Source organism: Gorilla gorilla, chromosome 4 (assembly GCF_029281585.2).
Source record: "Gorilla gorilla gorilla isolate KB3781 chromosome 4, NHGRI_mGorGor1-v2.1_pri, whole genome shotgun sequence".
In the NCBI taxonomy this organism is placed as follows: domain Eukaryota; kingdom Metazoa; phylum Chordata; class Mammalia; order Primates; family Hominidae; genus Gorilla; species Gorilla gorilla.
In genome coordinates this window covers 72,931,400-73,075,578 of record NC_073228.2, presented here as the reverse complement: position 1 = coordinate 73,075,578, position 144,179 = coordinate 72,931,400, and positions in this window count along the sequence as shown.

Genomic DNA, 144,179 nt, shown 5'->3' with positions numbered 1-144,179 from the left:
AGGAAGATATTACCATTTCTACCGTTGGCCCCAAAGCGCTTGAAATCTCCACTTGCAAATTCCACAAAAAGAGGGATTCAAATCTGCTCTTTCTAAAGAAAGGTACAACTCTGTGAGTTGAACACACGCAGCCCAAAGAAGTTACTGAGAATTCTTCTGTCTAGCGTTATATGCAGAAATCCCGTTTCCAACGAAATCCTCAAAGAGGTCCAAATATCCACTTGCAGACTTTACAAACAGAGTGTTTCCAAACTGCTCCATGAAAAGAAAAGTTAAACTCTGTGAGTGGAACGCACACATCCCAAAGTGGTTGCTGAGAATGATTCTCTCTAGTTTTTCTACAAAGATATTTCCTTTTCTACCGTTTTCCCCAAAGCGCTTGAAATCTCCACTTGTAAATTCCACAAAAAGAGGGTTCAAATCTGCACTGTCTAAAGGAAAGTTCAACTCTGTGAGTTGAACTCACACAGTCCAAGGAAGTTACTGAGAATTCTTCTGTCTAGCGTTATATGCAGAAATCCCGTTTCCAACGAACTCCTCAAAGAGGTAAATATATCCACTAGCAGACTTTACAAACAGAGTGTTTGCAAACTGCTCTATGAAAAGAAAGGTTAAACTCTGTGAGTGGAACGCACACATCCCAAAGTGGTTGCTGAGAATGATTCTCTCTAGTTTTTATTCGATGATATTTCCTTTTCTACCGTTGGCCCCAAATTGCTTGAAATCTCCACTTGCAAATTCCACAAGAAGAGGGTTTCAAATCTGCTCTCTCTAAAGGAATGTACAACTCTGTGAGTTGAACACACGCAGCCCAAAGAAGTTACTGAGAATTCTTCTGTCTAGTTATATGCAGAAATCCCGTTTCCAACGAAATCCTCAAAGATGTCCAAATATCCACTTGCAGACTTTCAAACACAGTGTTTCCAAACTGCTCTATGAAAAGAAAGGTTAAACTCCGTGAGTGGAATGCACATATCACAAAGTGGTTGCTGAGAATGATTCTCTCTAGTTTTTATACGAAGATGTTTCCTTTTCTACCGTTGGCCCCAAAGCGCTTGAAATGTCCACTTGTAATTTCCACAATAAGAGGCTTCAAATCTGCACTGCCTAAAGGAAAGTTCAACTCTGTGATTTGAACACACACAGCCCAAAGAAGTTACTGAGAATTCTTCTCTCTACCGTTATATGCAGAAATCCCGTTTCCAACGAAATCCTCAAAGAGGTCCAAATATCCACTTGCAGACTTTGCAAACAGAGTGATTGCAAACTACTCTATGAAAAGAAAGGTTAAACTCTGTGAGTGGAACGCACACATCCCAAAGTGGTTGCTGAGAATGATTCTATCTAGTTTTTATTCGAAGATATTTCCGTTTCTACCGTTGGCCACAAATCGCTTGAAATCTCCACTAGCAAATTCCACAAGAAGAGGGTTTCAAATCTGCTTTTTCTAAAGGAAGTTAAAACTCTGTGGGTTGAACACCCGCAGCCCAAAGAAGTTACTGACAATTCTTCTCTCTAGCGTTATATGCAGAAATCCCGTTTCCAACGAAATCCTCAAAGAGGTCCAAATATCCACTTGCAGACTTTACAAACAGAGTGTTTGCAAACTGCTCTATGAAAAGAAAGGTTAAACTCTGTGAGTGGAACGCACACATCCCAAAGTGGTTGCTGAGAATGATTCTCTCTAGTTTTTACAGGAAGATATTACCATTTCTACCGTTGGCCCCAAAGCGCTTGAAATCTCCACTTGCAAATTCCACAAAAAGAGGGATTCAAATCTGCTCTTTCTAAAGAAAGGTACAACTCTGTGAGTTGAACACACGCAGCCCAAAGAAGTTACTGAGAATTCTTCTGTCTAGCGTTATATGCAGAAATCCCGTTTCCAACGAAATCCTCAAAGAGGTCCAAATATCCACTTGCAGACTTTACAAACAGAGTGTTTGCAAACTGCTCTATGAAAAGAAAGGTTAAACTCTGTGAGTGGAACGCACACATCCCAAAGTGGTTGCTGAGAATGATTCTCTCTAGTTTTTATACAAAGATATTTCCTTTTCTACCGTTGGCCCCAAATCGCTTGAAATCTTCACTTGCAAATTCCTCAAAAAGAGGGTTTCAAATCTGCTCTTTCTAAAGAAAGGTACAACTCTGTGAGTTGAACACACGCACCCCAAAGAAGTTACTGAGAATTCTTCTATCTAGCTTTATATGCAGAAATCCCGTTTCCAACGAAATCCTCAAAGAGGTCCAAATATCCACTTGCAGACTTTACAAACAGAGTGTTTGCAAACTGCTCTATGAAAAGAAAAGTTAAACTCTGTGAGTGGAACGCACATATCCCATAGTGGTTGCTGAGAATGATTCTCTCTAGTTTTTAGAGGAAGATATTTCCTTTTCTACCGTTGGCCCCAAAGCGCTTGAAATCTCCACTTGCAAATTCCTCAAAAAGAGGGTTTCAAATCTGCTCTGTCTAAAGGAAGGTACAACTCTGTGTGTTGAACACACACAGCCCAAAGAAGTTACTGAGAATTCTTCTGTCTAGCGTTAGATGCAGAAATCACGTTTCCAACGAAATCCTCAAAGAGGTCCAAATATCCACCTGCAGACTTTACATGCAGATTGTTTCCAAACTGCTCTATGAAAAGAAAGGTTAAACTCTGTGAGTGGATCGCACACATCCCAAAGTGGTATCTGAGAATCATTCTCTCTAGTTTTTATACAAAGATATTTCCTTTTCTACCGTTGGCCCCAAAGCGCTTGAAATCGCCACTTGTATATTCCACAAAAAGAGGGTTTCAAATCTGCTCTGTCTAAAGGAAGGTTCAACCCGGTGAGTTGAACACACGCAGCCCAATGAATTACTGAGAATTCTTCTGTCTAGCGTTTTATGCAGAAATCCCGCTTCCAACGAAATCCTCAAAGAGGTACAAATATCCACTTGCAGACTTTACAAACAGAGTGTTTCCAAACTGCTCTACAAAAAGAAAGGTTAAGCTCTGTGAGGGGAACGCACACATCCCAAAGTGGTTGCTGAGAATGATTCTCTCTAGTTTTTATTGGAAGATATTTCCTTTTCTACCGTTGGCCCCAAAGCACTTAAAATCTCCACTTGCAAATTCCTGAAAAAGAGGGTTTCAAATCTGCTCTTTCTAAAGAAAGGTACAACTCTGTGAGTTGAACACACGCACCCCAAAGAAGTTACTGAGAATTCTTCTATCTAGCTTTATATGCAGAAATCCCGTTTCCAACGAAATCCTCAAAGGGGTCCAAATATCCACTTGCAGACTTTACAAACAGAGTGTTTGCAAACTGCTCTATGAAAAGAAAAGTTAAACTCTGTGAGTGGAACGCACATATCCCATAGTGGTTGCTGAGAATGATTCTCTCTAGTATTTAGAGGAAGATATTTCCTTTTCTACCGTTGGCCCCAAAGCGCTTGAAATCTCCACTTGCAAATTCCTCAAAAAGAGGGTTTCAAATCTGCTCTGTCTAAAGGAAGGTACAACTCTGTGTGTTGAACACACACAGCCCAAAGAAGTTACTGAGAATTCTTCTGTCTATCGTTAGATGCAGAAATCACGTTTCCAACGAAATCCTCAAAGAGGTCCAAATATCCACCTGCAGACTTTACATGCAGATTGTTTCCAAACTGCTCTATGAAAAGAAAGGTTAAACTGCGTGAGTGGAACGCACATATCACAAAGTGGTTGCTGAGAATGATTCTCTCTAGTTTTTATTCAAAGATGTTTCCTTTTCTACCGTTGGCACGAAAGCCCTTGAAATCTCCACTTGTAAATTCCACAAAAAGAGGGGTCAAATCTGCACTGTCTAAAGGAAAGATCAACTCTGTGTGTTGAACACACAGCCCAAAGAAGTTACTGAGAATTCTTCTGTCTAGCGTTATATGCAGAAATCCCGCTTCCAACGAAATCCTCAAGGAGGTCCAAATATCCACTTGCAGACTTTACAAACAGAGTGTTTCCAAACTGCTCTACGAAAAGAAAGGTTAAACTCTGTGAGTGGAACGCACACATCCCATAGTGGTTGCTGAGAATGATTCTCTCTAGTTTTTATTCGAAGATATATCCTTTTGTACCTTTGGCCCCAAATCGCTTGAAATCTCCACTTGCAAATTCCTCAAGAAGAGGCTTTCAAATCTGCTCTTTCTAAAGGAAGGTACAACTCTGTGAGTTGAACACACGCACCCCAAAGAAGTTACTGAGAATTCTTCAATCTAGCGTTATATGCAGAAATCCCGTTTCCAACGAAATCCTCAAAGAGGTCCAAATATCCACTTGCAGACTTTACAAACAGAGTGTTTCCAAACTGCTCCATGAAAAGAAAAGTTAAACTCTGTGAGTGGAACGCACACATCCCAAAGTGGTTGCTGAGAATGATTCTCTCTAATTTTTCTACAAAGATATTTCCTTTTCTACCGTTGGCCCCAAAGCGCTTGAAATCTCCACTTGTAAATTACACAAAAAGAGGGTTCAAATCTGCACTGTCTAAAGGAAAGTTCAACTCTGTGAGTTGAACTCACACAGACCAAGGAAGTTACTGAGAATTCTTCTGTCTAGCGTTATATGCAGAAATCCCGTTTCCAACGAACTCCTCAAAGAGGTAAAAATATCCACTTGCAGACTTTACAAACAGAGTGTTTGCAAACTGCTCTATGAAAAGAAAGGTTAAACTCTGTGAGTGGAACGCACAACATCCCAAAGTGGTTGCTGAGAATGATTCTCTCTAGTTTTTATTCGATGATATTTCCTTTTCTACCGTTGGCCCCAAATTGCTTGAAATCTCCACTTGCAAATTCCACAAGAAGAGGGTTTCAAATCTGCTCTCTCTAAAGGAATGTACAACTCTGTGAGTTGAACACACGCAGCCCAAAGAAGTTACTGAGAATTCTTCTGTCTAGAGTTATATGCAGAAATCCCGTTTCCAACGAAATCCTCAAAGATGTCCAAATATCCACTTGCAGACTTTCAAACACAGTGTTTCCAAACTGCTCTATGAAAAGAAAGGTTAAACTCCGTGAGTGGAACGCACATATCACAAAGTGGTTGCTGAGAATGATTCTCTCTAGTTTTTATACAAAGATATTTTCTTTTCTACCGTTGGCCCCAAAGCGCTTGAAATGTCCACTTGTAATTTCCACAATAAGAGGCTTCAAATCTGCACTGCCTAAAGGAAAGTTCAACTCTGTGAGTTGAACACACACAGCCCAAAGAAGTTACTGAGAATTCTTCTCTCTACCGTTATATGCAGAAACCCCGTTTCCAACGAAATCCTCAAAGAGGTCCAAATATCCACTTGCAGACTTTACAAACAGAGTGTTTGCAAACTGCTCTATGAAAAGAAAGGTTAAACTCTGTGAGTGGAACGCACACATCACCAAGAGGTTGCTGAAAATGATTCTCTCTAGTTTTTATACAAAGATATTTCCTTTTCTACCGTTGGCCCCAAAGCGCTTGAAATCTCCACTTGTATATTCCACAAAAAGAGGGTTTCAAATCTGCTCTGTCTAAAGGAAGGTTCAACTCGGTGAGTTGAACACACGCAGCCCAAAGAATTACTGAGAATTCTTCTGTCTAGCGTTTTATGCAGAAATCCCGCTTCCAACGAAATCCTCAAGGAGGTCCAAATATCCACTTCCAGACTTTACAAACAGAGTGTTTCCAAACTGCTCTACGAAAAGAAAGGTTAAGCTCTGTGAGGGGAACGCACACATCCCAAAGTGGTTGCTGAGAATGATTCTCTCTAGTTTTTATTCGAAGATATTTCCTTTTCTACCGTTGGCCCCAAAGCCCTTGAAATCTCCACTTGCAAATTCCTGAAAAAGAGGGTTTCAAATCTGCTCTTTCTAAAGAAAGGTACAACTCTGTGAGTTGAACACACGCACCCCAAAGAAGTTACTGAGAATTCTTCTTCCTAGCTTTATATGCAGAAATCCCGTTTCCAACGAAATCCTCAAAGAGGTCCAAATATCCACTTGCAGACTTTACAAACAGAGTGTTTGCAAACTGCTCTATGAAAAGAAAAGTTAAACTCTGTGAGTGGAACGCACATATCCCATAGTGGTTGCTGAGAATAATTCTCTCTAGTTTTTAGAGGAAGATATTTCCTTTTCTACTGTTGGCCCCAAAGCGCTTGAAATCTCCACTTGCAAATTCCTCAAAAAGAGGGTTTCAAATCTTCTCTGTCTAAAGGAAGGTACAACTCTGTGTGTTGAACACACACAGCCCAAAGAAGTTACTGAGAATTCTTCTGTCTAGCGTTAGATGCAGAAATCACGTTTCCAACGAAATCCTCAAAGAGGTCCAAATATCCACCTGCAGACTTTACATGCAGATTGTTTCCAAACTGCTCTATGAAAAGAAAGGTTAAACTGTGTGAGTGGAACGCACATATCACAAAGTGGTTGCTGAGAATGATTCTCTCTAGTTTTTATTCAAAGATGTTTCCTTTTCTACCGTTGGCCCGAAAGCGCTTGAAATCTCCACTTGTAAATTCCACAAAAAGAGGGGTCAAATCTGCACTGTCTAAAGGAAAGATCAACTCTGTGTGTTGAACACACACAGCCCAAAGAAGTTACTGAGAATTCTTCTGTCTAGCGAGATATGCAGAAATCCCGTTTCCAACGAAATCCTCAAAGAGGTCCAAATATCCACTTGCAGACTTTACAAACAGGGTGTTTCCAATCTGCTCTATGAAAAGAAAGGTTAAACTCTGTGAGTGGAACGCACCCATCACAAAGTGGTTGCTGAGAATGATTCTCTCTAGTCTTTATGTGAAGATATTTCCATTTCTACCATTGGCCCCAAAGCGCTTGAAATCTCCATTTGCAAATTCCACAAAAAGAGGGTTTCAAATCTGCTCTGTCTAAAGGAAGGTTCAACTCTGTGAGTTGAACACACGCAGCCCAAAGAATTACTGAGAATTCTTCTGTCTAGCGTTATATGCAGAAATCCCGCTTCCAACGAAATCCTAAAGGAGGTCCGAATATCCACTTGCAGACTTTACAAACAGAGTGTTTCCAAACTGCTCTACGAAAAGAAAGGTTAAACTCTGTGAGTGGAACGCACACATCCCATAGTGGTTGCTGAGAATGATTCTCTCTAGTTTTTATTCGAAGATATATCCTTTTCTACCTTTGGCCCCAAATCGCTTGAAATCTCCACTTGCAAATTCCTCAAGAAGAGGCTTTCAAATCTGCTCTTTCTAAAGGAAGGTACAACTCTGTGAGTTGAACACACGCACCCCAAAGAAGTTACTGAGAATTCTTCAATCTAGCGTTATATGCAGAAGTCCCGTTTCCAACGAAATCCTCAAAGAGGTCCAAATATCCACTTGCAGACTTTACAAACAGAGTGTTTCCAAACTGCTCCATGAAAAGAAAAGTTAAACTCTGTGAGTGGAACGCACACATCCCAAAGTGGTTGCTGAGAATGATTCTCTCTAGTTTTTATTCGATGATATTTCCTTTTCTACCGTTGGCCCCAAATTGCTTGAAATCTCCACTTGCAAATTCCACAAGAAGAGGGTTTCAAATCTGCTCTCTCTAAAGGAATGTACAACTCTGTGAGTTGAACACACGCAGCCCAAAGAAGTTACTGAGAATTCTTCTGTCTAGCGTTATATGCAGAAATCCCGTTTCCAACGAAATCCTCAAAGATGTCCAAATATCCACTTGCAGACTTTCAAACACAGTGTTTCCAAACTGCTCTATGAAAAGAAAGGTTAAACTCCGTGAGTGGAACGCACATATCACAAAGTGGTTGCTGAGAATGATTCTCTCTAATTTTATACCAAGATGTTTCCTTTTCTACCGTTGGCCCCAAAGCGCTTGAAATGTCCACTTGCAATTTCCACAATAAGAGGCTTCAAATCTGCACTGCCTAAAGGAAAGTTCAACTCTGTGATTTGAAAACACACATCCCAAAGAAGTTACTGAGAATTCTTCTCTCTACCGTTATATGCAGAAATCCCGTTTCCAACGAAATCCTCAAAGAGGTCCAAATATCCACTTGCAGACTTTGCAAACAGAGTGATTGCAAACTACTCTATGAAAAGAAAGGTTAAACTCTGTGAGTGGAACGCACACATCACCAAGAGGTTGCTGAAAATGATTCTCTCTAGTTTTTATACAAAGATATTTCCTTTTCTACCGTTGGCCCCAAAGCGCTTGAAATCTCCACTTGTATATTCCACAAAAAGAGGGTTTCAAATCTGCTCTGTCTAAAGGAAGGTTCAACTCGGTGAGTTGAACACACGCAGCCCAAAGAATTACTGAGAATTCTTCTGTCTAGCGTTTTATGCAGAAATCCCGCTTCCAACGAAATCCTCAAGGAGGTCCAAATATCCACTTCCAGACTTTACAAACAGAGTGTTTCCAAACTGCTCTACGAAAAGAAAGGTTAAGCTCTGTGAGGGGAACGCACACATCCCAAAGTGGTTGCTGAGAATGATTCTCTCTAGTTTTTATTCGAAGATATTTCCTTTTCTACCGTTGGCCCCAAAGCCCTTGAAATCTCCACTTGCAAATTCCTGAAAAAGAGGGTTTCAAATCTGCTCTTTCTAAAGAAAGGTACAACTCTGTGAGTTGAACACACGCACCCCAAAGAAGTTACTGAGAATTCTTCTACCTAGCTTTATATGCAGAAATCCCGTTTCCAACGAAATCCTCAAAGAGGTCCAAATATCCACTTGCAGACTTTACAAACAGAGTGTTTGCAAACTGCTCTATGAAAAGAAAAGTTAAACTCTGTGAGTGGAACGCACATATCCCATAGTGGTTGCTGAGAATGATTCTCTCTAGTTTTTAGAGGAAGATATTTCCTTTTCTACCGTTGGCCCCAAAGCGCTTGAAATCTCCACTTGCAAATTCCTCAAAAAGAGGGTTTCAAATCTGCTCTGTCTAAAGGAAGGTACAACTCTGTGTGTTGAACACACACAGCCCAAAGAAGTTACTGAGAATTCTTCTGTCTAGCGTTAGATGCAGAAATCACGTTTCCAACGAAATCCTCAAAGAGGTCCAAATATCCACCTGCAGACTTTACATGCAGATTGTTTCCAAACTGCTCTATGAAAAGAAAGGTTAAACTGCGTGAGTGGAACGCACATATCACAAAGTGGTTGCTGAGAATGATTCTCTCTAGTTTTTATTCAAAGATGTTTCCTTTTCTACCGTTGGCCCGAAAGCCCTTGAAATCTCCACTTGTAAATTCCACAAAAAGAGGGGTCAAATCTGCACTGTCTAAAGGAAAGATCAACTCTGTGTGTTGAACACACACAGCCCAAAGAAGTTACTGAGAATTCTTCTGTCTAGCGATATATGCAGAAATCCCGTTTCCAACGAAATCCTCAAAGAGGTCCAAATATCCACTTGCAGACTTTACAAACAGGGTGTTTCCAATCTGCTCTATGAAAAGAAAGGTTAAACTCTGTGAGTGGAACGCACCCATCACAAAGTGGTTGCTGAGAATGATTCTCTCTAGTCTTTATGTGAAGATATTTCCATTTCTACCATTGGCCCCAAAGCGCTTGAAATCTCCATTTGCAAATTCCACAAAAAGAGGGTTTCAAATCTGCTCTGTCTAAAGGAAGGTTCAACTCTGTGAGTTGAACACACGCAGCCCAAAGAATTACTGAGAATTCTTCTGTCTAGCGTTATATGCAGAAATCCCGCTTCCAACGAAATCCTCAAGGAGGTCCAAATATCCACTTGCAGACTTTACAAACAGAGTGTTTCCAAACTGCTCTACGAAAAGAAAGGTTAAACTCTGTGAGTGGAACGCACGCATCCCATAGTGGTTGCTGAGAATGATTCTCTCTAGTTTTTATTCGAAGATATATCCTTTTCTACCTTTGGCCCCAAATCGCTTGAAATCTCCACTTGCAAATTCCTCAAGAAGAGGCTTTCAAATCTGCTCTTTCTAAAGGAAGGTACAACTCTGTGAGTTGAACACACGCACCCCAAAGAAGTTACTGAGAATTCTTCAATCTAGCGTTATATGCAGAAATCCCGTTTCCAACGAAATCCTCAAAGAGGTCCAAATATCCACTTGCAGACTTTACAAACAGAGTGTTTCCAAACTGCTCCATGAAAAGAAAAGTTAAACTCTGTGAGTGGAACGCACACATCCCAAAGTGGTTGCTGAGAATGATTCTCTCTAGTTTTTCTACAAAGATATTTCCTTTTCTACCGTTGGCCCCAAAGCGCTTGAAATCTCCACTTGTAAATTCCACAAAAAGTGGGTTCAAATCTGCACTGTCTAAAGGAAAGTTCAACTCTGTGAGTTGAACTCACACAGACCAAGGAAGTTACTGAGAATTCTTCTGTCTAGCGTTATATGCAGAAATCCCGTTTCCAACGAACTCCTCAAAGAGGTAAAAATATCCACTTGCAGACTTTACAAACAGAGTGTTTGCAAACTGCTCTATGAAAAGAAAGGTTAAACTCTGTGAGTGGAACGCACACATCCCAAAGTGGTTGCTGAGAATGATTCTCTCTAGTTTTTATTCGATGATATTTCCTTTTCTACCGTTGGCCCCAAATTGCTTGAAATCTCCACTTGCAAATTCCACAAGAAGAGGGTTTCAAATCTGCTCTCTCTAAAGGAATGTACAACTCTGTGAGTTGAACACACGCAGCCCAAAGAAGTTACTGAGAATTCTTCTGTCTAGCGTTATATGCAGAAATCCCGTTTCCAACGAAATCCTCAAAGATGTCCAAATATCCACTTGCAGACTTTCAAACACAGTGTTTCCAAACTGCTCTATGAAAAGAAAGGTTAAACTCCGTGAGTGGAACGCACATATCACAAAGTGGTTGCTGAGAATGATTCTCTCTAGTTTTTATACGAAGATGTTTCCTTTTCTACCGTTGGCCCCAAAGCGCTTGAAATGTCCACTTGCAATTTCCACAATAAGAGGCTTCAAATCTGCACTGCCTAAAGGAAAGTTCAACTCTGTGATTTGAACACACACAGCCCAAAGAAGTTACTGAGAATTCTTCTCTCTACCGTTATATGCAGAAATCCCGTTTCCAACGAAATCCTCAAAGAGGTCCAAATATCCACTTGCAGACTTTGCAAACAGAGTGATTGCAAACTACTCTATGAAAAGAAAGGTTAAACTCTGTGAGTGGAACGCACACATCACCAAGAGGTTGCTGAAAATGATTCTCTCTAGTTTTTATACAAAGATATTTCCTTTTCTACCGTTGGCCCCAAAGCGCTTGAAATCTCCACTTGTATATTCCACAAAAAGAGGGTTTCAAATCTGCTCTGTCTAAAGGAAGGTTCAACTCGGTGAGTTGAACACACGCAGCCCAAAGAATTACTGAGAATTCTTCTGTCTAGCGTTTTATGCAGAAATCCCGCTTCCAACGAAATCCTCAAGGAGGTCCAAATATCCACTTCCAGACTTTACAAACAGAGTGTTTCCAAACTGCTCTACGAAAAGAAAGGTTAAGCTCTGTGAGGGGAACGCACACATCCCAAAGTGGTTGCTGAGAATGATTCTCTCTAGTTTTTATTCGAAGATATTTCCTTTTCTACCGTTGGCCCCAAAGCCCTTGAAATCTCCACTTGCAAATTCCTGAAAAAGAGGGTTTCAAATCTGCTCTTTCTAAAGAAAGGTACAACTCTGTGAGTTGAACACACGCACCCCAAAGAAGTTACTGAGAATTCTTCTACCTAGCTTTATATGCAGAAATCCCGTTTCCAACGAAATCCTCAAAGAGGTCCAAATATCCACTTGCAGACTTTACAAACAGAGTGTTTGCAAACTGCTCTATGAAAAGAAAAGTTAAACTCTGTGAGTGGAACGCACATATCCCATAGTGGTTGCTGAGAATGATTCTCTCTAGTTTTTAGAGGAAGATATTTCCTTTTCTACCGTTGGCCCCAAAGCGCTTGAAATCTCCACTTGCAAATTCCTCAAAAAGAGGGTTTCAAATCTGCTCTGTCTAAAGGAAGGTACAACTCTGTGTGTTGAACACACACAGCCCAAAGAAGTTACTGAGAATTCTTCTGTCTAGCGTTAGATGCAGAAATCACGTTTCCAACGAAATCCTCAAAGAGGTCCAAATATCCACCTGCAGACTTTACATGCAGATTGTTTCCAAACTGCTCTATGAAAAGAAAGGTTAAACTGCGTGAGTGGAACGCACATATCACAAAGTGGTTGCTGAGAATGATTCTCTCTAGTTTTTATTCAAAGATGTTTCCTTTTCTACCGTTGGCCCGAAAGCGCTTGAAATCTCCACTTGTAAATTCCACAAAAAGAGGGGTCAAATCTGCACTGTCTAAAGGAAAGATCAACTCTGTGTGTTGAACACACACAGCCCAAAGAAGTTACTGAGAATTCTTCTGTCTAGCGAGATATGCAGAAATCCCGTTTCCAACGAAATCCTCAAAGAGGTCCAAATATCCACTTGCAGACTTTACAAACAGGGTGTTTCCAATCTGCTCTATGAAAAGAAAGGTTAAACTCTGTGAGTGGAACGCACCCATCACAAAGTGGTTGCTGAGAATGATTCTCTCTAGTCTTTATGTGAAGATATTTCCATTTCTACCATTGGCCCCAAAGCGCTTGAAATCTCCATTTGCAAATTCCACAAAAAGAGGGTTTCAAATCTGCTCTGTCTAAAGGAAGGTTCAACTCTGTGAGTTGAACACACGCAGCCCAAAGAATTACTGAGAATTCTTCTGTCTAGCGTTATATGCAGAAATCCCGCTTCCAACGAAATCCTCAAGGAGGTCCAAATATCCACTTGCAGACTTTACAAACAGAGTGTTTCCAAACTGCTCTACGAAAAGAAAGGTTAAACTCTGTGAGTGGAACGCACGCATCCCATAGTGGTTGCTGAGAATGATTCTCTCTAGTTTTTATTCGAAGATATATCCTTTTCTACCTTTGGCCCCAAATCGCTTGAAATCTCCACTTGCAAATTCCTCAAGAAGAGGCTTTCAAATCTGCTCTTTCTAAAGGAAGGTACAACTCTGTGAGTTGAACACACGCACCCCAAAGAAGTTACTGAGAATTCTTCAATCTAGCGTTATATGCAGAAATCCCGTTTCCAACGAAATCCTCAAAGAGGTCCAAATATCCACTTGCAGACTTTACAAACAGAGTGTTTCCAAACTGCTCCATGAAAAGAAAAGTTAAACTCTGTGAGTGGAACGCACACATCCCAAAGTGGTTGCTGAGAATGATTCTCTCTAGTTTTTCTACAAAGATATTTCCTTTTCTACCGTTGGCCCCAAAGCGCTTGAAATCTCCACTTGTAAATTCCACAAAAAGTGGGTTCAAATCTGCACTGTCTAAAGGAAAGTTCAACTCTGTGAGTTGAACTCACACAGACCAAGGAAGTTACTGAGAATTCTTCTGTCTAGCGTTATATGCAGAAATCCCGTTTCCAACGAACTCCTCAAAGAGGTAAAAATATCCACTTGCAGACTTTACAAACAGAGTGTTTGCAAACTGCTCTATGAAAAGAAAGGTTAAACTCTGTGAGTAGAACGCACACATCCCAAAGTGGTTGCTGAGAATGATTCTCTCTAGTTTTTATTCGATGATATTTCCTTTTCTACCGTTGGCCCCAAATTGCTTGAAATCTCCACTTGCAAATTCCACAAGAAGAGGGTTTCAAATCTGCTCTCTCTAAAGGAATGTACAACTCTGTGAGTTGAACACACGCAGCCCAAAGAAGTTACTGAGAATTCTTCTGTCTAGCGTTATATGCAGAAATCCCGTTTCCAACGAAATCCTCAAAGATATCCAAATATCCACTTGCAGACTTTCAAACACAGTGTTTCCAAACTGCTCTATGAAAAGAAAGGTTAAACTCCGTGAGTGGAACGCACATATCACAAAGTGGTTGCTGAGAATGATTCTCTCTAGTTTTTATACGAAGATGTTTCCTTTTCTACCGTTGGCCCCAAAGCGCTTGAAATGTCCACTTGCAATTTCCACAATAAGAGGCTTCAAATCTGCACTGCCTAAAGGAAAGTTCAACTCTGTGATTTGAACACACACAGCCCAAAGAAGTTACTGAGAATTCTTCTCTCTACCGTTATATGCAGAAATCCCGTTTCCAACGAAATCCTCAAAGAGGTCCAAATATCCACTTGCAGACTTTGCAAACAGAGTGATTGCAAACTACTCTATGAAAAGAAAGGTTAAACTCTGTGAGTGGAACGCACACATCACCAAGAGGTTGCTGAAAATGATTCTCTCTAGTTTTTATACAAAGATATTTCCTTTTCTACCGTTGGCCCCAAAGCGCTTGAAATCTCCACTTGTATATTCCACAAAAAGAGGGTTTCAAATCTGCTCTGTCTAAAGGAAGGTTCAACTCGGTGAGTTGAACACACGCAGCCCAAAGAATTACTGAGAATTCTTCTGTCTAGCGTTTTATGCAGAAATCCCGCTTCCAACGAAATCCTCAAGGAGGTCCAAATATCCACTTCCAGACTTTACAAACAGAGTGTTTCCAAACTGCTCTACGAAAAGAAAGGTTAAGCTCTGTGAGGGGAACGCACACATCCCAAAGTGGTTGCTGAGAATGATTCTCTCTAGTTTTTATTCGAAGATATTTCCTTTTCTACCGTTGGCCCCAAAGCCCTTGAAATCTCCACTTGCAAATTCCTGAAAAAGAGGGTTTCAAATCTGCTCTTTCTAAAGAAAGGTACAACTCTGTGAGTTGAACACACGCACCCCAAAGAAGTTACTGAGAATTCTTCTACCTAGCTTTATATGCAGAAATCCCGTTTCCAACGAAATCCTCAAAGAGGTCCAAATATCCACTTGCAGACTTTACAAACAGAGTGTTTGCAAACTGCTCTATGAAAAGAAAAGTTAAACTCTGTGAGTGGAACGCACATATCCCATAGTGGTTGCTGAGAATGATTCTCTCTAGTTTTTAGAGGAAGATATTTCCTTTTCTACCGTTGGCCCCAAAGCGCTTGAAATCTCCACTTGCAAATTCCTCAAAAAGAGGGTTTCAAATCTGCTCTGTCTAAAGGAAGGTACAACTCTGTGTGTTGAACACACACAGCCCAAAGAAGTTACTGAGAATTCTTCTGTCTAGCGTTAGATGCAGAAATCACGTTTCCAACGAAATCCTCAAAGAGGTCCAAATATCCACCTGCAGACTTTACATGCAGATTGTTTCCAAACTGCTCTATGAAAAGAAATGTTAAACTGCGTGAGTGGAACGCACATATCATAAAGTGGTTGCTGAGAATGATTCTCTCTAGTTTTTATTCAAAGATGTTTCCTTTTCTACCGTTGGCCCGAAAGCGCTTGAAATCTCCACTTGTAAATTCCACAAAAAGAGGGGTCAAATCTGCACTGTCTAAAGGAAAGATCAACTCTGTGTGTTGAACACACACAGCCCAAAGAAGTTACTGAGAATTCTTCTGTCTAGCGAGATATGCAGAAATCCCGTTTCCAACGAAATCCTCAAAGAGGTCCAAATATCCACTTGCAGACTTTACAAACAGGGTGTTTCCAATCTGCTCTATGAAAAGAAAGGTTAAACTCTGTGAGTGGAACGCACCCATCACAAAGTGGTTGCTGAGAATGATTCTCTCTAGTCTTTATGTGAAGATATTTCCATTTCTACCATTGGCCCCAAAGCGCTTGAAATCTCCATTTGCAAATTCCACAAAAAGAGGGTTTCAAATCTGCTCTGTCTAAAGGAAGGTTCAACTCTGTGAGTTGAACACACGCAGCCCAAAGAATTACTGAGAATTCTTCTGTCTAGCGTTATATGCAGAAATCCCGCTTCCAACGAAATCCTCAAGGAGGTCCAAATATCCACTTGCAGACTTTACAAACAGAGTGTTTCCAAACTGCTCTACGAAAAGAAAGGTTAAACTCTGTGAGTGGAACGCACACATCCCATAGTGGTTGCTGAGAATGATTCTCTCTAGTTTTTATTCGAAGATATATCCTTTTCTACCTTTGGCCCCAAATCGCTTGAAATCTCCACTTGCAAATTCCTCAAGAAGAGGCTTTCAAATCTGCTCTTTCTAAAGGAAGGTACAACTCTGTGAGTTGAACACACGCACCCCAAAGAAGTTACTGAGAATTCTTCAATCTAGCGTTATATGCAGAAATCCCGTTTCCAACGAAATCCTCAAAGAGGTCCAAATATCCACTTGCAGACTTTACAAACAGAGTGTTTCCAAACTGCTCCATGAAAAGAAAAGTTAAACTCTGTGAGTGGAACGCACACATCCCAAAGTGGTTGCTGAGAATGATTCTCTCTAGTTTTTCTACAAAGATATTTCCTTTTCTACCGTTGGCCCCAAAGCGCTTGAAATCTCCACTTGTAAATTCCACAAAAAGTGGGTTCAAATCTGCACTGTCTAAAGGAAAGTTCAACTCTGTGAGTTGAACTCACACAGACCAAGGAAGTTACTGAGAATTCTTCTGTCTAGCGTTATATGCAGAAATCCCGTTTCCAACGAACTCCTCAAAGAGGTAAAAATATCCACTTGCAGACTTTACAAACAGAGTGTTTGCAAACTGCTCTATGAAAAGAAAGGTTAAACTCTGTGAGTGGAACGCACACATCCCAAAGTGGTTGCTGAGAATGATTCTCTCTAGTTTTTATTCGATGATATTTCCTTTTCTACCGTTGGCCCCAAATTGCTTGAAATCTCCACTTGCAAATTCCACAAGAAGAGGGTTTCAAATCTGCTCTCTCTAAAGGAATGTACAACTCTGTGAGTTGAACACACGCAGCCCAAAGAAGTTACTGAGAATTCTTCTGTCTAGCGTTATATGCAGAAATCCCGTTTCCAACGAAATCCTCAAAGATGTCCAAATATCCACTTGCAGACTTTCAAACACAGTGTTTCCAAACTGCTCTATGAAAAGAAAGGTTAAACTCCGTGAGTGGAACGCACATATCACAAAGTGGTTGCTGAGAATGATTCTCTCTAGTTTTTATACGAAGATGTTTCCTTTTCTACCGTTGGCCCCAAAGCGCTTGAAATGTCCACTTGCAATTTCCACAATAAGAGGCTTCAAATCTGCACTGCCTAAAGGAAAGTTCAACTCTGTGATTTGAACACACACAGCCCAAAGAAGTTACTGAGAATTCTTCTCTCTACCGTTATATGCAGAAATCCCGTTTCCAACGAAATCCTCAAAGAGGTCCAAATATCCACTTGCAGACTTTGCAAACAGAGTGATTGCAAACTACTCTATGAAAAGAAAGGTTAAACTCTGTGAGTGGAACGCACACATCACCAAGAGGTTGCTGAAAATGATTCTCTCTAGTTTTTATACAAAGATATTTCCTTTTCTACCGTTGGCCCCAAAGCGCTTGAAATCTCCACTTGTATATTCCACAAAAAGAGGGTTTCAAATCTGCTCTGTCTAAAGGAAGGTTCAACTCGGTGAGTTGAACACACGCAGCCCAAAGAATTACTGAGAATTCTTCTGTCTAGCGTTTTATGCAGAAATCCCGCTTCCAACGAAATCCTCAAGGAGGTCCAAATATCCACTTCCAGACTTTACAAACAGAGTGTTTCCAAACTGCTCTACGAAAAGAAAGGTTAAGCTCTGTGAGGGGAACGCACACATCCCAAAGTGGTTGCTGAGAATGATTCTCTCTAGTTTTTATTCGAAGATATTTCCTTTTCTACCGTTGGCCCCAAAGCCCTTGAAATCTCCACTTGCAAATTCCTGAAAAAGAGGGTTTCAAATCTGCTCTTTCTAAAGAAAGGTACAACTCTGTGAGTTGAACACACGCACCCCAAAGAAGTTACTGAGAATTCTTCTACCTAGCTTTATATGCAGAAATCCCGTTTCCAACGAAATCCTCAAAGAGGTCCAAATATCCACTTGCAGACTTTACAAACAGAGTGTTTGCAAACTGCTCTATGAAAAGAAAAGTTAAACTCTGTGAGTGGAACGCACATATCCCATAGTGGTTGCTGAGAATGATTCTCTCTAGTTTTTAGAGGAAGATATTTCCTTTTCTACCGTTGGCCCCAAAGCGCTTGAAATCTCCACTTGCAAATTCCTCAAAAAGAGGGTTTCAAATCTGCTCTGTCTAAAGGAAGGTACAACTCTGTGTGTTGAACACACACAGCCCAAAGAAGTTACTGAGAATTCTTCTGTCTAGCGTTAGATGCAGAAATCACGTTTCCAACGAAATCCTCAAAGAGGTCCAAATATCCACCTGCAGACTTTACATGCAGATTGTTTCCAAACTGCTCTATGAAAAGAAAGGTTAAACTGCGTGAATGGAACGCACATATCACAAAGTGGTTGCTGAGAATGATTCTCTCTAGTTTTTATTCAAAGATGTTTCCTTTTCTACCGTTGGCCCGAAAGCGCTTGAAATCTCCACTTGTAAATTCCACAAAAAGAGGGGTCAAATCTGCACTGTCTAAAGGAAAGATCAACTCTGTGTGTTGAACACACACAGCCCAAAGAAGTTACTGAGAATTCTTCTGTCTAGCGAGATATGCAGAAATCCCGTTTCCAACGAAATCCTCAAAGAGGTCCAAATATCCACTTGCAGACTTTACAAACAGGGTGTTTCCAATCTGCTCTATGAAAAGAAAGGTTAAACTCTGTGAGTGGAACGCACCCATCACAAAGTGGTTGCTGAGAATGATTCTCTCTAGTCTTTATGTGAAGATATTTCCATTTCTACCATTGGCCCCAAAGCGCTTGAAATCTCCATTTGCAAATTCCACAAAAAGAGGGTTTCAAATCTGCTCTGTCTAAAGGAAGGTTCAACTCTGTGAGTTGAACACACGCAGCCCAAAGAATTACTGAGAATTCTTCTGTCTAGCGTTATATGCAGAAATCCCGCTTCCAACGAAATCCTCAAGGAGGTCCAAATATCCACTTGCAGACTTTACAAACAGAGTGTTTCCAAACTGCTCTACGAAAAGAAAGGTTAAACTCTGTGAGTGGAACGCACACATCCCATAGTGGTTGCTGAGAATGATTCTCTCTAGTTTTTATTCGAAGATATATCCTTTTCTACCTTTGGCCCCAAATCGCTTGAAATCTCCACTTGCAAATTCCTCAAGAAGAGGCTTTCAAATCTGCTCTTTCTAAAGGAAGGTACAACTCTGTGAGTTGAACACACGCACCCCAAAGAAGTTACTGAGAATTCTTCAATCTAGCGTTATATGCAGAAATCCCGTTTCCAACGAAATCCTCAAAGAGGTCCAAATATCCACTTGCAGACTTTACAAACAGAGTGTTTCCAAACTGCTCCATGAAAAGAAAAGTTAAACTCTGTGAGTGGAACGCACACATCCCAAAGTGGTTGCTGAGAATGATTCTCTCTAGTTTTTCTACAAAGATATTTCCTTTTCTACCGTTGGCCCCAAAGCGCTTGAAATCTCCACTTGTAAATTCCACAAAAAGTGGGTTCAAATCTGCACTGTCTAAAGGAAAGTTCAACTCTGTGAGTTGAACTCACACAGACCAAGGAAGTTACTGAGAATTCTTCTGTCTAGCGTTATATGCAGAAATCCCGTTTCCAACGAACTCCTCAAAGAGGTAAAAATATCCACTTGCAGACTTTACAAACAGAGTGTTTGCAAACTGCTCTATGAAAAGAAAGGTTAAACTCTGTGAGTGGAACGCACACATCCCAAAGTGGTTGCTGAGAATGATTCTCTCTAGTTTTTATTCGATGATATTTCCTTTTCTACCGTTGGCCCCAAATTGCTTGAAATCTCCACTTGCAAATTCCACAAGAAGAGGGTTTCAAATCTGCTCTCTCTAAAGGAATGTACAACTCTGTGAGTTGAACACACGCAGCCCAAAGAAGTTACTGAGAATTCTTCTGTCTAGCGTTATATGCAGAAATCCCGTTTCCAACGAAATCCTCAAAGATGTCCAAATATCCACTTGCAGACTTTCAAACACAGTGTTTCCAAACTGCTCTATGAAAAGAAAGGTTAAACTCCGTGAGTGGAACGCACATATCACAAAGTGGTTGCTGAGAATGATTCTCTCTAGTTTTTATACGAAGATGTTTCCTTTTCTACCGTTGGCCCCAAAGCGCTTGAAATGTCCACTTGCAATTTCCACAATAAGAGGCTTCAAATCTGCACTGCCTAAAGGAAAGTTCAACTCTGTGATTTGAACACACACAGCCCAAAGAAGTTACTGAGAATTCTTTTCTCTACCGTTATATGCAGAAATCCCGTTTCCAACGAAATCCTCAAAGAGGTCCAAATATCCACTTGCAGACTTTGCAAACAGAGTGATTGCAAACTACTCTATGAAAAGAAAGGTTAAACTCTGTGAGTGGAACGCACACATCACCAAGAGGTTGCTGAAAATGATTCTCTCTAGTTTTTATACAAAGATATTTCCTTTTCTACCGTTGGCCCCAAAGCGCTTGAAATCTCCACTTGTATATTCCACAAAAAGAGGGTTTCAAATCTGCTCTGTCTAAAGGAAGGTTCAACTCGGTGAGTTGAACACACGCAGCCCAAAGAATTACTGAGAATTCTTCTGTCTAGCGTTTTATGCAGAAATCCCGCTTCCAACGAAATCCTCAAGGAGGTCCAAATATCCACTTCCAGACTTTACAAACAGAGTGTTTCCAAACTGCTCTACGAAAAGAAAGGTTAAGCTCTGTGAGGGGAACGCACACATCCCAAAGTGGTTGCTGAGAATGATTCTCTCTAGTTTTTATTCGAAGATATTTCCTTTTCTACCGTTGGCCCCAAAGCCCTTGAAATCTCCACTTGCAAATTCCTGAAAAAGAGGGTTTCAAATCTGCTCTTTCTAAAGAAAGGTACAACTCTGTGAGTTGAACACACGCACCCCAAAGAAGTTACTGAGAATTCTTCTACCTAGCTTTATATGCAGAAATCCCGTTTCCAACGAAATCCTCAAAGAGGTCCAAATATCCACTTGCAGACTTTACAAACAGAGTGTTTGCAAACTGCTCTATGAAAAGAAAAGTTAAACTCTGTGAGTGGAACGCACATATCCCATAGTGGTTGCTGAGAATGATTCTCTCTAGTTTTTAGAGGAAGATATTTCCTTTTCTACCGTTGGCCCCAAAGCGCTTGAAATCTCCACTTGCAAATTCCTCAAAAAGAGGGTTTCAAATCTGCTCTGTCTAAAGGAAGGTACAACTCTGTGTGTTGAACACACACAGCCCAAAGAAGTTACTGAGAATTCTTCTGTCTAGCGTTAGATGCAGAAATCACGTTTCCAACGAAATCCTCAAAGAGGTCCAAATATCCACCTGCAGACTTTACATGCAGATTGTTTCCAAACTGCTCTATGAAAAGAAAGGTTAAACTGCGTGAGTGGAACGCACATATCACAAAGTGGTTGCTGAGAATGATTCTCTCTAGTCTTTATGTGAAGATATTTCCATTTCTACCATTGGCCCCAAAGCGCTTGAAATCTCCATTTCCAAATTCCACAAAAAGAGGGTTTCAAATCTGCTCTGTCTAAAGGAAGGTTCAACTCTGTGAGTTGAACACACGCAGCCCAAAGAATTACTGAGAATTCTTCTGTCTAGCGTTATATGCAGAAATCCCGCTTCCAACGAAATCCTCAAGGAGGTCCAAATATCCACTTGCAGACTTTACAAACAGAGTGTTTCCAAACTGCTCTACGAAAAGAAAGGTTAAACTCTGTGAGTGGAACGCACACATCCCATAGTGGTTGCTGAGAATGATTCTCTCTAGTTTTTATTCGAAGATATATCCTTTTCTACCTTTGGCCCCAAATCGCTTGAAATCTCCACTTGCAAATTCCTCAAGAAGAGGCTTTCAAATCTGCTCTTTCTAAAGGAAGGTACAACTCTGTGAGTTGAACACACGCACCCCAAAGAAGTTACTGAGAATTCTTCAATCTAGCGTTATATGCAGAAATCCCGTTTCCAACGAAATCCTCAAAGAGGTCCAAATATCCACTTGCAGACTTTACAAACAGAGTGTTTCCAAACTGCTCCATGAAAAGAAAAGTTAAACTCTGTGAGTGGAACGCACACATCCCAAAGTGGTTGCTGAGAATGATTCTCTCTAGTTTTTCTACAAAGATATTTCCTTTTCTACCGTTGGCCCCAAAGCGCTTGAAATCTCCACTTGTAAATTCCACAAAAAGTGGGTTCAAATCTGCACTGTCTAAAGGAAAGTTCAACTCTGTGAGTTGAACTCACACAGACCAAGGAAGTTACTGAGAATTCTTCTGTCTAGCGTTATATGCAGAAATCCCGTTTCCAACGAACTCCTCAAAGAGGTAAAAATATCCACTTGCAGACTTTACAAACAGAGTGTTTGCAAACTGCTCTATGAAAAGAAAGGTTAAACTCTGTGAGTGGAACGCACACATCCCAAAGTGGTTGCTGAGAATGATTCTCTCTAGTTTTTATTCGATGATATTTCCTTTTCTACCGTTGGCCCCAAATTGCTTGAAATCTCCACTTGCAAATTCCACAAGAAGAGGGTTTCAAATCTGCTCTCTCTAAAGGAATGTACAACTCTGTGAGTTGAACACACGCAGCCCAAAGAAGTTACTGAGAATTCTTCTGTCTAGCGTTATATGCAGAAATCCCGTTTCCAACGAAATCCTCAAAGATGTCCAAATATCCACTTGCAGACTTTCAAACACAGTGTTTCCAAACTGCTCTATGAAAAGAAAGGTTAAACTCCGTGAGTGGAACGCACATATCACAAAGTGGTTGCTGAGAATGATTCTCTCTAGTTTTTATACGAAGATGTTTCCTTTTCTACCGTTGGCCCCAAAGCGCTTGAAATGTCCACTTGCAATTTCCACAATAAGAGGCTTCAAATCTGCACTGCCTAAAGGAAAGTTCAACTCTGTGATTTGAACACACACAGCCCAAAGAAGTTACTGAGAATTCTTCTCTCTACCGTTATATGCAGAAATCCCGTTTCCAACGAAATCCTCAAAGAGGTCCAAATATCCACTTGCAGACTTTGCAAACAGAGTGATTGCAAACTACTCTATGAAAAGAAAGGTTAAACTCTGTGAGTGGAACGCACACATCACCAAGAGGTTGCTGAAAATGATTCTCTCTAGTTTTTATACAAAGATATTTCCTTTTCTACCGTTGGCCCCAAAGCGCTTGAAATCTCCACTTGTATATTCCACAAAAAGAGGGTTTCAAATCTGCTCTGTCTAAAGGAAGGTTCAACTCGGTGAGTTGAACACACGCAGCCCAAAGAATTACTGAGAATTCTTCTGTCTAGCGTTTTATGCAGAAATCCCGCTTCCAACGAAATCCTCAAGGAGGTCCAAATATCCACTTCCAGACTTTACAAACAGAGTGTTTCCAAACTGCTCTACGAAAAGAAAGGTTAAGCTCTGTGAGGGGAACGCACACATCCCAAAGTGGTTGCTGAGAATGATTCTCTCTAGTTTTTATTCGAAGATATTTCCTTTTCTACCGTTGGCCCCAAAGCCCTTGAAATCTCCACTTGCAAATTCCTGAAAAAGAGGGTTTCAAATCTGCTCTTTCTAAAGAAAGGTACAACTCTGTGAGTTGAACACACGCACCCCAAAGAAGTTACTGAGAATTCTTCTACCTAGCTTTATATGCAGAAATCCCGTTTCCAACGAAATCCTCAAAGAGGTCCAAATATCCACTTGCAGACTTTACAAACAGAGTGTTTGCAAACTGCTCTATGAAAAGAAAAGTTAAACTCTGTGAGTGGAACGCACATATCCCATAGTGGTTGCTGAGAATGATTCTCTCTAGTTTTTAGAGGAAGATATTTCCTTTTCTACCGTTGGCCCCAAAGCGCTTGAAATCTCCACTTGCAAATTCCTCAAAAAGAGGGTTTCAAATCTGCTCTGTCTAAAGGAAGGTACAACTCTGTGTGTTGAACACACACAGCCCAAAGAAGTTACTGAGAATTCTTCTGTCTAGCGTTAGATGCAGAAATCACGTTTCCAACGAAATCCTCAAAGAGGTCCAAATATCCACCTGCAGACTTTACATGCAGATTGTTTCCAAACTGCTCTATGAAAAGAAAGGTTAAACTGCGTGAGTGGAACGCACATATCACAAAGTGGTTGCTGAGAATGATTCTCTCTAGTTTTTATTCAAAGATGTTTCCTTTTCTACCGTTGGCCCGAAAGCGCTTGAAATCTCCACTTGTAAATTCCACAAAAAGAGGGGTCAAATCTGCACTGTCTAAAGGAAAGATCAACTCTGTGTGTTGAACACACACAGCCCAAAGAAGTTACTGAGAATTCTTCTGTCTAGCGAGATATGCAGAAATCCCGTTTCCAACGAAATCCTCAAAGAGGTCCAAATATCCACTTGCAGACTTTACAAACAGGGTGTTTCCAATCTGCTCTATGAAAAGAAAGGTTAAACTCTGTGAGTGGAACGCACCCATCACAAAGTGGTTGCTGAGAATGATTCTCTCTAGTCTTTATGTGAAGATATTTCCATTTCTACCATTGGCCCCAAAGCGCTTGAAATCTCCATTTGCAAATTCCACAAAAAGAGGGTTTCAAATCTGCTCTGTCTAAAGGAAGGTTCAACTCTGTGAGTTGAACACACGCAGCCCAAAGAATTACTGAGAATTCTTCTGTCTAGCGTTATATGCAGAAATCCCGCTTCCAACGAAATCCTCAAGGAGGTCCAAATATCCACTTGCAGACTTTACAAACAGAGTGTTTCCAAACTGCTCTACGAAAAGAAAGGTTAAACTCTGTGAGTGGAACGCACACATCCCATAGTGGTTGCTGAGAATGATTCTCTCTAGTTTTTATTCGAAGATATATCCTTTTCTACCTTTGGCCCCAAATCGCTTGAAATCTCCACTTGCAAATTCCTCAAGAAGAGGCTTTCAAATCTGCTCTTTCTAAAGGAAGGTACAACTCTGTGAGTTGAACACACGCACCCCAAAGAAGTTACTGAGAATTCTTCAATCTAGCGTTATATGCAGAAATCCCGTTTCCAACGAAATCCTCAAAGAGGTCCAAATATCCACTTGCAGACTTTACAAACAGAGTGTTTCCAAACTGCTCCATGAAAAGAAAAGTTAAACTCTGTGAGTGGAACGCACACATCCCAAAGTGGTTGCTGAGAATGATTCTCTCTAGTTTTTCTACAAAGATATTTCCTTTTCTACCGTTGGCCCCAAAGCGCTTGAAATCTCCACTTGTAAATTCCACAAAAAGTGGGTTCAAATCTGCACTGTCTAAAGGAAAGTTCAACTCTGTGAGTTGAACTCACACAGACCAAGGAAGTTACTGAGAATTCTTCTGTCTAGCGTTATATGCAGAAATCCCGTTTCCAACGAACTCCTCAAAGAGGTAAAAATATCCACTTGCAGACTTTACAAACAGAGTGTTTGCAAACTGCTCTATGAAAAGAAAGGTTAAACTCTGTGAGTGGAACGCACACATCCCAAAGTGGTTGCTGAGAATGATTCTCTCTAGTTTTTATTCGATGATATTTCCTTTTCTACCGTTGGCCCCAAATTGCTTGAAATCTCCACTTGCAAATTCCACAAGAAGAGGGTTTCAAATCTGCTCTCTCTAAAGGAATGTACAACTCTGTGAGTTGAACACACGCAGCCCAAAGAAGTTACTGAGAATTCTTCTGTCTAGCGTTATATGCAGAAATCCCGTTTCCAACGAAATCCTCAAAGATGTCCAAATATCCACTTGCAGACTTTCAAACACAGTGTTTCCAAACTGCTCTATGAAAAGAAAGGTTAAACTCCGTGAGTGGAACGCACATATCACAAAGTGGTTGCTGAGAATGATTCTCTCTAGTTTTTATACGAAGATGTTTCCTTTTCTACCGTTGGCCCCAAAGCGCTTGAAATGTCCACTTGTAATTTCCACAATAAGAGGCTTCAAATCTGCACTGCCTAAAGGAAAGTTCAACTCTGTGATTTGAACACACACAGCCCAAAGAAGTTACTGAGAATTCTTCTCTCTACCGTTATATGCAGAAATCCCGTTTCCAACGAAATCCTCAAAGAGGTCCAAATATCCACTTGCAGACTTTGCAAACAGAGTGATTGAAAACTACTCTATGAAAAGAAAGGTTAAACTCTGTGAGTGGAACGCACACATCCCAAAGTGGTTGCTGAGAATGATTCTCTCTAGTTTTTATTCGAAGATATTTCCGTTTCTACCGTTGGCCACAAATCGCTTGAAATCTCCACTAGCAAATTCCACAAGAAGAGGGTTTCAAATCTGCTTTTTCTAAAGGAAGTTACAACTCTGTGGGTTGAACACACGCAGCCCAAAGAAGTTACTGACAATTCTTCTGTCCAGCGTTATATGCAGAAATCCCGTTTCCAACGAAATCCTCAAAGAGGTCCAAATATCCACTTGCAGACTTTACAAACAGAGTGATTGCAAACTACTCTATGAAAAGAAAGGTTAAACTCTGTGAGTGGAATGCACACATCACCAAGAGGTTGCTGAAAATGATTCTCTCTAGTTTTTATACAAAGATATTTCCTTTTCTACCGTTGGCCCCAAAGCGCTTGAAATCTCCACTTGTATATTCCACAAAAAGTGGGTTTCAAATCTGCTCTGTCTAAAGGAAGGTTCAACTCGGTGAGTTGAACACACGCAGCCCAAAGAATTACTGAGAATTCTTCTGTCTAGCGTTTTATGCAGAAATCCCGCTTCCAACGAAATCCTCAAGGAGGTCCAAATATCCACTTGCAGACTTTACAAACAGAGTGTTTCCAAACTGCTCTACGAAAAGAAAGGTTAAGCTCTGTGAGGGGAACGCACACATCCCAAAGTGGTTGCTGAGAATGATTCTCTCTAGTTTTTATTCGAAGATATTTCCTTTTCTACCGTTGGCCCCAAAGCCCTTGAAATCTCCACTTGCAAATTCCTGAAAAAGAGGGTTTCAAATCTGCTCTTTCTAAAGAAAGGTACAACTCTGTGAGTTGAACACACGCACCCCAAAGAAGTTACTGAGAATTCTTCTACCTAGCTTTATATGCAGAAATCCCGTTTCCAACGAAATCCTCAAAGAGGTCCAAATATCCACTTGCAGACTTTACAAACAGAGTGTTTGCAAACTGCTCTATGAAAAGAAAAGTTAAACTCTGTGAGTGGAACGCACATATCCCATAGTGGTTGCTGAGAATGATTCTCTCTAGTTTTTAGAGGAAGATATTTCCTTTTCTACCGTTGGCCCCAAAGCGCTTGAAATCTCCACTTGCAAATTCCTCAAAAAGAGGGTTTCAAATCTGCTCTGTCTAAAGGAAGGTACAACTCTGTGTGTTGAACACACACAGCCCAAAGAAGTTACTGAGAATTCTTCTGTCTAGCGTTAGATGCAGAAATCACGTTTCCAACGAAATCCTCAAAGAGGTCCAAATATCCACCTGCAGACTTTACATGCAGATTGTTTCCAAACTGCTCTATGAAAAGAAAGGTTAAACTGCGTGAGTGGAACGCACATATCACAAAGTGGTTGCTGAGAATGATTCTCTCTAGTTTTTATTCAAAGATGTTTCCTTTTCTACCGTTGGCCCGAAAGCGCTTGAAATCTCCACTTGTAAATTCCACAAAAAGAGGGGTCAAATCTGCACTGTCTAAAGGAAAGATCAACTCTGTGTGTTGAACACACACAGCCCAAAGAAGTTACTGAGAATTCTTCTGTCTAGCGAGATATGCAGAAATCCCGTTTCCAACGAAATCCTCAAAGAGGTCCAAATATCCACTTGCAGACTTTACAAACAGGGTGTTTCCAATCTGCTCTATGAAAAGAAAGGTTAAACTCTGTGAGTGGAACGCACCCATCACAAAGTGGTTGCTGAGAATGATTCTCTCTAGTCTTTATGTGAAGATATTTCCATTTCTACCATTGGCCCCAAAGCGCTTGAAATCTCCATTTGCAAATTCCACAAAAAGAGGGTTTCAAATCTGCTCTGTCTAAAGGAAGGTTCAACTCTGTGAGTTGAACACACGCAGCCCAAAGAATTACTGAGAATTCTTCTGTCTAGCGTTATATGCAGAAATCCCGCTTCCAACGAAATCCTCAAGGAGGTCCAAATATCCACTTGCAGACTTTACAAACAGAGTGTTTCCAAACTGCTCTACGAAAAGAAAGGTTAAACTCCGTGAGTGGAACGCACACATCCCATAGTGGTTGCTGAGAATGATTCTCTCTAGTTTTTATTCGAAGATATATCCTTTTCTACCTTTGGCCCCAAATCGCTTGAAATCTCCACTTGCAAATTCCTCAAGAAGAGGCTTTCAAATCTGCTCTTTCTAAAGGAAGGTACAACTCTGTGAGTTGAACACACGCACCCCAAAGAAGTTACTGAGAATTCTTCAATCTAGCGTTATATGCAGAAATCCCGTTTCCAACGAAATCCTCAAAGAGGTCCAAATATCCACTTGCAGACTTTACAAACAGAGTGTTTCCAAACTGCTCCATGAAAAGAAAAGTTAAACTCTGTGAGTGGAACGCACACATCCCAAAGTGGTTGCTGAGAATGATTCTCTCTAGTTTTTCTACAAAGATATTTCCTTTTCTACCGTTGGCCCCAAAGCGCTTGAAATCTCCACTTGTAAATTCCACAAAAAGTGGGTTCAAATCTGCACTGTCTAAAGGAAAGTTCAACTCTGTGAGTTGAACTCACACAGACCAAGGAAGTTACTGAGAATTCTTCTGTCTAGCGTTATATGCAGAAATCCCGTTTCCAACGAACTCCTCAAAGAGGTAAAAATATCCACTTGCAGACTTTACAAACAGAGTGTTTGCAAACTGCTCTATGAAAAGAAAGGTTAAACTCTGTGAGTGGAACGCACACATCCCAAAGTGGTTGCTGAGAATGATTCTCTCTAGTTTTTATTCGATGATATTTCCTTTTCTACCGTTGGCCCCAAATTGCTTGAAATCTCCACTTGCAAATTCCACAAGAAGAGGGTTTCAAATCTGCTCTCTCTAAAGGAATGTACAACTCTGTGAGTTGAACACACGCAGCCCAAAGAAGTTACTGAGAATTCTTCTGTCTAGCGTTATATGCAGAAATCCCGTTTCCAACGAAATCCTCAATGATGTCCAAATATCCACTTGCAGACTCTCAAACACAGTGTTTCCAAACTGCTCTATGAAAAGAAAGGTTAAACTCCGTGAGTGGAACGCACATATCACAAAGTGGTTGCTGAGAATGATTCTCTCTAGTTTTTATACGAAGATGTTTCCTTTTCTACCGTTGGCCCCAAAGCGCTTGAAATGTCCACTTGCAATTTCCACAATAAGAGGCTTCAAATCTGCACTGCCTAAAGGAAAGTTCAACTCTGTGATTTGAACACTCACAGCCCAAAGAAGTTACTGAGAATTCTTCTCTCTACCGTTATATGCAGAAATCCCGTTTCCAACGAAATCCTCAAAGAGGTCCAAATATCCACTTGCAGACTTTGCAAACAGAGTGATTGCAAACTACTCTATGAAAAGAAAGGTTAAACTCTGTGAGTGGAACGCACACATCACCAAGAGGTTGCTGAAAATGATTCTCTCTAGTTTTTATACAAAGATATTTCCTTTTCTACCGTTGGCCCCAAAGCGCTTGAAATCTCCACTTGTATATTCCACAAAAAGAGGGTTTCAAATCTGCTCTGTCTAAAGGAAGGTTCAACTCGGTGAGTTGAACACACGCAGCCCAAAGAATTACTGAGAATTCTTCTGTCTAGCGTTTTATGCAGAAATCCCGCTTCCAACGAAATCCTCAAGGAGGTCCAAATATCCACTTGCAGACTTTACAAACAGAGTGTTTCCAAACTGCTCTACGAAAAGAAAGGTTAAGCTCTGTGAGGGGAACGCACACATCCCAAAGTGGTTGCTGAGAATGATTCTCTCTAGTTTTTATTCGAAGATATTTCCTTTTCTACCGTTGGCCCCAAAGCCCTTGAAATCTCCACTTGCAAATTCCTGAAAAAGAGGGTTTCAAATCTGCTCTTTCTAAAGAAAGGTACAACTCTGTGAGTTGAACACACGCACCCCAAAGAAGTTACTGAGAATTCTTCTATCTAGCTTTATATGCAGAAATCCCGTTTCCAACGAAATCCTCAAAGAGGTCCAAATATCCACTTGCAGACTTTACAAACAGAGTGTTTGCAAACTGCTCTATGAAAAGAAAAGTTAAACTCTGTGAGTGGAACGCACATATCCCATAGTGGTTGCTGAGAATGATTCTCTCTAGTTTTTAGAGGAAGATATTTCCTTTTCTACCGTTGGCCTCAAAGCGCTTGAAATCTCCACTTGCAAATTCCTCAAAAAGAGGGTTTCAAATCTGCTCTGTCTAAAGGAAGGTACAACTCTGTGTGTTGAACACACACAGCCCAAAGAAGTTACTGAGAATTCTTCTGTCTAGCGTTAGATGCAGAAATCACGTTTCCAACGAAATCCTCAAAGAGGTCCAAATATCCACCTGCAGACTTTACATGCAGATTGTTTCCAAACTGCTCTATGAAAAGAAAGGTTAAACTCTGTGAGTGGATCGCACACATCCCAAAGTGGTATCTGAGAATCATTCTCTCTAGTTTTTATACAAAGATATTTCCTTTTCTACCTTTGGCCCCAAAGCGCTTGAAATCGCCACTTGTATATTCCACAAAAAGAGGGTTTCAAATCTGCTCTGTCTAAAGGAAGGTTCAACTCGGTGAGTTGAACACACGCAGCCCAATGAATTACTGAGAATTCTTCTGTCTAGCGTTTTATGCAGAAATCCCGCTTCCAACGAAATCCTCAAAGAGGTACAAATATCCACTTGCAGACTTTACAAACAGAGTGTTTCCAAACTGCTCTATGAAAAGAAAGGTTAAGCTCTGTGAGGGGAACGCACACATCCCAAAGTGGTTGCTGAGAATGATTCTCTCTAGTTTTTAGAGGAAGATATTTCCTTTTCTACCGTTGGCCCCAAAGCGCTTGAAATCTCCACTTGCAAATTCCTCAAAAAGAGGGTTTCAAATCTGCTCTGTCTAAAGGAAGGTACAACTCTGTGTGTTGAACACACACAGCCCAAAGAAGTTACTGAGAATTCTTCTGTCTATCGTTAGATGCAGAAATCACGTTTCCAACGAAATCCTCAAAGAGGTCCAAATATCCACCTGCAGACTTTACATGCAGATTGTTTCCAAACTGCTCTATGAAAAGAAAGGTTAAACTGCGTGAGTGGAACGCACATATCACAAAGTGGTTGCTGAGAATGATTCTCTCTAGTTTTTATTCAAAGATGTTTCCTTTTCTACCGTTGGCCCGAAAGCCCTTGAAATCTCCACTTGTAAATTCCACAAAAAGAGGGGTCAAATCTGCACTGTCTAAAGGAAAGATCAACTCTGTGTGTTGAACACACACAGCCCAAAGAAGTTACTGAGAATTCTTCTGTCTAGCGTTATATGCAGAAATCCCGCTTCCAACGAAATCCTCAAGGAGGTCCAAATATCCACTTGCAGACTATACAAACAGAGTGTTTCCAAACTGCTCTACGAAAAGAAAGGTTAAACTCTGTGAGTGGAACGCACACATCCCATAGTGGTTGCTGAGAATGATTCTCTCTAGTTTTTATTCGAAGATATATCCTTTTCTACCTTTGGCCCCAAATCGCTTGAAATCTCCACTTGCAAATTCCTCAAGAAGAGGCTTTCAAATCTGCTCTTTCTAAAGGAAGGTACAACTCTGTGAGTTGAACACACGCACCCTAAAGAAGTTACTGAGAATTCTTCAATCTAGCGTTATATGCAGAAATCCCGTTTCCAACGATATCCTCAAAGAGGTCCAAATATCCACTTGCAGACTTTACAAACAGAGTGTTTCCAAACTGCTCCATGAAAAGAAAAGTTAAACTCTGTGAGTGGAACGCACACATCCCAAAGTGGTTGCTGAGAATGATTCTCTCTAGTTTTTCTAAAAAGATATTTCCTTTTCTACCGTTGGCCCCAAAGCGCTTGAAATCTCCACTTGTAAATTCCACAAAAAGAGGGTTCAAATCTGCACTGTCTAAAGGAAAGTTCAACTCTGTGAGTTGAACTCACACAGACCAAGGAAGTTACTGAGAATTCTTCTGTCTAGCGTTATATGCAGAAATCCCGTTTCCAACGAACTCTTCAAAGAGGTAAAAATATCCACTTGCAGACTTTACAAACAGAGTGTTTGCAAACTGCTCTATGAAAAGAAAGGTTAAACTCTGTGAGTGGAACGCACAACATCCCAAAGTGGTTGCTGAGAATGATTCTCTCTAGTTTTTATTCGATGATATTTCCTTTTCTACCGTTGGCCCCAAATTGCTTGAAATCTCCACTTGCAAATTCCACAAGAAGAGGGTTTCAAATCTGCTCTCTCTAAAGGAATGTACAACTCTGTGAGTTGAACACACGCAGCCCAAAGAAGTTACTGAGAATTCTTCTGTCTAGAGTTATATGCAGAAATCCCGTTTCCAACGAAATCCTCAAAGATGTCCAAATATCCACTTGCAGACTTTCAAACACAGTGTTTCCAAACTGCTCTATGAAAAGAAAGGTTAAACTCCGTGAGTGGAACGCACATATCACAAAGTGGTTGCTGAGAATGATTCTCTCTAGTTTTTATTCAAAGATGTTTCCTTTTCTACCGTTGGCCCGAAAGCGCTTGAAATCTCCACTTGTAAATTCCACAAAAAGAGGGGTCAAATCTGCACTGTCTAAAGGAAAGATCAACTCTGTGTGTTGAACACACACAGCCCAAAGAAGTTACTGAGAATTCTTCTGTCTAGCGAGATATGCAGAAATCCCGTTTCCAACGAAATCCTCAAAGAGGTCCAAATATCCACTTGCAGACTTTACAAACAGGGTGTTTCCAATCTGCTCTATGAAAAGAAAGGTTAAACTCTGTGAGTGGAACGCACCCATCACAAAGTGGTTGCTGAGAATGATTCTCTCTAGTCTTTATGTGAAGATATTTCCATTTCTACCATTGGCCCCAAAGCGCTTGAAATCTCCATTTGCAAATTCCACAAAAAGAGGGTTTCAAATCTGCTCTGTCTAAAGGAAGGTTCAACTGTGTGAGTTGAACACACGCAGCCCAAAGAATTACTGAGAATTCTTCTGTCTAGCGTTATATGCAGAAATCCCGCTTCCAACGAAATCCTCAAGGAGGTCCAAATATCCACTTGCAGACTTTACAAACAGAGTGTTTCCAAACTGCTCTACGAAAAGAAAGGTTAAACTCTGTGGGTGGAACGCACACATCCCATAGTGGTTGCTGAGAATGATTCTCTCTAGTTTTTATTCGAAGATATATCCTTTTCTACCTTTGGCCCCAAATCGCTTGAAATCTCCACTTGCAAATTCCTCAAGAAGAGGCTTTCAAATCTGCTCTTTCTAAAGGAAGGTACAACTCTGTGAGTTGAACACACGCACCCCAAAGAAGTTACTGAGAATTCTTCAATCTAGCGTTATATGCAGAAATCCCGTTTCCAACGAAATCCTCAAAGATTTCCAAATATCCACTTGCAGACTTTACAAACAGAGTGTTTCCAAACTGCTCCATGAAAAGAAAAGTTAAACTCTGTGAGTGGAACGCACACATCCCAAAGTGGTTGCTGAGAATGATTCTCTCTAGTTTTTCTACAAAGATATTTCCTTTTCTACCGTTGGCCCCAAAGCGCTTGAAATCTCCACTTGTAAATTCCACAAAAAGTGGGTTCAAATCTGCACTGTCTAAAGGAAAGTTCAACTCTGTGAGTTGAACTCACACAGACCAAGGAAGTTACTGAGAATTCTTCTGTCTAGCATTATATGCAGAAATCCCGTTTCCAACGAACTCCTCAAAGAGGTAAAAATATCCACTTGCAGACTTTACAAACAGAGTGTTTGCAAACTGCTCTATGAAAAGAAAGGTTAAACTCTGTGAGTGGAACGCACACATCCCAAAGTGGTTGCTGAGAATGATTCTCTCTAGTTTTTATTCGATGATATTTCCTTTTCTACCGTTGGCCCCAAATTGCTTGAAATCTCCACTTGCAAATTCCACAAGAAGAGGGTTTCAAATCTGCTCTCTCTAAAGGAATGTACAACTCTGTGAGTTGAACACACGCAGCCCAAAGAAGTTACTGAGAATTCTTCTGTCTAGCGTTATATGCAGAAATCCCGTTTCCAACGAAATCCTCAAAGATGTCCAAATATCCACTTGCAGACTTTCAAACACAGTGTTTCCAAACTGCTCTATGAAAAGAAAGGTTAAACTCCGTGAGTGGAACGCACATATCACAAAGTGGTTGCTGAGAATGATTCTCTCTAATATTATACTAAGATGTTTCCTTTTCTACCGTTGGCCCCAAAGCGCTTGAAATGTCCACTTGCAATTTCCACAATAAGAGGCTTCAAATCTGCACTGCCTAAAGGAAAGTTCAACTCTGTGATTTGAAAACACACATCCCAAAGAAGTTACTGAGAATTCTTCTCTCTACCGTTATATGCAGAAATCCCGTTTCCAACGAAATCCTCAAAGAGGTCCAAATATCCACTTGCAGACTTTGCAAACAGAGTGATTGCAAACTACTCTATGAAAAGAAAGGTTAAACTCTGTGAGTGGAACGCACACATCACCAAGAGGTTGCTGAAAATGATTCTCTCTAGTTTTTATACAAAGATATTTCCTTTTCTACCGTTGGCCCCAAAGCGCTTGAAATCTCCACTTGTATATTCCACAAAAAGAGGGTTTCAAATCTGCTCTGTCTAAAGGAAGGTTCAACTCGGTGAGTTGAACACACGCAGCCCAAAGAATTACTGAGAATTCTTCTGTCTAGCGTTTTATGCAGAAATCCCGCTTCCAACGAAATCCTCAAGGAGGTCCAAATATCCACTTCCAGACTTTACAAACAGAGTGTTTCCAAACTGCTCTACGAAAAGAAAGGTTAAGCTCTGTGAGGGGAACGCACACATCCCAAAGTGGTTGCTGAGAATGATTCTCTCTAGTTTTTATTCGAAGATATTTCCTTTTCTACCGTTGGCCCCAAAGCCCTTGAAATCTCCACTTGCAAATTCCTGAAAAAGAGGGTTTCAAATCTGCTCTTTCTAAAGAAAGGTACAACTCTGTGAGTTGAACACACGCACCCCAAAGAAGTTACTGAGAATTCTTCTACCTAGCTTTATATGCAGAAATCCCGTTTCCAACGAAATCCTCAAAGAGGTCCAAATATCCACTTGCAGACTTTACAAACAGAGTGTTTGCAAACTGCTCTATGAAAAGAAAAGTTAAACTCTGTGAGTGGAACGCACATATCCCATAGTGGTTGCTGAGAATGATTCTCTCTAGTTTTTAGAGGAAGATATTTCCTTTTCTACCGTTGGCCCCAAAGCGCTTGAAATCTCCACTTGCAAATTCCTCAAAAAGAGGGTTTCAAATCTGCTCTGTCTAAAGGAAGGTACAACTCTGTGTGTTGAACACACACAGCCCAAAGAAGTTACTGAGAATTCTTCTGTCTAGCGTTAGATGCAGAAATCACGTTTCCAACGAAATCCTCAAAGAGGTCCAAATATCCACCTGCAGACTTTACATGCAGATTGTTTCCAAACTGCTCTATGAAAAGAAAGGTTAAACTGCGTGAGTGGAACGCACATATCACAAAGTGGTTGCTGAGAATGATTCTCTCTAGTTTTTATTCAAAGATGTTTCCTTTTCTACCGTTGGCCCGAAAGCGCTTGAAATCTCCACTTGTAAATTCCACAAAAAGAGGGGTCAAATCTGCACTGTCTAAAGGAGAGATCAACTCTGTGTGTTGAACACACACAGCCCAAAGAAGTTACTGAGAATTCTTCTGTCTAGCGAGATATGCAGAAATCCCGTTTCCAACGAAATCCTCAAAGAGGTCCAAATATCCACTTGCAGACTTTACAAACAGGGTGTTTCCAATCTGCTCTATGAAAAGAAAGGTTAAACTCTGTGAGTGGAACGCACCCATCACAAAGTGGTTGCTGAGAATGATTCTCTCTAGTCTTTATGTGAAGATATTTCCATTTCTACCATTGGCCCCAAAGCGCTTGAAATCTCCATTTGCAAATTCCACAAAAAGAGGGTTTCAAATCTGCTCTGTCTAAAGGAAGGTTCAACTCTGTGAGTTGAACACACGCAGCCCAAAGAATTACTGAGAATTCCTCTGTCTAGCGTTATATGCAGAAATCCCGCTTCCAACGAAATCCTCAAGGAGGTCCAAATATCCACTTGCAGACTTTACAAACAGAGTGTTTCCAAACTGCTCTACGAAAAGAAAGGTTAAACTCTGTGAGTGGAACGCACACATCCCATAGTGGTTGCTGAGAATGATTCTCTCTAGTTTTTATTCGAAGATATATCCTTTTCTACCTTTGGCCCCAAATCGCTTGAAATCTCCACTTGCAAATTCCTCAAGAAGAGGCTTTCAAATCTGCTCTTTCTAAAGGAAGGTACAACTCTGTGAGTTGAACACACGCACCCCAAAGAAGTTACTGAGAATTCTTCAATCTAGCGTTATATGCAGAAATCCCGTTTCCAACGAAATCCTCAAAGAGGTCCAAATATCCACTTGCAGACTTTACAAACAGAGTGTTTCCAAACTGCTCCATGAAAAGAAAAGTTAAACTCTGTGAGTGGAACGCACACATCCCAAAGTGGTTGCTGAGAATGATTCTCTCTAGTTTTTCTACAAAGATATTTCCTTTTCTACCGTTGGCCCCAAAGCGCTTGAAATCTCCACTTGTAAATTCCACAAAAAGTGGGTTCAAATCTGCACTGTCTAAAGGAAAGTTCAACTCTGTGAGTTGAACTCACACAGACCAAGGAAGTTACTGAGAATTCTTCTGTCTAGCGTTATATGCAGAAATCCCGTTTCCAACGAACTCCTCAAAGAGGTAAAAATATCCACTTGCAGACTTTACAAACAGAGTGTTTGCAAACTGCTCTATGAAAAGAAAGGTTAAACTCTGTGAGTGGAACGCACACATCCCAAAGTGGTTGCTGAGAATGATTCTCTCTAGTTTTTATTCGATGATATTTCCTTTTCTACCGTTGGCCCCAAATTGCTTGAAATCTCCACTTGCAAATTCCACAAGAAGAGGGTTTCAAATCTGCTCTCTCTAAAGGAATGTACAACTCTGTGAGTTGAACACACGCAGCCCAAAGAAGTTACTGAGAATTCTTCTGTCTAGCGTTATATGCAGAAATCCCGTTTCCAACGAAATCCTCAAAGATGTCCAAATATCCACTTGCAGACTTTCAAACACAGTGTTTCCAAACTGCTCTATGAAAAGAAAGGTTAAACTCCGTGAGTGGAACGCACATATCACAAAGTGGTTGCTGAGAATGATTCTCTCTAGTTTTTATACGAAGATGTTTCCTTTTCTACCGTTGGCCCCAAAGCGCTTGAAATGTCCACTTGCAATTTCCACAATAAGAGGCTTCAAATCTGCACTGCCTAAAGGAAAGTTCAACTCTGTGATTTGAACACACACAGCCCAAAGAAGTTACTGAGAATTCTTCTCTCTACCGTTATATGCAGAAATCCCGTTTCCAACGAAATCCTCAAAGAGGTCCAAATATCCACTTGCAGACTTTGCAAACAGAGTGATTGCAAACTACTCTATGAAAAGAAAGGTTAAACTCTGTGAGTGGAACGCACACATCACCAAGAGGTTGCTGAAAATGATTCTCTCTAGTTTTTATACAAAGATATTTCCTTTTCTACCGTTGGCCCCAAAGCGCTTGAAATCTCCACTTGTATATTCCACAAAAAGAGGGTTTCAAATCTGCTCTGTCTAAAGGAAGGTTCAACTCGGTGAGTTGAACACACGCAGCCCAAAGAATTACTGAAAATTCTTCTGTCTAGCGTTTTATGCAGAAATCCCGCTTCCAACGAAATCCTCAAGGAGGTCCAAATATCCACTTCCAGACTTTACAAACAGAGTGTTTCCAAACTGCTCTACGAAAAGAAAGGTTAAGCTCTGTGAGGGGAACGCACACATCCCAAAGTGGTTGCTGAGAATGATTCTCTCTAGTTTTTATTCGAAGATATTTCCTTTTCTACCGTTGGCCCCAAAGCCCTTGAAATCTCCACTTGCAAATTCCTGAAAAAGAGGGTTTCAAATCTGCTCTTTCTAAAGGAAGGTACAACTCTGTGAGTTGAACACACGCACCCCAAAGAAGTTACTGAGAATTCTTCTACCTAGCTTTATATGCAGAAATCCCGTTTCCAACGAAATCCTCAAAGAGGTCCAAATATCCACTTGCAGACTTTACAAACAGAGTGTTTGCAAACTGCTCTATGAAAAGAAAAGTTAAACTCTGTGAGTGGAACGCACATATCCCATAGTGGTTGCTGAGAATGATTCTCTCTAGTTTTTAGAGGAAGATATTTCCTTTTCTACCGTTGGCCCCAAAGCGCTTGAAATCTCCACTTGCAAATTCCTCAAAAAGAGGGTTTCAAATCTGCTCTGTCTAAAGGAAGGTACAACTCTGTGTGTTGAACACACACAGCCCAAAGAAGTTACTGAGAATTCTTCTGTCTAGCGTTAGATGCAGAAATCACGTTTCCAACGAAATCCTCAAAGAGGTCCAAATATCCACCTGCAGACTTTACATGCAGATTGTTTCCAAACTGCTCTATGAAAAGAAAGGTTAAACTGCGTGAGTGGAACGCACATATCACAAAGTGGTTGCTGAGAATGATTCTCTCTAGTTTTTATTCAAAGATGTTTCCTTTTCTACCGTTGGCCCGAAAGCGCTTGAAATCTCCACTTGTAAATTCCACAAAAAGAGGGGTCAAATCTGCACTGTCTAAAGGAAAGATCAACTCTGTGTGTTGAACACACACAGCCCAAAGAAGTTACTGAGAATTCTTCTGTCTAGCGAGATATGCAGAAATCCCGTTTCCAACGAAATCCTCAAAGAGGTCCAAATATCCACTTGCAGACTTTACAAACAGGGTGTTTCCAATCTGCTCTATGAAAAGAAAGGTTAAACTCTGTGAGTGGAACGCACCCATCACAAAGTGGTTGCTGAGAATGATTCTCTCTAGTCTTTATGTGAAGATATTTCCATTTCTACCATTGGCCCCAAAGCGCTTGAAATCTCCATTTGCAAATTCCACAAAAAGAGGGTTTCAAATCTGCTCTGTCTAAAGGAAGGTTCAACTCTGTGAGTTGAACACACGCAGCCCAAAGAATTACTGAGAATTCTTCTGTCTAGCGTTATATGCAGAAATCCCGCTTCCAACGAAATCCTCAAGGAGGTCCAAATATCCACTTGCAGACTTTACAAACAGAGTGTTTCCAAACTGCTCTACGAAAAGAAAGGTTAAACTCTGTGAGTGGAACGCACACATCCCATAGTGGTTGCTGAGAATGATTCTCTCTAGTTTTTATTCGAAGATATATCCTTTTCTACCTTTGGCCCCAAATCGCTTGAAATCTCCACTTGCAAATTCCTCAAGAAGAGGCTTTCAAATCTGCTCTTTCTAAAGGAAGGTACAACTCTGTGAGTTGAACACACGCACCCCAAAGAAGTTACTGAGAATTCTTCAATCTAGCGTTATATGCAGAAATCCCGTTTCCAACGAAATCCTCAAAGAGGTCCAAATATCCACTTGCAGACTTTACAAACAGAGTGTTTCCAAACTGCTCCATGAAAAGAAAAGTTAAACTCTGTGAGTGGAACGCACACATCCCAAAGTGGTTGCTGAGAATGATTCTCTCTAGTTTTTCTACAAAGATATTTCCTTTTCTACCGTTGGCCCCAAAGCGCTTGAAATCTCCACTTGTAAATTCCACAAAAAGTGGGTTCAAATCTGCACTGTCTAAAGGAAAGTTCAACTCTGTGAGTTGAACTCACACAGACCAAGGAAGTTACTGAGAATTCTTCTGTCTAGCGTTATATGCAGAAATCCCGTTTCCAACGAACTCCTCAAAGAGGTAAAAATATCCACTTGCAGACTTTACAAACAGAGTGTTTGCAAACTGCTCTATGAAAAGAAAGGTTAAACTCTGTGAGTGGAACGCACACATCCCAAAGTGGTTGCTGAGAATGATTCTCTCTAGTTTTTATTCGATGATATTTCCTTTTCTACCGTTGGCCCCAAATTGCTTGAAATCTCCACTTGCAAATTCCACAAGAAGAGGGTTTCAAATCTGCTCTCTCTAAAGGAATGTACAACTCTGTGAGTTGAACACACGCAGCCCAAAGAAGTTACTGAGAATTCTTCTGTCTAGCGTTATATGCAGAAATCCCGTTTCCAACGAAATCCTCAAAGATGTCCAAATATCCACTTGCAGACTTTCAAACACAGTGTTTCCAAACTGCTCTATGAAAAGAAAGGTTAAACTCCGTGAGTGGAACGCACATATCACAAAGTGGTTGCTGAGAATGATTCTCTCTAGTTTTTATACGAAGATGTTTCCTTTTCTACCGTTGGCCCCAAAGCGCTTGAAATGTCCACTTGTAATTTCCACAATAAGAGGCTTCAAATCTGCACTGCCTAAAGGAAAGTTCAACTCTGTGATTTGAACACACACAGCCCAAAGAAGTTACTGAGAATTCTTCTCTCTACCGTTATATGCAGAAATCCCGTTTCCAACGAAATCCTCAAAGAGGTCCAAATATCCACTTGCAGACTTTGCAAACAGAGTGATTGAAAACTACTCTATGAAAAGAAAGGTTAAACTCTGTGAGTGGAACGCACACATCCCGAAGTGGTTGCTGAGAATGATTCTCTCTAGTTTTTATTCGAAGATATTTCCGTTTCTACCGTTGGCCACAAATCGCTTGAAATCTCCACTAGCAAATTCCACAAGAAGAGGGTTTCAAATCTGCTTTTTCTAAAGGAAGTTACAACTCTGTGGGTTGAACACACGCAGCCCAAAGAAGTTACTGACAATTCTTCTGTCCAGCGTTATATGCAGAAATCCCGTTTCCAACGAAATCCTCAAAGAGGTCCAAATATCCACTTGCAGACTTTACAAACAGAGTGATTGCAAACTACTCTATGAAAAGAAAGGTTAAACTCTGTGAGTGGAACGCACACATCACCAAGAGGTTGCTGAAAATGATTCTCTCTAGTTTTTATACAAAGATATTTCCTTTTCTACCGTTGGCCCCAAAGCGCTTGAAATCTCCACTTGTATATTCCACAAAAAGAGGGTTTCAAATCTGCTCTGTCTAAAGGAAGGTTCAACTCGGTGAGTTGAACACACGCAGCCCAAAGAATTACTGAGAATTCTTCTGTCTAGCGTTTTATGCAGAAATCCCGCTTCCAACGAAATCCTCAAGGAGGTCCAAATATCCACTTCCAGACTTTACAAACAGAGTGTTTCCAAACTGCTCTACGAAAAGAAAGGTTAAGCTCTGTGAGGGGAACGCACACATCCCAAAGTGGTTGCTGAGAATGATTCTCTCTAGTTTTTATTCGAAGATATTTCCTTTTCTACCGTTGGCCCCAAAGCCCTTGAAATCTCCACTTGCAAATTCCTGAAAAAGAGGGTTTCAAATCTGCTCTTTCTAAAGAAAGGTACAACTCTGTGAGTTGAACACACGCACCCCAAAGAAGTTACTGAGAATTCTTCTACCTAGCTTTATATGCAGAAATCCCGTTTCCAACGAAATCCTCAAAGAGGTCCAAATATCCACTTGCAGACTTTACAAACAGAGTGTTTGCAAACTGCTCTATGAAAAGAAAAGTTAAACTCTGTGAGTGGAACGCACATATCCCATAGTGGTTGCTGAGAATGATTCTCTCTAGTTTTTAGAGGAAGATATTTCCTTTTCTACCGTTGGCCCCAAAGCGCTTGAAATCTCCACTTGCAAATTCCTCAAAAAGAGGGTTTCAAATCTGCTCTGTCTAAAGGAAGGTACAACTCTGTGTGTTGAACACACACAGCCCAAAGAAGTTACTGAGAATTCTTCTGTCTAGCGTTAGATGCAGAAATCCCGTTTCCAACGAAATCCTCAAAGAGGTCCAAATATCCACCTGCAGACTTTACATGCAGATTGTTTCCAAACTGCTCTATGAAAAGAAAGGTTAAACTGCGTGAGTGGAACGCACATATCACAAAGTGGTTGCTGAGAATGATTCTCTCTAGTTTTTATTCAAAGATGTTTCCTTTTCTACCGTTGGCCCGAAAGCGCTTGAAATCTCCACTTGTAAATTCCACAAAAAGAGGGGTCAAATCTGCACTGTCTAAAGGAAAGATCAACTCTGTGTGTTGAACACACACAGCCCAAAGAAGTTACTGAGAATTCTTCTGTCTAGCGAGATATGCAGAAATCCCGTTTCCAACGAAATCCTCAAAGAGGTCCAAATATCCACTTGCAGACTTTACAAACAGGGTGTTTCCAATCTGCTCTATGAAAAGAAAGGTTAAACTCTGTGAGTGGAACGCACCCATCACAAAGTGGTTGCTGAGAATGATTCTCTCTAGTCTTTATGTGAAGATATTTCCATTTCTACCATTGGCCCCAAAGCGCTTGAAATCTCCATTTGCAAATTCCACAAAAAGAGGGTTTCAAATCTGCTCTGTCTAAAGGAAGGTTCAACTCTGTGAGTTGAACACACGCAGCCCAAAGAATTACTGAGAATTCTTCTGTCTAGCGTTATATGCAGAAATCCCTCTTCCAACGAAATCCTCAAGGAGGTCCAAATATCCACTTGCAGACTTTACAAACAGAGTGTTTCCAAACTGCTCTACGAAAAGAAAGGTTAAACTCTGTGAGTGGAACGCACACATCCCATAGTGGTTGCTGAGAATGATTCTCTCTAGTTTTTATTCGAAGATATATCCTTTTCTACCTTTGGCCCCAAATCGCTTGAAATCTCCACTTGCAAATTCCTCAAGAAGAGGCTTTCAAATCTGCTCTTTCTAAAGGAAGGTACAACTCTGTGAGTTGAACACACGCACCCCAAAGAAGTTACTGAGAATTCTTCAATCTAGCGTTATATGCAGAAATCCCGTTTCCAACGAAATCCTCAAAGAGGTCCAAATATCCACTTGCAGACTTTACAAACAGAGTGTTTCCAAACTGCTCCATGAAAAGAAAAGTTAAACTCTGTGAGTGGAACGCACACATCCCAAAGTGGTTGCTGAGAATGATTCTCTCTAGTTTTTCTACAAAGATATTTCCTTTTCTACCGTTGGCCCCAAAGCGCTTGAAATCTCCACTTGTAAATTCCACAAAAAGTGGGTTCAAATCTGCACTGTCTAAAGGAAAGTTCAACTCTGTGAGTTGAACTCACACAGACCAAGGAAGTTACTGAGAATTCTTCTGTCTAGCGTTATATGCAGAAATCCCGTTTCCAACGAACTCCTCAAAGAGGTAAAAATATCCACTTGCAGACTTTACAAACAGAGTGTTTGCAAACTGCTCTATGAAAAGAAAGGTTAAACTCTGTGAGTGGAACGCACACATCCCAAAGTGGTTGCTGAGAATGATTCTCTCTAGTTTTTATTCGATGATATTTCCTTTTCTACCGTTGGCCCCAAATTGCTTGAAATCTCCACTTGCAAATTCCACAAGAAGAGGGTTTCAAATCTGCTCTCTCTAAAGGAATGTACAACTCTGTGAGTTGAACACACGCAGCCCAAAGAAGTTACTGAGAATTCTTCTGTCTAGCGTTATATGCAGAAATCCCGTTTCCAACGAAATCCTCAAAGATGTCCAAATATCCACTTGCAGACTTTCAAACACAGTGTTTCCAAACTGCTCTATGAAAAGAAAGGTTAAACTCCGTGAGTGGAACGCACATATCACAAAGTGGTTGCTGAGAATGATTCTCTCTAGTTTTTATACGAAGATGTTTCCTTTTCTACCGTTGGCCCCAAAGCGCTTGAAATGTCCACTTGCAATTTCCACAATAAGAGGCTTCAAATCTGCACTGCCTAAAGGAAAGTTCAACTCTGTGAATTGAACACACACAGCCCAAAGAAGTTACTGAGAATTCTTCTCTCTACCGTTATATGCAGAAATCCCGTTTCCAACGAAATCCTCAAAGAGGTCCAAATATCCACTTGCAGACTTTGCAAACAGAGTGATTGCAAACTACTCTATGAAAAGAAAGGTTAAACTCTGTGAGTGGAACGCACACATCACCAAGAGGTTGCTGAAAATGATTCTCTCTAGTTTTTATACAAAGATATTTCCTTTTCTACCGTTGGCCCCAAAGCGCTTGAAATCTCCACTTGTATATTCCACAAAAAGAGGGTTTCAAATCTGCTCTGTCTAAAGGAAGGTTCAACTCGGTGAGTTGAACACACGCAGCCCAAAGAATTACTGAGAATTCTTCTGTCTAGCGTTTTATGCAGAAATCCCGCTTCCAACGAAATCCTCAAGGAGGTCCAAATATCCACTTGCAGACTTTACAAACAGAGTGTTTCCAAACTGCTCTACGAAAAGAAAGGTTAAGCTCTGTGAGGGGAACGCACACATCCCAAAGTGGCTGCTGAGAATGATTCTCTCTAGTTTTTATTCGAAGATATTTCCTTTTCTACCGTTGGCCCCAAAGCCCTTGAAATCTCCACTTGCAAATTCCTGAAAAAGAGGGTTTCAAATCTGCTCTTTCTAAAGAAAGGTACAACTCTGTGAGTTGAACACACGCACCCCAAAGAAGTTACTGAGAATTCTTCTACCTAGCTTTATATGCAGAAATCCCGTTTCCAACGAAATCCTCAAAGAGGTCCAAATATCCACTTGCAGACTTTACAAACAGAGTGTTTGCAAACTGCTCTATGAAAAGAAAAGTTAAACTCTGTGAGTGGAACGCACATATCCCATAGTGGTTGCTGAGAATGATTCTCTCTAGTTTTTAGAGGAAGATATTTCCTTTTCTACCGTTGGCCCCAAAGCGCTTGAAATCTCCACTTGCAAATTCCTCAAAAAGAGGGTTTCAAATCTGCTCTGTCTAAAGGAAGGTACAACTCTGTGTGTTGAACACACACAGCCCAAAGAAGTTACTGAGAATTCTTCTGTCTAGCGTTAGATGCAGAAATCACGTTTCCAACGAAATCCTCAAAGAGGTCCAAATATCCACCTGCAGACTTTACATGCAGATTGTTTCCAAACTGCTCTATGAAAAGAAAGGTTAAACTGCGTGAGTGGAACGCACATATCACAAAGTGGTTGCTGAGAATGATTCTCTCTAGTTTTTATTCAAAGATGTTTCCTTTTCTACCGTTGGCCCGAAAGCGCTTGAAATCTCCACTTGTAAATTCCACAAAAAGAGGGGTCAAATCTGCACTGTCTAAAGGAAAGATCAACTCTGTGTGTTGAACACACACAGCCCAAAGAAGTTACTGAGAATTCTTCTGTCTAGCGAGATATGCAGAAATCCCGTTTCCAACGAAATCCTCAAAGAGGTCCAAATATCCACTTGCAGACTTTACAAACAGGGTGTTTCCAATCTGCTCTATGAAAAGAAAGGTTAAACTCTGTGAGTGGAACGCACCCATCACAAAGTGGTTGCTGAGAATGATTCTCTCTAGTCTTTATGTGAAGATATTTCCATTTCTACCATTGGCCCCAAAGCGCTTGAAATCTCCATTTGCAAATTCCACAAAAAGAGGGTTTCAAATCTGCTCTGTCTAAAGGAAGGTTCAACTCTGTGAGTTGAACACACGCAGCCCAAAGAATTACTGAGAATTCTTCTGTCTAGCGTTATATGCAGAAATCCCGCTTCCAACGAAATCCTCAAGGAGGTCCAAATATCCACTTGCAGACTTTACAAACAGAGTGTTTCCAAACTGCTCTACGAAAAGAAAGGTTAAACTCTGTGAGTGGAACGCACACATCCCATAGTGGTTGCTGAGAATGATTCTCTCTAGTTTTTATTCGAAGATATATCCTTTTCTACCTTTGGCCCCAAATCGCTTGAAATCTCCACTTGCAAATTCCTCAAGAAGAGGCTTTCAAATCTGCTCTTTCTAAAGGAAGGTACAACTCTGTGAGTTGAACACACGCACCCCAAAGAAATTACTGAGAATTCTTCAATCTAGCGTTATATGCAGAAATCCCGTTTCCAACGAAATCCTCAAAGAGGTCCAAATATCCACTTGCAGACTTTACAAACAGAGTGTTTCCAAACTGCTCCATGAAAAGAAAAGTTAAACTCTGTGAGTGGAACGCACACATCCCAAAGTGGTTGCTGAGAATGATTCTCTCTAGTTTTTCTACAAAGATATTTCCTTTTCTACCGTTGGCCCCAAAGCGCTTGAAATCTCCACTTGTAAATTCCACAAAAAGTGGGTTCAAATCTGCACTGTCTAAAGGAAAGTTCAACTCTGTGAGTTGAACTCACACAGACCAAGGAAGTTACTGAGAATTCTTCTGTCTAGCGTTATATGCAGAAATCCCGTTTCCAACGAACTCCTCAAAGAGGTAAAAATATCCACTTGCAGACTTTACAAACAGAGTGTTTGCAAACTGCTCTATGAAAAGAAAGGTTAAACTCTGTGAGTGGAACGCACACATCCCAAAGTGGTTGCTGAGAATGATTCTCTCTAGTTTTTATTCGATGATATTTCCTTTTCTACCGTTGGCCCCAAATTGCTTGAAATCTCCACTTGCAAATTCCACAAGAAGAGGGTTTCAAATCTGCTCTCTCTAAAGGAATGTACAACTCTGTGAGTTGAACACACGCAGCCCAAAGAAGTTACTGAGAATTCTTCTGTCTAGCGTTATATGCAGAAATCCCGTTTCCAACGAAATCCTCAAAGATGTCCAAATATCCACTTGCAGACTTTCAAACACAGTGTTTCCAAACTGCTCTATGAAAAGAAAGGTTAAACTCCGTGAGTGGAACGCACATATCACAAAGTGGTTGCTGAGAATGATTCTCTCTAGTTTTTATACGAAGATGTTTCCTTTTCTACCGTTGGCCCCAAAGCGCTTGAAATGTCCACTTGCAATTTCCACAATAAGAGGCTTCAAATCTGCACTGCCTAAAGGAAAGTTCAACTCTGTGATTTGAACACACACAGCCCAAAGAAGTTACTGAGAATTCTTCTCTCTACCGTTATATGCAGAAATCCCGTTTCCAACGAAATCCTCAAAGAGGTCCAAATATCCACTTGCAGACTTTGCAAACAGAGTGATTGCAAACTACTCTATGAAAAGAAAGGTTAAACTCTGTGAGTGGAACGCACACATCACCAAGAGGTTGCTGAAAATGATTCTCTCTAGTTTTTATACAAAGATATTTCCTTTTCTACCGTTGGCCCCAAAGCGCTTGAAATCTCCACTTGTATATTCCACAAAAAGAGGGTTTCAAATCTGCTCTGTCTAAAGGAAGGTTCAACTCGGTGAGTTGAACACACGCAGCCCAAAGAATTACTGAGAATTCTTCTGTCTAGCGTTTTATGCAGAAATCCCGCTTCCAACGAAATCCTCAAGGAGGTCCAAATATCCACTTCCAGACTTTACAAACAGAGTGTTTCCAAACTGCTCTACGAAAAGAAAGGTTAAGCTCTGTGAGGGGAACGCACACATCCCAAAGTGGTTGCTGAGAATGATTCTCTCTAGTTTTTATTCGAAGATATTTCCTTTTCTACCGTTGGCCCCAAAGCCCTTGAAATCTCCACTTGCAAATTCCTGAAAAAGAGGGTTTCAAATCTGCTCTTTCTAAAGGAAGGTACAACTCTGTGAGTTGAACACACGCACCCCAAAGAAGTTACTGAGAATTCTTCTACCTAGCTTTATATGCAGAAATCCCGTTTCCAACGAAATCCTCAAAGAGGTCCAAATATCCACTTGCAGACTTTACAAACAGAGTGTTTGCAAACTGCTCTATGAAAAGAAAAGTTAAACTCTGTGAGTGGAACGCACATATCCCATAGTGGTTGCTGAGAATGATTCTCTCTAGTTTTTAGAGGAAGATATTTCCTTTTCTACCGTTGGCCCCAAAGCGCTAGAAATCTCCACTTGCAAATTCCTCAAAAAGAGGGTTTCAAATCTGCTCTGTCTAAAGGAAGGTACAACTCTGTGTGTTGAACACACACAGCCCAAAGAAGTTACTGAGAATTCTTCTGTCTAGCGTTAGATGCAGAAATCACGTTTCCAACGAAATCCTCAAAGAGGTCCAAATATCCACCTGCAGACTTTACATGCAGATTGTTTCCAAACTGCTCTATGAAAAGAAAGGTTAAACTGCGTAAGTGGAACGCACATATCACAAAGTGGTTGCTGAGAATGATTCTCTCTAGTTTTTATTCAAAGATGTTTCCTTTTCTACCGTTGGCCCGAAAGCGCTTGAAATCTCCACTTGTAAATTCCACAAAAAGAGGGGTCAAATCTGCACTGTCTAAAGGAAAGATCAACTCTGTGTGTTGAACACACACAGCCCAAAGAAGTTACTGAGAATTCTTCTGTCTAGCGAGATATGCAGAAATCCCGTTTCCAACGAAATCCTCAAAGAGGTCCAAATATCCACTTGCAGACTTTACAAACAGGGTGTTTCCAATCTGCTCTATGAAAAGAAAGGTTAAACTCTGTGAGTGGAACGCACCCATCACAAAGTGGTTGCTGAGAATGATTCTCTCTAGTCTTTATGTGAAGATATTTCCATTTCTACCATTGGCCCCAAAGCGCTTGAAATCTCCATTTGCAAATTCCACAAAAAGAGGGTTTCAAATCTGCTCTGTCTAAAGGAAGGTTCAACTCTGTGAGTTGAACACACGCAGCCCAAAGAATTACTGAGAATTCTTCTGTCTAGCGTTATATGCAGAAATCCCGCTTCCAACGAAATCCTCAAGGAGGTCCAAATATCCACTTGCAGACTTTACAAACAGAGTGTTTCCAAACTGCTCTACGAAAAGAAAGGTTAAACTCTGTGAGTGGAACGCACACATCCCATAGTGGTTGCTGAGAATGATTCTCTCTAGTTTTTATTCGAAGATATATCCTTTTCTACCTTTGGCCCCAAATCGCTTGAAATCTCCACTTGCAAATTCCTCAAGAAGAGGCTTTCAAATCTGCTCTTTCTAAAGGAAGGTACAACTCTGTGAGTTGAACACACGCACCCCAAAGAAGTTACTGAGAATTCTTCAATCTAGCGTTATATGCAGAAATCCCGTTTCCAACGAAATCCTCAAAGAGGTCCAAATATCCACTTGCAGACTTTACAAACAGAGTGTTTCCAAACTGCTCCATGAAAAGAAAAGTTAAACTCTGTGAGTGGAACGCACACATCCCAAAGTGGTTGCTGAGAATGATTCTCTCTAGTTTTTCTACAAAGATATTTCCTTTTCTACCGTTGGCCCCAAAGCGCTTGAAATCTCCACTTGTAAATTCCACAAAAAGTGGGTTCAAATCTGCACTGTCTAAAGGAAAGTTCAACTCTGTGAGTTGAACTCACACAGACCAAGGAAGTTACTGAGAATTCTTCTGTCTAGCGTTATATGCAGAAATCCCGTTTCCAACGAACTCCTCAAAGAGGTAAAAATATCCACTTGCAGACTTTACAAACAGAGTGTTTGCAAACTGCTCTATGAAAAGAAAGGTTAAACTCTGTGAGTGGAACGCACACATCCCAAAGTGGTTGCTGAGAATGATTCTCTCTAGTTTTTATTCGATGATATTTCCTTTTCTACCGTTGGCCCCAAATTGCTTGAAATCTCCACTTGCAAATTCCACAAGAAGAGGGTTTCAAATCTGCTCTCTCTAAAGGAATGTACAACTCTGTGAGTTGAACACACGCAGCCCAAAGAAGTTACTGAGAATTCTTCTGTCTAGCGTTATATGCAGAAATCCCGTTTCCAACGAAATCCTCAAAGATGTCCAAATATCCACTTGCAGACTTTCAAACACAGTGTTTCCAAACTGCTCTATGAAAAGAAAGGTTAAACTCCGTGAGTGGAACGCACATATCACAAAGTGGTTGCTGAGAATGATTCTCTCTAGTTTTTATACGAAGATGTTTCCTTTTCTACCGTTGGCCCCAAAGCGCTTGAAATGTCCACTTGCAATTTCCACAATAAGAGGCTTCAAATCTGCACTGCCTAAAGGAAAGTTCAACTCTGTGATTTGAACACACACAGCCCAAAGAAGTTACTGAGAATTCTTCTGTCTACCGTTATATGCAGAAATCCCGTTTCCAACGAAATCCTCAAAGAGGTCCAAATATCCACTTGCAGACTTTGCAAACAGAGTGATTGCAAACTACTCTATGAAAAGAAAGGTTAAACTCTGTGAGTGGAACGCACACATCACCAAGAGGTTGCTGAAAATGATTCTCTCTAGTTTTTATACAAAGATATTTCCTTTTCTATCGTTGGCCCCAAAGCGCTTGAAATCTCCACTTGTATATTCCACAAAAAGAGGGTTTCAAATCTGCTCTGTCTAAAGGAAGGTTCAACTCGGTGAGTTGAACACACGCAGCCCAAAGAATTACTGAGAATTCTTCTGTCTAGCGTTTTATGCAGAAATCCCGCTTCCAACGAAATCCTCAAGGAGGTCCAAATATCCACTTCCAGACTTTACAAACAGAGTGTTTCCAAACTGCTCTACGAAAAGAAAGGTTAAGCTCTGTGAGGGGAACGCACACATCCCAAAGTGGTTGCTGAGAATGATTCTCTCTAGTTTTTATTCGAAGATATTTCCTTTTCTACCGTTGGCCCCAATGCCCTTGAAATCTCCACTTGCAAATTCCTGAAAAAGAGGGTTTCAAATCTGCTCTTTCTAAAGAAAGGTACAACTCTGTGAGTTGAACACACGCACCCCAAAGAAGTTACTGAGAATTCTTCTATCTAGCTTTATATGCAGAAATCCCGTTTCCAACGAAATCCTCAAAGAGGTCCAAATATCCACTTGCAGACTTTACAAACAGAGTGTTTGCAAACTGCTCTATGAAAAGAAAAGTTAAACTCTGTGAGTGGAACGCACATATCCCATAGTGGTTGCTGAGAATGATTCTCTCTAGTTTTTAGAGGAAGATATTTCCTTTTCTACCGTTGGCCCCAAAGCGCTTGAAATCTCCACTTGCAAATTCCTCAAAAAGAGGGTTTCAAATCTGCTCTGTCTAAAGGAAGGTACAACTCTGTGTGTTGAACACACACAGCCCAAAGAAGTTACTGAGAATTCTTCTGTCTAGCGTTAGATGCAGAAATCACGTTTCCAACGAAATCCTCAAAGAGGTCCAAATATCCACCTGCAGACTTTACATGCAGATTGTTTCCAAACTGCTCTATGAAAAGAAAGGTTAAACTCTGTGAGTGGATCGCACACATCCCAAAGTGGTATCTGAGAATCATTCTCTCTAGTTTTTATACAAAGATATTTCCTTTTCTACCGTTGGCCCCAAAGCGCTTGAAATCTCCACTTGTATATTCCACAAAAAGAGGGTTTCAAATCTGCTCTGTCTAAAGGAAGGTTCAACTCGGTGAGTTGAACACACGCAGCCCAATGAATTACTGAGAATTCTTCTGTCTAGCGTTTTATGCAGAAATCCCGCTTCCAACGAAATCCTCAAAGAGGTACAAATATCCACTTGCAGACTTTACAAACAGAGTGTTTCCAAACTGCTCTACGAAAAGAAAGGTTAAGCTCTGTGAGGGGAACGCACACATCCCAAAGTGGTTGCTGAGAATGATTCTCTCTAGTTTTTATTGGAAGATATTTCCCTTTCTACCGTTGGCCCCAAAGCACTTAAAATCTCCACTTGCAAATTCCTGAAAAAGAGGGTTTCAAATCTGCTCTTTCTAAAGAAAGGTACAACTCTGTGAGTTGAACACACGCACCCCAAAGAAGTTACTGAGAATTCTTCTATCTAGCTTTATATGCAGAAATCCCGTTTCCAACGAAATCCTCAAAGGGGTCCAAATATCCACTCGCAGACTTTACAAACAGAGTGTTTGCAAACTGCTCTATGAAAAGAAAAGTTAAACTCTGTGAGTGGAACGCACATATCCCATAGTGGTTGCTGAGAATGATTCTCTCTAGTTTTTAGAGGAAGATATTTCCTTTTCTACCGTTGGCCCCAAAGCGCTTGAAATCTCCACTTGCAAATTCCTCAAAAAGAGGGTTTCAAATCTGCTCTGTCTAAAGGAAGGTACAACTCTGTGTGTTGAACACACACAGCCCAAAGAAGTTACTGAGAATTCTTCTGTCTATCGTTAGATGCAGAAATCACGTTTCCAACGAAATCCTCAAAGAGGTCCAAATATCCACCTGCAGACTTTACATGCAGATTGTTTCCAAACTGCTCTATGAAAAGAAAGGTTAAACTGCGTGAGTGGAACGCACATATCACATAGTGGTTGCTGAGAATGATTCTCTCTAGTTTTTATTCAAAGATGTTTCCTTTTCTACCGTTGGCCCGAAAGCCCTTGAAATCTCCACTTGTAAATTCCACAAAAAGAGGGGTCAAATCTGCACTGTCTAAAGGAAAGATCAACTCTGTGTGTTGAACACACACAGCCCAAAGAAGTTACTGAGAATTCTTCTGTCTAGCGTTATATGCAGAAATCCCGCTTCCAACGAAATCCTCAAGGAGGTCCAAATATCCACTTGCAGACTTTACAAACAGAGTGTTTCCAAACTGCTCTACGAAAAGAAAGGTTAAACTCTGTGAGTGGAACGCACACATCCCATAGTGGTTGCTGAGAATGATTCTCTCTAGTTTTTATTCGAAGATATATCCTTTTCTACCTTTGGCCCCAAATCGCTTGAAATCTCCACTTGCAAATTCCTCAAGAAGAGGCTTTCAAATCTGCTCTTTCTAAAGGAAGGTACAACTCTGTGAGTTGAACACACGCACCCCAAAGAAGTTACTGAGAATTCTTCAATCTAGCGTTATATGCAGAAATCCCGTTTCCAACGATATCCTCAAAGAGGTCCAAATATCCACTTGCAGACTTTACAAACAGAGTGTTTCCAAACTGCTCCATGAAAAGAAAAGTTAAACTCTGTGAGTGGAACGCACACATCCCAAAGTGGTTGCTGAGAATGATTCTCTCTAGTTTTTCTACAAAGATATTTCCTTTTCTACCGTTGGCCCCAAAGCGCTTGAAATCTCCACTTGTAAATTCCACAAAAAGAGGGTTCAACTCTGCACTGTCTAAAGGAAAGTTCAACTCTGTGAGTTGAACTCACACAGACCAAGGAAGTTACTGAGAATTCTTCTGTCTAGCGTTATATGCAGAAATCCCGTTTCCAACGAACTCGTCAAAGAGGTAAAAATATCCACTTGCAGACTTTACAAACAGAGTGTTTGCAAACTGCTCTATGAAAAGAAAGGTTAAACTCTGTGAGTGGAACGCACAACATCCCAAAGTGGTTGCTGAGAATGATTCTCTCTAGTTTTTATTCGATGATATTTCCTTTTCTACCGTTGGCCCCAAATTGCTTGAAATCTCCACTTGCAAATTCCACAAGAAGAGGGTTTCAAATCTGCTCTCTCTAAAGGAATGTACAACTCTGTGAGTTGAACACACGCAGCCCAAAGAAGTTACTGAGAATTCTTCTGTCTAGCGTTATATGCAGAAATCCCGTTTCCAACGAAATCCTCAAAGATGTCCAAATATCCACTTGCAGACTTTCAAACACAGTGTTTCCAAACTGCTCTATGAAAAGAAAGGTTAAACTCCGTGAGTGGAACGCACATATCACAAAGTGGTTGCTGAGAATGATTCTCTCTAATTTTATACGAAGATGTTTCCTTTTCTACCGTTGGCCCCAAAGCGCTTGAAATGTCCACTTGCAATTTCCACAATAAGAGGCTTCAAATCTGCACTGCATAAAGGAAAGTTCAACTCTGTGATTTGAAAACACACATCCCAAAGAAGTTACTGAGAATTCTTCTCTCTACCGTTATATGCAGAAATCCCGTTTCCAACGAAATCCTCAAAGAGGTCCAAATATCCACTTGCAGACTTTGCAAACAGAGTGATTGCAAACTACTCTATGAAAAGAAAGGTTAAACTCTGTGAGTGGAACGCACACATCACCAAGAGGTTGCTGAAAATGATTCTCTCTAGTTTTTATACAAAGATATTTCCTTTTCTACCGTTGGCCCCAAAGCGCTTGAAATCTCCACTTGTATATTCCACAAAAAGAGGGTTTCAAATCTGCTCTGTCTAAAGGAAGGTTCAACTCGGTGAGTTGAACACACGCAGCCCAAAGAATTACTGAGAATTCTTCTGTCTAGCGTTTTATGCAGAAATCCCGCTTCCAACGAAATCCTCAAGGAGGTCCAAATATCCACTTGCAGACTTTACAAACAGAGTGTTTCCAAACTGCTCTACGAAAAGAAAGGTTAAGCTCTGTGAGGGGAACGCACACATCCCAAAGTGGTTGCTGAGAATGATTCTCTCTAGTTTTTATTCGAAGATATTTCCTTTTCTACCGTTGGCCCCAAAGCCCTTGAAATCTCCACTTGCAAATTCCTGAAAAAGAGGGTTTCAAATCTGCTCTTTCTAAAGAAAGGTACAACTCTGTGAGTTGAACACACGCACCCCAAAGAAGTTACTGAGAATTCTTCTACCTAGCTTTATATGCAGAAATCCCGTTTCCAACGAAATCCTCAAAGAGGTCCAAATATCCACTTGCAGACTTTACAAACAGAGTGTTTGCAAACTGCTCTATGAAAAGAAAAGTTAAACTCTGTGAGTGGAACGCACATATCCCATAGTGGTTGCTGAGAATGATTCTCTCTAGTTTTTAGAGGAAGATATTTCCTTTTCTACCGTTGGCCCCAAAGCGCTTGAAATCTCCACTTGCAAATTCCTCAAAAAGAGGGTTTCAAATCTGCTCTGTCTAAAGGAAGGTACAACTCTGTGTGTTGAACACACACAGCCCAAAGAAGTTACTGAGAATTCTTCTGTCTAGCGTTAGATGCAGAAATCCCGTTTCCAACGAAATCCTCAAAGAGGTCCAAATATCCACCTGCAGACTTTACATGCAGATTGTTTCCAAACTGCTCTATTAAAAGAAAGGTTAAACTGCGTGAGTGGAACGCACATATCACAAAGTGGTTGCTGAGAATGATTCTCTCTAGTTTTTATTCAAAGATGTTTCCTTTTCTACCGTTGGCCCGAAAGCGCTTGAAATCTCCACTTGTAAATTCCACAAAAAGAGGGGTCAAATCTGCACTGTCTAAAGGAAAGATCAACTCTGTGTGTTGAACACACACAGCCCAAAGAAGTTACTGAGAATTCTTCTGTCTAGCGAGATATGGAGAAATCCCGTTTCCAACGAAATCCTCAAAGAGGTCCAAATATCCACTTGCAGACTTTACAAACAGGGTGTTTCCAATCTGCTCTATGAAAAGAAAGGTTAAACTCTGTGAGTGGAACGCACCCATCACAAAGTGGTTGCTGAGAATGATTCTCTCTAGTCTTTATGTGAAGATATTTCCATTTCTACCATTGGCCCCAAAGCGCTTGAAATCTCCATTTGCAAATTCCACAAAAAGAGGGTTTCAAATCTGCTCTGTCTAAAGGAAGGTTCAACTCTGTGAGTTGAACACACGCAGCCCAAAGAATTACTGAGAATTCTTCTGTCTAGCGTTATATGCAGAAATCCCGCTTCCAACGAAATCCTCAAGGAGGTCCAAATATCCACTTGCAGACTTTACAAACAGAGTGTTTCCAAACTGCTCTACGAAAAGAAAGGTTAAACTCTGTGAGTGGAACGCACACATCCCATAGTGGTTGCTGAGAATGATTCTCTCTAGTTTTTATTCGAAGATATATCCTTTTCTACCTTTGGCCCCAAATCGCTTGAAATCTCCACTTGCAAATTCCTCAAGAAGAGGCTTTCAAATCTGCTCTTTCTAAAGGAAGGTACAACTCTGTGAGTTGAACACACGCACCCCAAAGAAGTTACTGAGAATTCTTCAATCTAGCGTTATATGCAGAAATCCCGTTTCCAACAAAATCCTCAAAGAGGTCCAAATATCCACTTGCAGACTTTACAAACAGAGTGTTTCCAAACTGCTCCATGAAAAGAAACGTTAAACTCTGTGAGTGGAACGCACACATCCCAAAGTGGTTGCTGAGAATGATTCTCTCTAGTTTTTCTACAAAGATATTTCCTTTTCTACAGTTGGCCCCAAAGCGCTTGAAATCTCCACTTGTAAATTCCACAAAAAGTGGGTTCAAATCTGCACTGTCTAAAGGAAAGTTCAACTCTGTGAGTTGAACTCACACAGACCAAGGAAGTTACTGAGAATTCTTCTGTCTAGCGTTATATGCAGAAATCCCGTTTCCAACGAACTCCTCAAAGAGGTAAAAATATCCACTTGCAGACTTTACAAACAGAGTGTTTGCAAACTGCTCTATGAAAAGAAAGGTTAAACTCTGTGAGTGGAACGCACACATCCCAAAGTGGTTGCTGAGAATGATTCTCTCTAGTTTTTATTCGATGATATTTCCTTTTCTAACGTTGGCCCCAAATTGCTTGAAATCTCCACTTGCAAATTCCACAAGAAGAGGGTTTCAAATCTGCTCTCTCTAAAGGAATGTACAACTCTGTGAGTTGAACACACGCAGCCCAAAGAAGTTACTGAGAATTCTTCTGTCTAGCGTTATATGCAGAAATCCCGTTTCCAACGAAATCCTCAAAGATGTCCAAATATCCACTTGCAGACTTTCAAACACAGTGTTTCCAAACTGCTCTATGAAAAGAAAGGTTAAACTCCGTGAGTGGAACGCACATATCACAAAGTGGTTGCTGAGAATGATTCTCTCTAGTTTTTATACGAAGATGTTTCCTTTTCTACCGTTGGCCCCAAAGCGCTTGAAATGTCCACTTGCAATTTCCACAATAAGAGGCTTCAAATCTGCACTGCCTAAAGGAAAGTTCAACTCTGTGATTTGAACACACACAGCCCAAAGAAGTTACTGAGAATTCTTCTCTCTACCGTTATATGCAGAAATCCCGTTTCCAACGAAATCCTCAAAGAGGTCCAAATATCCACTTGCAGACTTTGCAAACAGAGTGATTGCAAACTACTCTATGAAAAGAAAGGTTAAACTCTGTGAGTGGAACGCACACATCACCAAGAGGTTGCTGAAAATGATTCTCTCTAGTTTTTATACAAAGATATTTCCTTTTCTACCGTTGGCCCCTAAGCGCTTGAAATCTCCACTTGTATATTCCACAAAAAGAGGGTTTCAAATCTGCTCTGTCTAAAGGAAGGTTCAACTCGGTGAGTTGAACACACGCAGCCCAAAGAATTACTGAGAATTCTTCTGTCTAGCGTTTTATGCAGAAATCCCGCTTCCAACGAAATCCTCAAGGAGGTCCAAATATCCACTTCCAGACTTTACAAACAGAGTGTTTCCAAACTGCTCTACGAAAAGAAAGGTTAAGCTCTGTGAGGGGAACGCACACATCCCAAAGTGGTTGCTGAGAATGATTCTCTCTAGTTTTTATTCGAAGATATTTCCTTTTCTACCGTTGGCCCCAAAGCCCTTGAAATCTCCACTTGCAAATTCCTGAAAAAGAGGGTTTCAAATCTGCTCTTTCTAAAGGAAGGTACAACTCTGTGAGTTGAACACACGCACCCCAAAGAAGTTACTGAGAATTCTTCTACCTAGCTTTATATGCAGAAATCCCGTTTCCAACGAAATCCTCAAAGAGGTCCAAATATCCACTTGCAGACTTTACAAACAGAGTGTTTGCAAACTGCTCTATGAAAAGAAAAGTTAAACTCTGTGAGTGGAACGCACATATCCCATAGTTGTTGCTGAGAATGATTCTCTCTAGTTTTTAGAGGAAGATATTTCCTTTTCTACCGTTGGCCCCAAAGCGCTTGAAATCTCCACTTGCAAATTCCTCAAAAAGAGGGTTTCAAATCTGCTCTGTCTAAAGGAAGGTACAACTCTGTGTGTTGAACACACACAGCCCAAAGAAGTTACTGAGAATTCTTCTGTCTAGCGTTAGATGCAGAAATCACGTTTCCAACGAAATCCTCAAAGAGGTCCAAATATCCACCTGCAGACGTTACATGCAGATTGTTTCCAAACTGCTCTATGAAAAGAAAGGTTAAACTGCGTAAGTGGAACGCACATATCACAAAGTGGTTGCTGAGAATGATTCTCTCTAGTTTTTATTCAAAGATGTTTCCTTTTCTACCGTTGGCCCGAAAGCGCTTGAAATCTCCACTTGTAAATTCCACAAAAAGAGGGGTCAAATCTGCACTGTCTAAAGGAAAGATCAACTCTGTGTGTTGAACACACACAGCCCAAAGAAGTTACTGAGAATTCTTCTGTCTAGCGATATATGCAGAAATCCCGTTTCCAACGAAATCCTCAAAGAGGTCCAAATATCCACTTGCAGACTTTACAAACAGGGTGTTTCCAATCTGCTCTATGAAAAGAAAGGTTAAACTCTGTGAGTGGAACGCACCCATCACAAAGTGGTTGCTGAGAATGATTCTCTCTAGTCTTTATGTGAAGATATTTCCATTTCTACCATTGGCCCCAAAGCGCTTGAAATCTCCATTTGCAAATTCCACAAAAAGAGGGTTTCAAATCTGCTCTGTCTAAAGGAAGGTTCAACTCTGTGAGTTGAACACACGCAGCCCAAAGAATTACTGAGAATTCTTCTGTCTAGCGTTATATGCAGAAATCCCGCTTCCAACGAAATCCTCAAGGAGGTCCAAATATCCACTTGCAGACTTTACAAACAGAGTGTTTCCAAACTGCTCTACGAAAAGAAAGGTTAAACTCTGTGAGTGGAACGCACACATCCCATAGTGGTTGCTGAGAATGATTCTCTCTAGTTTTTATTCGAAGATATATCCTTTTCTACCTTTGGCCCCAAATCGCTTGAAATCTCCACTTGCAAATTCCTCAAGAAGAGGCTTTCAAATCTGCTCTTTCTAAAGGAAGGTACAACTCTGTGAGTTGAACACACGCACCCCAAAGAAGTTACTGAGAATTCTTCAATCTAGCGTTATATGCAGAAATCCCGTTTCCAACGAAATCCTCAAAGAGGTCCAAATATCCACTTGCAGACTTTACAAACAGAGTGTTTCCAAACTGCTCCATGAAAAGAAAAGTTAAACTCTGTGAGTGGAACGCACACATCCCAAAGTGGTTGCTGAGAATGATTCTCTCTAGTTTTTCTACAAAGATATTTCCTTTTCTACCGTTGGCCCCAAAGCGCTTGAAATCTCCACTTGTAAATTCCACAAAAAGTGGGTTCAAATCTGCACTGTCTAAAGGAAAGTTCAACTCTGTGAGTTGAACTCACACAGACCAAGGAAGTTACTGAGAATTCTTCTGTCTAGCGTTATATGCAGAAATCCCGTTTCCAACGAACTCCTCAAAGAGGTAAAAATATCCACTTGCAGACTTTACAAACAGAGTGTTTGCAAACTGCTCTATGAAAAGAAAGGTTAAACTCTGTGAGTGGAACGCACACATCCCAAAGTGGTTGCTGAGAATGATTCTCTCTAGTTTTTATTCGATGATATTTCCTTTTCTACCGTTGGCCCCAAATTGCTTGAAATCTCCACTTGCAAATTCCACAAGAAGAGGGTTTCAAATCTGCTCTCTCTAAAGGAATGTACAACTCTGTGAGTTGAACACACGCAGCCCAAAGAAGTTACTGAGAATTCTTCTGTCTAGCGTTATATGCAGAAATCCCGTTTCCAACGAAATCCTCAAAGATGTCCAAATATCCACTTGCAGACTTTCAAACACAGTGTTTCCAAACTGCTCTATGAAAAGAAAGGTTAAACTCCGTGAGTGGAACGCACATATCACAAAGTGGTTGCTGAGAATGATTCTCTCTAGTTTTTATACGAAGATGTTTCCTTTTCTACCGTTGGCCCCAAAGCGCTTGAAATGTCCACTTGCAATTTCCACAATAAGAGGCTTCAAATCTGCACTGCCTAAAGGAAAGTTCAACTCTGTGATTTGAACACACACAGCCCAAAGAAGTTACTGAGAATTCTTCTGTCTACCGTTATATGCAGAAATCCCGTTTCCAACGAAATCCTCAAAGAGGTCCAAATATCCACTTGCAGACTTTGCAAACAGAGTGATTGCAAACTACTCTATGAAAAGAAAGGTTAAACTCTGTGAGTGGAACGCACACATCACCAAGAGGTTGCTGAAAATGATTCTCTCTAGTTTTTATACAAAGATATTTCCTTTTCTATCGTTGGCCCCAAAGCGCTTGAAATCTCCACTTGTATATTCCACAAAAAGAGGGTTTCAAATCTGCTCTGTCTAAAGGAAGGTTCAACTCGGTGAGTTGAACACACGCAGCCCAAAGAATTACTGAGAATTCTTCTGTCTAGCGTTTTATGCAGAAATCCCGCTTCCAACGAAATCCTCAAGGAGGTCCAAATATCCACTTCCAGACTTTACAAACAGAGTGTTTCCAAACTGCTCTACGAAAAGAAAGGTTAAGCTCTGTGAGGGGAACGCACACATCCCAAAGTGGTTGCTGAGAATGATTCTCTCTAGTTTTTATTCGAAGATATTTCCTTTTCTACCGTTGGCCCCAAAGCCCTTGAAATCTCCACTTGCAAATTCCTGAAAAAGAGGGTTTCAAATCTGCTCTTTCTAAAGAAAGGTACAACTCTGTGAGTTGAACACACGCACCCCAAAGAAGTTACTGAGAATTCTTCTATCTAGCTTTATATGCAGAAATCCCGTTTCCAACGAAATCCTCAAAGAGGTCCAAATATCCACTTGCAGACTTTACAAACAGAGTGTTTGCAAACTGCTCTATGAAAAGAAAAGTTAAACTCTGTGAGTGGAACGCACATATCCCATAGTGGTTGCTGAGAATGATTCTCTCTAGTTTTTAGAGGAAGATATTTCCTTTTCTACCGTTGGCCCCAAAGCGCTTGAAATCTCCACTTGCAAATTCCTCAAAAAGAGGGTTTCAAATCTGCTCTGTCTAAAGGAAGGTACAACTCTGTGTGTTGAACACACACAGCCCAAAGAAGTTACTGAGAATTCTTCTGTCTAGCGTTAGATGCAGAAATCACGTTTCCAACGAAATCCTCAAAGAGGTCCAAATATCCACCTGCAGACTTTACATGCAGATTGTTTCCAAACTGCTCTATGAAAAGAAAGGTTAAACTCTGTGAGTGGATCGCACACATCCCAAAGTGGTATCTGAGAATCATTCTCTCTAGTTTTTATACAAAGATATTTCCTTTTCTACCGTTGGCCCCAAAGCGCTTGAAATCGCCACTTGTATATTCCACAAAAAGAGGGTTTCAAATCTGCTCTGTCTAAAGGAAGGTTCAACTCGGTGAGTTGAACACACGCAGCCCAATGAATTACTGAGAATTCTTCTGTCTAGCGTTTTATGCAGAAATCCCGCTTCCAACGAAATCCTCAAAGAGGTACAAATATCCACTTGCAGACTTTACAAACAGAGTGTTTCCAAACTGCTCTACGAAAAGAAAGGTTAAGCTCTGTGAGGGGAACGCACACATCCCAAAGTGGTTGCTGAGAATGATTCTCTCTAGTTTTTATTGGAAGATATTTCCCTTTCTACCGTTGGCCCCAAAGCACTTAAAATCTCCACTTGCAAATTCCTGAAAAAGAGGGTTTCAAATCTGCTCTTTCTAAAGAAAGGTACAACTCTGTGAGTTGAACACACGCAACCCAAAGAAGTTACTGAGAATTCTTCTATCTAGCTTTATATGCAGAAATCCCGTTTCCAACGAAATCCTCAAAGGGGTCCAAATATCCACTCGCAGACTTTACAAACAGAGTGTTTGCAAACTGCTCTATGAAAAGAAAAGTTCAACTCTGTGAGTGGAACGCACATATCCCATAGTGGTTGCTGAGAATGATTCTCTCTAGTTTTTAGAGGAAGATATTTCCTTTTCTACCGTTGGCCCCAAAGCGCTTGAAATCTCCACTTGCAAATTCCTCAAAAAGAGGGTTTCAAATCTGCTCTGTCTAAAGGAAGTTACAACTCTGTGTGTTGAACACACACAGCCCAAAGAAGTTACTGAGAATTCTTCTGTCTATCGTTAGATGCAGAAATCACGTTTCCAACGAAATCCTCAAAGAGGTCCAAATATCCACCTGCAGACTTTACATGCAGATTGTTTCCAAACTGCTCTATGAAAAGAAAGGTTAAACTGCGTGAGTGGAACGCACATATCACATAGTGGTTGCTGAGAATGATTCTCTCTAGTTTTTATTCAAAGATGTTTCCTTTTCTACCGTTGGCCCGAAAGCCCTTGAAATCTCCACTTGTAAATTCCACAAAAAGAGGGGTCAAATCTGCACTGTCTAAAGGAAAGATCAACTCTGTGTGTTGAACACACACAGCCCAAAGAAGTTACTGAGAATTCTTCTGTCTAGCGTTATATGCAGAAATCCCGCTTCCAACGAAATCCTCAAGGAGGTCCAAATATCCACTTGCAGACTTTACAAACAGAGTGTTTCCAAACTGCTCTACGAAAAGAAAGGTTAAACTCTGTGAGTGGAACGCACACATCCCATAGTGGTTGCTGAGAATGATTCTCTCTAGTTTTTATTCGAAGATATATCCTTTTCTACCTTTGGCCCCAAATCGCTTGAAATCTCCACTTGCAAATTCCTCAAGAAGAGGCTTTCAAATCTGCTCTTTCTAAAGGAAGGTACAACTCTGTGAGTTGAACACACGCACCCCAAAGAAGTTACTGAGAATTCTTCAATCTAGCGTTATATGCAGAAATCCCGTTTCCAACGATATCCTCAAAGAGGTCCAAATATCCACTTGCAGACTTTACAAACAGAGTGTTTCCAATCTGCTCTATGAAAAGAAAGGTTAAACTCTGTGAGTGGAACGCACCCATCACAAAGTGGTTGCTGAGAATGATTCTCTCTAGTCTTTATGTGAAGATATTTCCATTTCTACCATTGGCCCCAAAGCGCTTGAAATCTCCACTTGCAAATTCCTCAAGAAGAGGCTTTCAAATCTGCTCTTTCTAAAGGAAGGTACAACTCTGTGAGTTGAACACACGCACCCCAAAGAAGTTACTGAGAATTCTTCAATCTAGCGTTATATGCAGAAATCCCGTTTCCAACGAAATCCTCAAAGAGGTCCAAATATCCACTTGCAGACTTTACAAACAGAGTGTTTCCAAACTGCTCCATGAAAAGAAAAGTTAAACTCTGTGAGTGGAACGCACACATCCCAAAGTGGTTGCTGAGAATGATTCTCTCTAGTTTTTCTACAAAGATATTTCCTTTTCTACCGTTGGCCCCAAAGCGCTTGAAATCTCCACTTGTAAATTCCACAAAAAGTGGGTTCAAATCTGCACTGTCTAAAGGAAAGTTCAACTCTGTGAGTTGAACTCACACAGACCAAGGAAGTTACTGAGAATTCTTCTGTCTAGCGTTATATGCAGAAATCCCGTTTCCAACGAACTCCTCAAAGAGGTAAAAATATCCACTTGCAGACTTTACAAACAGAGTGTTTGCAAACTGCTCTATGAAAAGAAAGGTTAAACTCTGTGAGTGGAACGCACACATCCCAAAGTGGTTGCTGAGAATGATTCTCTCTAGTTTTTATTCGATGATATTTCCTTTTCTACCGTTGGCCCCAAATTGCTTGAAATCTCCACTTGCAAATTCCACAAGAAGAGGGTTTCAAATCTGCTCTCTCTAAAGGAATGTACAACTCTGTGAGTTGAACACACGCACCCCAAAGAAGTTACTGAGAATTCTTCTGTCTAGCGTTATATGCAGAAATCCCGTTTCCAACGAAATCCTCAAAGATGTCCAAATATCCACTTGCAGACTTTCAAACACAGTGTTTCCAAACTGCTCTATGAAAAGAAAGGTTAAACTCCGTGAGTGGAACGCACATATCACAAAGGGGTTGCTGAGAATGATTCTCTCTAGTTTTTATACGAAGATGTTTCCTTTTCTACCGTTGGCCCCAAAGCGCTTGAAATGTCCACTTGCAATTTCCACAATAAGAGGCTTCAAATCTGCACTGCCTAAAGGAAAGTTCAACTCTGTGATTTGAACACACACAGCCCAAAGAAGTTACTGAGAATTCTTCTCTCTACCGTTATATGCAGAAATCCCGTTTCCAACGAAATCCTCAAAGAGGTCCAAATATCCACTTGCAGACTTTGCAAACAGAGTGATTGCAAACTACTCTATGAAAAGAAAGGTTAAACTCTGTGAGTGGAACGCACACATCACCAAGAGGTTGCTGAAAATGATTCTCTCTAGTTTTTATACAAAGATATTTCCTTTTCTACCGTTGGCCCCAAAGCGCTTGTAATCTCCACTTGTATATTCCACAAAAAGAGGGTTTCAAATCTGCTCTGTCTAAAGGAAGGTTCAACTCGGTGAGTTGAACACACGCAGCCCAAAGAATTACTGAGAATTCTTCTGTCTAGCGTTTTATGCAGAAATCCCGCTTCCAACGAAATCCTCAAGGAGGTCCAAATATCCACTTCCAGACTTTACAAACAGAGTGTTTCCAAACTGCTCTACGAAAAGAAAGGTTAAGCTCTGTGAGGGGAACGCACTCATCCCAAAGTGGTTGCTGAGAATGATTCTCTCTAGTTTTTATTCGAAGATATTTCCTTTTCTACCGTTGGCCCCAAAGCCCTTGAAATCTCCACTTGCAAATTCCTGAAAAAGAGGGTTTCAAATCTGCTCTTTCTAAAGAAAGGTACAACTCTGTGAGTTGAACACACGCACCCCAAAGAAGTTACTGAGAATTCTTCTACCTAGCTTTATATGCAGAAATCCCGTTTCCAACGAAATCCTCAAAGGGGTCCAAATATCCACTTGCAGACTTTACAAACAGAGTGTTTGCAAACTGCTCTATGAAAAGAAAAGTTAAACTCTGTGAGTGGAACGCACATATCCCATAGTGGTTGCTGAGAATGATTCTCTCTAGTTTTTAGAGGAAGATATTTCCTTTTCTACCGTTGGCCCCAAAGCGCTTGAAATCTCCACTTGCAAATTCCTCAAAAAGAGGGTTTCAAATCTGCTCTGTCTAAAGGAAGGTACAACTCTGTGTGTTGAACACACACAGCCCAAAGAAGTTACTGAGAATTCTTCTGTCTAGCGTTAGATGCAGAAATCACGTTTCCAACGAAATCCTCAAAGAGGTCCAAATATCCACCTGCAGACTTTACATGCAGATTGTTTCCAAACTGCTCTATGAAAAGAAAGGTTAAACTGCGTGAGTGGAACGCACATATCACAAAGTGGTTGCTGAGAATGATTCTCTCTAGTTTTTATTCAAAGATGTTTCCTTTTCTACCGTTGGCCCGATAGCGCTTGAAATCTCCACTTGTAAATTCCACAAAAAGAGGGATCAAATCTGCACTGTCTAAAGGAAAGATCAACTCTGTGTGTTGAACACACACAGCCCAAAGAAGTTACTGAGAATTCTTCTGTCTAGCGAGATATGCAGAAATCCCGTTTCCAACGAAATCCTCAAAGAGGTCCAAATATCCACTTGCAGACTTTACAAACAGGGTGTTTCCAATCTGCTCTATGAAAAGAAAGGTTAAACTCTGTGAGTTGAACGCACCCATCACAAAGTAGTTGCTGAGAATGATTCTCTCTAGTCTTTATGTGAAGATATTTCCATTTCTACCATTGGCCCCAAATCGCTTGAAATCTCCATTTGCAAATTCCACAAAAAGAGGGTTTCAAATCTGCTCTGTCTAAAGGAAGGTTCAACTCTGTGAGTTGAACACACGCAGCCCAAAGAATTACTGAGAATTCTTCTGTCTAGCGTTATATGCAGAAATCCCGCTTCCAACGAAATCCTCAAGGAGGTCCAAATATCCACTTGCAGACTTTACAAACAGAGTGTTTCCAAACTGCTCTACGAAAAGAAAGGTTAAACTCTGTGAGTGGAACGCACACATCCCATAGTGGTTGCTGAGAATGATTCTCTCTAGTTTTTATTCGAAGATATATCCTTTTCTACCTTTGGCCCCAAATCGCTTGAAATCTCCACTTGCAAATTCCTCAAGAAGAGGCTTTCAAATCTGCTCTTTCTAAAGGAAGGTACAACTCTGTGAGTTGAACACACGCACCCCAAAGAAGTTACTGAGAATTCTTCAATCTAGCGTTATATGCAGAAATCCCGTTTCCAACGAAATCCTCAAAGAGGTCCAAATATCCACTTGCAGACTTTACAAACAGAGTGTTTCCAAACTGCTCCATGAAAAGAAAAGTTAAACTCTGTGAGTGGAACGCACACATCCCAAAGTGGTTGCTGAGAATGATTCTCTCTAGTTTTTCTACAAAGATATTTCCTTTTCTACCGTTGGCCCCAAAGCGCTTGAAATCTCCACTTGTAAATTCCACAAAAAGTGGGTTCAAATCTGCACTGTCTAAAGGAAAGTTCAACTCTGTGAGTTGAACTCACACAGACCAAGGAAGTTACTGAAAATTCTTCTGTCTAGCGTTATATGCAGAAATCCCGTTTCCAACGAACTCCTCAAAGAGGTAAAAATATCCACTTGCAGACTTTACAAACAGAGTGTTTGCAAACTGCTCTATGAAAAGAAAGGTTAAACTCTGTGAGTGGAACGCACACATCCCAAAGTGGTTGCTGAGAATGATTCTCTCTAGTTTTTATTCGATGATATTTCCTTTTCTACCGTTGGCCCCAAATTGCTTGAAATCTCCACTTGCAAATTCCACAAGAAGAGGGTTTCAAATCTGCTCTCTCTAAAGGAATGTAAAACTCTGTGAGTTGAACACACGCAGCCCAAAGAAGTTACTGAGAATTCTTCTGTCTAGCGTTATATGCAGAAATCCCGTTTCCAACGAAATCCTCAAAGATGTCCAAATATCCACTTGCAGACTTTCAAACACAGTGTTTCCAAACTGCTCTATGAAAAGAAAGGTTAAACTCCGTGAGTGGAACGCACATATCACAAAGTGGTTGCTGAGAATGATTCTCTCTAGTTTTTATACGAAGATGTTTCCTTTTCTACCGTTGGCCCCAAAGCGCTTGAAATGTCCACTTGTAATTTCCACAATAAGAGGCTTCAAATCTGCACTGCCTAAAGGAAAGTTCAACTCTGTGATTTGAACACACACAGCCCAAAGAAGTTACTGAGAATTCTTCTCTCTACCGTTATATGCAGAAATCCCGTTTCCAACGAAATCCTCAAAGAGGTCCAAATATCCACTTGCAGACTTTGCAAACAGAGTGATTGAAAACTACTCTATGAAAAGAAAGGTTAAACTCTGTGAGTGGAACGCACACATCCCAAAGTGGTTGCTGAGAATGATTCTCTCTAGTTTTTATTCGAAGATATTTCCGTTTCTACCGTTGGCCACAAATCGCTTGAAATCTCCACTAGCAAATTCCACAAGAAGAGGGTTTCAAATATGCTTTTTCTAAAGGAAGTTACAACTCTGTGGGTTGAACACACGCAGCCCAAAGAAGTTACTGACAATTCTTCTGTCCAGCGTTATATGCAGAAATCCCGTTTCCAACGAAATCCTCAAAGAGGTCCAAATATCCACTTGCAGACTTTACAAACAGAGTGTTTGCAAACTGCTCTATGAAAAGAAAGTTTAAACTCTGTGAGTGGAAGGCACACATCCCAAAGTGGTTGCTGAGAATGATTCTCTCTAGTTTTTACAGGAAGATATTACCATTTCTACCGTTGGCCCCAAAGCGCTTGAAATCTCCACTTGCAAATTCCACAAAAAGAGGGTTTCAAATCTGCTCTTTCTAAAGAAAGGTACAACTCTGTGAGTTGAACACACGCAGCCCAAAGAAGTTACTGAGAATTCTTCTGTCTAGCGTTATATGCAGAAATCCCGTTTCCAACGAAATCCTCAAAGAGGTCCAAATATCCACTTGCAGACTTTACAAACAGAGTGTTTGCAAACTGCTCCATGAAAAGAAAGGTTAAACTCTGTGAGTGGAACGCACACATCACCAAGAGGTTGCTGAAAATGATTCTCTCTAGTTTTTATACAAAGATATTTCCTTTTCTATCGTTGGCCCCAAAGCGCTTGAAATCGCCACTTGTATATTCCACAAAAAGAGGGTTTCAAATCTGCTCTGTCTAAAGGAAGGTTCAACTCGGTGAGTTGAACACACGCAGCCCAAAGAATTACTGAGAATTCTTCTGTCTAGCGTTTTATGCAGAAATCCCGCTTCCAACGAAATCCTCAAGGAGGTCCAAATATCCACTTGCAGACTTTACAAACAGAGTGTTTCCAAACTGCTCTATGAAAAGAAAGGTTAAGCTCTGTGAGGGGAACGCACACATCCCAAAGTGGTTGCTGAGAATGATTCTCTCTAGTTTTTATTCGAAGATATTTCCTTTTCTACCGTTGGCCCCAAAGCCCTTGAAATCTCCACTTGCAAATTCCTGAAAAAGAGGGTTTCAAATCTGCTCTTTCTAAAGAAAGGTACAACTCTGTGAGTTGAACACACGCACCCCAAAGAAGTTACTGAGAATTCTTCTATCTAGCTTTATATGCAGAAATCCCGTTTCCAACGAAATCCCCAAAGGGGTCCAAATATCCACTTGCAGACTTTACAAACAGAGTGTTTGCAAACTGCTCTATGAAAAGAAAAGTTAAACTCTGTGAGTGGAACGCACATATCCCATAGTGGTTGCTGAGAATGATTCTCTCTAGTTTTTAGAGGAAGATATTTCCTTTTCTACCGTTGGCCCCAAAGCGCTTGAAATCTCCACTTGCAAATTCCTCAAAAAGAGGGGTTCAAATCTGCTCTGTCTAAAGGAAGGTACAACTCTGTGTGTTGAACACACACAGCCCAAAGAAGTTACTGAAAATTCTTCTGTCTAGCGTTAGATGCAGAAATCACGTTTCCAACGAAATCCTCAAAGAGGTCCAAATATCCACCTGCAGACTTTACATGCAGATTGTTTCCAAACTGCTCTATGAAAAGAAAGGTTAAACTGCGTGAGTGGAACGCACATATCACAAAGTGGTTGCTGAGAATGATTCTCTCTAGTTTTTATTCAAAGATGTTTCCTTTTCTACCGTTGGCCCGAAAGCCCTTGAAATCTCCACTTGCAAATTCCACAAAAAGAGGGGTCAAATCTGCACTGTCTAAAGGAAAGATCAACTCTGTGTGTTGAACACACACAGCCCAAAGAAGTTACTGAGAATTCTTCTGTCTAGCGATATATGCAGAAATCCCGTTTCCAACGAAATCCTCAAAGAGGTCCAAATATCCACTTGCAGACTTTACAAACAGGGTGTTTCCAATCTGTTCTATGAAAAGAAAGGTGAAACTCTGTGAGTGGAACGCACCCATCACAAAGTGGTTGCTGAGAATGATTCTCTCTAGTCTTTATGTGAAGATATTTCCATTTCTACCATTGGCCCCAAAGCGCTTGTAATCTCCATTTGCAAATTCCACAAAAAGAGGGTTTCAAATCTGCTCTGTCTAAAGGAAGGTTCAACTCTGTGAGTTGAACACACGCAGCCCAAAGAATTACTGAGAATTCTTCTGTCTAGCGTTATATGCAGAAATCCCGCTTCCAACGAAATCCTCAAGGAGGTCCAAATATCCACTTGCAGACTTTACAAACAGAGTGTTTCCAAACTGCTCTACGAAAAGAAAGGTTAAACTCTGTGAGTGGAACGCACACATCCCATAGTGGTTGCTGAGAATGATTCTCTCTAGTTTTTATTCGAAGATATATCCTTTTCTACCTTTGGCCCCAAATCGCTTGAAATCTCCACTTGCAAATTCCTCAAGAAGAGGCTTTCAAATCTGCTCTTTCTAAAGGAAGGTACAACTCTGTGAGTTGAACACACGCACCCCAAAGAAGTTACTGAGAATTCTTCAATCTAGCGTTATATGCAGAAATCCCGTTTCCAACGAAATCCTCAAAGAGGTCCAAATATCCACTTGCAGACTTTACAAACAGAGTGTTTGCAAACTGCTCCATGAAAAGAAAAGTTAAACTCTGTGAGTGGAACGCACACATCCCAAAGTGGTTGCTGAGAATGATTCTCTCTAGTTTTTCTACAAAGATATTTCCTTTTCTACCGTTGGCCCCAAAGCGCTTGAAATCTCCACTTGTAAATTCCACAAAAAGAGGGTTCAAATCTGCACTGTCTAAAGGAAAGTTCAACTCTGTGAGTTGAACTCACACAGACCAAGGAAGTTACTGAGAATTCTTCTGTCTAGCGTTATATGCAGAAATCCCGTTTCCAACGAACTCCTCAAAGAGGTAAAAATATCCACTAGCAGACTTTACAAACAGAGTGTTTGCAAACTGCTCTATGAAAAGAAAGGTTAAACTCTGTGAGTGGAACGCACACATCCCAAAGTGGTTGCTGAGAATGATTCTCTCTAGTTTTTATTCGATGATATTTCCTTTTCTACCGTTGGCCCCAAATTGCTTGAAATCTCCACTTGCAAATTCCACAAGAAGAGGGTTTCAAATCTGCTCTCTCTAAAGGAATGTACAACTCTGTGAGTTGAACACACGCAGCCCAAAGAAGTTACTGAGAATTCTTCTCTCTACCGTTATATGCAGAAATCCCGTTTCCAACGAAATCCTCAAAGAGGTCCAAATATCCACTTGCAGACTTTGCAAACAGAGTGATTGCAAACTACTCTATGAAAAGAAAGGTTAAACTCTGTGAGTGGAACGCACACATCCCAAAGTGGTTGCTGAGAATGATTCTCTCTAGTTTTTATTCGAAGATATTTCCGTTTCTACCGTTGGCCACAAATCGCTTGAAATCTCCACTAGCAAATTCCACAAGAAGAGGGTTTCAAATCTGCTTTTTCTAAAGGAAGTTACAACTCTGTGGGTTGAACACACGCAGCCCAAAGAAGTTACTGACAATTCTTCTGTCTAGCGTTATATGCAGAAATCCCGTTTCCAACGAAATCCTCAAAGAGGTCCAAATATCCACTTGCAGACTTTACAAACAGAGTGTTTGCAAACTGCTCTATGAAAAGAAAGGTTAAACTCTGTGAGTGGAACGCACACATCCCAAAGTGGTTGCTGAGAATGATTCTCTCTAGTTTTTACAGGAAGATATTACCATTTCTACCGTTGGCCCCAAAGCGCTAGAAATCTCCACTTGCAAATTCCACAAAAAGAGGGTTTCAAATCTGCTCTTTCTAAAGAAAGGTACAACTCTGTGAGTTGAACACACGCAGCCCAAAGAAGTTACTGAGAATTCTTCTGTCTAGCGTTATATGCAGAAATCCCGTTTCCAACGAAATCCTCAAAGAGGTCCAAATATCCACGTGCAGACTTTACAAACAGAGTGTTTGCAAACTGCTCTATGAAAAGAAAGGTTAAACTCTGTGAGTGGATCGCACACATCCCAAAGTGGTTGCTGAGAATGATTCTCTCTAGTTTTTATACAAAGATATTTCCTTTTCTACCGTTGGCCCCAAATCGCTTGAAATCTTCACTTGCAAATTCCTCAAAAAGAGGGTTTCAAATCTGCTCTTTCTAAAGAAAGGTACAACTCTGTGAGTTGAACACACGCACCCCAAAGAAGTTACTGAGAATTCTTCTATCTAGCTTTATATGCAGAAATCCCGTTTCCAACGAAATCCTCAAAGAGGTCCAAATATCCACTTGCAGACTTTACAAACAGAGTGTTTGCAAACTGCTCTATGAAAAGAAAGTTTAAACTCTGTGAGTGGAACGCACATATCACAAAGTGGTTGCTGAGAATGATTCTCTCTAGTTTTTATACAAAAATATTTCCTTTTCTACCGTTGGCCCCAAAACGCTTGAAATCTCCACTTGTATATTCCACAAAAAGAGGGTTTCAAATCTGCTCTGTCTAAAGAAAGGTTCAACTCTGTGAGTTGAACACACGCAGCCCAAAGAATTACTGAGAATTCTTCTGTCTAGCGTTATATGCAGAAATCCCGCTTCCAACGAAATCCTCAAGGAGGTCCAAATATCCACTTGCAGACTTTACAAACAGAGTGTTTCCAAACTGCTCTACGAAAAGAAAGGTTAAACTCTGTGAGTGGAACGCACACATCCCATAGTGGTTGCTGAGAATGATTCTCTCTAGTTTTTATTCGAAGATATTTCCTTTTCTACCGTTGGCCCCAAAGCCCTTGAAATCTCCACTTGCAAATTCCTGAAAAAGAGGGTTTCAAATCTGCTCTTTCTAAAGAAAGGTACAACTCTGTCAGTTGAACACACGCACCCCAAAGAAGTTACTGAGAATTCTTCTATCTAGCTTTATATGCAGAAATCCCGTTTCCAACGAAATCCCCAAAGGGGTCCAAATATCCACTTGCAGACTTTACAAACAGAGTGTTTGCAAACTGCTCTATGAAAAGAAAAGTTAAACTCTTTGAGTGGAACGCACATATCCCATAGTGGTTGCTGAGAATGATTCTCTCTAGTTTTTAGAGGAAGATATTTCCTTTTCTACCGTTGGCCCCAAAGCGCTTGAAATCTCCACTTGCAAATTCCTCAAAAAGAGGGTTTCAAATCTGCTCTCTCTAAAGGAAGGTACAACTCTGTGTGTTGAACACACACAGCCCAAAGAAGTTACTGAGAATTCTTCTGTCTAGCGTTAGATGCAGAAATCACGTTTCCAACGAAATCCTCAAAGAGGTCCTAATATCCACCTGCAGACTTTACATGCAGATTGTTTCCAAACTGCTCTATGAAAAGAAAGGTTAAACTGCGTGAGTGGAACGCACATATCACAAAGTGGTTGTTGAGAATGATTCTCTCTAGTTTTTATTCAAAGATGTTTCCTTTTCTACCGTTGGCCCGAAAGCCCTTGAAATCTCCACTTGCAAATTCCACAAAAAGAGGGGTCAAATCTGCACTGTCTAAAGGAAAGATCAACTCTGTGTGTTGAACACACACAGCCCAAAGAAGTTACTGAGAATTCTTCTGTCTAGCGATATATGCAGAAATCCCGTTTCCAACGAAATCCTCAAAGAGGTCCAAATATCCACTTGCAGACTTTACAAACAGGGTGTTTCCAATCTGCTCTATGAAAAGAAAGGTTAAACTCTGTGAGTGGAACGCACCCATCACAAAGTGGTTGCTGAGAATGATTCTCTCTAGTCTTTATGTGAAGATATTTCCATTTCTACCATTGGCCCCAAAGCGCTTGTAATCTCCATTTGCAAATTCCACAAAAAGAGGGTTTCAAATCTGCTCTGTCTAAAGGAAGGTTCAACTCTGTGAGTTGAACACACGCAGCCCAAAGAATTACTGAGAATTCTTCTGTCTAGCGTTATATGCAGAAATCCCGCTTCCAACGAAATCCTCAAGGAGGTCCAAATATCCACTTGCAGACTTTACAAACAGAGTGTTTCCAAACTGCTCTACGAAAAGAAAGGTTAAACTCTGTGAGTGGAACGCACACATCCCATAGTGGTTGCTGAGAATGATTCTCTCTAGTTTTTATTCGAAGATATATCCTTTTCTACCTTTGGCCCCAAATCGCTTGAAATCTCCACTTGCAAATTCCTCAAGAAGAGGCTTTCAAATCTGCTCTTTCTAAAGGAAGGTACAACTCTGTGAGTTGAACACACGCACCCCAAAGAAGTTACTGAGAATTCTTCAATCTAGCGTTATATGCAGAAATCCCGTTTCCAACGAAATCCTCAAAGAGGTCCAAATATCCACTTGCAGACTTTACAAACAGAGTGTTTGCAAACTGCTCCATGAAAAGAAAAGTTAAACTCTGTGAGTGGAACGCACACATCCCAAAGTGGTTGCTGAGAATGATTCTCTCTAGTTTTTCTACAAAGATATTTCCTTTTCTACCGTTGGCCCCAAAGCGCTTGAAATCTCCACTTGTAAATTCCACAAAAAGAGGGTTCAAATCTGCACTGTCTAAAGGAAAGTTCAACTCTGTGAGTTGAACTCACACAGACCAAGGAAGTTACTGAGAATTCTTCTGTCTAGCGTTATATGCAGAAATCCCGTTTCCAACGAACTCCTCAAAGAGGTAAAAATATCCACTAGCAGACTTTACAAACAGAGTGTTTGCAAACTGCTCTATGAAAAGAAAGGTTAAACTCTGTGAGTGGAACGCACACATCCCAAAGTGGTTGCTGAGAATGATTCTCTCTAGTTTTTATTCGATGATATTTCCTTTTCTACCGTTGGCCCCAAATTGCTTGAAATCTCCACTTGCAAATTCCACAAGAAGAGGGTTTCAAATCTGCTCTCTCTAAAGGAATGTAGAACTCTGTGAGTTGAACACACGCAGCCCAAAGAAGTTACTGAGAATTCTTCTGTCTAGCGTTATATGCAGAAATCCCGTTTCCAACGAAATCCTCAAAGATGTCCAAATATCCACTTGCAGACTTTCAAACACAGTGTTTCCAAACTGCTCTATGAAAAGAAAGGTTAAACTCTGTGAGTGGAACGCACATATCACAAAGTGGTTGCTGAGAATGATTCTCTCTAGTTTTTATACGAAGATGTTTCCTTTTCTACCGTTGGCCCCAAAGCGCTTGAAATGTCCACTTGTAATTTCCACAATAAGAGGCTTCAAATCTGCACTGCCTAAAGGAAAGTTCAACTCTGTGATTTGAACACACACAGCCCAAAGAAGTTACTGAGAATTCTTCTCTCTACCGTTATATGCAGAAATCCCGTTTCCAACGAAATCCTCAAAGAGGTCCAAATATCCACTTGCAGACTTTGCAAACAGAGTGATTGCAAACTACTCTATGAAAAGAAAGGTTAAACTCTGTGAGTGGAACGCACACATCCCAAAGTGGTTGCTGAGAATGATTCTCTCTAGTTTTTATTCGAAGATATTTCCGTTTCTACCGTTGGCCACAAATCGCTTGAAATCTCCACTAGCAAATTCCATAAGAAGAGGGTTTCAAATCTGCTTTTTCTAAAGGAAGTTACAACTCTGTGGGTTGAACACACGCAGCCCAAAGAAGTTACTGACAATTCTTCTGTCTAGCGTTATATGCAGAAATCCCGTTTCCAACGAAATCCTCAAAGAGGTCCAAATATCCACTTGCAGACTTTACAAACAGAGTGTTTGCAAACTGCTCTATGAAAAGAAAGGTTAAACTCTGTGAGTGGAACGCACACATCCCAAAGTGGTTGCTGAGAATGATTCTCTCTAGTTTTTACAGGAAGATATTACAATTTCTACCGTTGGCCCCAAAGCGCTTGAAATCTCCACTTGCAAATTCCACAAAAAGAGGGTTTCAAATCTGCTCTTTCTAAAGAAAGGTACAACTCTGTGAGTTGAACACACGCAGCCCAAAGAAGTTACTGAGAATTCTTCTGTCTAGCGTTATATGCAGAAATCCCGTTTCCAACGAAATCCTCAAAGAGGTCCAAATATCCACTTGCAGACTTTACAAACAGAGTGTTTGCAAACTGCTCTATGAAAAGAAAGGTTAAACTCTGTGAGTGGAACGCACACATCCCAAAGTGGTTGCTGAGAATGATTCTCTCTAGTTTTTATACAAAGATATTTCCTTTTCTACCGTTGGCCCCAAATCGCTTGAAATCTTCACTTGCAAATTCCTCAAAAAGAGGGTTTCAAATCTGCTCTTTCTAAAGAAAGGTACAACTCTGTGAGTTGAACACACGCACCCCAAAGAAGTTACTGAGAATTCTTCTATCTAGCTTTATATGCAGAAATCCCGTTTCCAACGAAATCCTCAAAGAGGTCCAAATATCCACTTGCAGACTTTACAAACAGAGTGTTTGCAAACTGCTCTATGAAAAGAAAGTTTAAACTCTGTGAGTGGAACGCACACATCCCAAAGTGGTTGCTGAGAATGATTCTCTCTAGTTTTTCTACAAAGATATTTCCTTTTCTACCGTTGGCCCCAAAGCGCTTGAAATCTCCACTTGTAAATTCCACAAAAAGTGAGTTCAAATCTGCACTGTCTAAAGGAAAGTTCAACTCTGAGAGTTGAACTCACACAGACCAAGGAAGTTACTGAGAATTCTTCTGTCTAGCGTTATATGCAGAAATCCCGTTTCCAACGAACTCCTCAAAGAGGTAAAAATATCCACTTGCAGACTTTACAAACAGAGTGTTTGCTAACTGCTCTATGAAAAGAAAGGTTAAGCTCTGTGAGTGGAACGCACAACATCCCAAAGTGGTTGCTGAGAATGATTCTCTCTAGTTTTAATTCGATGATATTTCCTTTTCTACCGTTGGCCCCAAATTGCTTGAAATCTCCACTTGCAAATTCCACAAGAAGAGGGTTTCAAATCTGCTCTCTCTAAAGGAATGTACAACTCTGTGAGTTGAACACACGCAGCCCAAAGAAGTTACTGAGAATTCTTCTGTCTAGAGTTATATGCAGAAATCCCGTTTCCAACGAAATCCTCAAAGATGTCCAAATATCCACTTGCAGACTTTCAAACACAGTGTTTCCAAACTGCTCTATGAAAAGAAAGGTTAAACTCCGTGAGTGGAACGCACATATCACAAAGTGGTTGCTGAGAATGATTCTCTCTAGTTTTTATACAAAGATATTTTCTTTTCTACCGTTGGCCCCAAAGCGCTTGAAATGTCCACTTGTAATTTCCACAATAAGAGGCTTCAAATCTGCACTGCCTAAAGGAAAGTTCAACTCTGTGAGTTGAACACACACAGCCCAAAGAAGTTACTGAGAATTCTTCTCTCTACCGTTATATGCAGAAACCCCGTTTCCAACGAAATCCTCAAAGAGGTCCAAATATCCACTTGCAGACTTTACAAACAGAGTGTTTGCAAACTGCTCTATGAAAAGAAAGGTTAAACTCTGTGAGTGGAACGCACACATCACCAAGAGGTTGCTGAAAATGATTCTCTCTAGTTTTTATACAAAGATATTTCCTTTTCTACCGTTGGCCCCAAAGCACTTGAAATCTCCACTTGTATATTCCACAAAAAGAGGGTTTCAAATCTGCTCTGTCTAAAGGAAGGTTCAACTCGGTGAGTTGAACACACGCAGCCCAAAGAATTACTGAGAATTCTTCTGTCTAGCGTTTTATGCAGAAATCCCGCTTCCAACGAAATCCTCAAGGAGGTCCAAATATCCATTTCCAGACTTTACAAACAGAGTGTTTCCAAACTGCTCTACGAAAAGAAAGGTTAAGCTCTGTGAGGGGAACGCACACATCCCAAAGTGGTTGCTGAGAATGATTCTCTCTAGTTTTTATTCGAAGATATTTCCTTTTCTACCGTTGGCCCCAAAGCCCTTGAAATCTCCACTTGCAAATTCCTGAAAAAGAGGGTTTCAAATCTGCTCTTTCTAAAGAAAGGTACAACTCTGTGAGTTGAACACACGCACCCCAAAGAAGTTACTGAGAATTCTTCTACCTAGCTTTATATGCAGAAATCCCGTTTCCAACGAAATCCTCAAAGAGGTCCAAATATCCACTTGCAGACTTTACAAACAGAGTGTTTGCAAACTGCTCTATGAAAAGAAAAGTTAAACTCTGTGAGTGGAACGCACATATCCCATAGTGGTTGCTGAGAATGATTCTCTCAAGTTTTTAGAGGAAGATATTTCCTTTTCTACCGTTGGCCCCAAAGCGCTTGAAATCTCCACTTGCAAATTCCTCAAAAAGAGGGTTTCAAATCTGCTCTGTCTAAAGGAAGGTACAACTCTGTGTGTTGAACACACACAGCCCAAAGAAGTTACTGAGAATTCTTCTGTCTAGCGTTAGATGCAGAAATCACGTTTCCAACGAAATCCTCAAAGAGGTCCAAATATCCACCTGCAGACTTTACATGCAGATTGTTTCCAAACTGCTCTATGAAAAGAAAGGTTAAACTGCGTGAGTGGAACGCACATATCACAAAGTGGTTGCTGAGAATGATTCTCTCTAGTTTTTATTCAAAGATGTTTCCTTTTCTACCGTTGGCCCGAAAGCGCTTGAAATCTCCACTTGTAAATTCCACAAAAAGAGGGGTCAAATCTGCACTGTCTAAAGGAAAGATCAACTCTGTGTGTTGAACACACACAGCCCAAAGAAGTTACTGAGAATTCTTCTGTCTAGCGAGAAATGCAGAAATCCCGTTTCCAACGAAATCCTCAAAGAGGTCCAAATATCCACTTGCAGACTTTACAAACAGGGTGTTTCCAATCTGCTCTATGAAAAGAAAGGTTAAACTCTGTGAGTGGAACGCACCCATCACAAAGTGGTTGCTGAGAATGATTCTCTCTAGTCTTTATGTGAAGATATTTCCATTTCTACCATTGGCCCCAAAGCGCTTGAAATCTCCATTTGCAAATTCCACAAAAAGAGGGTTTCAAATCTGCTCTGTCTAAAGGAAGGTTCAACTCTGTGAGTTGAACACACGCAGCCCAAAGAATTACTGAGAATTCTTCTGTCTAGCGTTATATGCAGAAATCCCGCTTCCAACGAAATCCTCAAGGAGGTCCAAATATCCACTTGCAGACTTTACAAAGAGAGTGTTTCCAAACTGCTCTACGAAAGGAAAGGTTAAACTCTGTGAGTGGAACGCACACATCCCATAGTGGTTGCTGAGAATGATTCTCTCTAGTTTTTATTCGAAGATATATCCTTTTCTACCTTTGGCCCCAAATCGCTTGAAATCTCCACTTGCAAATTCCTCAAGAAGAGGCTTTCAAATCTGCTCTTTCTAAAGGAAGGTACAACTCTGTGAGTTGAACACACGCACCCCAAAGAAGTTACTGAGAATTCTTCAATCTAGCGTTATATGCAGAAATCCCGTTTCCAACGAAATCCTCAAAGAGGTCCAAATATCCACTTGCAGACTTTACAAACAGAGTGTTTCCAAACTGCTCCATGAAAAGAAAAGTTAAACTCTGTGAGTGGAACGCACACATCCCAAAGTGGTTGCTGAGAATGATTCTCTCTAGTTTTTCTACAAAGATATTTCCTTTTCTACCGTTGGCCCCAAAGCGCTTGAAATCTCCACTTGTAAATTCCACAAAAAGTGGGTTCAAATCTGCACTGTCTAAAGGAAAGTTCAACTCTGTGAGTTGAACTCACACAGACCAAGGAAGTTACTGAGAATTCTTCTGTCTAGTGTTATATGCAGAAATCCCGTTTCCAACGAACTCCTCAAAGAGGTAAAAATATCCACTTGCAGACTTTACAAACAGAGTGTTTGCAAACTGCTCTATGAAAAGAAAGGTTAAACTCTGTGAGTGGAACGCACACATCCCAAAGTGGTTGCTGAGAATGATTCTCTCTAGTTTTTATTCGATGATATTTCCTTTTCTACCGTTGGCCCCAAATTGCTTGAAATCTCCACTTGCAAATTCCACAAGAAGAGGGTTTCAAATCTGCTCTCTCTAAAGGAATGTACAACTCTGTGAGTTGAACACACGCAGCCCAAAGAAGTTACTGAGAATTCTTCTGTCTAGCGTTATATGCAGAAATCCCGTTTCCAACGAAATCCTCAAAGATGTCCAAATATCCACTTGCAGACTTTCAAACACAGTGTTTCCAAACTGCTCTATGAAAAGAAAGGTTAAACTCCGTGAGTGGAACGCACATATCACAAAGTGGTTGCTGAGAATGATTCTCTCTAGTTTTTATACGAAGATGTTTCCTTTTCTACCGTTGGCCCCAAAGCGCTTGAAATGTCCACTTGTAATTTCCACAATAAGAGGCTTCAAATCTGCACTGCCTAAAGGAAAGTTCAACTCTGTGATTTGAACACACACAGCCCAAAGAAGTTACTGAGAATTCTTCTCTCTACCGTTATATGCAGAAATCCCGTTTCCAACGAAATCCTCAAAGAGGTCCAAATATCCACTTGCAGACTTTGCAAACAGAGTGATTGAAAACTACTCTATGAAAAGAAAGGTTAAACTCTGTGAGTGGAACGCACACATCCCAAAGTGGTTGCTGAGAATGATTCTCTCTAGTTTTTATTCGAAGATATTTCCGTTTCTACCGTTGGCCACAAATCGCTTGAAATCTCCACTAGCAAATTCCACAAGAAGAGGGTTTCAAATCTGCTTTTTCTAAAGGAAGTTACAACTCTGTGGGTTGAACACACGCAGACCAAAGAAGTTACTGACAATTCTTCTGTCCAGCGTTATATGCAGAAATCCCGTTTCCAATGAAATCCTCAAAGAGGTCCAAATATCCACTTGCAGACTTTACAAACAGGGTGTTTCCAATCTGCTCTATGAAAAGAAAGGTTAAACTCTGTGAGTGGAACGCACCCATCACAAAGTGGTTGCTGAGAATGATTCTCTCTAGTCTTTATGTGAAGATATTTCCATTTCTACCATTGGCCCCAAAGCGCTTGAAATCTCCATTTGCAAATTCCACAAAAAGAGGGTTTCAAATCTGCTCTGTCTAAAGGAAGGTTCAACTCTGTGAGTTGAACACACGCAGCCCAAAGAATTACTGAGAATTCTTCTGTCTAGCGTTATATGCAGAAATCCCGCTTCCAACGAAATCCTCAAGGAGGTCCAAATATCCACTTGCAGACTTTACAAAGAGAGTGTTTCCAAACTGCTCTACGAAAGGAAAGGTTAAACTCTGTGAGTGGAACGCACACATCCCATAGTGGTTGCTGAGAATGATTCTCTCTAGTTTTTATTCGAAGATATATCCTTTTCTACCTTTGGCCCCAAATCGCTTGAAATCTCCACTTGCAAATTCCTCAAGAAGAGGCTTTCAAATCTGCTCTTTCTAAAGGAAGGTACAACTCTGTGAGTTGAACACACGCACCCCAAAGAAGTTACTGAGAATTCTTCAATCTAGCGTTATATGCAGAAATCCCGTTTCCAACGAAATCCTCAAAGAGGTCCAAATATCCACTTGCAGACTTTACAAACAGAGTGTTTCCAAACTGCTCCATGAAAAGAAAAGTTAAACTCTGTGAGTGGAACGCACACATCCCAAAGTGGTTGCTGAGAATGATTCTCTCTAGTTTTTCTACAAAGATATTTCCTTTTCTACCGTTGGCCCCAAAGCGCTTGAAATCTCCACTTGTAAATTCCACAAAAAGTGGGTTCAAATCTGCACTGTCTAAAGGAAAGTTCAACTCTGTGAGTTGAACTCACACAGACCAAGGAAGTTACTGAGAATTCTTCTGTCTAGTGTTATATGCAGAAATCCCGTTTCCAACGAACTCCTCAAAGAGGTAAAAATATCCACTTGCAGACTTTACAAACAGAGTGTTTGCAAACTGCTCTATGAAAAGAAAGGTTAAACTCTGTGAGTGGAACGCACACATCCCAAAGTGGTTGCTGAGAATGATTCTCTCTAGTTTTTATTCGATGATATTTCCTTTTCTACCGTTGGCCCCAAATTGCTTGAAATCTCCACTTGCAAATTCCACAAGAAGAGGGTTTCAAATCTGCTCTCTCTAAAGGAATGTACAACTCTGTGAGTTGAACACACGCAGCCCAAAGAAGTTACTGAGAATTCTTCTGTCTAGCGTTATATGCAGAAATCCCGTTTCCAACGAAATCCTCAAAGATGTCCAAATATCCACTTGCAGACTTTCAAACACAGTGTTTCCAAACTGCTCTATGAAAAGAAAGGTTAAACTCCGTGAGTGGAACGCACATATCACAAAGTGGTTGCTGAGAATGATTCTCTCTAGTTTTTATACGAAGATGTTTCCTTTTCTACCGTTGGCCCCAAAGCGCTTGAAATGTCCACTTGTAATTTCCACAATAAGAGGCTTCAAATCTGCACTGCCTAAAGGAAAGTTCAACTCTGTGATTTGAACACACACAGCCCAAAGAAGTTACTGAGAATTCTTCTCTCTACCGTTATATGCAGAAATCCCGTTTCCAACGAAATCCTCAAAGAGGTCCAAATATCCACTTGCAGACTTTGCAAACAGAGTGATTGAAAACTACTCTATGAAAAGAAAGGTTAAACTCTGTGAGTGGAACGCACACATCCCAAAGTGGTTGCTGAGAATGATTCTCTCTAGTTTTTATTCGAAGATATTTCCGTTTCTACCGTTGGCCACAAATCGCTTGAAATCTCCACTAGCAAATTCCACAAGAAGAGGGTTTCAAATCTGCTTTTTCTAAAGGAAGTTACAACTCTGTGGGTTGAACACACGCAGACCAAAGAAGTTACTGACAATTCTTCTGTCCAGCGTTATATGCAGAAATCCCGTTTCCAATGAAATCCTCAAAGAGGTCCAAATATCCACTTGCAGACTTTACAAACAGGGTGTTTCCAATCTGCTCTATGAAAAGAAAGGTTAAACTCTGTGAGTGGAACGCACCCATCACAAAGTGGTTGCTGAGAATGATTCTCTCTAGTCTTTATGTGAAGATATTTCCATTTCTACCATTGGCCCCAAAGCGCTTGAAATCTCCATTTGCAAATTCCACAAAAAGAGGGTTTCAAATCTGCTCTGTCTAAAGGAAGGTTCAACTCTGTGAGTTGAACACACGCAGCCCAAAGAATTACTGAGAATTCTTCTGTCTAGCGTTATATGCAGAAATCCCGCTTCCAACGAAATCCTCAAGGAGGTCCAAATATCCACTTGCAGACTTTACAAAGAGAGTGTTTCCAAACTGCTCTACGAAAGGAAAGGTTAAACTCTGTGAGTGGAACGCACACATCCCATAGTGGTTGCTGAGAATGATTCTCTCTAGTTTTTATTCGAAGATATATCCTTTTCTACCTTTGGCCCCAAATCGCTTGAAATCTCCACTTGCAAATTCCTCAAGAAGAGGCTTTCAAATCTGCTCTTTCTAAAGGAAGGTACAACTCTGTGAGTTGAACACACGCACCCCAAAGAAGTTACTGAGAATTCTTCAATCTAGCGTTATATGCAGAAATCCCGTTTCCAACGAAATCCTCAAAGAGGTCCAAATATCCACTTGCAGACTTTACAAACAGAGTGTTTCCAAACTGCTCCATGAAAAGAAAAGTTAAACTCTGTGAGTGGAACGCACACATCCCAAAGTGGTTGCTGAGAATGATTCTCTCTAGTTTTTCTACAAAGATATTTCCTTTTCTACCGTTGGCCCCAAAGCGCTTGAAATCTCCACTTGTAAATTCCACAAAAAGTGGGTTCAAATCTGCACTGTCTAAAGGAAAGTTCAACTCTGTGAGTTGAACTCACACAGACCAAGGAAGTTACTGAGAATTCTTCTGTCTAGTGTTATATGCAGAAATCCCGTTTCCAACGAACTCCTCAAAGAGGTAAAAATATCCACTTGCAGACTTTACAAACAGAGTGTTTGCAAACTGCTCTATGAAAAGAAAGGTTAAACTCTGTGAGTGGAACGCACACATCCCAAAGTGGTTGCTGAGAATGATTCTCTCTAGTTTTTATTCGATGATATTTCCTTTTCTACCGTTGGCCCCAAATTGCTTGAAATCTCCACTTGCAAATTCCACAAGAAGAGGGTTTCAAATCTGCTCTCTCTAAAGGAATGTACAACTCTGTGATTTGAACACACACAGCCCAAAGAAGTTACTGAGAATTCTTCTCTCTACCGTTATATGCAGAAATCCCGTTTCCAACGAAATCCTCAAAGAGGTCCAAATATCCACTTGCAGACTTTGCAAACAGAGTGATTGAAAACTACTCTATGAAAAGAAAGGTTAAACTCTGTGAGTGGAACGCACACATCCCAAAGTGGTTGCTGAGAATGATTCTCTCTAGTTTTTATTCGAAGATATTTCCGTTTCTACCGTTGGCCACAAATCGCTTGAAATCTCCACTAGCAAATTCCACAAGAAGAGGGTTTCAAATCTGCTTTTTCTAAAGGAAGTTACAACTCTGTGGGTTGAACACACGCAGACCAAAGAAGTTACTGACAATTCTTCTGTCCAGCGTTATATGCAGAAATCCCGTTTCCAACGAAATCCTCAAAGAGGTCCAAATATCCACTTGCAGACTTTACAAACAGAGTGATTGCAAACTACTCTATGAAAAGAAAGGTTAAACTCTGTGAGTGGAACGCACACATCACCAAGAGGTTGCTGAAAATGATTCTCTCTAGTTTTTATACAAAGATATTTCCTTTTCTACCGTTGGCCCCAAAGCGCTTGAAATCTCCACTTGTATATTCCACAAAAAGAGGGTTTCAAATCTGCTCTGTCTAAAGGAAGGTTCAACTCGGTGAGTTGAACACACGCAGCCCAAAGAATTACTGAGAATTCTTCTGTCTAGCGTTTTATGCAGAAATCCCGCTTCCAACGAAATCCTCAAGGAGGTCCAAATATCCACTTCCAGACTTTACAAACAGAGTGTTTCCAAACTGCTCTACGAAAAGAAAGGTTAAGCTCTGTGAGGGGAACGCACACATCCCAAAGTGGTTGCTGAGAATGATTCTCTCTAGTTTTTATTCGAAGATATTTCCTTTTCTACCGTTGGCCCCAAAGCCCTTGAAATCTCCACTTGCAAATTCCTGAAAAAGAGGGTTTCAAATCTGCTCTTTCTAAAGAAAGGTACAACTCTGTGAGTTGAACACACGCACCCCAAAGAAGTTACTGAGAATTCTTCTACCTAGCTTTATATGCAGAAATCCCGTTTCCAACGAAATCCTCAAAGAGGTCCAAATATCCACTTGCAGACTTTACAAACAGAGTGTTTGCAAACTGCTCTATGAAAAGAAAAGTTAAACTCTGTGAGTGGAACGCACATATCCCATAGTGGTTGCTGAGAATGATTCTCTCTAGTTTTTAGAGGAAGATATTTCCTTTTCTACCGTTGGCCCCAAAGCGCTTGAAATCTCCACTTGCAAATTCCTCAAAAAGAGGGTTTCAAATCTGCTCTGTCTAAAGGAAGGTACAACTCTGTGTGTTGAACACACACAGCCCAAAGAAGTTACTGAGAATTCTTCTGTCTAGCGTTAGATGCAGAAATCACGTTTCCAACGAAATCCTCAAAGAGGTCCAAATATCCACCTGCAGACTTTACATGCAGATTGTTTCCAAACTGCTCAATGAAAAGAAAGGTTAAACTGCGTGAGTGGAACGCACATATCACAAAGTGGTTGCTGAGAATGATTCTCTCTAGTTTTTATTCAAAGATGTTTCCTTTTCTACCGTTGGCCCGAAAGCGCTTGAAATCTCCACTTGTAAATTCCACAAAAAGAGGGGTCAAATCTGCACTGTCTAAACTAAAGATCAACTCTTTGTGTTGAACACACACAGCCCAAAGAAGTTACTGAGAATTCTTCTGTCTAGCGAGATATGCAGAAATCCCGTTTCCAACAAAATCCTCAAAGAGGTCCAAATATCCACTTGCAGACTTTACAAACAGGGTGTTTCCAATCTGCTCTATGAAAAGAAAGGTTAAACTCTGTGAGTGGAACGCACCCATCACAAAGTGGTTGCTGAGAATGATTCTCTCTAGTCTTTATGTGAAGATATTTCCATTTCTACCATTGGCCCCAAAGCGCTTGAAATCTCCATTTGCAAATTCCACAAAAAGAGGGTTTCAAATCTGCTCTGTCTAAAGGAAGGTTCAACTCTGTGAGTTGAACACACGCAGCCCAAAGAATTACTGAGAATTCTTCTGTCTAGCGTTATATGCAGAAATCCCGCTTCCAACGAAATCCTCAAGGAGGTCCAAATATCCACTTGCAGACTTTACAAACAGAGTGTTTCCAAACTGCTCTACGAAAAGAAAGGTTAAACTCTGTGAGTGGAACGCACACATCCCATAGTGGTTGCTGAGAATGATTCTCTCTAGTTTTTATTCGAAGATATATCCTTTTCTACCTTTGGCCCCAAATCGCTTGAAATCTCCACTTGCAAATTCCTCAAGAAGAGGCTTTCAAATCTGCTCTTTCTAAAGGAAGGTACAACTCTGTGAGTTGAACACACGCACCCCAAAGAAGTTACTGAGAATTCTTCAATCTAGCGTTATATGCAGAAATCCCGTTTCCAACGAAATCCTCAAAGAGGTCCAAATATCCACTTGCAGACTTTACAAACAGAGTGTTTCCAAACTGCTCCATGAAAAGAAAAGTTAAACTCTGTGAGTGGAACGCACACATCCCAAAGTGGTTGCTGAGAATGATTCTCTCTAGTTTTTCTACAAAGATATTTCCTTTTCTACCGTTGGCCCCAAAGCGCTTGAAATCTCCACTTGTAAATTCCACAAAAAGTGGGTTCAAATCTGCACTGTCTAAAGGAAAGTTCAACTCTGTGAGTTGAACTCACACAGACCAAGGAAGTTACTGAGAATTCTTCTGTCTAGCGTTATATGCAGAAATCCCGTTTCCAACGAACTCCTCAAAGAGGTAAAAATATCCACTTGCAGACTTTACAAACAGAGTGTTTGCAAACTGCTCTATGAAAAGAAAGGTTAAACTCTGTGAGTGGAACGCACACATCCCAAAGTGGTTGCTGAGAATGATTCTCTCTAGTTTTTATTCGATGATATTTCCTTTTCTACCGTTGGCCCCAAATTGCTTGAAATCTCCACTTGCAAATTCCACAAGAAGAGGGTTTCAAATCTGCTCTCTCTAAAGGAATGTACAACTCTGTGAGTTGAACACACGCAGCCCAAAGAAGTTACTGAGAATTCTTCTGTCTAGCGTTATATGCAGAAATCCCGTTTCCAACGAAATCCTCAAAGATGTCCAAATATCCACTTGCAGACTTTCAAACACAGTGTTTCCAAACTGCTCTATGAAAAGAAAGGTTAAACTCCGTGAGTGGAACGCACATATCACAAAGTGGTTGCTGAGAATGATTCTCTCTAGTTTTTATACGAAGATGTTTCCTTTTCTACCGTTGGCCCCAAAGCGTTTGAAATGTCCACTTGCAATTTCCACAATAAGAGGCTTCAAATCTGCACTGCCTAAAGGAAAGTTCAACTCTGTGATTTGAACACACACAGCCCAAAGAAGTTACTGAGAATTCTTCTCTCTACCGTTATATGCAGAAATCCCGTTTCCAACGAAATCCTCAAAGAGGTCCAAATATCCACTTGCAGACTTTGCAAACAGAGTGATTGCAAACTACTCTATGAAAAGAAAGGTTAAACTCTGTGAGTGGAACGCACACATCACCAAGAGGTTGCTGAAAATGATTCTCTCTAGTTTTTATACAAAGATATTTCCTTTTCTACCGTTGGCCCCAAAGCGCTTGAAATCTCCACTTGTATATTCCACAAAAAGAGGGTTTCAAATCTGCTCTGTCTAAAGGAAGGTTCAACTCGGTGAGTTGAACACACGCAGCCCAAAGAATTACTGAGAATTCTTCTGTCTAGCGTTTTATGCAGAAATCCCGCTTCCAACGAAATCCTCAAGGAGGTCCAAATATCCACTTGCAGACTTTACAAACAGAGTGTTTCGAAACTGCTCTACGAAAAGAAAGGTTAAGCTCCGTGAGGGGAACGCACACATCCCAAAGTGGTTGCTGAGAATGATTCTCTCTAGTTTTTATTCGAAGATATTTCCTTTTCTACCGTTGGCCCCAAAGCCCTTGAAATCTCCACTTGCAAATTCCTGAAAAAGAGGGTTTCAAATCTGCTCTTTCTAAAGAAAGGTACAACTCTGTGAGTTGAACACACGCACCCCAAAGAAGTTACTGAGAATTCTTCTACCTAGCTTTATATGCAGAAATCCCGTTTCCAACGAAATCCTCAAAGAGGTCCAAATATCCACTTGCAGACTTTACAAACAGAGTGTTTGCAAACTGCTCTATGAAAAGAAAAGTTAAACTCTGTGAGTGGAACGCACATATCCCATAGTGGTTGCTGAGAATGATTCTCTCAAGTTTTTAGAGGAAGATATTTCCTTTTCTACCGTTGGCCCCAAAGCGCTTGAAATCTCCACTTGCAAATTCCTCAAAAAGAGGGTTTCAAATCTGCTCTGTTTAAAGGAAGGTACAACTCTGTGTGTTGAACACACACAGCCCAAAGAAGTTACTGAGAATTCTTCTGTCTAGCGTTAGATGCAGAAATCACGTTTCCAACGAAATCCTCAAAGAGGTCCAAATATCCACCTGCAGACTTTACATGCAGATTGTTTCCAAACTGCTCTATGAAAAGAAAGGTTAAACTGCGTGAGTGGAACGCACATATCACAAAGTGGTTGCTGAGAATGATTCTCTCTAGTTTTTATTCAAAGATGTTTCCTTTTCTACCGTTGGCCCGAAAGCGCTTGAAATCTCCACTTGTAAATTCCACAAAAAGAGGGGTCAAATCTGCACTGTCTAAAGGAAAGATCAACTCTGTGTGTTGAACACACACAGCCCAAAGAAGTTACTGAGAATTCTTCTGTCTAGCGAGATATGCAGAAATCCCGTTTCCAATGAAATCCTCAAAGAGGTCCAAATATCCACTTGCAGACTTTACAAACAGGGTGTTTCCAATCTGCTCTATGAAAAGAAAGGTTAAACTCTGTGAGTGGAACGCACCCATCACAAAGTGGTTGCTGAGAATGATTCTCTCTAGTCTTTATGTGAAGATATTTCCATTTCTACCATTGGCCCCAAAGCGCTTGAAATCTCCATTTGCAAATTCCACAAAAAGAGGGTTTCAAATCTGCTCTGTCTAAAGGAAGGTTCAACTCTGTGAGTTGAACACACGCAGCCCAAAGAATTACTGAGAATTCTTCTGTCTAGCGTTATATGCAGAAATCCCGCTTCCAACGAAATCCTCAAGGAGGTCCAAATATCCACTTGCAGACTTTACAAACAGAGTGTTTCCAAACTGCTCTACGAAAAGAAAGGTTAAACTCTGTGAGTGGAACGCACACATCCCATAGTGGTTGCTGAGAATGATTCTCTCTAGTTTTTATTCGAAGATATATCCTTTTCTACCTTTGGCCCCAAATCGCTTGAAATCTCCACTTGCAAATTCCTCAAGAAGAGGCTTTCAAATCTGCTCTTTCTAAAGGAAGGTACAACTCTGTGAGTTGAACACACGCACCCAAAAGAAGTTACTGAGAATTCTTCAATCTAGCGTTATATGCAGAAATCCCGTTTCCAACGAAATCCTCAAAGAGGTCCAAATATCCACTTGCAGACTTTACAAACAGAGTGTTTCCAAACTGCTCCATGAAAAGAAAAGTTAAACTCTGTGAGTGGAACGCACACATCCCAAAGTGGTTGCTGAGAATGATTCTCTCTAGTTTTTCTACAAAGATATTTCCTTTTCTACCGTTGGCCCCAAAGCGCTTGAAATCTCCACTTGTAAATTCCACAAAAAGTGGGTTCAAATCTGCACTGTCTAAAGGAAAGTTCAACTCTGTGAGTTGAACTCACACAGACCAAGGAAGTTACTGAGAATTCTTCTGTCTAGTGTTATATGCAGAAATCCCGTTTCCAACGAACTCCTCAAAGAGGTAAAAATATCCACTTGCAGACTTTACAAACAGAGTGTTTGCAAACTGCTCTATGAAAAGAAAGGTTAAACTCTGTGAGTGGAACGCACACATCCCAAAGTGGTTGCTGAGAATGATTCTCTCTAGTTTTTATTCGATGATATTTCCTTTTCTACCGTTGGCCCCAAATTGCTTGAAATCTCCACTTGCAAATTCCACAAGAAGAGGGTTTCAAATCTGCTCTCTCTAAAGGAATGTACAACTCTGTGAGTTGAACACACGCAGCCCAAAGAAGTTACTGAGAATTCTTCTGTCTAGCGTTATATGCAGAAATCCCGTTTCCAACGAAATCCTCAAAGATGTCCAAATATCCACTTGCAGACTTTCAAACACAGTGTTTCCAAACTGCTCTATGAAAAGAAAGGTTAAACTCCGTGAGTGGAACGCACATATTACAAAGTGGTTGCTGAGAATGATTCTCTCTAGTTTTTATACGAAGATGTTTCCTTTTCTACCGTTGGCCCCAAAGCGCTTGAAATGTCCACTTGCAATTTCCACAATAAGAGGCTTCAAATCTGCACTGCCTAAAGGAAAGTTCAACTCTGTGATTTGAACACACACAGCCCAAAGAAGTTACTGAGAATTCTTCTCTCTACCGTTATATGCAGAAATCCCGTTTCCAACGAAATCCTCAAAGAGGTCCAAATATCCACTTGCAGACTTTGCAAACAGAGTGATTGCAAACTACTCTATGAAAAGAAAGGTTAAACTCTGTGAGTGGAACGCACACATCACCAAGAGGTTGCTGAAAATGATTCTCTCTAGTTTTTATACAAAGATATTTCCTTTTCTACCGTTGGCCCCAAAGCGCTTGAAATCTCCACTTGTATATTCCACAAAAAGAGGGTTTCAAATCTGCTCTGTCAAAAGGAAGGTTCAACTCGGTGAGTTGAACACACGCAGCCCAAAGAATTACTGAGAATTCTTCTGTCTAGCGTTTTATGCAGAAATCCCGCTTCCAACGAAATCCTCAAGGAGGTCCAAATATCCACTTCCAGACTTTACAAACAGAGTGTTTCCAAACTGCTCTACGAAAAGAAAGGTTAAGCTCTGTGAGGGGAACGCACACATCCCAAAGTGGTTGCTGAGAATGATTCTCTCTAGTTTTTATTCGAAGATATTTCCTTTTCTACCGTTGGCCCCAAAGCCCTTGAAATCTCCACTTGCAAATTCCTGAAAAAGAGGGTTTCAAATCTGCTCTTTCTAAAGAAAGGTACAACTCTGTGAGTTGAACACACGCACCCCAAAGAAGTTACTGAGAATTCTTCTACCTAGCTTTATATGCAGAAATCCCGTTTCCAACGAAATCCTCAAAGAGGTCCAAATATCCACTTGCAGACTTTACAAACAGAGTGTTTGCAAACTGCTCTATGAAAAGAAAAGTTAAACTCTGTGAGTGGAACGCACATATCCCATAGTGGTTGCTGAGAATGATTCTCTCTAGTTTTTAGAGGAAGATATTTCCTTTTCTACCGTTGGCCCCAAAGCGCTTGAAATCTCCACTTGCAAATTCCTCAAAAAGAGGGTTTCAAATCTGCTCTGTCTAAAGGAAGGTACAACTCTGTGTGTTGAACACACACAGCCCAAAGAAGTTACTGAGAATTCTTCTGTCTAGTGAGATATGCAGAAATCCCGTTTCCAACGAAATCCTCAAAGAGGTCCAAATATCCACCTGCAGACTTTACATGCAGATTGTTTCCAAACTGCTCTATGAAAAGAAAGGTTAAACTGCGTGAGTGGAACGCACATATCACAAAGTGGTTGCTGAGAATGATTCTCTCTAGTTTTTATTCAAAGATGTTTCCTTTTCTACCGTTGGCCCGAAAGCGCTTGAAATCTCCACTTGTAAATTCCACAAAAAGAGGGGTCAAATCTGCACTGTCTAAAGGAAAGATCAACTCTGTGTGTTGAACACACACAGCCCAAAGAAGTTACTGAGAATTCTTCTGTCTAGTGAGATATGCAGAAATCCCGTTTCCAACGAAATCCTCAAAGAGGTCCAAATATCCACTTGCAGACTTTACAAACAGGGTGTTTCCAATCTGCTCTATGAAAAGAAAGGTTAAACTCTGTGAGTGGAACGCACCCATCACAAAGTGGTTGCTGAGAATGATTCTCTCTAGTCTTTATGTGAAGATATTTCCATTTCTACCATTGGCCCCAAAGCGCTTGAAATCTCCATTTGCAAATTCCACAAAAAGAGGGTTTCAAATCTGCTCTGTCTAAAGGAAGGTTCAACTCTGTGAGTTGAACACACGCAGCCCAAAGAATTACTGAGAATTCTTCTGTCTAGCGTTATATGCAGAAATCCCGCTTCCAACGAAATCCTCAAGGAGGTCCAAATATCCACTTGCAGACTTTACAAACAGAGTGTTTCCAAACTGCTCTACGAAAAGAAAGGTTAAACTCTGTGAGTGGAACGCACACATCCCATAGTGGTTGCTGAGAATGATTCTCTCTAGTTTTTATTCGAAGATATATCCTTTTCTACCTTTGGCCCCAAATCGCTTGAAATCTCCACTTGCAAATTCCTCAAGAAGAGGCTTTCAAATCTGCTCTTTCTAAAGGAAGGTACAACTCTGTGAGTTGAACACACGCACCCCAAAGAAGTTACTGAGAATTCTTCAATCTAGCGTTATATGCAGAAATCCCGTTTCCAACGAAATCCTCAAAGAGGTCCAAATATCCACTTGCAGACTTTACAAACAGAGTGTTTCCAAACTGCTCCATGAAAAGAAAAGTTAAACTCTGTGAGTGGAACGCACACATCCCAAAGTGGTTGCTGAGAATGATTCTCTCTAGTTTTTCTACAAAGATATTTCCTTTTCTACCGTTGGCCCCAAAGCGCTTGAAATCTCCACTTGTAAATTCCACAAAAAGTGGGTTCAAATCTGCACTGTCTAAAGGAAAGTTCAACTCTGTGAGTTGAACTCACACAGACCAAGGAAGTTACTGAGAATTCTTCTGTCTAGCGTTATATGCAGAAATCCCGTTTCCAACGAACTCCTCAAAGAGGTAAAAATATCCACTTGCAGACTTTACAAACAGAGTGTTTGCAAACTGCTCTATGAAAAGAAAGGTTAAACTCTGTGAGTGGAACGCACACATCCCAAAGTGGTTGCTGAGAATGATTCTCTCTAGTTTTTATTCGATGATATTTCCTTTTCTACCGTTGGCCCCAAATTGCTTGAAATCTCCACTTGCAAATTCCACAAGAAGAGGGTTTCAAATCTGCTCTCTCTAAAGGAATGTAAAACTCTGTGAGTTGAACACACGCAGCCCAAAGAAGTTACTGAGAATTCTTCTGTCTAGCGTTATATGCAGAAATCCCGTTTCCAACGAAATCCTCAAAGATGTCCAAATATCCACTTGCAGACTTTCAAACACAGTGTTTCCAAACTGCTCTATGAAAAGAAAGGTTAAACTCCGTGAGTGGAACGCACATATCACAAAGTGGTTGCTGAGAATGATTCTCTCTAGTTTTTATACGAAGATGTTTCCTTTTCTACCGTTGGCCCCAAAGCGCTTGAAATGTCCACTTGTAATTTCCACAATAAGAGGCTTCAAATCTGCACTGCCTAAAGGAAAGTTCAACTCTGTGATTTGAACACACACAGCCCAAAGAAGTTACTGAGAATTCTTCTCTCTACCGTTATATGCAGAAATCCCGTTTCCAACGAAATCCTCAAAGAGGTCCAAATATCCACTTGCAGACTTTGCAAACAGAGTGATTGAAAACTACTCTATGAAAAGAAAGGTTAAACTCTGTGAGTGGAACGCACACATCCCAAAGTGGTTGCTGAGAATGATTCTCTCTAGTTTTTATTCGAAGATATTTCCGTTTCTACGGTTGGCCACAAATCGCTTGAAATCTCCACTAGCAAATTCCACAAGAAGAGGGTTTCAAATCTGCTTTTTCTAAAGGAAGTTACAACTCTGTGGGTTGAACACACGCAGCCCAAAGAAGTTACTGACAATTCTTCTGTCCAGCGTTATATGCAGAAATCCCGTTTCCAACGAAATCCTCAAAGAGGTCCAAATATCCACTTGCAGACTTTACAAACAGAGTGTTTGCAAACTGCTCTATGAAAAGAAAGTTTAAACTCTGTGAGTGGAAGGCACACATCCCAAAGTGGTTGCTGAGAATGATTCTCTCTAGTTTTTACAGGAAGATATTACCATTTCTACCGTTGGCCCCAAAGCGCTTGAAATCTCCACTTGCAAATTCCACAAAAAGAGGGTTTCAAATCTGCTCTTTCAAAAGAAAGGTACAACTCTGTGAGTTGAACACACGCAGCCCAAAGAATTACTGAGAATTCTTCTGTCTAGCGTTTTATGCAGAAATCCCGCTTCCAACGAAATCCTCAAGGAGGTCCAAATATCCACTTCCAGACTTTACAAACAGAGTGTTTCCAAACTGCTCTACGAAAAGAAAGGTTAAGCTCTGTGAGGGGAACGCACACATCCCAAAGTGGTTGCTGAGAATGATTCTCTCTAGTTTTTATTCGAAGATATTTCCTTTTCTACCGTTGGCCCCAAAGCCCTTGAAATCTCCACTTGCAAATTCCTGAAAAAGAGGGTTTCAAATCTGCTCTTTCTAAAGAAAGGTACAACTCTGTGAGTTGAACACACGCACCCCAAAGAAGTTACTGAGAATTCTTCTACCTAGCTTTATATGCAGAAATCCCGTTTCCAACGAAATCCTCAAAGAGGTCCAAATATCCACTTGCAGACTTTACAAACAGAGTGTTTGCAAACTGCTCTATGAAAAGAAAAGTTAAACTCTGTGAGTGGAACGCACATATCCCATAGTGGTTGCTGAGAATGATTCTCTCTAGTTTTTAGAGGAAGATATTTCCTTTTCTACCGTTGGCCCCAAAGCGCTTGAAATCTCCACTTGCAAATTCCTCAAAAAGAGGGTTTCAAATCTGCTCTGTCTAAAGGAAGGTACAACTCTGTGTGTTGAACACACACAGCCCAAAGAAGTTACTGAGAATTCTTCTGTCTAGTGAGATATGCAGAAATCCCGTTTCCAACGAAATCCTCAAAGAGGTCCAAATATCCACCTGCAGACTTTACATGCAGATTGTTTCCAAACTGCTCTATGAAAAGAAAGGTTAAACTGCGTGAGTGGAACGCACATATCACAAAGTGGTTGCTGAGAATGATTCTCTCTAGTTTTTATTCAAAGATGTTTCCTTTTCTACCGTTGGCCCGAAAGCGCTTGAAATCTCCACTTGTAAATTCCACAAAAAGAGGGGTCAAATCTGCACTGTCTAAAGGAAAGATCAACTCTGTGTGTTGAACACACACAGCCCAAAGAAGTTACTGAGAATTCTTCTGTCTAGTGAGATATGCAGAAATCCCGTTTCCAACGAAATCCTCAAAGAGGTCCAAATATCCACTTGCAGACTTTACAAACAGGGTGTTTCCAATCTGCTCTATGAAAAGAAAGGTTAAACTCTGTGAGTGGAACGCACCCATCACAAAGTGGTTGCTGAGAATGATTCTCTCTAGTCTTTATGTGAAGATATTTCCATTTCTACCATTGGCCCCAAAGCGCTTGAAATCTCCATTTGCAAATTCCACAAAAAGAGGGTTTCAAATCTGCTCTGTCTAAAGGAAGGTTCAACTCTGTGAGTTGAACACACGCAGCCCAAAGAATTACTGAGAATTCTTCTGTCTAGCGTTATATGCAGAAATCCCGCTTCCAACGAAATCCTCAAGGAGGTCCAAATATCCACTTGCAGACTTTACAAACAGAGTGTTTCCAAACTGCTCTACGAAAAGAAAGGTTAAACTCTGTGAGTGGAACGCACACATCCCATAGTGGTTGCTGAGAATGATTCTCTCTAGTTTTTATTCGAAGATATATCCTTTTCTACCTTTGGCCCCAAATCGCTTGAAATCTCCACTTGCAAATTCCTCAAGAAGAGGCTTTCAAATCTGCTCTTTCTAAAGGAAGGTACAACTCTGTGAGTTGAACACACGCACCCCAAAGAAGTTACTGAGAATTCTTCAATCTAGCGTTATATGCAGAAATCCCGTTTCCAACGAAATCCTCAAAGAGGTCCAAATATCCACTTGCAGACTTTACAAACAGAGTGTTTCCAAACTGCTCCATGAAAAGAAAAGTTAAACTCTGTGAGTGGAACGCACACATCCCAAAGTGGTTGCTGAGAATGATTCTCTCTAGTTTTTCTACAAAGATATTTCCTTTTCTACCGTTGGCCCCAAAGCGCTTGAAATCTCCACTTGTAAATTCCACAAAAAGTGGGTTCAAATCTGCACTGTCTAAAGGAAAGTTCAACTCTGTGAGTTGAACTCACACAGACCAAGGAAGTTACTGAGAATTCTTCTGTCTAGCGTTATATGCAGAAATCCCGTTTCCAACGAACTCCTCAAAGAGGTAAAAATATCCACTTGCAGACTTTACAAACAGAGTGTTTGCAAACTGCTCTATGAAAAGAAAGGTTAAACTCTGTGAGTGGAACGCACACATCCCAAAGTGGTTGCTGAGAATGATTCTCTCTAGTTTTTATTCGATGATATTTCCTTTTCTACCGTTGGCCCCAAATTGCTTGAAATCTCCACTTGCAAATTCCACAAGAAGAGGGTTTCAAATCTGCTCTCTCTAAAGGAATGTAAAACTCTGTGAGTTGAACACACGCAGCCCAAAGAAGTTACTGAGAATTCTTCTGTCTAGCGTTATATGCAGAAATCCCGTTTCCAACGAAATCCTCAAAGATGTCCAAATATCCACTTGCAGACTTTCAAACACAGTGTTTCCAAACTGCTCTATGAAAAGAAAGGTTAAACTCCGTGAGTGGAACGCACATATCACAAAGTGGTTGCTGAGAATGATTCTCTCTAGTTTTTATACGAAGATGTTTCCTTTTCTACCGTTGGCCCCAAAGCGCTTGAAATGTCCACTTGTAATTTCCACAATAAGAGGCTTCAAATCTGCACTGCCTAAAGGAAAGTTCAACTCTGTGATTTGAACACACACAGCCCAAAGAAGTTACTGAGAATTCTTCTCTCTACCGTTATATGCAGAAATCCCGTTTCCAACGAAATCCTCAAAGAGGTCCAAATATCCACTTGCAGACTTTGCAAACAGAGTGATTGAAAACTACTCTATGAAAAGAAAGGTTAAACTCTGTGAGTGGAACGCACACATCCCAAAGTGGTTGCTGAGAATGATTCTCTCTAGTTTTTATTCGAAGATATTTCCGTTTCTACGGTTGGCCACAAATCGCTTGAAATCTCCACTAGCAAATTCCACAAGAAGAGGGTTTCAAATCTGCTTTTTCTAAAGGAAGTTACAACTCTGTGGGTTGAACACACGCAGCCCAAAGAAGTTACTGACAATTCTTCTGTCCAGCGTTATATGCAGAAATCCCGTTTCCAACGAAATCCTCAAAGAGGTCCAAATATCCACTTGCAGACTTTACAAACAGAGTGTTTGCAAACTGCTCTATGAAAAGAAAGTTTAAACTCTGTGAGTGGAAGGCACACATCCCAAAGTGGTTGCTGAGAATGATTCTCTCTAGTTTTTACAGGAAGATATTACCATTTCTACCGTTGGCCCCAAAGCGCTTGAAATCTCCACTTGCAAATTCCACAAAAAGAGGGTTTCAAATCTGCTCTTTCAAAAGAAAGGTACAACTCTGTGAGTTGAACACACGCAGCCCAAAGAAGTTACTGAGAATTCTTCTGTCTAGCGTTATATGCAGAAATCCCGTTTCCAACGAAATCCTCAAAGAGGTCCAAATATCCACTTGCAGACTTTACAAACAGAGTGTTTGCAAACTGCTCTATGAAAAGAAAGGTTAAACTCTGTGAGTGGAACACACACATCACCAAGAGGTTGCTGAAAATGATTCTCTCTAGTTTTTATACAAAGATATTTCCTTTTCTACCGTTGGCCCCAAAGCGCTTGAAATCTCCACTTGTATATTCCACAAAAAGAGGGTTTCAAATGTGCTCTGTCTAAAGGAAGGTTCAACTCGGTGAGTTGAACACACGCAGCCCAAAGAATTACTGAGAATTCTTCTGTCTAGCGTTTTATGCAGAAATCCCGCTTCCAACGAAATCCTCAAGGAGGTCCAAATATCCACTTCCAGACTTTACAAACAGTGTGTTTCCAAACTGCTCTACGAAAAGAAAGGTTAAGCTCTGTGAGGGGAACGCACACATCCCAAAGTGGTTGCTGAGAATGATTCTCTCTAGTTTTTATTCGAAGATATTTCCTTTTCTACCATTGGCCCCAAAGCCCTTGAAATCTCCACTTGCAAATTCCTGAAAAAGAGGGTTTCAAATCTGCTCTTTCTAAAGAAAGGTACAACTCTGTGAGTTGAACACACGCACCCCAAAGAAGTTACTGAGAATTCTTCTACCTAGCTTTATATGCAGAAATCCCGTTTCCAACGAAATCCTCAAAGAGGTCCAAATATCCACTTGCAGACTTTACAAACAGAGTGTTTGCAAACTGCTCTATGAAAAGAAAAGTTAAACTCTGTGAGTGGAACGCACATATCCCATAGTGGTTGCTGAGAATGATTCTCTCTAGTTTTTAGAGGAAGATATTTCCTTTTCTACCGTTGGCCCCAAAGCGCTTGAAATCTCCACTTGCAAATTCCTCAAAAAGAGGGTTTCAAATCTGCTCTGTCTAAAGGAAGGTACAACTCTGTGTGTTGAACACACACAGCCCAAAGAAGTTACTGAGAATTCTTCTGTCTAGTGAGATATGCAGAAATCCCGTTTCCAACGAAATCCTCAAAGAGGTCCAAATATCCACCTGCAGACTTTACATGCAGATTGTTTCCAAACTGCTCTATGAAAAGAAAGGTTAAACTGCGTGAGTGGAACGCACATATCACAAAGTGGTTGCTGAGAATGATTCTCTCTAGTTTTTATTCAAAGATGTTTCCTTTTCTACCGATGGCCCGAAAGCGCTTGAAATCTCCACTTGTAAATTCCACAAAAAGAGGGGTCAAATCTGCACTGTCTAAAGGAAAGATCAACTCTGTGTGTTGAACACACACAGCCCAAAGAAGTTACTGAGAATTCTTCTGTCTAGTGAGATATGCAGAAATCCCGTTTCCAACGAAATCCTCAAAGAGGTCCAAATATCCACTTGCAGACTTTACAAACAGGGTGTTTCCAATCTGCTCTATGAAAAGAAAGGTTAAACTCTGTGAGTGGAACGCACCCATCACAAAGTGGTTGCTGAGAATGATTCTCTCTAGTCTTTATGTGAAGATATTTCCATTTCTACCATTGGCCCCAAAGCGCTTGAAATCTCCATTTGCAAATTCCACAAAAAGAGGGTTTCAAATCTGCTCTGTCGAAAGGAAGGTTCAACTCTGTGAGTTGAACACACGCAGCCCAAAGAATTACTGAGAATTCTTCTGTCTAGCGTTATATGCAGAAATCCCGCTTCCAACGAAATCCTCAAGGAGGTCCAAATATCCACTTGCAGACTTTACAAACAGAGTGTTTCCAAACTGCTCTACGAAAAGAAAGGTTAAACTCTGTGAGTGGAACGCACACATCCCATAGTGGTTGCTGAGAATGATTCTCTCTAGTTTTTATTCGAAGATATATCCTTTTCTACCTTTGGCCCCAAATCGCTTGAAATCTCCACTTGCAAATTCCTCAAGAAGAGGCTTTCAAATCTGCTCTTTCTAAAGGAAGGTACAACTCTGTGAGTTGAACACACGCACCCCAAAGAAGTTACTGAGAATTCTTCAATCTAGCGTTATATGCAGAAATCCCGTTTCCAACGAAATCCTCAAAGAGGTCCAAATATCCACTTGCAGACTTTACAAACAGAGTGTTTCCAAACTGCTCCATGAAAAGAAAAGTTAAACTCTGTGAGTGGAACGCACACATCCCAAAGTGGTTGCTGAGAATGATTCTCTCTAGTTTTTCTACAAAGATATTTCCTTTTCTACCGTTGGCCCCAAAGCGCTTGAAATCTCCACTTGTAAATTCCACAAAAAGTGGGTTCAAATCTGCACTGTCTAAAGGAAAGTTCAACTCTGTGAGTTGAACTCACACAGACCAAGGAAGTTACTGAGAATTCTTCTGTCTAGCGTTATATGCAGAAATCCCGTTTCCAACGAACTCCTCAAAGAGGTAAAAATATCCACTTGCAGACTTTACAAACAGAGTGTTTGCAAACTGCTCTATGAAAAGAAAGGTTAAACTCTGTGAGTGGAACACACACATCCCAAAGTGGTTGCTGAGAATGATTCTCTCTAGTTTTTATTCGATGATATTTCCTTTTCTACCGTTGGCCCCAAATTGCTTGAAATCTCCACTTGCAAATTCCACAAGAAGAGGGTTTCAAATCTGCTCTCTCTAAAGGAATGTAAAACTCTGTGAGTTGAACACACGCAGCCCAAAGAAGTTACTGAGAATTCTTCTGTCTAGCGTTATATGCAGAAATCCCGTTTCCAACGAAATCCTCAAAGATGTCCAAATATCCACTTGCAGACTTTCAAACACAGTGTTTCCAAACTGCTCTATGAAAAGAAAGGTTAAACTCCGTGAGTGGAACGCACATATCACAAAGTGGTTGCTGAGAATGATTCTCTCTAGTTTTTATACGAAGATGTTTCCTTTTCTACCGTTGGCCCCAAAGCGCTTGAAATGTCCACTTGTAATTTCCACAATAAGAGGCTTCAAATCTGCACTGCCTAAAGGAAAGTTCAACTCTGTGATTTGAACACACACAGCCCAAAGAAGTTACTGAGAATTCTTCTCTCTACCGTTATATGCAGAAATCCCGTTTCCAACGAAATCCTCAAAGAGGTCCAAATATCCACTTGCAGACTTTACAAACAGAGTGTTTCCAAACTGCTCTATGAAAAGAAAGGTTAAGCTCTGTGAGGGGAACGCACACATCCCAAAGTGGTTGCTGAGAATGATTCTCTCTAGTTTTTATTCGAAGATATTTCCTTTTCTACCGTTGGCCCCAAAGCCCTTGAAATCTCCACTTGCAAATTCCTGAAAAAGAGGGTTTCAAATCTGCTCTTTCTAAAGAAAGGTACAACTCTGTGAGTTGAACACACGCACCCCAAAGAAGTTACTGAGAATTCTTCTATCTAGCTTTATATGCAGAAATCCCGTTTCCAACGAAATCCCCAAAGGGGTCCAAATATCCACTTGCAGACTTTACAAACAGAGTGTTTGCAAACTGCTCTATGAAAAGAAAAGTTAAACTCTGTGAGTGGAACGCACATATCCCATAGTGGTTGCTGAGAATGATTCTCTCTAGTTTTTAGAGGAAGATATTTCCTTTTCTACCGTTGGCCCCAAAGCGCTTGAAATCTCCACTTGCAAATTCCTCAAAAAGAGGGTTTCAAATCTGCTCTGTCTAAAGGAAGGTACAACTCTGTGTGTTGAACACACACAGCCCAAAGAAGTTACTGAGAATTCTTCTGTCTAGCGTTAGATGCAGAAATCACGTTTCCAACGAAATCCTCAAAGAGGTCCAAATATCCACCTGCAGACTTTACATGCAGATTGTTTCCAAACTGCTCTATGAAAAGAAAGGTTAAACTGCGTGAGTGGAACACACATATCACAAAGTGGTTGCTGAGAATGATTCTCTCTAGTTTTTATTCAAAGATGTTTCCTTTTCTACCGTTGGCCCGAAAGCCCTTGAAATCTCCACTTGCAAATTCCACAAAAAGAGGGGTCAAATCTGCACTGTCTAAAGGAAAGATCAACTCTGTGTGTTGAACACACACAGCCCAAAGAAGTTACTGAGAATTCTTCTGTCTAGCGATATATGCAGAAATCCCGTTTCCAACGAAATCCTCAAAGAGGTCCAAATATCCACTTGCAGACTTTACAAACAGGGTGTTTCCAATCTGCTCTATGAAAAGAAAGGTTAAACTCTGTGAGTGGAACGCACCCATCACAAAGTGGTTGCTGAGAATGATTCTCTCTAGTCTTTATGTGAAGATATTTCCATTTCTACCATTGGCCCCAAAGCGCTTGTAATCTCCATTTGCAAATTCCACAAAAAGAGGGTTTCAAATCTGCTCTGTCTAAAGGAAGGTTCAACTCTGTGAGTTGAACACACGCAGCCCAAAGAATTACTGAGAATTCTTCTGTCTAGCGTTATATGCAGAAATCCCGCTTCCAACGAAATCCTCAAGGAGGTCCAAATATCCACTTGCAGACTTTACAAACAGAGTGTTTCCAAACTGCTCTACGAAAAGAAAGGTTAAACTCTGTGAGTGGAACGCACACATCCCATAGTGGTTGCTGAGAATGATTCTCTCTAGTTTTTATTCGAAGATATATCCTTTTCTACCTTTGGCCCCAAATCGCTTGAAATCTCCACTTGCAAATTCCTCAAGAAGAGGCTTTCAAATCCGCTCTTTCTAAAGGAAGGTACAATTCTGTGAGTTGAACACACGCACCCCAAAGAAGTTACTGAGAATTCTTCAATCTAGCGTTATATGCAGAAATCCCGTTTCCAACGAAATCCTCAAAGGGGTCCAAATATCCACTTGCAGACTTTACAAACAGAGTGTTTGCAAGCTGCTCCATGAAAAGAAAAGTTAAACTCTGTGAGTGGAACGCACACATCCCAAAGTGGTTGCTGAGAATGATTCTCTCTAGTTTTTCTACAAAGATATTTCCTTTACTACCGTTGGCCCCAAAGCGCTTGAAATCTCCACTTGTAAATTCCACAAAAAGAGGGTTCAAATCTGCACTGTCTAAAGGAAAGTTCAACTCTGTGAGTTGAACTCACACAGACCAAGGAAGTTACTGAGAATTCTTCTGTCTAGCGTTATATGCAGAAATCCCGTTTCCAACGAACTCCTCAAAGAGGTAAAAATATCCACTAGCAGACTTTACAAACAGAGTGTTTGCAAACTGCTCTATGAAAAGAAAGGTTAAACTCTGTGAGTGGAACGCACACATCCCAAAGTGGTTGCTGAGAATGATTCTCTCTAGTTTTTATTCGAAGATATTTCCTTTTCTACCGTTGGCCCCAAATTGCTTGAAATCTCCACTTGCAAATTCCACAAGAAGAGGGTTTCAAATCTGCTCTCTCTAAAGGAATGTACAACTCTGTGAGTTGAACACACGCAGCCCAAAGAAGTTACTGAGAATTCTTCTGTCTAGCGTTATATGCAGAAATCCCGTTTCCAACGAAATCCTCAAAGATGTCCAAATATCCACTTGCAGACTTTCAAACACAGTGTTTCCAAACTGCTCTATGAAAAGAAAGGTTAAACTCTGTGAGTGGAACGCACATATCACAAAGTGGTTGCTGAGAATGATTCTCTCTAGTTTTTATACGAAGATGTTTCCTTTTCTACCGTTGGCCCCAAAGCGCTTGAAATGTCCACTTGTAATTTCCACAATAAGAGGCTTCAAATCTGCACTGCCTAAAGGAAAGTTCAACTCTGTGATTTGAACACACACAGCCCAAAGAAGTTACCGAGAATTCTTCTCTCTACCGTTATATGCAGAAATCCCGTTTCCAACGAAATCCTCAAAGAGGTCCAAATATCCACTTGCAGACTTTGCAAACAGAGTGATTGCAAACTACTCTATGAAAAGAAAGGTTAAACTCTGTGAGTGGAACGCACACATCCCAAAGTCGTTGCTGAGAATGATTCTCTCTAGTTTTTATTCGAAGATATTTCCGTTTCTACCGTTGGCCACAAATCGCTTGAAATCTCCACTAGCAAATTCCACAAGAAGAGGGTTTCAAATCTGCTTTTTCTAAAGGAAGTTACAACTCTGTGGGTTGAACACACGCAGCCCAAAGAAGTTACTGACAATTCTTCTGTCTAGCGTTATATGCAGAAATCCCGTTTCCAACGAAATCCTCAAAGAGGTCCAAATATCCACTTGCAGACTTTACAAACAGAGTGTTTGCAAACTGCTCTATGAAAAGAAAGGTTAAACTCTGTGAGTGGAACGCACACATCCCAAAGTGGTTGCTGAGAATGATTCTCTCTAGTTTTTACAGGAAGATATTACCATTTCTACCGTTGGCCCCAAAGCGCTAGAAATCTCCACTTGCAAATTCCACAAAAAGAGGGTTTCAAATCTGCTCTTTCTAAAGAAAGGTACAACTCTGTGAGTTGAACACACGCAGCCCAAAGAAGTTACTGAGAATTCTTCTGTCTAGCGTTATATGCAGAAATCCCGTTTCCAACGAAATCCTCAAAGAGGTCCAAATATCCACTTGCAGACTTTACAAACAGAGTGTTTGCAAACTGCTCTATGAAAAGAAAGGTTAAACTCTGTGAGTGGAACGCACACATCCCAAAGTGGTTGCTGAGAATGATTCTCTCTAGTTTTTATACAAAGATATTTCCTTTTCTACCGTTGGCCCCAAATCGCTTGAAATCTTCACTTGCAAATTCCTCAAAAAGAGGGTTTCAAATCTGCTCTTTCTAAAGAAAGGTACAACTCTGTGAGTTGAACACACGCACCCCTAAGAAGTTACTGAGAATTCTTCTACCTAGCTTTATATGCAGAAATCCCGTTTCCAACGAAATCCTCAAAGAGGTCCAAATATCCACTTGCAGACTTTACAAACAGAGTGTTTGCAAACTGCTCTATGAAAAGAAAAGTTAAACTCTGTGAGTGGAACGCACATATCCCATAGTGGTTGCTGAGAATGATTCTCTCTAGTTTTTAGAGGAAGATATTTCCTTTTCTACCGTTGGCCCCAAAGCGCTTGAAATCTCCACTTGCAAATTCCTCAAAAAGAGGGTTTCAAATCTGCTCTGTCTAAAGGAAGGTACAACTCTGTGTGTTGAACACACACAGCCCAAAGAAGTTACTGAGAATTCTTCTGTCTAGCGTTAGATGCAGAAATCACGTTTCCAACGAAATCCTCAAAGAGGTCCAAATATCCACCTGCAGACTTTACATGCAGATTGTTTCCAAACTGCTCTATGAAAAGAAAGGTTAAACTGCGTGAGTGGAACGCACATATCACAAAGTGGTTGCTGAGAATGATTCTCTCTAGTTTTTATTCAAAGATGTTTCCTTTTCTACCGTTGGCCCGAAAGCCCTTGAAATCTCCACTTGCAAATTCCACAAAAAGAGGGGTCAAATCTGCACTGTCTAAAGGAAAGATCAACTCTGTGTGTTGAACACACACAGCCCAAAGAAGTTACTGAGAATTCTTCTGTCTAGCGATATATGCAGAAATCCCGTTTCCAACGAAATCCTCAAAGAGGTCCAAATATCCACTTGCAGACTTTACAAACAGGGTGTTTCCAATCTGCTCTATGAAAAGAAAGGTTAAACTCTGTGAGTGGAACGCACCCATCACAAAGTGGTTGCTGAGAATGATTCTCTCTAGTCTTTATGTGAAGATATTTCCATTTCTACCATTGGCCCCAAAGCGCTTGTAATCTCCATTTGCAAATTCCACAAAAAGAGGGTTTCAAATCTGCTCTGTCTAAAGGAAGGTTCAACTCTGTGAGTTGAACACACGCAGCCCAAAGAATTACTGAGAATTCTTCTGTCTAGCGTTATATGCAGAAATCCCGCTTCCAACGAAATCCTCAAGGAGGTCCAAATATCCACTTGCAGACTTTACAAACAGAGTGTTTCCAAACTGCTCTACGAAAAGAAAGGTTAAACTCTGTGAGTGGAACGCACACATCCCATAGTGGTTGCTGAGAATGATTCTCTCTAGTTTTTATTCGAAGATATATCCTTTTCTACCTTTGGCCCCAAATCGCTTGAAATCTCCACTTGCAAATTCCTCAAGAAGAGGCTTTCAAATCTGCTCTTTCTAAAGGAAGGTACAATTCTGTGAGTTGAACACACGCACCCCAAAGAAGTTACTGAGAATTCTTCAATCTAGCGTTATATGCAGAAATCCCGTTTCCAACGAAATCCTCAAAGAGGTCCAAATATCCACTTGCAGACTTTACAAACAGAGTGTTTGCAAACTGCTCCATGAAAAGAAAAGTTAAACTCTGTGAGTGGAACGCACACATCCCAAAGTGGTTGCTGAGAATGATTCTCTCTAGTTTTTCTACAAAGATATTTCCTTTTCTACCGTTGGCCCCAAAGCGCTTGAAATCTCCACTTGTAAATTCCACAAAAAGAGGGTTCAAATCTGCACTGTCTAAAGGAAAGTTCAACTCTGTGAGTTGAACTCACACAGACCAAGGAAGTTACTGAGAATTCTTCTGTCTAGCGTTATATGCAGAAATCCCGTTTCCAACGAACTCCTCAAAGAGGTAAAAATATCCACTAGCAGACTTTACAAACAGAGTGTTTGCAAACTGCTCTATGAAAAGAAAGGTTAAACTCTGTGAGTGGAACGCACACATCCCAAAGTGGTTGCTGAGAATGATTCTCTCTAGTTTTTATTCGAAGATATTTCCTTTTCTACCGTTGGCCCCAAATTGCTTGAAATCTCCACTTGCAAATTCCACAAGAAGAGGGTTTCAAATCTGCTCTCTCTAAAGGAATGTACAACTCTGTGAGTTGAACACACGCAGCCCAAAGAAGTTACTGAGAATTCTTCTGTCTAGCGTTATATGCAGAAATCCCGTTTCCAACGAAATCCTCAAAGATGTCCAAATATCCACTTGCAGACTTTCAAACACAGTGTTTCCAAACTGCTCTATGAAAAGAAAGGTTAAACTCTGTGAGTGGAACGCACATATCACAAAGTGGTTGCTGAGAATGATTCTCTATAGTTTTTATACGAAGATGTTTCCTTTTCTACCGTTGGCCCCAAAGCGCTTGAAATGTCCACTTGTAATTTCCACAATAAGAGGCTTCAAATCTGCACTGCCTAAAGGAAAGTTCAACTCTGTGATTTGAACACACACAGCCCAAAGAAGTTACCGAGAATTCTTCTCTCTACCGTTATATGCAGAAATCCCGTTTCCAACGAAATCCTCAAAGAGGTCCAAATATCCACTTGCAGACTTTGCAAACAGAGTGATTGCAAACTACTCTATGAAAAGAAAGGTTAAACTCTGTGAGTGGAACGCACACATCCCAAAGTCGTTGCTGAGAATGATTCTCTCTAGTTTTTATTCGAAGATATTTCCGTTTCTACCGTTGGCCACAAATCGCTTGAAATCTCCACTAGCAAATTCCACAAGAAGAGGGTTTCAAATCTGCTTTTTCTAAAGGAAGTTACAACTCTGTGGGTTGAACACACGCAGCCCAAAGAAGTTACTGACAATTCTTCTGTCTAGCGTTATATGCAGAAATCCCGTTTCCAACGAAATCCTCAAAGAGGTCCAAATATCCACTTGCAGACTTTACAAACAGAGTGTTTGCAAACTGCTCTATGAAAAGAAAGGTTAAACTCTGTGAGTGGAACGCACACATCCCAAAGTGGTTGCTGAGAATGATTCTCTCTAGTTTTTACAGGAAGATATTACCATTTCTACCGTTGGCCCCAAAGCGCTTGAAATCTCCACTTGCAAATTCCACAAAAAGAGGGTTTCAAATCTGCTCTTTCTAAAGAAAGGTACAACTCTGTGAGTTGAACACACGCAGCCCAAAGAAGTTACTGAGAATTCTTCTGTCTAGCGTTATATGCAGAAATCCCGTTTCCAACGAAATCCTCAAAGAGGTCCAAATATCCACTTGCAGACTTTACAAACAGAGTGTTTGCAAACTGCTCTATGAAAAGAAAGGTTAAACTCTGTGAGTGGAACGCACACATCCCAAAGTGGTTGCTGAGAATGATTCTCTCTAGTTTTTATACAAAGATATTTCCTTTTCTACCGTTGGCCCCAAATCGCTTGAAATCTTCACTTGCAAATTCCTCAAAAAGAGGGTTTCAAATCTGCTCTTTCTAAAGAAAGGTACAACTCTGTGAGTTGAACACACGCACCCCTAAGAAGTTACTGAGAATTCTTCTACCTAGCTTTATATGCAGAAATCCCGTTTCCAACGAAATCCTCAAAGAGGTCCAAATATCCACTTGCAGACTTTACAAACAGAGTGTTTGCAAACTGCTCTATGAAAAGAAAAGTTAAACTCTGTGAGTGGAACGCACATATCCCATAGTGGTTGCTGAGAATGATTCTCTCTAGTTTTTAGAGGAAGATATTTCCTTTTCTACCGTTGGCCCCAAAGCGCTTGAAATCTCCACTTGCAAATTCCTCAAAAAGAGGGTTTCAAATCTGCTCTGTCTAAAGGAAGGTACAACTCTGTGTGTTGAACACACACAGCCCAAAGAAGTTACTGAGAATTCTTCTGTCTAGCGTTAGATGCAGAAATCACGTTTCCAACGAAATCCTCAAAGAGGTCCAAATATCCACCTGCAGACTTTACATGCAGATTGTTTCCAAACTGCTCTATGAAAAGAAAGGTTAAACTGCGTGAGTGGAACGCACATATCACAAAGTGGTTGCTGAGAATGATTCTCTCTAGTTTTTATTCAAAGATGTTTCCTTTTCTACCGTTGGCCCGAAAGCCCTTGAAATCTCCACTTGCAAATTCCACAAAAAGAGGGGTCAAATCTGCACTGTCTAAAGGAAAGATCAACTCTGTGTGTTGAACACACACAGCCCAAAGAAGTTACTGAGAATTCTTCTGTCTAGCGATATATGCAGAAATCCCGTTTCCAACGAAATCCTCAAAGAGGTCCAAATATCCACTTGCAGACTTTACAAACAGGGTGTTTCCAATCTGCTCTATGAAAAGAAAGGTTAAACTCTGTGAGTGGAACGCACCCATCACAAAGTGGTTGCTGAGAATGATTCTCTCTAGTCTTTATGTGATGATATTTCCATTTCTACCATTGGCCCCAAAGCGCTTGTAATCTCCATTTGCAAATTCCACAAAAAGAGGGTTTCAAATCTGCTCTGTCTAAAGGAAGGTTCAACTCTGTGAGTTGAACACACGCAGCCCAAAGAATTACTGAGAATTCTTCTGTCTAGCGTTATATGCAGAAATCCCGCTTCCAACGAAATCCTCAAGGAGGTCCAAATATCCACTTGCAGACTTTACAAACAGAGTGTTTCCAAACTGCTCTACGAAAAGAAAGGTTAAACTCTGTGAGTGGAACGCACACATCCCATAGTGGTTGCTGAGAATGATTCTCTCTAGTTTTTATTCGAAGATATATCCTTTTCTACCTTTGGCCCCAAATCGCTTGAAATCTCCACTTGCAAATTCCTCAAGAAGAGGCTTTCAAATCTGCTCTTTCTAAAGGAAGGTACAATTCTGTGAGTTGAACACACGCACCCCAAAGAAGTTACTGAGAATTCTTCAATCTAGCGTTATATGCAGAAATCCCGTTTCCAACGAAATCCTCAAAGAGGTCCAAATATCCACTTGCAGACTTTACAAACAGAGTGTTTGCAAACTGCTCCATGAAAAGAAAAGTTAAACTCTGTGAGTGGAACGCACACATCCCAAAGTGGTTGCTGAGAATGATTCTCTCTAGTTTTTCTACAAAGATATTTCCTTTTCTACCGTTGGCCCCAAAGCGCTTGAAATCTCCACTTACAAATTCCACAAAAAGAGGGTTCAAATCTGCACTGTCTAAAGGAAAGTTCAACTCTGTGAGTTGAACTCACACAGACCAAGGAAGTTACTGAGAATTCTTCTGTCTAGCGTTATATGCAGAAATCCCGTTTCCAACGAACTCCTCAAAGAGGTAAAAATATCCACTAGCAGACTTTACAAACAGAGTGTTTGCAAACTGCTCTATGAAAAGAAAGGTTAAACTCTGTGAGTGGAACGCACACATCCCAAAGTGGTTGCTGAGAATGATTCTCTCTAGTTTTTATTCGAAGATATTTCCTTTTCTACCGTTGGCCCCAAATTGCTTGAAATCTCCACTTGCAAATTCCACAAGAAGAGGGTTTCAAATCTGCTCTCTCTAAAGGAATGTACAACTCTGTGAGTTGAACACACGCAGCCCAAAGAAGTTACTGAGAATTCTTCTGTCTAGCGTTATATGCAGAAATCCCGTTTCCAACGAAATCCTCAAAGATGTCCAAATATCCACTTGCAGACTTTCAAACACAGTGTTTCCAAACTGCTCTATGAAAAGAAAGGTTAAACTCTGTGAGTGGAACGCACATATCACAAAGTGGTTGCTGAGAATGATTCTCTCTAGTTTTTATACGAAGATGTTTCCTTTTCTACCGTTGGCCCCAAAGCGCTTGAAAAGTCCACTTGTAATTTCCACAATAAGAGGCTTCAAATCTGCACTGCCTAAAGGAAAGTTCAACTCTGTGATTTGAACACACACAGCCCAAAGAAGTTACCGAGAATTCTTCTCTCTACCGTTATATGCAGAAATCCCGTTTCCAACGAAATCCTCAAAGAGGTCCAAATATCCACTTGCAGACTTTGCAAACAGAGTGATTGCAAACTACTCTATGAAAAGAAAGGTTAAACTCTGTGAGTGGAACGCAAACATCCCAAACTCGTTGCTGAGAATGATTCTCTCTAGTTTTTATTCGAAGATATTTCCGTTTCTACCGTTGGCCACAAATCGCTTGAAATCTCCACTAGCAAATTCCACAAGAAGAGGGTTTCAAATCTGCTTTTTCTAAAGGAAGTTACAACTCTGTGGGTTGAACACACGCAGCCCAAAGAAGTTACTGACAATTCTTCTGTCTAGCGTTATATGCAGAAATCCCGTTTCCAACGAAATCCTCAAAGAGGTCCAAATATCCACTTGCAGACTTTACAAACAGAGTGTTTGCAAACTGCTCTATGAAAAGAAAGGTTAAACTCTGTGAGTGGAACGCACACATCCCAAAGTGGTTGCTGAGAATGATTCTCTCTAGTTTTTACAGGAAGATATTACCATTTCTACCGTTGGCCCCAAAGCGCTTGAAATCTCCACTTGCAAATTCCACAAAAAGAGGGTTTCAAATCTGCTCTTTCTAAAGAAAGGTACAACTCTGTGAGTTGAACACACGCAGCCCAAAGAAGTTACTGAGAATTCTTCTGTCTAGCGTTATATGCAGAAATCCCGTTTCCAACGAAATCCTCAAAGAGGTCCAAATATCCACTTGCAGACTTTACAAACAGAGTGTTTGCAAACTGCTCTATGAAAAGAAAGGTTAAACTCTGTGAGTGGAACGCACACATCCCAAAGTGGTTGCTGAGAATGATTCTCTCTAGTTTTTATACAAAGATATTTCCTTTTCTACCGTTGGCCCCAAATCGCTTGAAATCTTCACTTGCAAATTCCTCAAAAAGAGGGTTTCAAATCTGCTCTTTCTAAAGAAAGGTACAACTCTGTGAGTTGAACACACGCACCCCTAAGAAGTTACTGAGAATTCTTCTATCTAGCTTTATATGCAGAAATCCCGTTTCCAACGAAATCCTCAAAGAGGTCCAAATATCCACTTGCAGACTTTACAAACAGAGTGTTTGCAAACTGCTCTATGAAAAGAAAGTTTAAACTCTGTGAGTGGAACGCACATATCACAAAGTGGTTGCTGAGAATGATTCTCTCTAGTTTTTATACAAAAATATTTCCTTTTCTACCGTTGGCCCCAAAACGCTTGAAATCTCCACTTGTATATTCCACAAAAAGAGGGTTTCAAATCTGCTCTGTCTAAAGAAAGGTTCAACTCTGTGAGTTGAACACACGCAGCCCAAAGAATTACTGAGAATTCTTCTGTCTAGCGTTATATGCAGAAATCCCGCTTCCAACGAAATCCTCAAGGAGGTCCAAATATCCACTTGCAGACTTTACAAACAGAGTGTTTCCAAACTGCTCTACGAAAAGAAAGGTTAAACTCTGTGAGTGGAACGCACACATCCCATAGTGGTTGCTGAGAATGATTCTCTCTAGTTTTTATTCGAAGATATTTCCTTTTCTACCGTTGGCCCCAAAGCCCTTGAAATCTCCACTTGCAAATTCCTGAAAAAGAGGGTTTCAAATCTGCTCTTTCTAAAGAAATGTACAACTCTGTGAGTTGGACACACGCACCCCAAAGAAGTTACTGAGAATTCTTCTATCTAGCTTTATATGCAGAAATCCCGTTTCCAACGAAATCCTCAAAGGGGTCCAAATATCCACTTGCAGACTTTACAAACAGAGTGTTTGCAAACTGCTCTATGAAAAGAAAAGTTAAACTCTGTGAGTGGAACGCACATATCCCATAGTGGTTGCTGAGAATGATTCTCTCTAGTTTTTAGAGGAAGATATTTCCTTTTCTACCGTTGGCCCCAAAGCGCTTGAAATCTCCACTTGCAAATTCCTCAAAAAGAGGGTTTCAAATCTGCTCTGTCTAAAGGAAGGTACAACTCTGTGTGTTGAACACACACAGCCCAAAGAAGTTACTGAGAATTATTCTGTCTAGCGTTAGATGCAGAAATCACGTTTCCAACGAAATCCTCAAAGAGGTCCAAATATCCACCTGCAGACTTTACATGCAGATTGTTTCCAAACTGCTCTATGAAAAGAAAGGTTAAACTGCGTGAGTGGAACGCACATATCACAAAGTGGTTGCTGAGAATGATTCTCTCTAGTTTTTATTCAAAGATGTTTCCTTTTCTACCGTTGGCCCGAAAGCCCTTGAAATCTCCACTTGTAAATTCCACAAAAAGAGGGGTCAAATCTGCACTGTCTAAAGGAAAGATCAACTCTGTGTGTTGAACACACACAGCCCAAAGAAGTTACTGAGAATTCTTCTGTCTAGCGATATATGCAGAAATCCCGTTTCCAACGAAATCCTCAAAGAGGTCCAAATATCCACTTGCAGACTTTACAAACAGGGTGTTTCCAATCTGCTCTATGAAAAGAAAGGTTAAACTCTGTGAGTGGAACGCACCCATCACAAAGTGGTTGCTGAGAATGATTCTCTCTAGTCTTTATGTGAAGATATTTCCATTTCTACCATTGGCCCCACAGCGCTTGAAATCTCCATTTGCAAATTCCACAAAAAGAGGGTTTCAAATCTGCTCTGTCTAAAGGAAGGTTCAACTCTGTGAGTTGAACACACGCAGCCCAAAGAATTACTGAGAATTCTTCTGTCTAGCGTTATATGCAGAAATCCCGCTTCCAACGAAATCCTCAAGGAGGTCCAAATATCCACTTGCAGACTTTACAAACAGAGTGTTTCCAAACTGCTCTACGAAAAGAAAGGTTAAACTCTGTGAGTGGAACGCACACATCCCATAGTGGTTGCTGAGAATGATTCTCTCTAGTTTTTATTCGAAGATATATCCTTTTCTACCTTTGGCCCCAAATCGCTTGAAATCTCCACTTGCAAATTCCTCAAGAAGAGGCTTTCAAATCTGCTCTTTCTAAAGGAAGGTACAACTCTGTGAGTTGAACACACGCACCCCAAAGAAGTTACTGAGAATTCTTCAATCTAGCGTTATATGCAGAAATCCCGTTTCCAACGAAATCCTCAAAGAGGTCCAAATATCCACTTGCAGACTTTACAAACAGAGTGTTTGCAAACTGCTCTATGAAAAGAAAAGTTAAACTCTGTGAGTGGAACGCACACATCCCAAAGTGGTTGCTGAGAATGATTCTCTCTAGTTTTTCTACAAAGATATTTCCTTTTCTACCGTTGGCCCCAAAGCCCTTGAAATCTCCACTTGTAAATTCCACAAAAAGAGGGTTCAAATCTGCACTGTCTAAAGGAAAGTTCAACTCTGTGAGTTGAACTCACACAGACCAAGGAAGTTACTGAGAATTCTTCTGTCTAGCGTTATATGCAGAAATCCCGTTTCCAACGAACTCCTCAAAGAGGTAAAAATATCCACTAGCAGACTTTACAAACAGAGTGTTTGCAAACTGCTCTATGAAAAGAAAGGTTAAACTCTGTGAGTGGAACGCACACATCCCAAAGTGGTTGCTGAGAATGATTCTCTCTAGTTTTTATTCGATGATATTTCCTTTTCTACCGTTGGCCCCAAATTGCTTGAAATCTCCACTTGCAAATTCCACAAGAAGAGGGTTTCAAATCTGCTCTCTCTAAAGGAATGTACAACTCTGTGAGTTGAACACACGCAGCCCAAAGAAGTTACTGAGAATTCTTCTGTCTAGCGTTATATGCAGAAATCCCGTTTCCAACGAAATCCTCAAAGATGTCCAAATATCCACTTGCAGACTTTCAAACACAGTGTTTCCAAACTGCTCTATGAAAAGAAAGGTTAAACTCCGTGAGTGGAACGCACATATCACAAAGTGGTTGCTGAGAATGATTCTCTCTAATTTTTTTACGAAGATGTTTCCTTTTCTACCGTTGGCCCCAAAGCGCTTGAAATGTCCACTTGTAATTTCCACAATAAGAGGCTTCAAATCTGCACTGCCTAAAGGAAAGTTCAACTCTGTGATTTGAACACACACAGCCCAAAGAAGTTACTGAGAATTCTTCTCTCTACCGTTATATGCAGAAATCCCGTTTCCAACGAAATCCTCAAAGAGGTCCAAATATCCACTTGCAGACTTTGCAAACAGAGTGATTGCAAACTACTCTATGAAAAGAAAGGTTAAACTCTGTGAGTGGAACGCACACATCCCAAAGTGGTTGCTGAGAATGATTCTCTCTAGTTTTTATTCGAAGATATTTCCGTTTCTACCGTTTGCCACAAATCGCTTGAAATCTCCACTAGCAAATTCCACAAGAAGAGGGTTTCAAATCTGCTTTTTCTAAAGGAAGTTACAACTCTGTGGGTTGAACACCCGCAGCCCTAAGAAGTTACTGACAATTCTTCTGTCTAGCGTTATATGCAGAAATCCCGTTTCCAACGAAATCCTCAAAGAGGTCCAAATATCCACTTGCAGACTTTACAAACAGAGTGTTTGCAAACTGCTCTATGAAAAGAAAGGTTAAACTCTGTGAGTGGAACGCACACATCCCAAAGTGGTTGCTGAGAATGATTCTCTCTAGTTTTTACAGGAAGATATTTCCATTTCTACCGTTGGCCCCAAAGCGCTTGAAATTTCCACTTGCAAATTCCACAAAAAGAGGGATTCAAATCTGCTCTTTCTAAAGAAAGGTACAACTCTGTGAGTTGAACACACGCAGCCCAAAGAAGTTACTGAGAATTCTTCTGTCTAGCGTTATATGCAGAAATCCCGTTTCCAACGAAATCCTCAAAGAGGTCCAAATATCCACTTGCAGACTTTACAAACAGAGTGTTTGCAAACTGCTCTATGAAAAGAAAGGTTAAACTCTGTGAGTGGAATGCACACATCCCAAAGTGGTTGCTGAGAATGATTCTCTCTAGTTTTTACAGGAAGATATTACCATTTCTACCGTTGGCCCCAAAGCGCTTGAAATTTCCACTTGCAAATTCCACAAAAAGAGGGATTCAAATCTGCTCTTTCTAAAGAAAGGTACAACTCTGTGAGTTGAACACACGCAGCCCAAAGAAGTTACTGAGAATTCTTCTGTCTAGCGTTATATGCAGAAATCCCGTTTCCAACGAAATCCTCAAAGAGGTCCAAATATCCACTTGCAGACTTTACAAACAGAGTGTTTGCAAACTGCTCTATGAAAAGAAAGGTTAAACTCTGTGAGTGGAACGCACACATCCCAAAGTGGTTGCTGAGAATGATTCTCTCTAGTTTTTATACAAAGATATTTCCTTTTCTACCGTTGGCCCCAAATCGCTTGAAATCTTCACTTGCAAATTCCTCAAAAAGAGGGTTTCAAATCTGCTCTTTCTAAAGAAAGGTACAACTCTGTGAGTTGAACACACGCACCCCAAAGAAGTTACTGAGAATTCTTCTATCTAGCTTTATAGGCAGAAATCCCGTTTCCAACGAAATCCTCAAAGAGGTCCAAATATCCACTTGCAGACTTTACAAACAGAGTGTTTCCAAACTGCTCCATGAAAAGAAAAGTTAAACTCTGTGAGTGGAACGCACACATCCCAAAGTGGTTGCTGAGAATGATTCTCTCTAGTTTTTCTACAAAGATATTTCCTTTTCTACCGTTGGCCCCAAAGCGCTTGAAATCTCCACTTGTAAATTCCACAAAAAGTGAGTTCAAATCTGCACTGTCTAAAGGAAAGTTCAACTCTGAGAGTTGAACTCACACAGACCAAGGAAGTTACTGAGAATTCTTCTGTCTAGCGTTATATGCAGAAATCCCGTTTCCAACGAACTCCTCAAAGAGGTAAAAATATCCACTTGCAGACTTTACAAACAGAGTGTTTGCAAACTGCTCTATGAAAAGAAAGGTTAAACTGCGTGAGTGGAACGCACATATCACAAAGTGGTTGCTGAGAATGATTCTCTCTAGTTTTAATTCGATGATATTTCCTTTTCTACCATTGGCCCCAAATTGCTTGAAATCTCCACTTGCAAATTCCACAAGAAGAGGGTTTCAAATCTGCTCTCTCTAAAGGAATGTACAACTCTGTGAGTTGAACACACGCAGCCCAAAGAAGTTACTGAGAATTCTTCTGTCTAGAGTTATATGCAGAAATCCCGTTTCCAACGAAATCCTCAAAGATGTCCAAATATCCACTTGCAGACTTTCAAACACAGTGTTTCCAAACTGCTCTATGAAAAGAAAGGTTAAACTCCGTGAGTGGAACGCACATATCACAAAGTGGTTGCTGAGAATGATTCTCTCTAGTTTTTATACAAAGATATTTTCTTTTCTACCGTTGGCCCCAAAGCGCTTGAAATGTCCACTTGTAATTTCCACAATAAGAGGCTTCAAATCTGCACTGCCTAAAGGAAAGTTCAACTCTGTGAGTTGAACACACACAGCCCAAAGAAGTTACTGAGAATTCTTCTCTCTACCGTTATATGCAGAAACCCCGTTTCCAACGAAATCCTCAAAGAGGTCCAAATATCCACTTGCAGACTTTACAAACAGAGTGTTTGCAAACTGCTCTATGAAAAGAAAGGTTAAACTCTGTGAGTGGAACGCACACATCACCAAGAGGTTGCTGAAAATGATTCTCTCTAGTTTTTATACAAAGATATTTCCTTTTCTACCGTTGGCCCCAAAGCGCTTGAAATCTCCACTTGTATATTCCACAAAAAGAGGGTTTCAAATCTGCTCTGTCTAAAGGAAGGTTCAACTCGGTGAGTTGAACACACGCAGCCCAAAGAATTACTGAGAATTCTTCTGTCTAGCGTTTTATGCAGAAATCCCGCTTCCAACGAAATCCTCAAGGAGGTCCAAATATCCATTTCCAGACTTTACAAACAGAGTGTTTCCAAACTGCTCTACGAAAAGAAAGGTTAAGCTCTGTGAGGGGAACGCACACATCCCAAAGTGGTTGCTGAGAATGATTCTCTCTAGTTTTTATTCGAAGATATTTCCTTTTCTACCGTTGGCCCCAAAGCCCTTGAAATCTCCACTTGCAAATTCCTGAAAAAGAGGGTTTCAAATCTGCTCTTTCTAAAGAAAGGTACAACTCTGTGAGTTGAACACACGCACCCCAAAGAAGTTACTGAGAATTCTTCTACCTAGCTTTATATGCAGAAATCCCGTTTCCAACGAAATCCTCAAACAGGTCCAAATATCCACTTGCAGACTTTACAAACAGAGTGTTTGCAAACTGCTCTATGAAAAGAAAAGTTAAACTCTGTGAGTGGAACGCACATATCCCATAGTGGTTGCTGAGAATGATTCTCTCTAGTTTTTAGAGGAAGATATTTCCTTTTCTACCGTTGGCCCCAAAGCGCTTGAAATCTCCACTTGCAAATTCCTCAAAAAGAGGGTTTCAAATCTGCTCTGTCTAAAGGAAGGTACAACTCTGTGTGTTGAACACACACAGCCCAAAGAAGTTACTGAGAATTCTTCTGTCTAGCGTTAGATGCAGAAATCACGTTTCCAACGAAATCCTCAAAGAGCTCCAAATATCCACCTGCAGACTTTACATGCAGATTGTTTCCAAACTGCTCTATGAAAAGAAAGGTTAAACTGCGTGAGTGGAACGCACATATCACAAAGTGGTTGCTGAGAATGATTCTCTCTAGTTTTTATTCAAAGATGTTTCCTTTTCTACCGTTGGCCCGAAAGCGCTTGAAATCTCCACTTGTAAATTCCACAAAAAGAGGGGTCAAATCTGCACTGTCTAAAGGAAAGATCAACTCTGTGTGTTGAACACACACAGCCCAAAGAAGTTACTGAGAATTCTTCTGTCTAGCGAGATATGCAGAAATCCCGTTTCCAACGAAATCCTCAAAGAGGTCCAAATATCCACTTGCAGACTTTACAAACAGGGTGTTTCCAATCTGCTCTATGAAAAGAAAGGTTAAACTCTGTGAGTGGAACGCACCCATCACAAAGTGGTTGCTGAGAATGATTCTCTCTAGTCTTTATGTGAAGATATTTCCATTTCTACCATTGGCCCCAAAGCGCTTGTAATCTCCATTTGCAAATTCCACAAAAAGAGGGTTTCAAATCTGCTCTGTCTAAAGGAAGGTTCAACTCTGTGAGTTGAACACACGCAGCCCAAAGAATTACTGAGAATTCTTCTGTCTAGCGTTATATGCAGAAATCCCGCTTCCAACGAAATCCTCAAGGAGGTCCAAATATCCACTTGCAGACTTTACAAACAGAGTGTTTCCAAACTGCTCTACGAAAAGAAAGGTTAAACTCTGTGAGTGGAACGCACACATCCCATAGTGGTTGCTGAGAATGATTCTCTCTAGTTTTTATTCGAAGATATATCCTTTTCTACCTTTGGCCCCAAATCGCTTGAAATCTCCACTTGCAAATTCCTCAAGAAGAGGCTTTCAAATCTGCTCTTTCTAAAGGAAGGTACAACTCTGTGAGTTGAACACACGCACCCCAAAGAAGTTACTGAGAATTCTTCAATCTAGCGTTATATGCAGAAATCCCGTTTCCAACGAAATCCTCAAAGAGTTCCAAATATCCACTTGCAGACTTTACAAACAGAGTGCTTCCAAACTGCTCCATGAAAAGAAAAGTTAAACTCTGTGAGTGGAACGCACACATCCCAAAGTGGTTGCTGAGAATGATTCTCTCTAGTTTTTCTACAAAGATATTTCCTTTTCTACCGTTGGCCCCAAAGCGCTTGAAATCTCCACTTGTAAATTCCACAAAAAGTGGGTTCAAATCTGCACTGTCTAAAGGAAAGTTCAACTCTGTGAGTTGAACTCACACAGACCAAGGAAGTTACTGAGAATTCTTCTGTCTAGCGTTATATGCAGAAATCCCGTTTCCAATGAACTCCTCAAAGAGGTAAAAATATCCACTTGCAGACTTTACAAACAGAGTGTTTGCAAACTGCTCTATGAAAAGAAAGGTTAAACTCTGTGAGTGGAACGCACACATCCCAAAGTGGTTGCTGAGAATGATTCTCTCTAGTTTTTATTCGATGATATTTCCTTTTCTACCGTTGCCCCCAAATTGCTTGAAATCTCCACTTGCAAATTCCACAAGAAGAGGGTTTCAAATCTGCTCTCTCTAAAGGAATGTACAACTCTGTGAGTTGAACACACGCAGCCCAAAGAAGTTACTGAGAATTCTTCTGTCTAGCGTTATATGCAGAAATCCCGTTTCCAACGAAATCCTCAAAGATGTCCAAATATCCACTTGCAGACTTTCAAACACAGTGTTTCCAAACTGCTCTATGAAAAGAAAGGTTAAACTCCGTGAGTGGAACGCACATATCACAAAGTGGTTGCTGAGAATGATTCTCTCTAGTTTTTATACGAAGATGTTTCCTTTTCTACCGTTGGCCCCAAAGCGCTTGAAATGTCCACTTGTAATTTCCACAATAAGAGGCTTCAAATCTGCACTGCCTAAAGGAAAGTTCAACTCTGTGATTTGAACACACACAGCCCAAAGAAGTTACTGAGAATTCTTCTCTCTACCGTTATATGCAGAAATCCCGTTTCCAACGAAATCCCCAAAGAGGTCCAAATATCCACTTGCAGACTTTGCAAACAGAGTGATTGCAAACTACTCTATGAAAAGAAAGGTTAAACTCTGTGAATGGAATGCACACATCCCAAAGTGGTTGCTGAGAATGATTCTCTCTAGTTTTTATTCGAAGATATTTCCGTTTCTACCGTTGGCCACAAATCGCTTGAAATCTCCACTAGCAAATTCCACAAGAAGAGGGTTTCAAATCTGCTTTTTCTAAAGGAAGTTACAACTCTGTGGGTTGAACACACGCAGCCCAAAGAAGTTACTGACAATTCTTCTGTCTAGCGTTATATGCAGAAATCCCGTTTCCAACGAAATCCTCAAAGAGGTCCAAATATCCACTTGCAGACTTTACAAACAGAGTGTTTGCAAACTGCTCTATGAATAGAAAGGTTAAACTCTGTGAGTGGAAGGCACACATCCCAAAGTGGTTGCTGAGAATGATTCTCTCTAGTTTTTACAGGAAGATATTACCATTTCTACCGTTGGCCCCAAAGCGCTTGAAATCTCCACTTGCAAATTCCACAAAAAGAGGGTTTCAAATCTGCTCTTTCTAAAGAAAGGTACAACTCTGTGAGTTGAACACACGCAGCCCAAAGAAGTTACTGAGAATTCTTCTGTCTAGCGTTATATGCAGAAATCCCGTTTCCAACGAAATCCTCAAAGAGGTCCAAATATCCACTTGCAGACTTTACAAACAGAGTGTTTGCAAACTGCTCTATGAAAAGAAAGGTTAAACTCTGTGAGTGGGACGCACACATCACCAAGAGGTTGCTGAAAATGATTCTCTCTAGTTTTTATACAAAGATATTTCCTTTTCTACCGTTGGCCCCAAAGCGCTTGAAATCGCCACTTGTATATTCCACAAAAAGAGGGTTTCAAATCTGCTCTGTCTAAAGGAAGGTTCAACTCGGTGAGTTGAACACACGCAGCCCAAAGAATTACTGAGAATTCTTCTGTCTAGCGTTTTATGCAGAAATCCCGCTTCCAACGAAATCCTCAAGGAGGTCCAAATATCCACTTGCAGACTTTACAAACAGAGTGTTTCCAAACTGCTCTACGAAAAGAAAGGTTAAGCTCTGTGAGGGGAACGCACACATCCCAAAGTGGTTGCTGAGAATGATTCTCTCTAGTTTTTATTCGAAGATATTTCCTTTTCTACCGTTGGCCCCAAAGCCCTTGAAATCTCCAGTTGCAAATTCCTGAAAAAGAGGGTTTCAAATCTGCTCTTTCTAAAGAAAGGTACAACTCTGTGAGTTGAACACACGCACCCCAAAGAAGTTACTGAGAATTCTTCTATCTAGCTTTATATGCAGAAATCCCGTTTCCAACGAAATCCCCAAAGGGGTCCAAATATCCACTTGCAGACTTTACAAACAGAGTGTTTGCAAACTGCTCTATGAAAAGAAAAGTTAAACTCTGTGAGTGGAACGCACATATCCCATAGTGGTTGCTGAGAATGATTCTCTCTAGTTTTTAGAGGAAGATATTTCCTTTTCTACCGTTGGCCCCAAAGCGCTTGAAATCTCCACTTGCAAATTCCTCAAAAAGAGGGTTTCAAATCTGCTCTGTCTAAAGGAAGGTACAACTCTGTGTGTTGAACACACACAGCCCAAAGAAGTTACTGAGAATTCTTCTGTCTAGCGTTAGATGCAGAAATCACGTTTCCAACGAAATCCTCAAAGAGGTCCAAATATCCACCTGCAGACTTTACATGCAGATTGTTTCCAAACTGCTCTATGAAAAGAAAGGTTAAACTGCGTGAGTGGAACGCACATATCACAAAGTGGTTGCTGAGAATGATTCTCTCTAGTTTTTATTCAAAGATGTTTCCTTTTCTACCGTTGGCCCGAAAGCCCTTGAAATCTCCACTTGCAAATTCCACAAAAAGAGGGGTCAAATCTGCACTGTCTGAAGGAAAGATCAACTCTGTGTGTTGAACACACACAGCCCAAAGAAGTTACTGAGAATTCTTCTGTCTAGAGATATATGCAGAAATCCCGTTTCCAACGAAATCCTCAAAGAGGTCCAAATATCCACTTGCAGACTTTACAAACAGGGTGTTTCCAATCTGCTCTATGAAAAGAAAGGTTAAACTCTGTGAGTGGAACGCACCCATCACAAAGTGGTTGCTGAGAATGATTCTCTCTAGTCTTTATGTGAAGATATTTCCATTTCTACCATTGGCCCCAAAGCGCTTGAAATCTCCATTTGCAAATTCCACAAAAAGAGGGTTTCAAATCTGCTCTGTCTAAAGGAAGGTTCAACTCTGTGAGTTGAACACACGCAGCCCAAAGAATTACTGAGAATTCTTCTGTCTAGCGTTATATGCAGAAATCCCGCTTCCAATGAAATCCTCAAGGAGGTCCAAATATCCACTTGCAGACTTTACAAACAGAGTGTTTCCAAACTGCTCTACGAAAAGAAAGGTTAAACTCTGTGAGTGGAACGCACACATCCCATAGTGGTTGCTGAGAATGATTCTCTCTAGTTTTTATTCGAAGATATATCCTTTTCTACCTTTGGCCCCAAATCGCTTGAAATCTCCACTTGCAAATTCCTCAAGAAGAGGCTTTCAAATCTGCTCTTTCTAAAGGAAGGTACAACTCTGTGAGTTGAACACACGCACCCCAAAGAAGTTACTGAGAATTCTTCAATCTAGCGTTATATGCAGAAATCCCGTTTCCAACGAAATCCTCAAAGAGTTCCAAATATCCACTTGCAGACTTTACAAACAGAGTGTTTCCAAACTGCTCCATGAAAAGAAAAGTTAAACTCTGTGAGTGGAACGCACACATCCCAAAGTGGTTGCTGAGAATGATTCTCTCTAGTTTTTCTACAAAGATATTTCCTTTTCTTCCGTTGGCCCCAAAGCGCTTGAAATCTCCACTTGTAAATTCCACAAAAAGTGGGTTCAAATCTGCACTGTCTAAAGGAAAGTTCAACTCTGTGAGTTGAACTCACACAGACCAAGGAAGTTACTGAGAATTCTTCTGTCTAGCGTTATATGCAGAAATCCCGTTTCCAACGAACTCCTCAAAGAGGTAAAAATATCCACTTGCAGACTTTACAAACAGAGTGTTTGCAAACTGCTCTATGAAAAGAAAGGTTAAACTCTGTGAGTGGAACGCACACATCCCAAAGTGGTTGCTGAGAATGATTCTCTCTAGTTTTTATTCGATGATATTTCCTTTTCTACCGTTGGCCCCAAATTGCTTGAAATCTCCACTTGCAAATTCCACAAGAAGAGGGTTTCAAATCTGCTCTCTCTAAAGGAATGTACAACTCTGTGAGTTGAACACACGCAGCCCAAAGAAGTTACTGAGAATTCTTCTGTCTAGCGTTATATGCAGAAATCCCGTTTCCAACGAAATCCTCAAAGATGTCCAAATATCCACTTGCAGACTTTCAAACACAGTGTTTCCAAACTGCTCTATGAAAAGAAAGGTTAAACTCCGTGAGTGGAACGCACATATCACAAAGTGGTTGCTGAGAATGATTCTCTCTAGTTTTTATACGAAGATGTTTCCTTTTCTACCGTTGGCCCCAAAGCGCTTGAAATGTCCACTTGTAATTTCCACAATAAGAGGCTTCAAATCTGCACTGCCTAAAGGAAAGTTCAACTCTGTGATTTGAACACACACAGCCCAAAGAAGTTACTGAGAATTCTTCTCTCTACCGTTATATGCAGAAATCCCGTTTCCAACGAAATCCTCAAAGAGGTCCAAATATCCACTTGCAGACTTTGCAAACAGAGTGATTGCAAACTACTCTATGAAAAGAAAGGTTAAACTCTGTGAGTGGAACGCACACATCCCAAAGTGGTTGCTGAGAATGATTCTCTCTAGTTTTTATTCGAAGATATTTCCGTTTCTACCGTTGGCCACAAATCGCTTGAAATCTCCACTAGCAAATTCCACAAGAAGAGGGTTTCAAATCTGCTTTTTCTAAAGGAAGTTACAACTCTGTGGGTTGAACACACGCAGCCCAAAGAAGTTACTGACAATTCTTCTGTCTAGCGTTATATGCAGAAATCCCGTTTCCAACGAAATCCTCAAAGAGGTCCAAATATCCACTTGCAGACTTTACAAACAGAGTGTTTGCAAACTGCTCTATGAATAGAAAGGTTAAACTCTGTGAGTGGAAGGCACACATCCCAAAGTGGTTGCTGAGAATGATTCTCTCTAGTTTTTACAGGAAGATATTACCATTTCTACCGTTGGCCCCAAAGCGCTTGAAATCTCCACTTGCAAATTCCACAAAAAGAGGGTTTCAAATCTGCTCTTTCTAAAGAAAGGTACAACTCTGTGAGTTGAACACACGCAGCCCAAAGAAGTTACTGAGAATTCTTCTGTCTAGCGTTATATGCAGAAATCCCGTTTCCAACGAAATCCTCAAAGAGGTCCAAATATCCACTTGCAGACTTTACAAACAGAGTGTTTGCAAACTGCTCTATGAAAAGAAAGGTTAAACTCTGTGAGTGGAACGCACACATCACCAAGAGGTTGCTGAAAATGATTCTCTCTAGTTTTTATTCGAAGATATTTCCTTTTCTACCGTTGGCCCCAAAGCCCTTGAAATCTCCAGTTGCAAATTCCTGAAACAGAGGGTTTCAAATCTGCTCTTTCTAAAGAAAGGTACAACTCTGTGAGTTGAACACACGCACCCCAAAGAAGTTACTGAGAATTCTTCTATCTAGCTTTATATGCAGAAATCCCGTTTCCAACGAAATCCCCAAAGGGGTCCAAATATCCACTTGCAGACTTTACAAACAGAGTGTTTGCAAACTGCTCTATGAAAAGAAAAGTTAAACTCTGTGAGTGGAACGCACATATCCCATAGTGGTTGCTGAGAATGATTCTCTCTAGTTTTTAGAGGAAGATATTTCCTTTTCTACCGTTGGCCCCAAAGCGCTTGAAATCTCCACTTGCAAATTCCTCAAAAAGAGGGTTTCAAATCTGCTCTGTCTAAAGGAAGGTACAACTCTGTGTGTTGAACACACACAGCCCAAAGAAGTTACTGAGAATTCTTCTGTCTAGCGTTAGATGCAGAAATCAAGTTTCCAACGAAATCCTCAAAGAGGTCCAAATATCCACCTGCAGACTTTACATGCAGATTGTTTCCAAACTGCTCTATGAAAAGAAAGGTTAAACTGCGTGAGTGGAACGCACATATCACAAAGTGGTTGCTGAGAATGATTCTCTCTAGTTTTTATTCAAAGATGTTTCCTTTTCTACCGTTGGCCCGAAAGCCCTTGAAATCTCCACTTGCAAATTCCACAAAAAGAGGGGTCAAATCTGCACTGTCTGAAGGAAAGATCAACTCTGTGTGTTGAACACACACAGCCCAAAGAAGTTACTGAGAATTCTTCTGTCTAGCGATATATGCAGAAATCCCGTTTCCAACGAAATCCTCAAAGAGGTCCAAATATCCACTTGCAGACTTTACAAACAGGGTGTTTCCAATCTGCTCTATGAAAAGAAAGGTTAAACTCTGTGAGTGGAACGCACCCATCACAAAGTGGTTGCTGAGAATGATTCTCTCTAGTCTTTATGTGAAGATATTTCCATTTCTACCATTGGCCCCAAAGCGCTTGAAATCTCCATTTGCAAATTCCACAAAAAGAGGGTTTCAAATCTGCTCTGTCTAAAGGAAGGTTCAACTCTGTGAGTTGAACACACGCAGCCCAAAGAATTACTGAGAATTCTTCTGTCTAGCGTTATATGCAGAAATCCCGCTTCCAATGAAATCCTCAAGGAGGTCCAAATATCCACTTGCAGACTTTACAAACAGAGTGTTTCCAAACTGCTCTACGAAAAGAAAGGTTAAACTCTGTGAGTGGAACGCACACATCCCATAGTGGTTGCTGAGAATGATTCTCTCTAGTTTTTATTCGAAGATATATCCTTTTCTACCTTTGGCCCCAAATCGCTTGAAATCTCCACTTGCAAATTCCTCAAGAAGAGGCTTTCAAATCTGCTCTTTCTAAAGGAAGGTACAACTCTGTGAGTTGAACACACGCACCCCAAAGAAGTTACTGAGAATTCTTCAATCTAGCGTTATATGCAGAAATCCCGTTTCCAACGAAATCCTCAAAGAGTTCCAAATATCCACTTGCAGACTTTACAAACAGAGTGTTTCCAAACTGCTCCATGAAAAGAAAAGTTAAACTCTGTGAGTGGAACGCACACATCCCAAAGTGGTTGCTGAGAATGATTCTCTCTAGTTTTTCTACAAAGATATTTCCTTTTCTACCGTTGGCCCCAATGCGCTTGAAATCTCCACTTGTAAATTCCACAAAAAGTGGGTTCAAATCTGCACTGTTTAAAGGAAAGTTCAACTCTGTGAGTTGAACTCACACAGACCAAGGAAGTTACTGAGAATTCTTCTGTCTAGCGTTATATGCAGAAATCCCGTTTCCAACGAACTCCTCAAAGAGGTAAAAATATCCACTTGCAGACTTTACAAACAGAGTGTTTGCAAACTGCTCTATGAAAAGAAAGGTTAAACTCTGTGAGTGGAACGCACACATCCCAAAGTGGTTGCTGAGAATGATTCTCTCTAGTTTTTATTCGATGATATTTCCTTTTCTACCGTTGGCCCCAAATTGCTTGAAATCTCCACTTGCAAATTCCACAAGAAGAGGGTTTCAAATCTGCTCTCTCTAAAGGAATGTACAACTCTGTGAGTTGAACACACGCAGCCCAAAGAAGTTACTGAGAATTCTTCTGTCTAGCGTTATATGCAGAAATCCCGTTTCCAACGAAATCCTCAAAGATGTCCAAATATCCACTTGCAGACTTTCAAACACAGTGTTTCCAAACTGCTCTATGAAAAGAAAGGTTAAACTCCGTGAGTGGAACGCACATATCACAAAGTGGTTGCTGAGAATGATTCTCTCTAGTTTTTATACGAAGATGTTTCCTTTTCTACCGTTGGCCCCAAAGCGCTTGAAATGTCCACTTGTAATATCCACAATAAGAGGCTTCAAATCTGCACTGCCTAAAGGAAAGTTCAACTCTGTGATTTGAACACACACAGCCCAAAGAAGTTACTGAGAATTCTTCTCTCTACCGTTATATGCAGAAATCCCGTTTCCAACGAAATCCTCAAAGAGGTCCAAATATCCACTTGCAGACTTTGCAAACAGAGTGATTGCAAACTACTCTATGAAAAGAAAGGTTAAACTCTGTGAGTGGAACGCACACATCCCAAAGTGGTTGCTGAGAATGATTCTCTCTAGTTTTTATTCGAAGATATTTCCGTTTCTACCGTTGGCCACAAATCGCTTGAAATCTCCACTAGCAAATTCCACAAGAAGAGGGTTTCAAATCTGCTTTTTCTAAAGGAAGTTACAACTCTGTGGGTTGAACACACGCAGCCCAAAGAAGTTACTGACAATTCTTCTGTCTAGCGTTATATGCAGAAATCCCGTTTCCAACGAAATCCTCAAAGAGGTCCAAATATCCACTTGCAGACTTTACAGACAGAGTGTTTGCAAACTGCTCTATGAATAGAAAGGTTAAACTCTGTGAGTGGAAGGCACACATCCCAAAGTGGTTGCTGAGAATGATTCTCTCTAGTTTTTACAGGAAGATATTACCATTTCTACCGTTGGCCCCAAAGCGCTTGAAATCTCCACTTGCAAATTCCACAAAAAGAGGGTTTCAAATCTGCTCTTTCTAAAGAAAGGTACAACTCTGTGAGTTGAACACACGCAGCCCAAAGAAGTTACTGAGAATTCTTCTGTCTAGCGTTATATGCAGAAATCCCGTTTCCAACGAAATCCTCAAAGAGGTCCAAATATCCACTTGCAGACTTTACAAACAGAGTGTTTGCAAACTGCTCTATGAAAAGAAAGGTTAAACTCTGTGAGTGGAACGCACACATCACCAAGAGGTTGCTGAAAATGATTCTCTCTAGTTTTTATACAAAGATATTTCCTTTTCTACCGTTGGCCCCAAAGCGCTTGAAATCGCCACTTGTATATTCCACAAAAAGAGGGTTTCAAATCTGCTCTGTCTAAAGGAAGGTTCAACTCGGTGAGTTGAACACACGCAGCCCAAAGAATTACTGAGAATTCTTCTGTCTAGCGTTTTATGCAGAAATCCCGCTTCCAACGAAATCCTCAAGGAGGTCCAAATATCCACTTGCAGACTTTACAAACAGAGTGTTTCCAAACTGCTCTACGAAAAGAAAGGTTAAGCTCTGTGAGGGGAACGCACACATCCCAAAGTGGTTGCTGAGAATGATTCTCTCTAGTTTTTATTCGAAGATATTTCCTTTTCTACCGTTGGCCCCAAAGCCCTTGAAATCTCCAGTTGCAAATTCCTGAAAAAGAGGGTTTCAAATCTGCTCTTTCTAAAGAAAGGTACAACTCTGTGAGTTGAACACACGCACCCCAAAGAAGTTACTGAGAATTCTTCTATCTAGCTTTATATGCAGAAATCCCGTTTCCAACGAAATCCCCAAAGGGGTCCAAATATCAACTTGCAGACTTTACAAACAGAGTGTTTGCAAACTGCTCTATGAAAAGAAAAGTTAAACTCTGTGAGTGGAACGCACATATCCCATAGTGGTTGCTGAGAATGATTCTCTCTAGTTTTTAGAGGAAGATATTTCCTTTTCTACCGTTGGCCCCAAAGCGCTTGAAATCTCCACTTGCAAATTCCTCAAAAAGAGGGTTTCAAATCTGCTCTGTCTAAAGGAAGGTACAACTCTGTGTGTTGAACACACACAGCCCAAAGAAGTTACTGAGAATTCTTCTGTCTAGCGTTAGATGCAGAAATCACGTTTCCAACGAAATCCTCAAAGAGGTCCAAATATCCACCTGCAGACTTTACATGCAGATTGTTTCCAAACTGCTCTATGAAAAGAAAGGTTAAACTGCGTGAGTGGAACGCACATATCACAAAGTGGTTGATGAGAATGATTCTCTCTAGTTTTTATTCAAAGATGTTTCCTTTTCTACCGTTGGCCCGAAAGCCCTTGAAATCTCCACTTGCAAATTCCACAAAAAGAGGGGTCAAATCTGCACTGTCTGAAGGAAAGATCAACTCTGTGTGTTGAACACACACAGCCCAAAGAAGTTACTGAGAATTCTTCTGTCTAGCGATATATACAGAAATCCCGTTTCCAACGAAATCCTCAAAGAGGTCCAAATATCCACTTGCAGACTTTACAAACAGGGTGTTTCCAATCTGCTCTATGAAAAGAAAGGTTAAACTCTGTGAGTGGAACGCACCCATCACAAAGTGGTTGCTGAGAATGATTCTCTCTAGTCTTTATGTGAAGATATTTCCATTTCTACCATTGGCCCCAAAGCGCTTGTAATCTCCATTTGCAAATTCCACAAAAAGAGGGTTTCAAATCTGCTCTGTCTAAAGGAAGGTTCAACTCTGTGAGTTGAACACACGCAGCCCAAAGAATTACTGAGAATTCTTCTGTCTAGCGTTATATGCAGAAATCCCGCTTCCAACGAAATCCTCAAGGAGGTCCAAATATCCACTTGCAGACTTTACAAACAGAGTGTTTCCAAACTGCTCTACGAAAAGAAAGGTTAAACTCTGTGAGTGGAACGCACACATCCCATAGTGGTTGCTGAGAATGATTCTCTCTAGTTTTTATTCGAAGATATATCCTTTTCTACCTTTGGCCCCAAATCGCTTGAAATCTCCACTTGCAAATTCCTCAAGAAGAGGCTTTCAAATCTGCTCTTTCTAAAGGAAGGTACAACTCTGTGAGTTGAACACACGCACCCCAAAGAAGTTACTGAGAATTCTTCAATCTAGCGTTATATGCAGAAATCCCGTTTCCAACGAAATCCTCAAAGAGGTCCAAATATCCACTTGCAGACTTTACAAACAGAGTGTTTGCAAACTGCTCCATGAAAAGAAAAGTTAAACTCTGTGAGTGGAACGCACACATCCCAAAGTGGTTGCTGAGAATGATTCTCTCTAGTTTTTCTACTAAGATATTTCCTTTTCTACCGTTGGCCCCAAAGCGCTTGAAATCTCCACTTGTAAATTCCACAAAAAGAGGGTTCAAATCTGCACTGTCTAAAGGAAAGTTCAACTCTGTGAGTTGAACTCACACAGACCAAGGAAGTTACTGAGAATTCTTCTGTCTAGCGTTATATGCAGAAATCCCGTTTCCAACGAACTCCTCAAAGAGGTAAAAATATCCACTAGCAGACTTTACAAACAGAGTGTTTGCAAACTGCTCTATGAAAAGAAAGGTTAAACTCTGTGAGTGGAACGCACACATCCCAAAGTGGTTGCTGAGAATGATTCTCTCTAGTTTTTATTCGATGATATTTCCTTTTCTACCGTTGGCCCCAAATTGCTTGAAATCTCCACTTGCAAATTCCACAAGAAGAGGGTTTCAAATCTGCTCTCTCTAAAGGAATGTACAACTCTGTGAGTTGAACACACGCAGCCCAAAGAAGTTACTGAGAATTCTTCTGTCTAGCGTTATATGCAGAAATCCCGTTTCCAACGAAATCCTCAAAGATGTCCAAATATCCACTTGCAGACTTTCAAACACAGTGTTTCCAAACTGCTCTATGAAAAGAAAGGTTAAACTCCGTGAGTGGAACGCACATATCACAAAGTGGTTGCTGAGAATGATTCTCTCTAGTTTTTATACGAAGATGTTTCCTTTTCTACCGTTGGCCCCAAAGCGCTTGAAATGTCCACTTGTAATTTCCACAATAAGAGGCTTCAAATCTGCACTGCCTAAAGGAAAGTTCAACTCTGTGATTTGAACACACACAGCCCAAAGAAGTTACTGAGAATTCTTCTCTCTACCGTTATATGCAGAAATCCCGTTTCCAACGAAATCCTCAAAGAGGTCCAACTATCCACTTGCAGACTTTGCAAACAGAGTGATTGCAAACTACTCTATGAAAAGAAAGGTTAAACTCTGTGAGTGGAACGCACACATCCCAAAGTGGTTGCTGAGAATGATTCTCTCTAGTTTTTATTCGAAGATATTTCCGTTTCTACCGTTGGCCACAAATCGCTTGAAATCTCCACTAGCAAATTCCACAAGAAGAGGGTTTCAAATCTGCTTTTTCTAAAGGAAGTTACAACTCTGTGGGTTGAACACACGCAGCCCAAAGAAGTTACTGACAATTCTTCTGTCTAGCGTTATATGCAGAAATCCCGTTTCCAACGAAATCCTCAAAGAGGTCCAAATATCCACTTGCAGACTTTACAAACAGAGTGTTTGCAAACTGCTCTATGAAAAGAAAGGTTAAACTCTGTGAGTGGAACGCACACATCCCAAAGTGGTTGCTGAGAATGATTCTCTCTAGTTTTTACAGGAAGATATTACCTTTTCTACCGTTGGCCCCAAAGCGCTTGAAATCTCCACTTGCAAATTCCACAAAAAGAGGGTTTCAAATCTGCTCTTTCTAAAGAAAGGTACAACTCTGTGAGTTGAACACACGCAGCCCAAAGAAGTTACTGAGAATTCTTCTGTCTAGCGTTATAGGCAGAAATCCCGTTTCCAACGAAATCCTCAAAGAGGTCCAAATATCCACTTGCAGACTTTACAAACAGAGTGTTTGCAAACTGCTCTATGAAAAGAAAGGTTAAACTCTGTGAGTGGAACGCACACATCCCAAATTGGTTGCTGAGAATGATTCTCTCTAGTTTTTATACAAAGATATTTCCTTTTCTACCGTTGGCCCCAAATCGCTTGAAATCTTCACTTGCAAATTCCTCAAAAAGAGGGTTTCAAATCTGCTCTTTCTAAAGAAAGGTACAACTCTGTGAGTTGAACACACGCACCCCAAAGAAGTTACTGAGAATTCTTCTATCTAGCTTTATATGCAGAAATCCCGTTTCCAACGAAATCCTCAAAGAGGTCCAAATATCCACTTGCAGACTTTACAAACAGAGTGTTTGCAAACTGCTCTATGAAAAGAAAGGTTAAACTCTGTGAGTGGAACGCTCATATCACAAAGTGGTTGCTGAGAATGATTCTCTCTAGTTTTTATACAAAAATATTTCCTTTTCTACCGTTGGCCCCAAAACGCTTGAAATCTCCACTTGTATATTCCACAAAAAGAGGGTTTCAAATCTGCTCTGTCTAAAGAAAGGATCAACTCTGTGAGTTGAACACACGCAGCCCAAAGAATTACTGAGAATTCTTCTGTCTAGCGTTATATGCAGAAATCCCGCTTCCAACGAAATCCTCAAGGAGGTCCAAATATCCACTTGCAGACTTTACAAACAGAGTGTTTCCAAACTGCTCTACGAAAAGAAAGGTTAAACTCTGTGAGTGGAACGCACACATCCCATAGTGGTTGCTGAGAATGATTCTCTCTAGTTTTTATTCGAAGATATTTCCTTTTCTACCGTTGGCCCCAAAGCCCTTTAAATCTCCACTTGCAAATTCCTCAAAAAGAGGGTTTCAAATCTGCTCTTTCTAAAGAAAGGTACAACTCTGTGAGTTGAACACACGCACCCCAAAGAAGTTACTGAGAATTCTTCTATCTAGCTTTATAAGCAGAAATCCCGTTTCCAACGAAATCCTCAAAGGGGTCCAAATATCCACTTGCAGACTTTACAAACAGAGTGTTTGCAAACTGCTCTATGAAAAGAAAAGTTAAACTCTGTGAGTGGAACGCACATATCCCATAGTGGTTGCTGAGAATGATTCTCTCTAGTTTTTAGAGGAAGATATTTCCTTTTCTACCGTTGGCCCCAAAGCGCTTGAAATCTCCACTTGCAAATTCCTCAAAAAGAGGGTTTCAAATCTGCTCTGTCTAAAGGAAGGTACAACTCTGTGTGTTGAACACACACAGCCCAAAGAAGTTACTGAGAATTCTTCTGTCTAGCGTTAGATGCAGAAATCACGTTTCCAACGAAATCCTCAAAGAGGTCCAAATATCCACCTGCAGACTTTACATGCAGATTGTTTCCAAACTGCTCTATGAAAAGAAAGGTTAAACTGCGTGAGTGGAACGCACATATCACAAAGTGGTTGCTGAGAATGATTCTCTCTAGTTTTTATTCAAAGATGTTTCCTTTTCTACCGTTGGCCCGAAAGCCCTTGAAATCTCCACTTGTAAATTCCACAAAAAGAGGGGTCAAATCTGCACTGTCTAAAGGAAAGATCAACTCTGTGTGTTGAACACACACAGCCCAAAGAAGTTACTGAGAATTCTTCTGTCTAGCGATATATGCAGAAATCCCGTTTCCAACGAAATCCTCAAAGAGGTCCAAATATCCACTTGCAGACTTTACAAACAGAGTGTTTCCAAACTGCTCTACGAAAAGAAAGGTTAAACTCTGTGAGTGGAACGCACACATCCCATAGTGGTTGCTGAGAATGATTCTCTCTAGTTTTTATTCGAAGATATATCCTTTTCTACCTTTGGCCCCAAATCGCTTGAAATCTCCACTTGCAAATTCCTCAAGAAGAGGCTTTCAAATCTGCTCTTTCTAAAGGAAGGTACAACTCTGTGAGTTGAACACACGCACCCCAAAGAAGTTACTGAGAATTCTTCAATCTAGCGTTATATGCAGAAATCCCGTTTCCAACGAAATCCTCAAAGAGGTCCAAATATCCACTTGCAGACTTTACAAACAGAGTGTTTGCAAACTGCTCTATGAAAAGAGAAGTTAAACTCTGTGAGTGGAACGCACACATCCCAAAGTGGTTGCTGAGAATGATTCTCTCTAGTTTTTCTACAAAGATATTTCCTTTTCTACCGTTGGCCCCAAAGCGCTTGAAATCTCCACTTGTAAATTCCACAAAAAGAGGGTTCAAATCTGCACTGTCTAAAGGAAAGTTCAACTCTGTGAGTTGAACTCACACAGACCAAGGAAGTTACTGAGAATTCTTCTGTCTAGCGTTATATGCAGAAATCCCGTTTCCAACGAACTCCTCAAAGAGGTAAAAATATCCACTAGCAGACTTTACAAACAGAGTGTTTGCAAACTGCTCTATGAAAAGAAAGGTTAAACTCTGTGAGTGGAACGCACACATCCCAAAGTGGTTGCTGAGAATGATTCTCTCTAGTTTTTATTCGATGATATTTCCTTTTATATCGTTGGCCCCAAATTGCTTGAAATCTCCACTTGCAAATTCCACAAGAAGAGGGTTTCAAATCTGCTCTCTCTAAAGGAATGTACAACTCTGTGAGTTGAACACACGCAGCCCAAAGAAGTTACTGAGAATTCTTCTGTCTAGTTATATGCAGAAATCCCGTTTCCAACGAAATCCTCAAAGATGTCCAAATATCCACTTGCAGACGTTCAAACACAGTGTTTCCAAACTGCTCTATGAAAAGAAAGGTTAAACTCTGTGAGTGGAACGCACACATCCCAAAGTGGTTGCTGAGAATGATTCTCTCTAGTTTTTATTCGAAGATATTTCCGTTTCTACCGTTGGCCACAAATCGCTTGAAATCTCCACTAGCAAATTCCACAAGAAGAGGGTTTCAAATCTGCTTTTTCTAAAGGAAGTTACAACTCTGTGGGTTGAACACACGCAGCCCAAAGAAGTTACTGACAATTCTTCTGTCTAGCGTTATATGCAGAAATCCCGTTTCCAACGAAATCCTCAAAGAGGTCCAAATATCCACTTGCAGACTTTACAAACAGAGTGTTTGCAAACTGCTCTATGAAAAGAAAGGTTAAACTCTGTGAGTGGAACGCACACATCCCAAAGTGGTTGCTGAGAATGATTCTCTCTAGTTTTTACAGGAAGATATTACCATTTCTACCGTTGGCCCCAAAGCGCTTGAAATCTCCACTTGCAAATTCCACAAAAAGAGGGTTTCAAATCTGCTCTTTCTAAAGAAAGGTACAACTCTGTGAGTTGAACACACGCAGCCCAAAGAAGTTACTGAGAATTCTTCTGTCTAGCGTTATAGGCAGAAATCCCGTTTCCAACGAAATCCTCAAAGAGGTCCAAATATCCACTTGCAGACTTTACAAACAGAGTGTTTGCAAACTGCTCTATGAAAAGAAAGGTTAAACTCTGTGAGTGGAACGCACACATCCCAAATTGGTTGCTGAGAATGATTCTCTCTAGTTTTTATACAAAGATATTTCCTTTTCTACCGTTGGCCCCAAATCGCTTGAAATCTTCACTTGCAAATTCCTCAAAAAGAGGGTTTCAAATCTGCTCTTTCTAAAGAAAGGTACAACTCTGTGAGTTGAACACACGCACCCCAAAGAAGTTACTGAGAATTCTTCTATCTAGCTTTATATGCAGAAATCCCGTTTCCAACGAAATCCTCAAAGAGGTCCAAATATCCACTTGCAGACTTTACAAACAGAGTGTTTGCAAACTGCTCTATGAAAAGAAAGTTTAAACTCTGTGAGTGGAACGCACATATCACAAAGTGGTTGCTGAGAATGATTCTCTCTAGTTTTTATACAAAAATATTTCCTTTTCTACCGTTGGCCCCAAAACGCTTGAAATCTCCACTTGTATATTCCACAAAAAGAGGGTTTCAAATCTGCTCTGTCTAAAGAAAGGTTCAACTCTGTGAGTTGAACACACGCAGCCCAAAGAATTACTGAGAATTCTTCTGTCTAGCGTTATATGCAGAAATCCCGCTTCCAACGAAATCCTCAAGGAGGTCCAAATATCCACTTTCAGACTTTACAAACAGAGTGTTTCCAAACTGCTCTACGAAAAGAAAGGTTAAACTCTGTGAGTGGAACGCACACATCCCATAGTGGTTGCTGAGAATGATTCTCTCTAGTTTTTATTCGAAGATATTTCCTTTTCTACCGTTGGCCCCAAAGCCCTTTAAATCTCCACTTGCAAATTCCTGAAAAAGAGGGTTTCAAATCTGCTCTTTCTAAAGAAAGGTACAACTCTGTGAGTTGAACACACGCACCCCAAAGAAGTTACTGAGAATTCTTCTATCTAGCTTTATATGCAGAAATCCCGTTTCCAACGAAATCCTCAAAGGGGTCCAAATATCCACTTGCAGACTTTACAAACAGAGTGTTTGCAAACTGCTCTATGAAAAGAAAAGTTAAACTCTGTGAGTGGAACGCACATATCCCATAGTGGTTGCTGAGAATGATTCTCTCTAGTTTTTAGAGGAAGATATTTCCTTTTCTACCGTTGGCCCCAAAGCGCTTGAAATCTCCACTTGCAAATTCCTCAAAAAGAGGGTTTCAAATCTGCTCTGTCTAAAGGAAGGTACAACTCTGTGTGTTGAACACACACAGCCCAAAGAAGTTACTGAGAATTCTTCTGTCTAGCGTTAGATGCAGAAATCACGTTTCCAACGAAATCCTCAAAGAGGTCCAAATATCCACCTGCAGACTTTACATGCAGATTGTTTCCAAACTGCTCTATGAAAAGAAAGGTTAAACTGCGTGAGTGGAACGCACATATCACAAAGTGGTTGCTGAGAATGATTCTCTCTAGTTTTTATTCAAAGATGTTTCCTTTTCTACCGTTGGCCCGAAAGCCCTTGAAATCTCCACTTGTAAATTCCACAAAAAGAGGGGTCAAATCTGCACTGTCTAAAGGAAAGATCAACTCTGTGTGTTGAACACACACAGCCCAAAGAAGTTACTGAGAATTCTTCTGTCTAGCGATATATGCAGAAATCCCGTTTCCAACGAAATCCTCAAAGAGGTCCAAATATCCACTTGCAGACTTTACAAACAGGGTGTTTCCAATCTGCTCTATGAAAAGAAAGGTTAAACTCTGTGAGTGGAACGCACCCATCACAAAGTGGTTGCTGAGAATGATTCTCTCTAGTCTTTATGTGAAGATATTTCCATTTCTACCATTGGCCCCAAAGCGCTTGAAATCTCCATTTGCAAATTCCACAAAAAGAGGGTTTCAAATCTGCTCTGTCTAAAGGAAGGTTCAACTCTGTGAGTTGAACACACGCAGCCCAAAGAATTACTGAGAATTCTTCTGTCTAGCGTTATATGCAGAAATCCCGCTTCCAACGAAATCCTCAAGGAGGTCCAAATATCCACTTGCAGACTTTACAAACAGAGTGTTTCCAAACTGCTCTACGAAAAGAAAGGTTAAACTCTGTGAGTGGAACGCACACATCCCATAGTGGTTGCTGAGAATGATTCTCTCTAGTTTTTATTCGAAGATATATCCTTTTCTACCTTTGGCCCCAAATCGCTTGAAATCTCCACTTGCAAATTCCTCAAGAAGAGGCTTTCAAATCTGCTCTTTCTAAAGGAAGGTACAACTCTGTGAGTTGAACACACGCACCCCAAAGAAGTTACTGAGAATTCTTCAATCTAGCGTTATATGCAGAAATCCCGTTTCCAACGAAATCCTCAAAGAGTTCCAAATATCCACTTGCAGACTTTACAAACAGAGTGCTTCCAAACTGCTCCATGAAAAGAAAAGTTAAACTCTGTGAGTGGAACGCACACATCCCAAAGTGGTTGCTGAGAATGATTCTCTCTAGTTTTTCTACAAAGATATTTCCTTTTCTACCGTTGGCCCCAAAGCGCTTGAAATCTCCACTTGTAAATTCCACAAAAAGAGGGTTCAAATCTGCACTGTCTAAAGGAAAGTTCAACTCTGTGAGTTGAACTCACACAGACCAAGGAAGTTACTGAGAATTCTTCTGTCTAGCGTTATATGCAGAAATCCCGTTTCCAACGAACTCCTCAAAGAGGTAAAAATATCCACTAGCAGACTTTACAAACAGAGTGTTTGCAAACTGCTCTATGAAAAGAAAGGTTAAACTCTGTGAGTGGAACGCACACATCCCAAAGTGGTTGCTGAGAATGATTCTCTCTAGTTTTTATTCGATGATATTTCCTTTTATATCGTTGGCCCCAAATTGCTTGAAATCTCCACTTGCAAATTCCACAAGAAGAGGGTTTCAAATCTGCTCTCTCTAAAGGAATGTACAACTCTGTGAGTTGAACACACGCAGCCCAAAGAAGTTACTGAGAATTCTTCTGTCTAGTTATATGCAGAAATCCCGTTTCCAACGAAATCCTCAAAGATGTCCAAATATCCACTTGCAGACGTTCAAACACAGTGTTTCCAAACTGCTCTATGAAAAGAAAGGTTAAACTCCGTGAGTGGAACGCACATATCACAAAGTGGTTGCTGAGAATGATACTCTCGTTTTTATTCGATGATATTTCCTTTTCTACCGTTGGCCCCAAAGCGCTTGAAATGTCCACTTGTAATTTCCACAATAAGAGGCTTCAAATCTGCACTGCCTAAAGGAAAGTTCAACTCTGTGAGTTGAACACACACAGCCCAAAGAAGTTACTGAGAATTCTTCTCTCTACCGTTATATGCAGAAATCCCGTTTCCAACGAAATCCTCAAAGAGGTCCAAATATCCACTTGCAGACTTTACAAACAGAGTGTTTGCAAACTGCTCTATGAAAAGAAAGGTTAAACTCTGCGAGTGGAACGCACATATCACAAAGTGGTTGCTGAGAATGATTCTCTCTAGTTTTTATACAAAAATGTTTCCTTTTCTACCGTTGGCCCCAAAGCCCTTGAAATCTCCACTTGTATATTCCACAAAAAGAGGGTTTCAAATCTGCTCTGTCTAAAGAAAGGTACAACTCTGTGAGTTGAACACACGCAGCCCAAAGAATTACTGAGAATTCTTTTGTCTAGCGTTATATGCAGAAATCCCGCTTCCAACGAAATCCTCAAGGAGGTCCAAATATCCACTTGCAGACTTTACAAACAGAGTGTTTCCAAACAGCTCTATGAAAAGAAAAGTTAAACTCTGTGAGTGGAACGCACATATCCCATAGTGGTTGCTGAGAATGATTCTCTCTAGTTTTTAGAGGAAGATATTTCCTTTTCTACCGTTGGCCCCAAAGCGCTTGAAATCTCCACTTGCAAATTCCTCAAAAAGAGGGTTCCAAATCTGCTCTGTCTAAAGGAAGGTACAACTCTGTGTGTTGAACACACACAGCCCAAAGAAGTTACTGAGAATTCTTCTGTCTAGCGTTAGATGCAGAAATCACGTTTCCAACGAAATCCTCAAAGAGGTCCAAATATCCACCTGCAGACTTTACATGCAGATTGTTTCCAAACTGCTCTATGAAAAGAAAGGTTAAACTCTGTGAGTGGATCGCACACATCCCAAAGTGGTAGCTGAGAATCATTCTCTCTAGTTTTTATACAAAGATATTTCCTTTTCTACCGTTGGCCCCAAAGCGCTTGAAATCGCCACTTGTATATTCCACAAAAAGAGGGTTTCAAATCTGCTCTGTCTAAAGGAAGGTTCAACTCGGTGAGTTGAACACACGCAGCCCAAAGAATTACTGAGAATTCTTCTGTCTAGCGTTTTATGCAGAAATCCCGCTTCCAACGAAATCCTCAAAGAGGTACAAATATCCACTTGCAGACTTTACAAACAGAGTGTTTCCAAACTGCTCTACGAAAAGAAAGGTTAAGCTCTGTGAGGGGAACGCACACATCCCAAAGTGGTTGCTGAGAATGATTCTCTCTAGTTTTTATTCGAAGATATTTCCTTTTCTACCGTTGGCCCCAAAGCACTTAAAATCTCCACTTGCAAATTCCTGAAAAAGAGGGTTTCAAATCTGCTCTTTCTAAAGAAAGGTACAACTCTGTGAGTTGAACACACGCACCCCAAAGAAGTTACTGAGAATTCTTCTATCTAGCTTTATATGCAGAAATCCCTTTTCCAACGAAATCCTCAAAGGGGTCCAAATATCCACTTGCAGACTTTACAAACAGAGTGTTTGCAAACTGCTCTATGAAAAGAAAAGTTAAACTCTGTGAGTGGAATGCACATATCCCATAGTGGTTGCTGAGAATGATTCTCTCTAGTTTTTAGAGGAAGATATTTCCTTTTCTACCGTTGGCCCCAAAGCGCTTGAAATCTCCACTTGCAAATTCCTCAAAAAGAGGGTTTCAAATCTGCTCTGTCTAAAGGAAGGTACAACTCTGTGTGTTGAACACACACAGCCCAAAGAAGTTACTGAGAATTCTTCTGTCTAGCGTTAGATGCAGAAATCACGTTTCCAACGAAATCCTCAAAGAGGTCCAAATATCCACCTGCAGACTTTACATGCAGATTGTTTCCAAACTGCTCTATGAAAAGAAAGGTTAAACTGCGTGAGTGGAACGCACATATCACAAAGTGGTTGCTGAGAATGATTCTCTCTAGTTTTTATTCAAAGATGTTTCCTTTTCTACCGTTGGCCCGAAAGCCCTTGAAATCTCCACTTGTAAATTCCACAAAAAGAGGGGTCAAATCTGCACTGTCTAAAGGAAAGATCAACTCTGTGTGTTGAACACACACAGCCCAAAGAAGTTACTGAGAATTCTTCGGTCTAGCGTTATATGCAGAAATCCCGCTTCCAACGAAATCCTCAAGGAGGTCCAAATATCCACTTGCAGACTTTACAAACAGAGTGTTTCCAAACTGCTCTACGAAAAGAAAGGTTAAACTCTGTGAGTGGAACGCACACATCCCATAGTGGTTGCTGAGAATGATTCTCTCTAGTTTTTATTCGAAGATATATCCTTTTCTACCTTTGGCCCCAAATCGCTTGAAATCTCCACTTGCAAATTCCTCAAGAAGAGGCTTTCAAATCTGCTCTTTCTAAAGGAAGGTACAACTCTGTGAGTTGAACACACGCACCCCAAAGAAGTTACTGAGAATTCTTCAATCTAGCGTTATATGCAGAAATCCCGTTTCCAACGAAATCCTCAAAGAGGTCCAAATATCCACTTGCAGACTTTACAAACAGAGTGTTTCCAAACTGCTCCATGAAAAGAAAAGTTAAACTCTGTGAGTGGAACGCACACATCCCAAAGTGGTTGCTGAGAATGATTCTCTCTAGTTTTTCTACAAAGATATTTCCTTTTCTACCGTTGGCCCCAAAGCGCTTGAAATCTCCACTTGTAAATTCCACTAAAAGAGGGTTCAAATCTGCACTGTCTAAAGGAAAGTTCAACTCTGTGAGTTGAACTCACACAGACCAAGGAAGTTACTGAGAATTCTTCTGTCTAGCGTTATATGCAGAAATCCCGTTTCCAACGAACTCCTCAAAGAGGTAAAAATATCCACTTGCAGACTTTACAAACAGAGTGTTTGCAAACTGCTCTATGAAAAGAAAGGTTAAACTCTGTGAGTGGAACGCACAACATCCCAAAGTGGTTGCTGAGAATGATTCTCTCTAGTTTTTATTCGATGATATTTCCTTTTCTACCGTTGGCCCCAAATTGCTTGAAATCTCCACTTGCAAATTCCACAAGAAGAGGGTTTCAAATCTGCTCTCTCTAAAGGAATGTACAACTCTGTGAGTTGAACACACGCAGCCCAAAGAAGTTACTGAGAATTCTTCTGTCTAGAGTTATATGCAGAAATCCCGTTTCCAACGAAATCCTCAAAGATGTCCAAATATCCACTTGCAGACTTTCAAACACAGTGTTTCCAAACTGCTCTATGAAAAGAAAGGTTAAACTCCGTGAGTGGAACGCACATATCACAAAGTGGTTGCTGAGAATGATTCTCTCTAGTTTTTATACAAAGATATTTACTTTTCTACCGTTGGCCCCAAAGCGCTTGAAATGTCCACTTGTAATTTCCACAATAAGAGGCTTCAAATCTGCACTGCCTAAAGGAAAGTTCAACTCTGTGAGTTGAACACACACAGCCCAAAGAAGTTACTGAGAATTCTTCTCTCTACCGTTATATGCAGAAACCCCGTTTCCAACGAAATCCTCAAAGAGGTCCAAATATCCACTTGCAGACTTTACAAACAGAATGTTTGCAAACTGCTCTATGAAAAGAAAGGTTAAACTCTGTGAGTGGAACGCACACATCACCAAGAGGTTGCTGAAAATGATTCTCTCTAGTTTTTATACAAAGATATTTCCTTTTCTACCGTTGGCCCCAAAGCGCTTGAAATCTCCACTTGCAAATTCCTCAAAAAGAGGGTTTCAAATCTGCTCTGTCTAAAGGAAGGTACAACTCTGAGTGTTGAACACACACAGCCCAAAGAAGTTACTTAGAATTCTTCTGTCTAGCGTTAGATGCAGAAATCACGTTTCCAACGAAATCCTCAAAGAGGTCCAAATATCCACCTGCAGACTTTACATGCAGATTGTTTCCAAACTGCTCTATGAAAAGAAAGGTTAAACTGCGTGAGTGGAACGCACATATCACAAAGTGGTTGCTGAGAATGATTCTCTCTAGTTTTTATTCAAAGATGTTTCCTTTTCTACCGTTGGCCCGAAAGCGCTTGAAATCTCCACTTGTAAATTCCACAAAAAGAGGGGTCAAATCTGCACTGTCTAAAGGAAAGATCAACTCTGTGTGTTGAACACACACAGCCCAAAGAAGTTACTGAGAATTCTTCTGTCTAGCGAGATATGCAGAAATCCCGTTTCCAACGAAATCCTCAAAGAGGTCCAAATATCCACTTGCAGACTTTACAAACAGGGTGTTTCCAATCTGCTCTATGAAAAGAAAGGTTAAACTCTGTGAGTGGAACGCACCCATCACAAAGTGGTTGCTGAGAATGATTCTCTCTAGTCTTTATGTGAAGATATTTCCATTTCTACCATTGGCCCCAAAGCGCTTGAAATCTCCATTTGCAAATTCCACAAAAAGAGGGTTTCAAATCTGCTCTGTCTAAAGGAAGGTTCAACTCTGTGAGTTGAACACACGCAGCCCAAAGAATTACTGAGAATTCTTCTGTCTAGCGTTATATGCAGAAATCCCGCTTCCAACGAAATCCTCAAGGAGGTCCAAATATCCACTTGCAGACTTTACAAACAGAGTGTTTCCAAACTGCTCTACGAAAAGAAAGGTTAAACTCTGTGAGTGGAACGCACACATCCCATAGTGGTTGCTGAGAATGATTCTCTCTAGTTTTTATTCGAAGATATATCCTTTTCTACCTTTGGCCCCAAATCGCTTGAAATCTCCACTTGCAAATTCCTCAAGAAGAGGCTTTCAAATCTGCTCTTTCTAAAGGAAGGTACAACTCTGTGAGTTGAACACACGCACCCCAAAGAAGTTACTGAGAATTCTTCAATCTAGCGTTATATGCAGAAATCCCGTTTCCAACGAAATCCTCAAAGAGGTCCAAATATCCACTTGCAGACTTTACAAACAGAGTGTTTCCAAACTGCTCCATGAAAAGAAAAGTTAAACTCTGTGAGTGGAACGCACACATCCCAAAGTGGTTGCTGAGAATGATTCTCTCTAGTTTTTCTACAAAGATATTTCCTTTTCTACCGTTGTCCCCAAAGCGCTTGAAATCTCCACTTGTAAATTCCACAAAAAGTGGGTTCAAATCTGCACTGTCTAAAGGAAAGTTCAACTCTGTGAGTTGAACTCACACAGACCAAGGAAGTTACTGAGAATTCTTCTGTCTAGCGTTATATGCAGAAATCCCGTTTCCAACGAACTCCTCAAAGAGGTAAAAATATCCACTTGCAGACTTTACAAACAGAGTGTTTGCAAACTGCTCTATGAAAAGAAAGGTTAAACTCTGTGAGTGGAACGCACACATCCCAAAGTGGTTGCTGAGAATGATTCTCTCTAGTTTTTATTCGATGATATTTCCTTTTCTACCGTTGGCCCCAAATTGCTTGAAATCTCCACTTGCAAATTCCACAAGAAGAGGGTTTCAAATCTGCTCTCTCTAAAGGAATGTACAACTCTGTGAGTTGAACACACGCAGCCCAAAGAAGTTACTGAGAATTCTTCTGTCTAGCGTTATATGCAGAAATCCCGTTTCCAACGAAATCCTCAAAGATGTCCAAATATCCACTTGCAGACTTTCAAACACAGTGTTTCCAAACTGCTCTATGAAAAGAAAGGTTAAACTCCGTGAGTGGAACGCACATATCACAAAGTGGTTGCTGAGAATGATTCTCTCTAGTTTTTATACGAAGATGTTTCCTTTTCTACCGTTGGCCCCAAAGCGCTTGAAATGTCCACTTGTAATTTCCACAATAAGAGGCTTCAAATCTGCACTGCCTAAAGGAATGTTCAACTCTGTGATTTGAACACACACAGCCCAAAGAAGTTACTGAGAATTCTTCTCTCTACCGTTATATGCAGAAATCCCGTTTCCAACGAAATCCTCAAAGAGGTCCAAATATCCACTTGCAGACTTTGCAAACAGAGTGATTGCAAACTACTCTATGAAAAGAAAGGTTAAACTCTGTGAGTGGAACGCACACATCCCAAAGTGGTTGCTGAGAATGATTCTCTCTAGTTTTTATTCGAAGATATTTCCGTTTCTACCGTTGGCCACAAATCGCTTGAAATCTCCACTAGCAAATTCCACAAGAAGAGGGTTTCAAATCTGCTTTTTCTAAAGGAAGTTACAACTCTGTGGGTTGAACACACGCAGCCCAAAGAAGTTACTGACAATTCTTCTGTCCAGCGTTATATGCAGAAATCCCGTTTCCAACGAAATCCTCAAAGAGGTCCAAATATCCACTTGCAGACTTTACAAACAGAGTGTTTGCAAACTGCTCTATGAAAAGAAAGGTTAAACTCTGTGAGTGGAACGCACACATCCCAAAGTGGTTGCTGAGAATGATTCTCTCTAGTTTTTACAGGAAGATATTACCATTTCTACCGTTGGCCCCAAAGCGCTTGAAATCTCCACTTGCAAATTCCACAAAAAGAGGGTTTCAAATCTGCTCTTTCTAAAGAAAGGTACAACTCTGTGAGTTGAACACACACAGCCCAAAGAAGTTACTGAGAATTCTTCTGTCTAGCGTTATATGCAGAAATCCCGTTTCCAACGAAATCCTCAAAGAGGTCCAAATATCCACTTGCAGACTTTACAAACAGAGTGTTTGCAAACTGCTCTATGAACAGAAAGGTTAAACTCTGTGAGTGGAACGCACACATCACCAAGAGGTTGCTGAAAATGATTCTCTCTAGTTTTTATACAAAGATATTTCCTTTTCTACCGTTGGCCCCAAAGCGCTTGAAATCGCCACTTGTATATTCCACAAAAAGAGGGTTTCAAATCTGCTCTGTCTAAAGGAAGGTTCAACTCGGTGAGTTGAACACACGCAGCCCAAAGAATTACTGAGAATTCTTCTGTCTAGCGTTTTATGCAGAAATCCCGCTTCCAACGAAATCCTCAAGGAGGTCCAAATATCCACTTGCAGACTTTACAAACAGAGTGTTTCCAAACTGCTCTACGAAAAGAAAGGTTA